This window comes from Electrona antarctica, assembly GCF_951216825.1.
Source record: "Electrona antarctica genome assembly, chromosome: 4".
Classification (NCBI taxonomy): Eukaryota; Metazoa; Chordata; class Actinopteri; order Myctophiformes; family Myctophidae; genus Electrona; species Electrona antarctica.
In genome coordinates, this window is record NC_136809.1 from 12,225,293 (window position 1) to 12,341,960 (window position 116,668).

A 116,668-nucleotide genomic window follows, 5' to 3' on the forward strand; every position below is an offset into this window, starting at 1 on the left:
GCGGCCAGCAATTGTTATATATTGATTGGTTAATCAGTTACCTTCACAACAGGCAACAATATGTACAGTTGGGGGGTCATAAATCTGATTCTATGAAGCTTGAATGTGGGGTACCACAAGGCTCGGTCTTGGGACCTAAACCTTTTATTTTGTATATTAAGGATATTTGTGTAGTGTCAAAGTTAATGCAGTTTGTTTTGTTCGCGGACGACACTAATTTCTTTTGTTCAGGGGATAACTTAAAAAGTGTAGCAGAAAGCATTACAAATGAAATGGTTAAATTAAAAAGGTGGTTTAATAAAAATAAGTTATCATTGAATTTGAAAAAAACAAGTTTATGATTTTCTCTAATTTGAAAAAGGATGAAATTATACTCACTATAGATGGAGTGAATATTGAAAGAGTGAATGAATTTAGGTTTTTGGGTGTTATATTAGATGAGAAATGATCATGGAAAAATCATATAGCATATATAAAAGCCAAGGTGGCCAAAAGTATTTTTATTTTGAACAAAGTAAAATGTTGTATTGTACACTGGTTTTACCATATTCTATTTACTGTTTGGAAGTATGGGGTAACTCATTCAAGAGTAATATGACTCCTTTGATTATGTTACAAAAAAGAGCGTTAAGAATCATGTATAAAGAAGATTTCAGAGCACACACCAATAGGCTTTTTATGTTATCAGGTGTTTTGAAAATCATGGATTTGGTAGAATTACGAACATTATTAGTGGGGTTCAGAGCGAAAAACAAAGCATTACCAATACAGTTACAGAAGTCATTTGTGTTTAGCGCAGAGGATGAGGACCATAGAAGAAGACATGATTTTAAACATCTGTTTGCTCGGACCACACTAAAACAAATGTGCACTTCTGTTACAGGTATAAAGTTATGGAATTCACAAAACCAGGAGTTGAAGAGTTGTACAACAGTGTTTCAGTTTAAGAAAGTGTTTAAAAAAGAAAAAATGATAAAATATGAATTAGAAGGTTAGATATAAGTGTTATTTTGCTTCCTCAGCGTTGTCTTTGTTTGTTCTCTTGTTGAGCTCTATGTCCTTTGTCTTTGTTGTTTTTTTCTTTCTTTTTTATTTGATGTAATCATGTATGGTTGGTGGCAGCATCAATTAGATGTTTTTTTTAATGATAGGGGCAGGTATAAATAAGATTTATCTTCTTCCTGCTCCTTTTCTTTTCTGGTATGGAATATGTAAAACAAATAAGTACAAAGTAAAAATGAATATGATCATGTAAAACCATAACTGAAATGAAATAAATAAATATGAAATGAAATTAAATTTCTGTATTTATATTTGGCATTGCATTCTTTTGTATGCTTTGATTGGTTGGCTCTGCAAATGCCCTGCCCGCTGATTGGCTGTGGCCACTTGCCCTTCACTACAAGACTCTGAGTTTGAGGCCCTCTTTACACGAGAACGGTGTCCATAGGAAACGGCAAAATACAGTATCGTTTGCTGGGGTCCCGACTAGTGATAGTGAATGTAAACGATGATGTAAACAAAAGGCCTTGTGATAGGAAGTAGAACGGAAGTGGTTCTTGGACATGTACTGTATGGTGCCTGGTCTATCTGGCAGTCCGTCACTGCCACCTAGCCACCTAGCTGGCATGCACATTACAGTGTTTTAGTCATAACAGCGTCTCCGTGTAAAAGCTGAATACAAAATGAGAACGCAACGGGACTTTTCCGTTTTCTCTGGAGCCTGTTTCAGACTAAAAGTGGCCTGAGTAGACTGAGGTTCCTTGTTTGTATTTTGCTAACATTTGTGTAATCTTCTATTTATGTAGGAACGTCCAGGTTGTAAAGCTGGAAGGACCAGATGTAGAATGAATGGTTGTACAGTCTTGTACCATGTCAGTGACGTTTCCATTAGATTCCTGGTGTTAATGGATGTTGCAGTAAGGGCATTTCACATTCTGGTGGCATGCAGAGAAGTATAGAATGAGAATGTTTGAACACTGTATCTGCTCCTGATGAGCAGGTTGTATTGGTGCAGCAGCACAAACACAAACCCACTTTGAGAAACCCATATGGCTCAAAGTACTGAGTGAATGTGGAAGTAATTAGAGTCACAAAAATGTGAGGAGAATAAATCATAAAAAAATAAAATAATAACCTCACAGAATATTTTGTTTCAATAATGATTTATTCATTTATCTTTTTTTCCCTTTCATGATGCAATGAAACAAATTGGAACACTTTATGATATGTGAAGCTTAAATAAAACACATGTAGTTTTTATTTATATGTTCCAATGTTCAATGCCAAGAAAGTTAAAATCGTCAGGTTAAAGTGGTATGACATTCATGCTATTCGCACGCATCCTTGACACAGACGTATGGCAATTTGTAATTACACCTCAGGTCGTCCCACAAGCCACCTGTGTAGACAGAAAGATCACGTTGTGAATTAGACTTGCTGACAAATCACATGAAGTGACAGTATGTTTTCGAACTTGTTCCTTATTGCAGAGGTGGGAAAATGGGAATTAAGCTTTCAGAATTTACATTTCTGGATGATTTTTAAACTAAATCCTATGGTTCTATTGTGAGGAGATTGAAGTATATTTTGACACTTGTTGTGAGGTTAAACTCACTTGCGCTAATCTACCAGGTGTCAAGTGGATTCTGGTGAGAACATCATTGTAAATGCATACGTACAGTAGCCTACAGTATATGCACAGTTCAATCACCAGTACACATAATATATATGCAAACCTTTCTGTATCAATCTATACAAGTTTACCGTGTCCCGGGGCACGTATACCACGAAGCACGGGAAAAGGCCCAGCAGCGAGGGAAAAGGCCCAGCAGCGACTATACTGGTTTTGCCTGAAAAATGACGGAGTTAGTCCCTGCATCCTCAGATTGTACTACAACAGCTCCATTGAAAGCGTCCTGTCAGGCTGTGCTACAGTATGAGGTGGAAACTTCACTGCCCGAGAAAAGAAAAAACCTACAGCGGGTGGTCCGGTCAGCAAAACGCATAATGAGAGGAGCGCTCCCTTCACTCCAGGAACAGTACAAGAAGAGATGGGTAGTCCTGTACCTGCCTGTAGACCAGGGGTGGGCAACTGGCGGCCCGGGGGCCACTTAATGTGGCCTGCATGTTAATAGTATTGATTTCAGCCGTTACAATTCCAAACCCGCTTTAATTACTTCATGAATAGTATTAAATGACTAGTACTTAATGACTAGTATTAAAATGTTATTGTCTTTTTGTGTCCAATGTAGTTATGTTAACAGTTCATAAAGTTAACATAACTATAACTAAATGCATTTGAAATTCAATAAAAAAAGGTTACTTTTCAGGATTCCAATTAAAAAATAGCAAAATATTATTCAGGTTTTCACGCAACGCGTTTTGAGCTTGTAGATCGGCTATTTTTGCTACGACAGTAATATGCTCTCTGGAGTGAGTGTGGAAATATATTGGCCCTCGCCATCGTCAAAGTTGCCCACCCCTGGTGTAGACCTTCTCGCAATTTGGTGTTGGGGGAATTTTTTACTTGAACTGAGTCAATGGGTCCCTAGACATGAAAAATCAATGAGGTGCTCGTCCGCCATAGTGCCACGAATGGCGCAATGGCCACATCAAATATGGCCGCCATTCTGTTGCCTAACCTCTAATAAAAATATCAATGAAAAAAAAAGATATATATGGCCGCCATCGGCTATGATGAAAATACAACTTTTTTGTTTCTGGGTGTATTTGCACATGTAATACCTCCATCCTGACTAATTCAGGTGTGTGGAATTCATTTCTGATAGTATTTCAACCATTTTAGGTGTTATTGACCTTGACAGGTCATGGTCAAGGTCATTTTGCCATTCCGAAGACCTTGGCCATAACCTGGCCATTGTTGACATGAGCTGGAAGGTCACCATCAAACAAGGGAGATGCTGAGAGCACATCATGAGTAAGTATCTCCTGGATAATCTTGCACCGCTCCTTAGCAATGTCCATACTCCTATGTGCCTTGGCCATGTATTTGGACGAAACTAACTTCTACTCCTTCAGAATGGTTGTTGGTGTCTTCTGCGGTTGCTCGTTGAAATGAGGTAGCTTCCACTTTGGTATGGTTGTGCTCATTGTCTTGGTCTTCTCAACTAACATTTCCTGTCTGTATGAGCATTTTTTTTGACAGTTTAGCAAGTGTGCAACGATTCCTCGGTCAACAGCCTGCTTTGTGAGCAGATTGTGCCGTTGCACAGGCACATTGACCACCATCGAGTATGGATTCTGATGCTCGAGCATAAAGTCCAGCAGCTTCGCCACATTACGATTGAATATATAAAAGGCTGTGAGTGGTACTCACGTGCTGGAGATGGCATTCTGTGTCTTTCATGGTGTGGTTGTTGGTGAGAAGGTTGAGGACATTGGTGATTGACCATTGTGTGGCCCCTACTATAGTGACCACCTGGACCCTTTTACACTCACTGAATGGTCTGCTCGATCTTCATGTAACCTCCTACAGCGCAGAAGCGTATATCAATTTTACATCCGAGCATAGACATGATAACGCCCCGCCTGCCTCTGATTGGCCTACCGACACTGCTCGTCTTGACCGTCCTCCGAGATGCGAGGTTAGATTGAACACACGTGTATGTTGTACTATGATTTGATTTGGGTGTGTTCTAAATAAAGTGTTAGTGTTGATTATCGTGTATTAATTTAATTATAGTAAACTAATACTATTATAGCCTACTAAAAAGATAAAGATCAAGGAAAAATAGCCCTTTTTACAGTACAATAATGTTTCAAGTTTACACATACAAATAAATTACACTTCAATTATAGCTTCATGGACTTGTTTAACAGCACTGTTTTGTCATCAGTAATATGTTTGGATTCATGTAAATGTGTATTTTCTGATATTTAACCACTTAAACCGTCAATACTTGGTAAACGTGACCTTCCACTCTGCACTTGGTCTGCTCTTTTTTTTTAGCAAAAAAAAAACAACGAAAAAGGACAACGAGGCATTTTCATGGAGGGGTCAGAATAAAATTTGGACTTAAACTGTTATTCGTCTACTGTATACAGTAAGATCACCAGTACACAAAATATATATGCAAACGTGCCCCGGGGCAGTGGAGGTCATCAATCCATCACTCTAGAATCATGTACCCTGAGGGAAAATGTAGAATTAGTTCAGCGAGTTCAAGTTCCTTGGAGTACACATCGAGGAATGGGACATGCTCAAATGGGACACACACACACCACGCACGTCACGTGAGGGAAAAGGCCCAACAGCGACTATACTGGTTTGACCGCCTGAAGAAGTACGGAGTTAGCCCTGCATCCTCCATTGAAAGTGTCCTGTCAGGCTGTGCTACAGTATGGTGTGGAAACTATAACTGCACTGTCAGAGAAAAGAAAACCCTACAGCGGGTGGTCTGGTCAGCAGAACGCATAATGAGAGGAGCGCTCCCTTCCCTGAACAGTACAAGAAGAGGTGGGTATATTGTCAAAGCATGACCGTCACCAGATTGTCCTCTGTTTTTTCTCTTTTCTGGAAACAATCAAAACAATGGAGTTGATGTGACAATAAAGATTCTGATTCTGATTATTATACTTTTTGGAAAACATTAAGTAGTTTCCACAAGCTCGAAATGCGACCTGAAGCCTGAAGTCGATCTGCTATACTTTTGAATTTTAATTCCGAAAAGTAACCGTTTCCACCCGACAGAGACGATATTATATAATCGATTATCCTCAGTTGGATGATATGAGGCTAATAACAAATGTCGGGTGATAATTATGTCTCGTCAAAGTGGGAACCATTTAGCTGAGGAGCAGGGGGTCCTCAGCAAAATATAAAGTTAAAGCATTTTAACCAATTCAACCCTACAGCATATACAGTACATACAAAATAGCTGATCTACAAGATCAATTGATCTCAATGCGATGTGTTGTGGTGAGCTTGTAGATCTGGTACTTTCACAATTGATATTTTTTTACTTTGTAATTTGCACTTTTGAATACTTGCATGCCAGGTGCCAGGACGCACTCATCCCCCACATCCAGCGGGTGAACAATTGACCTGTTACACGCGAGCAGCTGAGCCAATGTTTTGGAGCCTAAATCCTATGACGATGGTCAGGGGTGGCAGAAGACAGAATTAGGGATTTTGAGGCCTGTCTGGTCTTGTGGGCTAGTTCTGCCACAATCTCTCATTGACCTGTTGGCAGCTGGTGTCATCAGTGATGATGATGGTGTTGCGGCCAGCAATTGTTATATATTGATTGGTTAATCAGTTACCTTCACAACAGGCAACAATATGTACAGTTGGGGGGTCATAAATCTGATTCTATGAAGCTTGAATGTGGGGTACCACAAGGCTCGGTCTTGGGACCTAAACCTTTTATTTTGTATATTAATGATATTTGTGTAGTGTCAAAGTTAATGCAGTTTGTTTTGTTCGCGGACGACACTAATTTCTTTTGTTCAGGGGATAACTTAAAAAGTATAGCAGAAAGCATTACAAATTAATTTAGGTTTTTGGGTGTTATATTAGATGAGAAATGATCATGGAAAAATCATATAGCATATATAAAAGCCAAGGTGGCCAAAAGTATTTTTTATTTTGAACAAAGTAAAATATGATTTGGATACGAATTTATTGAGGATGTTGTATTGTACACTGGTTTTACCATATTTTATTTACTGTTTGGAAGTATGGGGTAACTCATTCAAGAGTAATATGACTCCTTTGATTATGTTACAAAAAAGAGCGTTAAGAATCATGTATAAAGAAGATTTCAGAGCACACACCAATAGGCTTTTTATGTTATCAGGTGTTTTGAAAATCATGGATTTGGTAGAATTACGAACATTATTAGTGGGGTTCAGAGCGAAAAACTAGAGAAAGTGCCCTTCTGGGCACAGGTCTCCACCAGGAGGATAGGAGTGTGTGTGATGTTTGGCAAAATGTTTAGGAGTAATATAATCATGTTTTGTGTGTGTGTGTGTGTGTGTGTGTGTGTGTGTGTGTGTGTGTGTGTGTGTGTGTGTGTGTGTGTGTGTGTGTGTGTGTGTATGCATGCACAGTTTCACCGAAATCGGACGCTGCATTGAGTAGTTGTGGTGATTTGTACAAAACGGGTACCAAGCGGGCTACTCCTGAAAAGTTTAGAAGCCAATCGTAGGCAATGAAGGTGGATTACATGACTATGGAGAGCATGTGTACCGATTTGCGTGAAATTTGGATAACATCTTAAGGAGTAATATTAGAAAATGTGTTTTACATATTTCGGCCTCCTGGTGGCGCTATAAAGAGCAGATGTGAAAAATCCAGGCAAAGGTTTTTCCTTGGCCTCTAGGGAGTTGGCATACAAAGTGATCCACAAATCCGTGCAGTTGGAGGTAAAAACACTTTTCGGCCAGTTATAGCGCCACCATGAGGCTGAGTTGAAAATTTTCACGTGGCATTTCTTCCTCGGCCTAGTGGGAATATGCGTGCGCAATTTCACGGAAATCACACAATGTGTTCATGATTTGCAGCATTTTGTTTGAAACTGAACACTCCTGCGAACTTTGGAAGCCAATCTTAGCCAATCAGGATGGAGTCTGAGAAATCTGAAAGACCAGTTTGGTTGAATGGCTCTAGAGAGACTGTGTACCAATTTGCGTGATGTTTGGACAAAATCTGTAGGTGTACTGTCCAAAAACTTGTTTTGCACAAAGCGGCCTCCTGGTGGCCCTATAACAGGCCGTTCTGGAAATTTTGGGGCAGAGGTTCATCGTTGGCATCCAGGGAGTGTGTGTGCAAAATGTGGCATCGACCGGATTAACAGTGCCGGAGATTAGCTGTTCACAGACGGACACACGGACGGACACACGGACGGACACACGGACGGACACACGGACGGACGGACGGACGGACGGACGGACGGACGGACACACGGACGGACGGACGGAGTGCAAAACATACTCTCTCCCCATGCCTTCGGCCTGGTGGAGACAACAAAGCATTACCAATACAGTTACAGAAGTCATTTGTGTTTAGCTCAGAGGATGAGGACCATAGAAGAAGACATGATTGTCTCCACCAGGCCGAAGGCATGGGGAGAGAGTATGTTTTGCACTCCGTCCGTCCGTCCGTGTGTCCGTCCGTCCGTCCGTGTGTCCGTCCGTCCGTCCGTCCGTCCGTCTGTGAACAGCTAATCTCTGGCACCGTTGGCTTGATCGCAGCCATACTCTGCACACACACTCCCTGGATGCCAGAGCTGAACCTCTGCTCCAAAGTTTTGACATTGGCCTGTTATAGCGCCACCAGGAGGCCGCTTTGTGCAAAACAAATGTTTCGACAGTACACCTACAGATTTTGTCCAAACATTACGCAAATTGGTACACAGTCTCTCTAGAGCCATTCAACGAAACGGGTCTTTCAGATTTTTCAGACTCCATCCTGATTGGCTACGATTGGCTTCCAAAGTTTGCAGGAGTGCTCCGTTTCAAACAAAATGCTGCAAATCATGAACACATCGTGTGATTTCCGTGAAATTTTGCACCCACATTCCCACTAGGCCGAGGAAGAAATGCCAATTGAATATTTTCAACTCAGCCTCATGGTGGCGCTATAACTGGCCGATTTGTGTTTTTACCTATAACTGCACCGATCTGTGTAAAACCATGTATGCACACTCCCTAGAGGCCAAGGAAAAACCTTTGCCTGGAATTTTTCACATCTGCTCTTTATAGCGCCACCAGGAGGCCGACATATGTAAAACACATTTTCTAATATTACTCCTTTTTTTTATCCAAATTTCACGCAAATCGGTACACATGCTCTCCATAGTCATGTGATCATGTGATTTGTTTGATTTCTCATAATTATCCATCCTGATTGGCTACGATTGGCTTCTAAAGTTTTCAGGAGTAGCCCATTTTGTACAAATCGCCACAACTCCTCAACGCAGCGTCCGATTGCGGTGAAACTGTGTATGCCTATTCCCACTACTAGGCTGAGGAAGAAATGCCACTTGACAGTTTTCAAATCAGCCTCATGGTGGCGCTACAACAGGCCAAGTCGCGTCACACACACACACACACACACACACACACACACACACACACGCACACACACACACACACACACACACACACACACACACACACACACACACACACAAAACCCAAATAAACATGTTTATATTACTCCTAAACATTTTTCCAAACATCACACACACTCCTATCGTCCTGGTGGAGACCTGTGCCCAGAAGGGCACTTTTTCTAGTTTTAAACATCTGTTCGCTCGGACCACACTAAAACAAATGTGCACTTCTGTTACAGGTATAAAGTTATGGAATTCACAAAACCAGGAGTTGAAGAGTTGTACAACAGTGTTTCAGTTTAAGAAAGTGTTTAAAAAAGAAAAAATGATAAAATATGAATTAGAAGGTTAGATATAAGTGTTATTTTGTTTCCTCAGCGTTGTCTTTGTTTGTTCTCTTGTTGAGCTCTATGTCCTTTGTCTATGTTGTTTTTTTCTTTCTTTTGTATTTGATGTAATCATGTATGGTTGGTGGCAGCATCAATTAGATGTTTTTTTTAATGATAGGGGCAGGTATAAATAAGATTTATCTTCTTCCTGCTCCTTTTCTTTTCTGGTATGGAATATGTAAAAAAAATAAGTACAAAGTAAAAATGAATATGATCATGTAAAACCATAACTGAAATGAAATAAATAAATATGAAATGAAATGAAATTTCTGTATTTATATTTGGCATTGCATTCTTTTGTATGCTTTGATTGGTTGGCTCTGCAAATGCCCTGCCCGCTGATTGGCTGTGGCCACTTTCCCTTCACTACAAGACTCTGAGTTTGAGGCCCTCTTTACACGAGAACGGTGTCCATAGGAAACGGCAAAATACAGTATTGTTTGCTGGGGTCCCGACTAGTGATAGTGAATGTAAACGATGATGTAAACAAAAGGCCTTGTGATAGGAAGTAGAACGGAAGTGGTTCTTGGACATGTACTGTATGGTGCCTGGTCTATCTGGCAGTCCGTCACTGCCACCTAGCCACCTAGCTGGCATGCACATTACAGTGTTTTAGTCATAACAGCGTCTCCGTGTAAAAGCTGAATACAAAATGAGAACGCAACGGGACTTTTCCGTTTTCTCTGGAGCCTGTTTCAGACTAAAAGTGGCCTGAGTAGACTGAGGTTCCTTGTTTGTATTTTGCTAACATTTGTGTAATCTTCTATTTATGTAGGAACGTCCAGGTTGTAAAGCTGGAAGGACCAGATGTAGAATGAATGGTTGTACAGTCTTGTACCATGTCAGTGACGTTTCCATTAGATTCCTGGTGTTAATGGATGTTGCAGTAAGGGCATTTCACATTTTGGTGGCATGCAGAGAAGTATGGAATGAGAATGTTTGAACACTGTATCTGATGAGCAGGTTGTATTGGTGCAGCAGCACAAACACAAACCCACTTTGAGAAACCCATATGGCTCAAAGTACTGAGTGAATGTGGAAGTAATTAGAGTCACAAAAATGTGAGGAGAATAAATCATGAAAAAAAAAAAAAAAAAACTCACAGAATATTTTGTTTCAATAATGATTTATTCATTTATCTTTTTTTCCATTTCATGATGCAATGAAACAAATTGGAACACTTTATGATATGTGAAGCTTAAATAAAACACATGTAGTTTTTATTTATATGTTCAATGCCAAGAAAGTTAAAATCGTCAGGTTAAAGTGGTATGACATTCATGCTATTCGCACGCAGACGTATGGCAATTTGAATTTACACTTCAGGTCGTCCCACAAGCCACCTGTGTAGACAGAAAGATCACGTTGTGAATTAGACTTGCTGACAAATCACATGAAGTGACAGTATGTTTTCGAACTTGTTCCTTATTGCAGAGGTGGGAAAATGGGAATTAAGCTTAGAATTTACATTTCTGGATGATTTTTAAACTAAATCCTATGGTTCTATTGTGAGGAGATTGAAGTATATTTTGACACTTGTTGGGCTTGTTTCTAAAGTGTGAGGTTAAACTCACTTGCGCTAATCTACCAGTTGTCAAGTGGGTGCGTACCAATATGTTGTCAGCTTGTAAATCTGCCCATTTTATTTTAGAGTTCCCAGTTGCCTTTCATGGTGTTAAATGGGGCATGGATGATCTACATGGAAGCGTGCTAGTGACTGCCATGAGGCAAAAATGTATTTCACCCGCGATACACACAAATAAAGGCTGTAGCCTACACAGCGTTTTGTGAATCACACGTGAGATTGTGCATATTGAAAATACGCATCACTTTACTTACATTATTTAAGCACTATTTACAAACAGCTTAGTGAATCAGGACCAATGTATTGTGACTTACCCCTGCGATACCTGTTGATTGTCATACAGTCCTGATTTCTCAAGTTATCAGGCTGTTTCCGTCCCCAGTTTGTGTATTTCATTGGAAGTCCATCACTCCACAACCAAATACCCTCCTAGACAAGGGGGGGGGGGGGGGGGGGGGGAAGAGTTGAATTGAATGCATCAATAGAACAGAATAAATTACAGTACAGTATAGACATTATATTTTGCTTACCGTATGTTAAAATCAATACCACAACATAAAGATTGTTGAAAACATTTCCCATTCTACAGAAAGAACCTTCTACTTTTGGTACTTTTAAGTATATTTTGATGCCAATACCTTTGTACTTTTAACCAACTACATTTTGGAATACTGGACTTTTACTTGCAATATTTCTACATTGTGGTATTGATATTTCTACTAAACATGTACTTCTTCCACCACATGGTGGTAGGTAAATGGTGCATTTATAAAGCGCCTTTTTTATCCAAGGCACTTTAGGAGCAACTAGAGGTTCAGAGTGTTGCTCTGCAAGGACACTTCGACACTAACTCTGGAGGAGGCCGGGATCGAACTGGGAATCTTCCAGGTTCCCAAGCGGCCACTCTACCTCCTCCGCTGCTGGTGGTTAACACCAACTTTTCGCCCCTGGTGGTTAACATACCTGTGATGCATCAGAGCCTCCAATCCAGGATAGCCTATCGCGGCGACATTTCGTTTTTATTACGTGTCTGACGAAGTCGTGCTCCGCCTTGCTGTGTACGGATGCCAGGTGTCCTCCCAAGGACAGACATTTTTTCTACAGAAAGATATAAAGCAGGGCTCTTCAAGATTATTCAGGCAAAGTCCCTCATATCAGCTGAGAGAGATATGAAGCAGGGACCCCCCTGCACGCACGCACGCACGCACGCACGCACGCACACGCACGCACACACGCACGCACACACAGTCTGTTCTGTATTTCAACATTATTGTTCATTCTAATTACCTCTGCAGTACGCCATGTCGCTCTAGAACTGGAGAAACCGAAACAGCGATGATTGAAAAAGCTCCATCCACTTGGACATCTACTGGCTTCTGACAGAACAATCACACTACAGAGCAACAGAGCCACTCTCAGGATACCCATGGTGATGGTGGTGATGAAGATGATTACCTTCAATAGAGAGAGAGAGAGAGAGAGAGAGAGAGAGAGAGAGAGAGGGAGAGAGAGAGAGAGATGTTAGTTATATTTGTGAAGAGAAGTATTAGTAAAGAAAAGAGAGGAGAGGATTTACCACAAACCTGCAGTAGAATTCCTTCCTGTGTTGAGGTGTTGAAGAACAGAAACAGAGGCTCTTATATACAGTTTGTCTCAGCATCTGTGCGTGAGATTCTGGTGAGAACATCATTGTGTACAGTAGCCTACAGTATATGCACAGTTAAATCACCAGTACACATAATATATATGCAAACCTTTCTGTATCAGTCTATACAAGTTTACCGTGTCCCGGGGGCCGGGGCACGTACCACACAGCATGGGAAAAGGCCCAGCAGTGAGGGAAAAGGCCCAGCAGCGACTATACTGGTTTTGCCGCCTGAAAAATTACGGAGTTAGTCCCCGCATCCTCAGATTGTACTACAACAGCTCCATTGAAAGCGTCCTGTCAGGCTGTGCTACAGTATGAGGTGGAAACTTCACTGCCCGAGAAAAGAAAAAACCTACAGCAGGTGGTCCGGTCAGCAAAACGCATAATGAGAGGAGCGCTCCCTTCACTCCAGGAACAGTAGGCATACAAGAAGAGATGGGTAGTCCTGTACCTGCCTGTAGACCAGGGGTGGGCAACTGGCGGCCCGGGGGCCACTTAATGTGGCCTGTATGTTAATAGTATTGATTTCAGCCGTTACAATTCCAAACCCGCTTTAATTACTTCATGAATAGTATTAAATGACTAGTACTTAATGACTAGTATTAAAATGTTATTGTCTTTTTGTGTCCAATGTAGTTATGTTAACAGTTCATAAAGTTAACATAACTATAACTAAATGCATTTGAAATTCAATAAAAAAGGTTACTTTTCAGGATTCCAATTCAAAAATAGCAAAATATTATTCAGGTTTTCAATGGAAATATAGCAAAAATAGCTGATCTACCAGCTCAAAATGCGTCGTCCGCCATAGTGCTCGTCCGCCATAGTGCCACGAATGGCGCAATGGCCACATCAAATATGGCCGCCATCGGCTATGATGAAAATACAACAATTTTTGTTATTACTGTCACTTTTATTGTAGACATGAACCTAACATGAACCTAAAAATATAACAATTATATTATATCTCCCTTGAAATCATAACAAAATCAAATAACAATTTCACACAACGTGCACCATTGTGTGCATGCAAGTTAGTGTGATGGGTTTTGACATGAGAGATTTTCCAGTTTTTCATGGCAAAATATTATGCACGGAACTGCAGCCACATCGCCGAGTGGCACTTCCCTGCACACTTGCATACTGTGAGCAAACTGGGTGGTAATTAAGGGCTTAAGATATTTTGATTGTAGGAGTGTACCAATCAATCAATCAATCAAACTTTATTAAAGACACGAGGTCCAAAGTGACAGAAATAAACATACCAACGTACCATTGGCTCTAGTCTTGCCTTGGGTTCCTTTGCTGTCTCAAGCAGGTGGCAAGCCCTATGCACCAGAAAGCACCTTGTTGGATGTGACCTCTGATCACACTACTTGTGGGAGGGAGAGCATTAATTCCAGCACTGGCACTGGTATAGCTTTCAACCCTGAGGTCATCAAATGTCTCAGCAGTTGTACCCCGCCCAGACACGCACCAAGTACTTCTCTGCCAACGCTGCGTCTTGTTCTGTCTGACTCTCCAAAGTTTGTTAAATATTTTACTGGGTCAGAAGCCATAGCTGCATGTTTGGTCCCCACCTTGCTCATGCAGTCTTCTCCAGTCAGGATATGTTCCTTGATCACTGTCTTGGCTAGTGGTGATCCAAGACGAGAGACTGCTTGATGCAGTGGAAGCATGCACCGCTTCTTACCAGTGCCATACTGCTGCCAGATCTCCTTCAACCCCAGTGATTGGAAGTATGGGGTGTAGTGTAGCAGTAATATGAAGGTGTCTGTATGACAACTCTTAATTGCTCTGCTTCACTCGAACAGCCCACTCCACATGCACCACCAATCTGGGGTCAGCCTCCTCAATCCAGTTCAAGAGGTCTGGGATCTCTTCACCACCAACCACCAGCCTTTGCTGGGAGCACCTCCTCATCACAGACAACAAAGCTGACAATGATGGTAGCATTGCCAAATTTCCCATAGACTTCTTGATGGCACACCATATCCCGAACTAGCACCTGGAGATTCCGCTTGTTTTCCTCAGACACCCAGAATTTGTCTTCTGGGTGTTGCTTAGGGATAGGTGTGTCTCTGTTCATGCCAACAATGTCGATTCCTGTTCTTGAATCTGTGTTCCGCATGTGCTAGAGACATCTCAATGTAAGAATCTGATTATGATATGGATGAACTCTGGCTCTTGGCAAAGGGATGATGTTGACCTGATGATGGTATTGATAACAGCACCTAAAATAGGGAATTGTGCTAGTGGCATCTGCCTAATTTTTGACATGACGTCTACCACAACATGAGTGGCAAGAGTAGACTTTGGACTCCATCAGGCTCAATCTCACTGACAAGTTTTGACTTGTTGACATGAGCTGGAAGGTCACCATCAAACAAGGGAGATGCTGAGAGCACATCATGAGTAAGTATCTCCTGGATAATCTTGCACCGCTCCTTAGCAATGTCCATACTCCTATGTGCCTTGGCCATGTATTTGGACAAAACTAACTTCTACTCCTTCAGAATGGTTGTTGGTGTCTTCTGCGGTTGCTCGTCTCACGCATCTGTGCGTGAGATTCTGGTGAGAACATCATTGTGTACAGTAGCCTACAGTATATGCACAGTTAAATCACCAGTACACATAATATATATGCAAACCTTTCTGTATCAGTCTATACAAGTTTACCGTGTCCCGGGGGCCGGGGCACGTACCACACAGCATGGGAAAAGGCCCAGCAGTGAGGGAAAAGGCCCAGCAGCGACTATACTGGTTTTGCCGCCTGAAAAATGACGGAGTTAGTCCCCGCATCCTCAGATTGTACTACAACAGCTCCATTGAAAGCGTCCTGTCAGGCTGTGCTACAGTATGAGGTGGAAACTTCACTGCCCGAGAAAAGAAAAAACCTACAGCAGGTGGTCCGGTCAGCAAAACGCATAATGAGAGGAGCGCTCCCTTCACTCCAGGAACAGTAGGCCTACAAGAAGAGATGGGTAGTCCTGTACCTGCCTCTAGACCAGGGGTGGGCAACTGGCGGCCCGGGGGCCACTTAATGTGGCCTGTATGTTATTAGTATTGATTTCAGCCGTTACAATTCCAAACCCGCTTTAATTACTTCATGAATAGTATTAAATGACTAGTACTTAATGACTAGTATTAAAATGTTATTGTCTTTTTGTGTCCAATGTAGTTATGTTAACAGTTCATAAAGTTAACATAACTATAACTAAATGCATTTGAAATTCAATAAAAAAAGGTTACTTTTCAGGATTCCAATTCAAAAATAGCAAAATATTATTCAGGTTTTCACGCAACGCGTTTTGAGCTTGTAGATCGGCTATTTTTGCTACGACAGTAATATGCTCTCTGGAGTGAGTGTGGAAATATATTGGCCCTCGCCATCGTCAAAGTTGCCCACCCCTGGTGTAGACCTTCTCGCAATTTGGTGTTGGGGGAATTTCTCACTTGAACTGAGTCAATGGGTCCCTAGACATGAAAAATCAATGAGGTGCTCGTCCGCCATAGTGCCACGAATGGCGCAATGGCCACATCAAATATGGCCGCCATCGGCTATGATGAAAATACAACTTTTTTGTTTCTGGGTGTATTTGCACATGTAATACCTCCATCCTGACTAATTCAGGTGTGTGGAATTCATTTCTGATAGTATTTCAACCATTTTAGGTGTTATTGACCTTGACAGGTCATGGTCAAGGTCATTTTGCCATTCCGAAGACCTTGGCCATAACCTGGCCATTGTTAGGAGTAACAGGTGCAATAAGTCTAATGCAACTAATTGTGACATTTTCAATTAATTTCTGATATTTTGACTATTAAGGATCATCTTATCATTGAGATATCAATATAAATGTTTTATTCAATAACTCAATTTCCGATTTTTGTTATTACTGTCACTTTTATTGTAGACATGAACCTAACATGAACCTAAAAATATAACAATTATATTATATCTCCCATGAAATCATAACAAAATCAAATAACAATGTCACACAACGTGCACCATTGTGTGCATGCAAGTTAGTGTGATGGGTTTTGACATGAGAGATTTTCCAGTTTTTCATGGCAAAATATTATGCACGGAACTCCATCAGCACGGCAGCCACATCGCCGAGTGGCACTTCCCTGCACACTTGCATACTGTGAGCAAACTGGGTGGTAATTAAGGGCTTAAGATATTTTGATTGTAGGAGTGTACCAATCAATCAATCAATCAAACTTTATTAAAGACACGAGGTCCAAAGTGACAGAAATAAACATACCAACGTACCATTGGCTCTAGTCTTGCCTTGGGTTCCTTTGCTGTCTCAAGCAGGTGGCAAGCCCTATGCACCAGAAAGCACCTTGTTGGATGTGACCTCTGATCACACTACTTGTGGGAGGGAGAGCATTAATTCCAGCACTGGCACTGGTATAGCTTTCAACCCTGAGGTCATCAAATGTCTCAGCAGTTGTACCCCGCCCAGACACGCACCAAGTACTTCTCTGCCAACGCTGCGTCTTGTTCTGTCTGACTCTCCAAAGTTTGTTAAATATTTTACTGGGTCAGAAGCCATAGCTGCATGTTTGGTCCCCACCTTGCTCATGCAGTCTTCTCCAGTCAGGATATGTTCCTTGATCACTGTCTTGGCTAGTGGTGATCCAAGACGAGAGACTGCTTGATGCAGTGGAAGCATGCACCGCTTCTTACCAGTGCCATACTGCTGCCAGATCTCCTTCAACCCCAGTGATTGGAAGTATGGGGTGTAGTGTAGCAGTAATATGAAGGTGTCTGTATGACAACTCTTAATTGCTCTGCTTCACTCGAACAGCCCACTCCACATGCACCACCAATCTGGGGTCAGCCTCCTCAATCCAGTTCAAGAGGTCTGGGATCTCTTCACCACCAACCACCAGCCTTTGCTGGGAGCACCTCCTCATCACAGACAACAAAGCTGACAATGATGGTAGCATTGCCAAATTTCCCATAGACTTCTTGATGGCACACCATATCCCGAACTAGCACCTGGAGATTCCTCAGACACCCAGAATTTGTCAAGTTGCTTAGGGATAGGTGTGTCTCTGTTCATGCCAACAATGTCGATTCCTGTTCTTGAATCTGTGTTCCGCATGTGCTAGAGACATCTCAATGTAAGAATCTGATTATGATATGGATGAACTCTGGCTCTTGGCAAAGGGATGATGTTGACCTGATGATGGTATTGATAACAGCACCTAAAACAGGGAATTGTGCTAGTGGCATCTGCCTAATTTTTGACATGACGTCTACCACAACATGAGTGGCAAGAGTAGACTTTGGACTCCATCAGGCTCAATCTCACTGACAAGTTTTGACTTGTTGACATGAGCTGGAAGGTCACCATCAAACAAGGGAGATGCTGAGAGCACATCATGAGTAAGTATCTCCTGGATAATCTTGCACCGCTCCTTAGCAATGTCCATACTCCTATGTGCCTTGGCCATGTATTTGGACGAAACTAACTTCTACTCCTTCAGAATGGTTGTTGGTGTCTTCTGCGGTTGCTCGTTGAAATGAGGTAGCTTCCACTTTGGTATGGTTGTGCTCATTGTCTTGGTCTTCTCAACTAACATTTCCTGTCTGTATGAGCATTTTTTTTGACAGTTTAGCAAGTGTGCAACGATTCCTCGGTCAACAGCCTGCTTTGTGAGCAGATTGTGCCGTTGCACAGGCACATTGACCGCCATCGAGTATGGATTCTGATGCTCGAGCATAAAGTCCAGCAGCTTCGCCACATTACGATTGAATATATAAAAGGCTGTGAGTGGTACTCACGTGCTGGAGATGGCATTCTGTGTCTTTCATGGTGTGGTTGTTGGTGAGAAGGTTGAGGACATTGGTGATTGACCATTGTGTGGCCCCTACTATAGTGACCATCTGGACCCTTTTACACTCACTGAATGGTCTGCTCGATCTTCATGTAACCTCCTACAGCGCAGAAGCGTATATCAATTTTACATCCGAGCATAGACATGATAACGCCCCGCCTGCCTCTGATTGGCCTACCGACACTGCTCGTCTTGACCGTCCTCCGAGATGCGAGGTTAGATTGAACACACGTGTATGTTGTACTATGATTTGATTTGGGTGTGTTCTAAATAAAGTGTTAGTGTTGATTATCGTGTATTAATTTAATTATAGTAAACTAATACTATTATAGCCTACTAAAAAGATAAAGATCAAGGAAAAATAGCCCTTTTTACAGTACAATAATGTTTCAAGTTTACACATACAAATAAATTACACTTCAATTATAGCTTCATGGACTTGTTTAACAGCACTGTTTTGTCATCAGTAATATGTTTGGATTCATGTAAATGTGTATTTTCTGATATTTAACCACTTAAACCGTCAATACTTGGTAAACGTGACCTTCCACTCTGCACTTGGTCTGCTCTTTTTTTTTAGCAAAAAAAAAACGAAAAAGGACAACGAGGCATTTTCATGGAGGGGTCAGAATAAAATTGACTTAAACTGTTATTCGTCTACTGTATACAGTAAGATCACCAGTACACAAAATATATATGCAAACGTGCCCCGGGGCAGTGGAGGTCATCAATCCATCACTCTAGAATCATGTACCCTGAGGGAAAATGTAGAATTAGTTCAGCGAGTTCAAGTTCCTTGGAGTACACATCGAGGAATGGGACATGCTCAAATGGGACTGTTACGAAACCCTTGTTTAGCAAAAAGTCTAGAGGCTAGGGTAACACAACATAAATGATGAAAGGGGATACCAAGCATTAAAGGTTCAAATAACGGAGACAACACAGGTTTAGAGGCAACAATTACCTTAAGTGTTTTTAGTAGGTTAATCAGAAAATATTTACAGTGTATACAAAAATGGTCAAGTTTCAAAACATAAGTATGCCACTGCCAGGGGAAACGGATGTTGCCAAAATAACAAACTAAGCAGCTAAGGTGAACACAATACTGTCTAACTGACTGACATGAAAACAAAAAGCCTGACTGCCTAGCTACCCTGTCCAATGAGGATAAATACAAAAGTGGCAACCATCCCTTACCTAGTGTGGTTTAACATAGATTCTGCCTACGTGCCGTCTATGTATAGGGATCCCCGTCTTACCTGTCCCAAGGCAGGGCATACACACTAGACACAGCGTACGACAGAACAACACAGCAATGTTACTTGATCTCTAACTAATATCCAACTGGTGTTTGTTGAAGAGAGAGCTTGCACTGTGCCAAACACAGCCCTTTAATAGGGCACAGGTGAGTGTGATTGGTTGGAGGCGGAGCAAGAGAATCAGAGGCTAGCCAATGAGGGCTGCTGCAGTCAGCCACACTGGTGGTTATGGACCTCAGACCTGTAGAGGATGAAAGAGGGGAGAGGGAAGGAGAGACAGGGGAGGAATACAGAGAAACCTACCCACGTGGCACGTAACAGGGACACACACACACCACGCACGTCACGTGAGGGAAAAGGCCCAACAGCGACTATACTGGTTTGACCGCCTGAAGAAGTACGGAGTTAGCCCTGCATCCTCCATTGAAAGTGTCCTGTCAGGCTGTGCTACAGTATGGTGTGGAAACTATAACTGCACTGTCAGAGAAAAGAAAACCCTACAGCGGGTGGTCTGGTCAGCAGAACGCATAATGAGAGGAGCGCTCCCTTCACTGAACAGTACAAGAAGAGGTGGGTATATTGTCAAAGCATGACCGTCACCAGATTGGCCTCTGTTTTTTCTCTTTTCTGGAAACAATCAAAACAATGGAGTTGATGTGACAATAAAGATGATTCTGATTCTTATACTTTTTGGAAAACATTAAATAGTTTCCACAAGCTCGAAATGCGACCTGAAGCCTGAAGTCGATCTGCTATACTTTTGAATTTTAATTCCGAAAAGTAACCGTTTCCACCCGACAGAGACGATATTATATAATCGATTATCCTCAGTTGGATGATATGAGGCTAATAACAAATGTCGGGTGATAATTATGTCTCGTCAAAGTGGGAACCATTTAGCTGAGGAGCAGGGGGTCCTCAGCAAAATATAAAGTTAAAGCATTTTAACCAATTCAACCCTACAGCATATACAGTACATACAAAATAGCTGATCTACAAGATCAATTGATCTCAATGCGATGTGTTGTGGTGAGCTTGTAGATCTGGTACTTTCACAATTGATATTTTTTTACTATGTAATTTGCACTTTTGAATACTTGCATGCCAGGTGCCAGGACGCACTCATCCCCCACATTCAGCGGGTGAACAATTGACCTGTTACACGCGAGCAGCTGAGCCAATGTTTTGGAGCCTAAATCCTATGACGATGGTCAGGGGTGGCAGAAGACAGAATTAGGGATTTTGAGGCCTGTCTGGTCTTGTGGGCGAGTTCTGCCACAATCTCTCATTGACCTGTTGGCTGCTGGTGTCATCAGTGATGATGATGGTGTTGCGGCCAGCAATTGTTATATATTGATTGGTTAATCAGTTACCTTCACAACAGGCAACAATATGTACAGTTGGGGGGTCATAAATCTGATTCTATGAAGCTTGAATGTGGGGTACCACAAGGCTCGGTCTTGGGACCTAAACCTTTTATTTTGTATATTAATGATATTTGTGTAGTGTCAAAGTTAATGCAGTTTGTTTTGTTCACGGACGACACTAATTTCTTTTGTTCAGGGGATAACTTAAAAAGTGTAGCAGAAAGCATTACAAATGAAATGGTTAAATTAAAAAGGTGGTTTAATAAAAATAAGTTATCATTGAATTTGAAAAAAACAAGTTTATGATTTTCTCTAATTTGAAAAAGGATGAAATTATACTCACTATAGATGGAGTGAATATTATATTTATTATAATATTGAAGAGTGAATGAATTTAGGTTTTTGGGTGTTATATTAGATGAGAAATTATGATGGAAAAATCATATAGCATATATAAAAGCCAAGGTGGCCAAAAGTATTTTTATTTTGAACAAAGTCAAATATGATTTGGATATGAATTTATTGAGGATGTTGTATTGTACACTGGTTTTACCATATTTTATTTACTGTTTGGAAGTATGGGGTAACTCATTCAAGAGTAATATGACTCCTTTGATTATGTTACAAAAAAGAGCGTTAAGAATCATGTATAAAGAAGATTTCAGAGCACACACCAATAGGCTTTTTATGTTATCAGGTGTTTTGAAAATCATGGATTTGGTAGAATTACGAACATTATTAGTGGGGTTCAGAGCGAAAAACAAAGCATTACCAATACAGTTACAGAAGTCATTTGTGTTTAGCTCAGAGGATGAGGACCATAGAAGAAGACATGATTTTAAACATCTGTTCGCTCGGACCACACTAAAACAAATGTGCACTTCTGTTACAGGTATAAAGTTATGGAATTCACAAAACCAGGAGTTGAAGAGTTGTACAACAGTGTTTCAGTTTAAGAAAGTGTTTAAAAAAGAAAAAATGATAAAATATGAATTAGAAGGTTAGATATAAGTGTTATTTTGTTTCCTCAGCGTTGTCTTTGTTTGTTCTCTTGTTGAGCTCTATGTCCTTTGTCTTTGTTGTTTTTTTCTTTCTTTTTTATTTGATGTAATCATGTATGGTTGGTGGCAGCATCAATTAGATGTTTTTTTTAATGATAGGGGCAGGTATAAATAAGATTTATCTTCTTCCTGCTCCTTTTCTTTTCTGGTATGGAATATGTAAAACAAATAAGTACAAAGTAAAAATGAATATGATCATGTAAAACCATAACTGAAATGAAATAAATAAATATGAAATGAAATGAAATTTCTGTATTTATATTTGGCATTGCATTCTTTTGTATGCTTTGATTGGTTGGCTCTGCAAATGCTCTGCCCGCTGATTGGCTGTGGCCACTTGCCCTTCACTACAAGACTCTGAGTTTGAGGCCCTCTTTACACGAGAACGGTGTCCATAGGAAACGGCAAAATACAGTATTGTTTGCTGGGGTCCCGACTAGTGATAGTGAATGTAAACGATGATGTAAACAAAAGGCCTTGTGATAGGAAGTAGAACGGAAGTGGTTCTTGGACATATACTGTACGTATGGTGCCTGGTCTATCTGGCAGTCCGTCACTGCCACCTAGCCACCTAGCTGGCATGCACATTACAGTGTTTTAGTCATAACAGCGTCTCCGTGTAAAAGCTGAATACAAAATGAGAACGCAACGGGACTTTTCCGTTTTCTCTGGAGCCTGTTTCAGACTAAAAGTGGCCTGAGTAGACTGAGGTTCCTTGTTTGTATTTTGCTAACATTTGTGTAATCTTCTATTTATGTAGGAACGTCCAGGTTGTAAAGCTGGAAGGACCAGATGTAGAATGAATGGTTGTACAGTCTTGTACCATGTCAGTGACGTTTCCATTAGATTCCTGGTGTTAATGGATGTTGCAGTAAGGGCATTTCACATTCTGGTGGCATGCAGAGAAGTATAGAATGAGAATGTTTGAACACTGTATCTGATGAGCAGGTTGTATTGGTGCAGCAGCACAAACACAAACCCACTTTGAGAAACCCATATGGCTCAAAGTACTGAGTGAATGTGGAAGTAATTAGAGTCACAAAAATGTGAGGAGAATAAATCATAAAAAAATAAATAATAACCTCACAGAATATTTTGTTTCAATAATGATTTATTCATTTATCTTTTTTTCCCTTTCATGATGCAATGAAACAAATTGGAACACTTTATGATATGTGAAGCTTAAATAAAACACATGTAGTTTTTATTTATATGTTCCAATGTTCAATGCCAAGAAAGTTAAAATCGTCAGGTTAAAGTGGTATGACATTCATGCTATTCGCACGCATCCTTGACACAGATGTATGGCAATTTGTAATTACACCTCAGGTCGTCCCACAAGCCACCTGTGTAGACAGAAAGATCACGTTGTGAATTAGACTTGCTGACAAATCACATGAAGTGACAGTATGTTTTCGAACTTGTTCCTTATTGCAGAGGTGGGAAAATGGGAATTAAGCTTTTAGAATTTACATTTCTGGATGATTTTTAAACTAAATCCTATGGTTCTATTGTGAGGAGATTGAAGTATATTTTGACACTTGAGGTTAAACTCACTTGCGCTAATCTACCAGTTGTCAAGTGGGTGCGTACCAATATGTTGTCAGCTTGTAGATCTGCCCATTTTATTTTAGAGTTCCCAGTTGCCTTTCATGGTGTTAAATGGGGCATGGATGATCTACATGGAAGCGCACTAGTGACTGCCATGAGGCAAAAATTTATTTCACCCGCGATACACACAAATAAAGGCTGTAGCCTACACAGCGTTTTGTGAATCACACGTGAGATTGTGCATATTGAAAATACGCATCACTTTACTTACATTATTTAAGCACTATTTACAAACAGCTTAGTGAATCAGGACCAATGTATTGTGACTTACCAATCCAGTTGGTTGTCATACAGTCCTGATTTCTAGAGTTATCAGGCTGTTTCCGTCCCCAGTTTGTGTATTTCATTGGAAGTCCATCACTCCACAACCAAGTACCCTCCTAGACAGGGGGGGGGGGGGGGGGGGGGGGGGAGAGTTGAATTGAATGCATCAATAGAACAGAATAAATTACAGTACAGTAGAGACATTATATTTTGCTTACCGTATGTTAAAATCAATACCACAACATAAATATTGTTGAAAACTTAAATTCCCATTCTACAGAAACCTTCTACTTTTGGTACTTTTAAGTATATTTTGATGCCAATACCTTTGTACTTTTAACCAACTACATTTTGGAATACTGGACTTTTACTTGCAATATTTCTACATTGTGGTATTGATATTTCTACTAAACTGTACTTCTTCCACCACATGGTGGTAGGTAAATGGTGCATTTATAAAGCGCCTTTTTTATCCAAGGCACTTTAGGAGCAACTAGGGGTTCAGAGTGTTGCTCTGCAAGGACACTTCGACACTAACTCTAGGGGAGGCCGGGATCGAACTGGGAATCTTGCAGGTTCCCAAGCGGCCACTCTACCTCCTCCGCTGCTGGTGGTTAACACCAACTTTTCGCCCCTGGTGGTTAACATACCTGTGATGCATCAGAGCCTCCGATCCAGGATCTTTTAGTTGTTATGCGTCTGATTAAGTCGTGCTCCGCCTTGCTGTGTACGGATGCCAGGTTTCCTCCCAAGGACAGACATTTTTTCTACAGAAAGATATAAAGCAGGGCTCTTCAAGATTATTCAGGCAAAGTCCCTCATATCAGCTGAGAGAGATATGAAGCAGGGACCCCCCTGCACGCACGCACGCACACACGCACACACACACACACACACACTGTTCTGTATTTCAAAAATATTGTTCATTCTAATTACCTCTGCAGTACCCCATGTCACTCTAGAACTGGAGAAACCGAAACAGCGATGATTGAAAAAGCTCCATCCACTTGGACATCTACTGGCTTCTGACAGAACAATCACACTACAGAGCAACAGAGCCACTCTCAGGGTACCCATGGTGATGGTGGTGATGAAGATGATTACCTTCAGTAGAGAGAGAGAGAGAGAGAGAGAGTGTTAGTTATATTTGTGAAGAGAAGTAACAGCAAAGAAAAGAGAGGAGAGGATTTACCACGAACCTGCAGTAGAATTTCTTCCTGTGTTGAGGTGTTGAAGAACAGAAACAGAGGCTCTTATATACAGTTTGTCTCAGCATCTGTGCGTGAGATTCTGGTGAGAACATCATTGTGTACAGTAGCCTACAGTATATGCACATTAAGATCACCAGTACACATAATATATATGCAAACCTTTCTGTATCAGTCTATACAAGTTTATCGTGTCCCGGGGGCCGGGGCACGTACCACACAGCACGGGAAAAGGCCCAGCAGTGAGGGAAAAGGCCCAGCAGCGACTATACTGGTTTTGCCGGCTGAAAAATGACGGAGTTAGTCCCCGCATCCTCAGATTGTACTACAACAGCTCCATTGAAAGCGTCCTGTCAGGCTGTGCTACAGTATGAGGTGGAAACTTCACTGCCCGAGAAAAGAAAAAACCTACAGCAGGTGGTCCGGTCAGCAAAACGCATAATGAGAGGAGCGCTCCCTTCACTCCAGGAACAGTACAAGAAGAGATGGGTAGTCCTGTACCTGCCTGTAGACCAGGGGTGGGCAACTGGCGGCCCGGGGGCCACTGAATGCGGCCCGCATGTTAATATTGATTTCAGCTGTTACAATTCCAAACCCGCTTTAATTACTTCATGAATAGTATTAAATGACTAGTACTTAATGACTAGTATTAAAATGTTATTGACTTTTTGTGTCCAATGTAGTTATGTTAACAGTTCATAAAGTTAACATAACTATAACTAAATGCATGTTTTTCAGGATTCCAATTCAAAAATAGCAAAATATTATTCAGCTTTTCAATTCAAATATAGCAAAAATAGTTGATCTACAAGATCAAAACGCGTCGCATTGCAACGTGCTTTGAGCTTGTATATCAGCTATTTTTGCTATGACAGTAATATGCACTCATGTGGCCCCTCTGGAGTGAATGTGGAAATATATTGGCCCTCACCATCGTCAAAGTTGCCCACCCCTGGTGTAGACCTTCTCGCAATTTGGTGTTGGGGGAATTTCTCACTTGAACTGAGTCAATGGGTCCCATATTTATGTGTGACCTGATGTTTTTGTAATACATTTATAGTATACTTGAAACTAATACAAGTATATTTGCAATACATTTATAGTATATTTTAAGCATAATTGCAATATACTCTATATATTTATTTAGTACTTGATATGTATTGTTAATGCACTATAAATGTAATGATAGTATACTTTAATATACTTAATGACACCAGCAAAAGTGTACTGTGCTGTACTTTATTTGTACTTACATTTTTTTCGGGGGGGAAAGTACATTAAAATATATTTAAAATATGTTTAAATATATCTTTAGTGCAACTTTAGTGCAACTAAGTACAACTTAATTTTTTTGAAAATAATACATTTATATAATAAATGTACTATACTTTAGTATATTTCTTTTTCACCTGGGGGGAGCACCTCATCATCACAGACAACAAAGTTGACAATGATGGCAGCATTGCCAAATTTCCCATAGACTTCTTGATGGCACACCATATCCCGAACTAGCACCTGGAGATTCCGCTTGTTTCCTCAGACACCCAGAATTTGTCAAGTTGCTGAGGGATATGTGTGTCTCTGTTCATGCTAACAATGTCGATTCCTGTTCTTGAATCTGTGTCCCGCATGCGCTAGAGACATCTCAATGTAAGAATCGAATATGATATGGATGAACTCTGGCTCTTGGCAAAGGGATGATGTTGACCTGATGATGGTATTGATAACAGGGTCAATGTCAAATTGCGGGACTTTTTGAGTTTTAGATTTTTTTTTTTTTTAATAAATATATATTTTTCTTTACAGAGTAGTCGTTAGAGATTATGTTTTCAATAATTGCCAAGCTCAGGCATGTTTTGATTTTAGATATTTAATTAAAAAACAGAGATGTTAACTCATTTTTTGTGTTACTATGTTACGGACACAAACTGTAAAGTTTTAACTTTGGATAAATGTCAGATTTTTAAACAAATCATTGTTCTTGGAAGAATATGAGTCCGCTTACCTACATTTTCAATTATAATCCCCAATTATTAAAGGAATTGTGTCTTTTTTTGCATTTAACCTCCTAATTTCACAGAATGCTGTTAACGGTTGTTGTTTTTTTCCCAAAACTCCTGAAATTCATGATAATTTTATTAAAAAAATTATACTGAGCTACATATTTCACTGCTACTAAGTTACTAAGTTATTTACTTAGAGTTTATGGAACAACTATATATATATTTTCTTTAAAAACCTAATGGTAACTTAGTTGACAGCATGGTAACGTAGTATCAAAACTTGCTTAGCTTACCACTAGATCAGGGGTTCTCAACCTTTTTGGCCGGGGACCCCCGAAAATGCTTTGGCAACGTCTCGGGACCCCCGCCCCGCCCCCTCCCGACCCCCAATATAAATTGACTGCTACAATAACCTTAATAATAGAGACAATACACCATAAATAAATACTGAAACCATAATCATTAGGGAAGGTCTATGCATGTACTATGTGTACTTATGAGTCTTTTTGTTGTTTCTGCAGCATGCGTCCTGCTGTTACTGTTTGGGGTCACGACAGGTTGACTGAAGTTTTAGTAATCATGTCAGCTATTGGCCCAAAGCAAACATGGGAGAAACACAATGAACAACACAAAAAATACGTTTATTGCGCAACTTGGCAGAAATGACCACGTAGATAAACATAATTTTAATGTTATAAAAAGTTATATATTTTTCTATTTATTTTTTCTGGGAATTATTTCGGGTACCCCCTGGCTATGCGTCGCGTACCCCTAGGGGTCCGCAGACCCCACTTTGGGAACCGCTGCTGTAGGGTATATTGTCAAAGCTCAGCGCATCATCAAGGACAGCTAGGCCACAAACTGTTCAAACCCCTAGAAGGGCCTCGGCCGGGCAAGGTGGCCTACCGCAGTTTCAGGGCCAGACAAGGCATGATCATCGCCTGTCATCAGATTGGCTTTGGACTTTTGTTAATCCATTTTGACCTGAGATCAGATTCTAAAAATGTCTTCTACATCCTGACAGTTTTCTGAAAAAGCTATGTTTCTATGACAGTCGTTCTTCGATTTTTCAAAAATAGCAGACCTACAAGCTCGTAGCGCGCCACTCCGGTGGCGCGCTATGAGCTTGTAGATCTGCTATTTTTCAATAGCTAAAGCATGACATAATGTAACACCAAAAGGGGTTCCCGCCCAAAATCCTTTGAGAACTATATGCTTTAACTTGACACTTGCCGATACTCTGCACCTTAATCGTCATGTATTTGTACAGTACATGCACTGATACTCTTCTCGCACTAATGTTCAAGAACAGTTACCAGCTGCTGGTAGAAATCTCATGTAGGATGTTTGGATGAATATGCTATGTGTAAATATGTAGATACGTTTGTTTTTTCTCTTTTTTATTCCTCCTTTTCCCTTGCCTCTTCCCCCTCTCTTTTATGGAAATACTCAAAGCGAAGGAGCTTGCACTAAAACTAATTTCACCAATGTTTTACATAGGTCTGTAAACCTGTGATGCGACAATAAAGATTCTGAACATACGTTTAAGAAAACATTTAAAGGGGCATTCCACTCATTTTCAACATTTTACTATGTCATTAATATACCTTAGAGCTGTTGTGTGGAAATAATAAAAAAGTCCCCCCCATTCTGTATTTACTAGAACTAGAGGTCTGAAAAAAATCATTAACATGGTGAAACACATCTTGATGATTTCATCAAGATGTGTTTCACCATGTTAATGATTTTTTTCATAATTACAGTTCTAGGAAACACAGAATGGGGGGACTTTTTTATTATTTCCACACAACAGCTCTAAGGTATATTAATGACATAGTAAAATGTTGAAAATGGGTGGTTTTCCCCTTTAAGTAGAATCGGCTTCAGGTCTAAATGGGTTAAGTAAAAGCAATACCACCACAATTAGTTCTTCTACTTTTGGTACTTTTAATATATTCTGCAAAATATAGGAGTTCTGGCTTATGTGCTAGATCAGGGGTTCTCAACGTTTTTGGCCAGGGACCCCCGGAAATGCTTTGGCAATGTCTCGGGACCCCCGCCCCGCCCCCTCCCGACCCCCAATATAAATTGACTGCTACAATAACCTTAAACCATTTTGGGCGGGAACCCCTTTTGGTGTTTTAAGCATTGTTATAATTTAGCTATTGAAAAATAGCAGATCTACAAGCTCATAGCGCGCCACCGAGTGGCGCGCTACGAGCTTGTAGGTCTGCTATTTTTGAAAGATCGTGAAAATATATATATTTTTTTTTTTGAAAATAATTTGGGGACCCCCTAAAATAATTTGGCGACCCCCCCGAGGGGTCGCGACCCACGGGTTGAGAACCCCTGTGCTAGATAGCACATAAGGTCTTCACCAATGAATGCCAATGCCAACAACTATAGTTTGTATATGCACAGTTGTATCATCAGTACACATAACATGCACACCTTTATGTATCTACTGTACACTTAAATTGCCCCCATAGCATAATTACACGGTGACAGTGAATGACACCTCCTTAACCCATTGAGACATGAGAATGAGAGATTCTACAAAATGTATTCTATAGCTAGGCCTATCAATGTCTCAAACTATTTCGTGTCTAGGACCCGCAGAATGATATGCAATTGCCTGCTGACCCCCATCTGAAAATATTTGGTTCCAGGGACCCCCCCCAGAAGCAAAGATATGAGTTAAAACGTTTTCTGTGAAAGAATACATATTCAAAGATGTTCACACGTTTTCACAATTTTGTGACAACAGAAGATCTACAAGCTTGTAGTGCTGCACTAGATGTCGCACCATGAACTTGTAGATCTGCTATATATTACAATAATGGTTAAAGAGGTTAAAAGCTAAGGTGACACAGAGGCGTTCCAGATCTTAATGGGTGGATGGGAATACACATTTACCTCCCATTGTGGTCTCCGGATATAGGGTCTAGATGTATTTTAAGACAATTCTAAAAGAAACACGTGTTTCACATTATTTAGTTCACTAATAACGTAAAGTAGTTATTTAATGCAGGGGTTCTCAACCCGTGGGTCGCGACCCCTCGGGGGGACGCCAAATTATTTTAGGGGGTCCCCAAATTATTTAAAAAAAAAATAATAATAATAATAATAATAATTTAATTTTCACGATTTTTCAAAAATAGCAGACCTACAAGCTCGTAGCGCGCCACTCGGTGGCGCGCTATGAGCTTGTAGATCTGCTATTTTTCAATAGCTAAATTATAACAATGCTTAAAACACCAAAAGGGGTTCCCGCCCAAAATGGTTTAAGGTTATTGTAGCAGTCAATTTATATTGGGGGTTGTGAGGGGGGCGGGGCGGGGGTCCCGAGACATTGCCAAAGCATTTCCGGGGGTCCCCGGCCAAAAACGTTGAGAACCCCTGATTTAATGGATGGTGTCAGGGCCTTTGTTGGTGTCAGAGTAGTAGTAGAATGAGAGTTTTTCTCTACTGTACTTGAATACAGACGCCTCAGTGTCAGTGTCCACGCCCTGTGTGTTTATGCTGAGGAGCAGTACCTTTAAAACACTTCTTTCCCCTCAGGAACAACAGGACTGCAGGAATATCATTAACTCGGGAAACATTGCGTAAGAAATTCAAATATTTGGTCTTTGAAAATGTCTATCACCACATCATCATCAGCATTGTTAGTGGCGCAGCCATATAGCTGAATGTGTAGGGCGGCGCCTGGGAAGCAGAAGGCAGTGGTGGAAAATGTACTCACATTTTTTAGTATCAATACTGCAGTGTAGAACTACTCCCGTACAAGTAACTGGAATTCAAAATGTAGTTAAAGGACAACTTTAGTTTTTTTCAACCAAGGTTCATGTTTTAGGTTGTATAAATGGTAAATGGTGCATTTTATATAGCGCCTTTATCCAAGGCGCTTTACATAGATTGTGCATTACATTCACCCATTCATACACCGATTGCGGCAGAAGCCATGCAAGGTACCAACCAGCACATCGGGAGCAATTTGGGGTTCAGTGTCTTGCCCAAGGACACTTCGACATGTAGACAGGAGGAGCCGGGATTCGAACCGCCGACCCATGGATCATTGGACGACCTGCTCTGGTTTTCTTTTAGAGATTTTAGCGGCTTTTGACAGGGGGCAGGGGCATTCGAGCATGGGGCTAAATATGTATTTCTTTACAAAATATGATGGCGATTTATTTTTGTATTATTTACTATAGTCCTAATATACCCCAGGAAATTACATCTGGCCACAGAAGATCACAGGATCTACTGAATGTGAAGGTAGCCTACTGGGGGGAAGCCACACTGTGTGTTATAGGCTCAATATGCAGTTTGACACATTCAGTAGATCTCGTGATCTTTTGTGGCCAGATGTAATTTCTTGGGGTTTAGTAGGACTAGAGTAAATAATAAAAAAATAAATCGCTCTAAAATTCTGTAAAAAAATACATATTTAGCCCCATGCTCGAATGCCCCCGCCCCCCTGTCAAAAAACGCTAAAATCCCTAAAACGAAAGAAAGCAGCAAATGAAGAAAAATTAACACTCATCTTTTACTTTCTCTAATAACAACCTAAAACATGAACCTTGGTTGAAAAAAACTAAAGTTGTCCTTTAAGTAGCAAAAGTAGAAAGTACTCAGTATGCAGAACATCCCATTTCAAGTTTTCAAATGTATACAAATCTTTTGAAAATAGCAGATCTGCATTGTGAGCTTGTAGATCAGCTATTGTCAAAATTTGTATATATGGCTGAAGTGGTTAATGTATTGTGAGGACCAGGTACCGTCAACCAAGACACAGCCATTTTCCACATTAAAGGGATATTTCACTTTAAAAAAAAACTTTTGGTCAATTCATCATCTACTCAGTTTTATGTGAAGTTTTTGAACACCCTGGACAGTTTTCATGTTACTTGGTTCAGTATTTAGATATTTGATATTCATTTTAGCTGCCACGTCCCTCGATGATAGATTCATCGAATCGGCGTGGCAGCTAAAATTAATATCAAATATCTAAATACTGAATCAAGTAACATAAAAACTGTCTGGGGTGTTCACATAAGACTGAGTAGATGATGAAATGACCAAAAGTTTTTTTGAAAGTGAAATATCCCTTTAAGCCCATGTGTGAAGGCTCAATCGAATTGCGAATGACAACGCAGTGTGAAGGCAAACGCAGCAAATTAAATATGCAAGAATGATGCAACTTCTCCACCCATTCGCATCGAGTCTACTGAATTAGAGGTGTGGATGCGACGGCAGTTAAAGGGTAACCCAGATGCATGTGTGTATTGTGTAAGTGTGAGTGAGTTTGGGTGTGTGCGTGCGTGCCTGTGTGTGTAGGCATATAAATATACAGTTCAAAATTGCTATTATTACTACTGTATGTATGTGTGTGCATGCCTGTGTGTGTGCTTGTACATGTGCATGTACATGTGCGTGTACATGTACATTTATGTATTTGTACTTTTTTGTCTCCACCAGGCCGAAGGCATGGGGAGAGAGTATGTTTTGCACTCCGTCCGTGTGTGTGTGTGTCCGTGTGTCCGTGTGTCCTTCCGTCCGTCCGTTACCAGCTAATCTCCGGCACCGTTAACCCGGTCGATGCCAAACTTTGCACACACACTCCCTGGATGCCAACGATGAACCTCTGCCCTGCATTTTCCAGAACGGCCTGTTATAGCGCCACCATGAGGCAGCTTTTCACATTGTTTACCTAAAACTGCACCGATCTGCGTGAAACATTGCATGCACACTCCCTAGAGGCCAAGGACAAACCTTTCACCTGCATTTTCCGCATCTGCCTTTCATAGCGCCACCAGGAGGCCGACTTTTGTAAAACACATTTTTTGATATTACTCCTCCAGATTCTGTCCAAAAATCTCACAAATCGTTACACAGTATCTCTATGGTCATGTGCTCAAGTCGGATCTGTCCGATATTTCATATTCCATCCTAATTGGCTATAATTGGCTTTCACAGTTTGCAAGATTGCCCCGTTTTGAACAAAAGCCTCAAATCATGAACGCAGCATGCAATTTACGTGAAATCTTTCACACATTTTCTTACTAGGCTGAGGAATATATCCCACCCTTTTCACATTGGCCTGTTATAGCGCCACCAACAGGTTGATTTCTGCAAAACACATTTTTGGAACAAAATGCCTCAAGTCATCCAATTGCCATCAAAAGCAAACATGTTTATATTACTCCTAAACATTTTGCCAAACATCTCACACAGTCCTATCCTCCTGGTGGAGACCTGTGCCCAGAAGGGCACTTTTTCTAGTTTCTTTTTCTTTTTGAGATGTCATGCACTCATGCAGATGGATATTCAGTGTTCCAATTTTGACAAGAGCATGTTTTTTCAGTTTATTATAATAGATAAAGACCGATTGTGGTCAGACTGGTTGGTATTATTTTGTTTTAAATATTACACGGCTCTGGTAGTGCTCAGCCCCACAGGGTAAGCTTTAAATATGTTTTAGTCAGACGAGGGCAGAGGAGCAGGAGTTTTTGCAGTCTCTCTTTTGGGGAGGGGCCGGCATAGGGGGTTTTTGTGGGTGTTTTGTGTTGTGTTTGTACTTTTGTTTTCCTTCATGTTTTTTGTGTCTACAAGGCTGCATTGTTCTTGCAGAGAGTTACGGCTAACTAAATGGTTCTGTACCTGCGTCTGACCGGGAGGTCATTTTATTATGTTTCTCACCCAGGTATGGCTGTACCTGATTCATATATATGTGGGGGGGGGCAATACAAACTTTACAACATATTCTTGTATGGCAAGTGACGATCTGTTTGAGGACATTGTAATGTAATGCAATATGATATAACCTTATTACCTTTATATATTTTTTAATTTTACTTTATTGTGTGTCTGTTTTGGTCCTGTATATGTGTGTTGCTATGTCTTGTTGTGTGTAAAAAAACCAATAAAAACAATTTAATAATAATAATAAAGGGTAACCCAGACAGTCCATTCACTTCTCTCAACAGGAGTAATCTTCAAATCAGGTTCAACTAAAGTAAAAGTATTGGGAATTGGAAATACTGTAAAGTACAAATACCTCCAAATTGTACTTAAGTACAGTACTTAAGTTAGGTACATCTACTTAGTTACGTTCCACCACTGGCAGAAGGTCCCAGGTCCAATTCCCAGACCCGGCAATGTGGTGTCCCTGAGCAAGACACTCCGTACTAATGGTGTTCACTACTCGTGAAAAATACTTTAATCAATCAATCAATCAATCAATCAATCGTAGTTAAAGGATGGGTAAATGCAGGGGACAAATTTCACATAATGTGCCAAAATACTATGATAAATCAGAGGCTTTCAACCCTTTTCACATCAAGGTCCGTTATTTATTCGACATTTGAGCCATCGACCACCATTTGATGACATTTAGCCTGTCAGACCCAAAACGAAAGAATATTTTTGGATCTTTGGATAAGATTTTGTCCACATTTCCATTAGTACCATAAGGAGTGATAACAGGCGAACGTGGACCCAAAATAACAATTCTTAGTACCACAGACGAAAAACAGTCTAAGTCCAAATTTCATTCTGACCCCTCCACGAAAAGGCCTCGTTGTCCTGAACCCTTATCTATCATTTATACATTATGGATCAATAGTGTGGACTTGAATGTTTTTCGTCTGTGGCATTCATATTCTACTCTAATTATGTAAGAATAAAAAAACATTGCATGGATGCACCTGGGACGTATCCTCAGTGATGTATCCCAAGGTCATCAGAGTTTCGGGTCTCGCAACATCATACCCCTCACTCAGGTGACCCAGCCGGGGTGACCAAGTCCCGACTTACGTCCCAGTAGCTACCCTCGACCAGTCCCATTAGGGAAAGACCAGGGCCACACCGTCCTCGCTCTCGAACTACTCTGCCGTGACTGCAAGGTCTGGCGCGTGGAAGGACTACGCTCTGTGGGTTGACTCCTGTCCGGGCCCCTCCTACGTCTCACCAGGTCCACTCCTGCTCTCACCAGGTGCAGCCAGGACCTGTGCGTTGCACCAGACTCCCAGCACCAGTCACTTCAATCAGGAGTGGCGGATTCTTGAGCCTATTGTGGGATCTCAGTAAGTATAGTGAGTGCGTTGCCATGGTGACCAGCCACGCTGTCTGTCGCAACGCACGCGAGAGCGTGAGACGCCCTCTCGGGCAGCTGATAGGCCAGGTGTATGTGCCGAACTTCATACTAGGCCAGACGTAAATGATGCCGTGAGCAATCAGCGCCAGCCGCGCGGCATCAGGCCGCTAGTATAAAAGCCGCTCTCAGTCCGAGTGCAGCGACGGCTGGTTCACCACGGGCTAACAGAGGCACGGCATGCCTAACGGCATAAAAAGGTCGTAAGAGAAAAACCTTACCACTGTTTACATACTGTATCACTCACCTGACGAGTCAAGAGGAGCCGTTAAAGGCGAAGACTCCGCTCAGGCTATATATCGCCACGGATAGGGAGGCTAGTGAGACCCTTTGGGCTGAAGCGGGGATCACACCTGTGTTAATACCATACCTGAGGGATACTACACCTGTCCCGGGGTCCCGGTAGGAAGAAGAGGACATAGCTAACGAACTGTGCTATTCTATGTTAAGCCACCTATACCTGTATTGGCCTGGGCTCGCCGTTGGAGCCGCTGTTTGCCGTAGAACCTAGAGGGAAGAAGAGAAGAGAAGCCCGTTTATTGTACCACAATCACCGCCGCCCCGCCAGAGTGGCCTCGGGCTGGGAGACAGTGTTTAGCTCAGAAGAGGAGGATTTCTGTTTATTAAAATACTAACTCTCTATCTCACCTGCAGACATCGACGGGGGACTTTGGACGCCACCGTGTGGCCACCCGACTGCATTGTGAATTATCATTTTCCTGACCTGCCACCTATCTATCTAAAAGAGGCTGCGCACCTCAAACGTGAAACTTCTCCTCTGTCTCCGCCTCCTACATCAGTCACACTATATATATATCATTCCAATACTATTGGAAATGAAGTATTGCAAATTGTAACAATAAATTAACTCTTTTGAGTGTTTCATTTTAGTAAAGTAGGTGACAGGAATGTGGATTATGACACCGCAGTGAGGGTTTGGCTCTTAATCACCCTAGTTAGAGGGAATCTATGAAGAGAGAAGAGACTTCCCTTTCTCATCAGAAGGGCATGGGAAAATAATCGCTGTTAGCTAACAGGAAAGCACAGAATACTTGATAAACTACTGTATGACGCGACCACCACTGGACTTCAGTGTGTTGCCCACTGCTTGTGACTGAGAGAGTTTTATACTCCCCAGACATTTAAAGGGGGGATTTCAGGGCTTGTTAAATGCAGGAGAGCTGGGAGTTGTGGTTGGACTTGTGGCATTCCCCTGGTCATAAGTTACTCTTTAAAGCCGTCTCCCTGGCTTTCAGTTCCTCTTTCTGACTCACTCGCGCATGCACACGCACACGCACACGCACACGCACACACACACACACACACACACACACACACACACACACACACACACACACACACACACACACACACACACACACACACACTTCCTCTACTATAAACCTCTCTTGTTGTGAGTGTCCCTCGGTAGCTTTAGTGTCCCATGCTGGTGGGCAGATGATAGAGGCAGGAGGAGAAAAATATATATATCTTCAAATAAAAATGTAATCCACTACTCACACGGGGCTTTTCACTCTATGGTTTATGATCCCATCAGAAGTTGTGCGCTGCCACCGTGCAGCATGCTGAGAAGGACCACATCCTCCATCAGAAGTTGTGCGCTGCCACCGTGCAGCATGCTGAGAAGGACCACATCCTCCTTTATGTTGACTTTTTTTTTAACTTGTACTTTCTGAAGGAATATGATATTATTGCTGTCGGGCTGAAACTCTCATCTCTGCATATTTTAACTTTTAACTTGATCTCGTACCACAGCGTCACACTGACAGAGTGACAGAGACAGCAGATCCACAAGCTCGGCACAGTCTGAAAACCCACCTCTTCAGACTCCACCATGGCCCGTAGCACTTGCCCTAGCCTAGCCCCTTAGATAGCACATTATGTAGACTTAGATAGTATTTTAAACAGACTTTTAGCTTGTTACGTAGACAGCTCTAGAATTGCACTTTATGTAGTCATAGCACTTTATAGTACACATGTATAATATATTATATAGTATAGTATGTATAGTTTACATAGATACTCCACTGTTACGTTCTTTTTATATATGTGATGTATGCCATGCTTTTGTTATTGCTTAATGTAAATCGCTCTGGATTAAGAGCGTCTGCTAAATGCCTAAATTGTAAATTGTAAATAGTTTTGAGCTCGTCGATCTGCTGTATTTGTTATTTTGTTAAATATTTTTGTATTTGAATCCTGACAAAAGAACAATTTTATCCCACAATTTTACCCCACAATTTTGCAACCAATTTATTTCACCCATATGTGTCAATTATCTAATATAATCCTGGGTGCTAGACTCTCTCTGCCAACCTGGGGAGAGCAACGGCATGGGCATAGCTTGAACTTGACCCCAGGGGGTGCGAAACATTGGGAAGGAATGCGTGCGCGCGCAATGCCCTTTACAATGCCCTAACCCCTAAAAATGAGTTATTTAGGTAGTACAGCAGCACACACACACACACACACACACTTATAGTGCACTTTAGAAAACTGCGGAAATAAGTAGGGTAGTTCATTGCAGTCACAAAAAAAAGATTTTTTTGTTTGTTTTTTTTGCCAGGGGGTGCCCCCCCTGCACCCCCATTAACTCCACCCTGGCTGGGGCATCTTTGTAATATGTCTCGAATGTCCACACAATGATTATAATCAAAATAGTAAAGTTTACTGAAAAGCTTCGGCAGGATAACAACACAGCAGCATGTACATAAGAGTCACAACAACTCACGTTAGTCACCCAGAGACGACCTGCTTTACAGCAGATTTGTAACCATAGTGAAAAGAAGGGGTTCTCAACCCGTGGGTCGCGGTTGAGAACCCCTGCTTTTTTTTGCCAGGGGGTGCCCCCCCCTGCACCCCCATTAACTCCACCCATGAGCAATGGACTTCCTTCTAGTCCAAGCCGCTTCTTTTCACCTGACAGGGGGGAGTTTCAGCGGTTGGACGTAGCGCGTGGAAGGAACATGTTCCTTTCCTCTCTATCAGACACTCCGGCTGACCAGGGAGAGGCAGTTTATACTTGTCGAATTTGACTATACTTGTAGAATTTGAGAACTAGACATTGTGACTACCCTTTCCCTGGTCCTCACAAGATAAATGGTTGTTTTATCGTTAAAAAAAGGAGTTAGACGAGCGGGTTATGGTTAAAAATGGCATTCATATAATCACACTGTTTGACCTTTGTTTATGTACAGTGTATGCCTACATGTTGCCACAAAGCGGTGGTGTGGTGAGGACTCAAATGCAGGACAGCAAGGCAGGCAATGTTCAAAACCCAACATTGGGTGATTTAATTCAAATAAAGAGAGAAAAATGTGACAATGATAAAAACCCCAAACCACACCGGTAGGGACTCCTTGGGACAAAACCAATTTAAGGTCAACCACACCAACGCAACTCATGGCACCGGGTGTTGTTGACCTTAAAAAATGTCTCGTCCCGTCTCGACCCAAAACACTAAAACATGACGTGACAAACAGTGACTCGACAAGGTCCGACTGGGGAACAAGACTAATATACACATGAGGACTGATTACACATTAGATACAGCTGGGAAAGACAACATAGAACCATGAAAGAACAGGTAATACATGACCTAGACTCTACAACGAAAGGCACAAGTCTGTGACTGTGACACGTATCACTTTGTGAAGTGTGTGTGTGCGTGCGTGCGTGCGTGCGTGCGTGCGTGCGTGCGTGTGTACGTGTGTGTGTGAGTGTAACTACACATAAAAGCAATATAAGAGATAAAATGCCAGTGCATTCTGGGCCACTAAATGAGATGTAAAATAATACACTAACAGACGTTTAGTTCCATTACATTTACCCCTCGATTGGAAGAATTGGAAAAAAAACATCAACCCTCTACTAACTACTAAGTGAGTGACTCTGACGAAAAGCCACAAATTATGTTGAATATTTTCTTCTGTGTTTGCAATGTTAAATGTGTGTTCACTGTGTTGATGCTCATGTCTAGTGTTGTGTGGCGAAAAATAAAACTTCTGGGAACTCAGATTAAGTGTATTATGTGCTGCCGCGATGGAAGACATATTATATATATATCATATCTGTCTGGTGGAAACCTCTTTACAAGTATGTCCCAAAAGTATTACTTTTCAAGATTCAAAAGTAGCAAATGTAGCAGATCTACAAGCTCAAAACGCTCAAAACGCATCGCTCTGTGCCGTGTTTCAAGCATGTGGATCTGCTATAGTTTTGATGCTTTTGTGGGACGTTGTCAAAAATAGGGAGAGAGGGCATTTACAGAAACAGAATATGGAGATAAGAGATTTCTGCCCGACAGCTGATATGTACATTTTACATCAGAACCTCTGAGCTGCTTCATACAGTCAGGGGTTCGTTTGCTGAGTTCAAGTGCACTTCAATAGCAGTTCTTGAGGTAAGCATTTTTGACTGGGGACCCCCGGAAATGCTTTGGCCATGTCTAGAGATTAGGGTTAGATTAGGCTTTAGTCCTTCTACACTGCTGCATTTTTCTGATTGTTAGCAGCGTTTTTCCGCCGGTTTTCCGAAAGACGCGTCCAGTCTGCAAGGACCTTTAGATTGTGGTTAGATTAGTGTTAGGTTGCGGCAGTATTTTAAGCATTTATGAAGAAATGCTTTTGACATCCTCACAAAGATGCGCACGAAAACACACATTTTGAACCCAATCACATACAGTTGGGTGCCACCGATATTGTCCCTTATCATTTGACCCATTTAGGCCTGACCTCAATTTTTTTTAAAATCCTTCTAAATCCTCCAGTTTTCTGAAATAAATATTTTCACGATTTTTCAAAAATAGCAGACCTACAAGCTCGTAGCGCGCCACTCGGTGGCGCGCTATGAGCTTGTAGATCTGCTATTTTTCAATAGCTAAATTATAACAATGTTTAAAACACCAAAAGGGGTTCCCGCCCAAAATGGGTTAACTGTCCTTTTGCGCAGATCACGCAAACCTCAGCAAAAAGAAAAGGACAATATCGGTGGCACCCAACAGTATAAATTATATGTGTAATGTAGTACCCACAGTTTACACATACAGTATACTTATGCTGCTATCATAAACATGCTTTTGAATGAATGAATGAATGAATGAATGAATGCATGAATACGGTTATTGTTTTCGAACACATTTCACTGTATTACTAAGCACATGCAGCAGCAGCTTAATCTGATAAAAAGACCTGGAAATGTATCATGCAGGCCAGTTTAACAGCTTAAAACACTATAATTCATCTTTTGCTCTTTTACGCCGACGCAATTACCCTAATGCAAGCATATGACTTTAATCTCAATCAAACTATTGTTCTCGCTCTACCAAGCCTTCCTCACACTATTCAGCACAGCAGTGCATGACTATAAATGGCATTTCCATTGTTGTTTACACTATGGCTAGCCAGCGGCATCATTGAGATACACCTGTGACCTTTGCTTTCTTTGAAGTGCACGTTGACTTTCGTTACGCAACGTGACACATACGGCACAGCTGGCTGCCGGCCTGGAGCATTCCCTCATATCCTTAAGACCTATCTAAATACATACGATACACAGACAGAGAGAGGATGATGGCCGTACATTGTCGCTCACTGGAAAAAATCCCCATGGGCAGTAATGCAACCTTCCCACTGCAAATGTTTCATTTAAGCCACTGAAACTGGGAAAGCATCTAGTGTAACTACTTTCAAGCGTTGTTGGCTATTCAAAGGTAGCAGCTATTCATTGTAGATTGTAGCTATATTTGAAAAAATTGTGCAAATCTTATGTTTTTTTTTAAAGCAGACATTCTTAACTCAAATCTTAGCTTCTGGGGATCAAATAATTTTGATATGGGCGTCGGTGGGCAAATACACGTAATTTTGGGGGTCCTTGACATGAAAACGTCTGAGAACACAAAAACTGAGCAACATCAGTTTTTCAGAAAGCTGTGATTAGAAGAAAGTTTTAGAATCGGTCTCAGGTTTTAACACCTTGACTGCCAAGAATGTAATATTTCGTCACATCAACTCCAAATGCCAAGGCCGCAATATGACGCATATGGTCTTTTCAGCGGTTTACAAATGATAGATGGTGCTCTTCGCCAACGTATGAATTGCTAGGAGACGGATACAACCGGAAATTAACTGGAAATGAAAATGTTGCCTGCCTCGATCCACTTTATCAGATTTAGAAAAATTACATTTATCTCAGATTCTTTTCCCAGATTCTTTTTGGTCAAAACATATATATTCAACTGCCCATAACTAAAGAACAAAGGCACGGTAAGTTTTGCATATTATTGGCCTGGGCCGTGGCTCAGCGGTCCAGCCACCTTGGCTGGTAATCCAGTTTGGCAGTGTGACACGGGTTCGACTCCCGATCCCAACGGCCTTCACTGCATGTCACCCCCCATCTCTCTCCACACTTACTGTCAGCCTACTGTCTATCCCTCCATAAAAAAGGCGAAATTAATAAATAAAAAGTTTTTGCATATTATTATGTGTACTGGTATATACTGTACATACTGTAGGCTACATGTATGTGCATACTGTAGGCTACATGCATACAATTATGTTCTCATGCACAGATGCTGACACAAACTACGTATATAAGAGCCTCTGTTTCTGTTCTTCAACAGCAGGAACAGGAATTCCTTCCTGAAGGTGTGAGATAAAGCCCCTCCTCTCTTCTCTTCACAAATATGCCTATAAGCCTATAATAAGGCCTCATTCACACGTATCAAACACCAATCAAGCAAATGTTTGGTTGTTTTTTTGTTTTTTTTAGGCCACCACAATGCTTTTTCCAATGGGAGTCACATGGTTTGACCAAACATTTTTGTTTGATGGAGGTGGAGGGGCAGAACACCACCAGCAATCAGCAATCAAACCCAAATGTTTGGTCAAACCATGTGACTCCCATTGGAAAAGCATTGTGGTGGCCCAAAAAAACAAAAAAATGACCAAACATTTGCCTGATTGGTGTTTGATACGTGTGAATGAGGCCTAACTCACTCTCTCTTTCTCTCTCTCTCTCTCTCTACTGAAGGCCATCATCTTCATCACCATGAGTATCCTGAGAGCGACTCTGTTGCTCTGTGCTGTGATTGTTCTGTCAGAAGCCGGCAGATGTACAAGTGGATGGAAATATTACAATCGGCGCTGTTTCAATTTCATCAATTCTCAAACGAAATGGGGTTCTGCAGAGGTAATAGACTGAACAATATTGTTGAAAAAAAAGAACAGTAAGTGTGTGTGTGTGTGTGTGTGTGTGTGTGTGTGTGTGTGTGTGTGTGTGTGTGTGTGTGTGTGTGTGTGTGTGTGTGTGCACATATGATTGTGTACTGTACAGTATGTGCCTTTAATTTCAATGCCAATAAATAAGGAACTTAAGAATTCATATTTGTTTGAACTAATTCATAAGTTCACAAGTTCCCTCCTCCTGCCTGCATCTGGTCTCTCTCAAGCAGAAACGATGAACCCGAAGCAGCGGGACAAAAATCTGAGAAATCTCCATAATAATTTTGAGTTGTAGTCTTGTTAGGTTGTGTTTACATTTGCGCTGTACGGCACAGCTACAATACGTCACCAGTGTCGCGGCCGCGTACGGCCACATATCGCTCCGATCAGAACTGGTTCGGCATCGTCTCTGCCCGAGAGAGTCCAGATGGGAAGCAGGAGGAACTCACTACTGCCGCCATCTGGTGGAGTCAGGTTATTGTGTTTGTGCTGCTGCACCAATACCTGCTCATCAGGAGCAGATACAGTAGGTGTGTGTATTCAAGTCTTGTGGTTTACATGTGTGCTACATATGGGAACATTCTCATTCTACACTTCTCTGCCACCAAAATGTGGAATGCCCTGACTGCAACATCCATTAAAGCAATGGTTTCCAAACGTTTTAGCCAGTGACCCAAAAGAGATGACTCCCCAGGACCACAACTAGTGAAACTGAAAATAGCAGATCTACAAGCTCACAATGTGTCGCTTCGTGCCACGTTGTGCACTTGTACATCGTCTATTTTTCACTACTATCTAAACATTTGTTTTCTAATGTTGGAATTTATAGATTTTTCTTTTTGGAAATATTTTTAAAACAAAATGTAGGAAACAAAAACTTAAGGGGACCCAGACAAATTTGTCCACGACCCACAAATGGGTCCCCAGCCAGTCTTTGTGAAACAAATGAATGCATTGAAGGACATCTAATGGTGTCTAGATTTCTTCTTGTTGCCCAGGTCAACTGATTTGAATCGATGTCCACTCAAGTGGAAAGAATGCAGATTTTCATATATCCGGAACCATAACAAAAAAAAAAACAATTTAAAAGGTAGGGTATTGTTTTGTTGAAACAAGTGTTACATTTATACTCTTTCATTGGTATAGACCAGCGGTCCCCGAACGTTTTTGGCCGTGCACCCCCTGTTACCCCCCCCAACACTAAGTCTTGTTGTATTTGGCCGAAAATGTATTATTTTGATATGATTATCATCATTATGCCAAATAATCACAGAATTGCATTGCACTGAGAGACATACAGCTGCTGTATACTCCTGCAGCTGCTCTATGCATCTCTTTATAACAGTGGTTTACCGGATTTTGCCGTTTGTGCTAAATAACCGCCATTACCCTTTTGTCACGCACCCCTTCTAGAGGGTGTTGTCACCCCCTAGAGAGGGTACACGCACCACAGTTTGGGAAGTGTTTGTTCCCTCCAGCTCTTGATTAAACAGAAAATACATTTTCAAGTTGGGATGACTCCGCCAGATTGCGGCAGTATTGAGTTCACAAGTTCTCTCCTCATGCCTGGATCTGGGCTCTCTACAGCAGAAACGATAAACCGGAAGCAGCGGGACAAAAATGATGATATCTCCATAATAATTTCGAGTTGTAGTCTTGTTAGGTTGTGTTTATATTTGCACTGTGGCAGCGCTTCAATACGTCACCAGTATCGCATTGATCCCGCCTATAGCGGCCGCATACGGCCGCATATCTCTCCGGTCAGAAATGGCTCGGAGTACATCGTCTCTGCCTGAGACGGACCAGGGAGATGGGAGCAGGAGGAGGAACTCACTGCTGCCACCAGCTGGCAGTCAGGTTAACCAATTGTATCCTATTAGGGGAGATAACTCACACAGGGCAGAGGATAAACAAGCAAAATTGGAAGTGATGACACAAATAATTGAGAAGACTAAATTGGAACTGAAACACTATCAAATTGAAGCTGATGAATGGGTACTTTCTCCTGATTGGCTGAATATTTGCCACCTACCTGTTGAAGAGACGTTTAACCTTTTAACAAAAACATGTTTCGTTTTAAAACGTTAACCAAAGAAATATCACTTATATTACCCTACCTTTCATTTGTTAAAAAACTGTTAAAGAAAAGTACAAAGAACATGTACTTTTGCATCCATGTGGCAAGGTGTCAGGAACATTAAAAAAGCCACAGCACCCATTCCAAACGTCCCTCCCAGTCCCAGTCAGAGCTCAACACACCGAAGTCATGACGAACAGCTTGCTGCAATTTTCGCAAACATTTTCCATTTTTGTTTTTACACTAGGTTGTGCCAGCTGTACAACTTATGTTTTTTTTACTATCATTACTAAATGTAATTTTAAACCTAAACAGACTGGTGTTGCTGTTGTTTCTGCACTACATACCTACTGCATGATACAGTGACAGCTGCCCTGCACGCAGTGGCGTGCACAGACATTTAGAGGGGCAGGTGCTCAAGTGGAAAAAAGGGCACTTTGTGCAGCACGTGGAACCGACCGGTTGCCTTAATAGTGTGAGATTTATAGATTGTGGGGCCTAAATAATATATTAGAAGCTTTTTATCAAGAATTGATCAATGTTACCATGGTCCACATACTGTACAGTGTAACTGTACAAAAAAAAGGAAAAAAGTGTTTTTTTGTGTTTTTTTTCTCGAAAGGGCACATTGCCAAAAGGGCAGGGGGTGCTCTAGCACCCCCTAGTGTCTATCTGTGCACGCCACTGCCTGCACGGGAACCTGAAAGTGGAACAACAATGTGGATTTTGTCTGTGTCAAGTGGAAACCTCACTGTCTACAAGTTCAAGATCTACGTGACGTTTCGAGCTTGCATATCAACCACTTTTGATACTTTCATGTGACACGTGACGATCAATTTACAACAACAAAAGAAAAACACACAAAAATATCGAATATCGAATATGGAGATAAGATGTTACTGCCTGACAACAACTACAACTCCATCATTTGCAGAAGTTGTGGCATCAGCTGATGGACTCATTCACTGCAACTGTTGTGAGAAAAAAGGCTGTCAGGAAGTGAAATGCACACGATGTACAGTCAGTACAGCTACGTATACACCACCATCCTGCAGGCCTGTGCAAAAGACAGCAACTTTCTTCTCCATGGGAAGTTAAATGTCAGAGACACACTCTCTCTGCCACTTAACTTTTATACCTGTTGCATTGGAACTACATCATAACTGTGAACTTTACACAATTAACCCATTTTGACCTGAGATCAGATTCTAAAAATGTCTTCTACATCCTGACAGTTTTCTGAAAAAGCTATGTTTTTATGTCAGTGGTTCTTCGATTTTTCAAAAATAGCAGACCTACAAGCTCATAGCGCGCCACTCGGTGGCGCGCTATGAGCTTGTAGATCTGCTTTTTTTTTTTTAATATATGTTTGGTGGCTTTCGCCTTTATTTTATTTATTTTTGTATGGAGGGACAGACAGTAGGCTGACAGGAAATGGGGAGAGAGATGGGGGGGGGAAGACATGCAGTAAAGGCCGTCGGGATCGGGAGTCGAACCCGCGGCACACTGCCAGACTGGATTACCAGCCAAGGTGCCTGGACCACTGAGCCATGGCCCATAGGCCAGATCTGCTATTTTTCAATAGCTAAAGCATAACATAATGCTAACACCAAAAGGGGTTCCCGCCCAAAATGGGTTAAAGAGATTCGGGTTGACCTTTTTATGTGTTTATGGGTGCCTTTTTATCTCAATTGTATTTGAAATGTCAACGCTGTGAAGGTTACACACTCGCACTTTATTTGGTACCTATTGCATTTGAACTTCATTGGTACTGTGAACTGAAAAGGATTCATAATTGGACTAATTCTCCATTTTTATTATGGTAAAAGCATGGCATTCATACAGTATTGGGCATATTACTCAGATTTGAGGAAGAGTCATATTATTACTTGATATGAAGATTAGGCTAATATTACATAGTTTTGCACATGTCACATGTTCAAAGAGAACAGATATACAATGGGTTTGAATGGGGGTAAGTCCCTGTGACATGCTATGGAGTCATGTCAGGGAGTGTACTTGCACTTGCAAGCTGCCTCAAGCAAGCTACAGAAATACGAGATATAGGCTCCTGCCCTATGGGCCACAAGAAGGCTCAAGAAGGCTTACTTAATGCAATTCGGATAAGCAATAATATTACGGTTTTGGCAAATGTAATAAGTTACACTACTCATTACTGGGGAAAGTGACTGATAACATATTACTATATTACTAAGTAATGTTGCACTACCCAACACTGCAGTAGAACTACTTTAGGTGGAATCATAACAAAACTGGGGAGCATTATACAGTCAGCACTGTCGTGTCAGTGACAGACTCAACAGTAGTGACAGTGACACTCAGTGTGCACTAGCTGCTTCGACTTCTGGGTGGCAGTATAGCCTGGGACCTGGGACGCATACCATTTTCGGGTTTCTGATCCAGTCGGGAGTGGATGATAACTTACATCATGTTGTATTCACTGGTTTGTGGTTTATGGTCACCAGGCCGGAACCACAAAACCGGAATCAGAATTACTCCACTATCAAGGGCATCACAATACAAGCCTTGATGTGGCGCATTAATCCGAAAAGTTTCTCCAAGTACTCCTTGGAATCGTTTGTTCCTATTCCAACTCGTAGCGACTGACGAGACTAAAGCCCAAACCACACTAGAGTTCTCAATCTCTGCTCGAACCCGGCCCGGCCCAACATTTTCGGGTAGGGCCGGGCCCAAAATGCATTGATTTTTTTTTTTTTATATATATAATTTTATTATAACAAAAATAACAATTCTGTTGTTTGTGTAATGTATTTATTTGATATGAAGAGGGCTGAGCTGGTGAATGTTGGCGATTAACTTTTACAGTTTAGACTATTATACTATTATGTGACTGAAGGAGGAGGTGGCGATGATCAGCAGCAGCGCACCAAAGTGACAGAATAGAACGGTGGTTGTTGAACTTGCTACCGCTGGCTGGCCTCTGGTTTGCCAACCAAATGAGCTGCTTACTACTCAGCATCAACTATATAACTTAAGTTAACTTGCCATATGCTTAAATGTTTTATAAGATCATCGATTCATCCGCAATAGCTCGTTTTGGAAACGTCGGGGCTTAACGAGACACAGCTGGGTGAATAAGCTAAATTAGGCTACCTAATCAACGTCACCATGGTAAATGCTCCATATAACTATGAAAGCGCCTGCATACACGTAATATAGTTACATGATGACCAAGCAATGTTACAGTCACACTGTAGGCTACAGCTATTTGGTTTACAAATCGTATTAGGCTACAGCTATTTGGTTTACAAATCGTATCGCAGCGCGCTGTACAGCTATTTAATTTCCCCATCGTAGCGCAGCGCGCCTCGTTGTGTGCCCACTGCCCAAAATAAAAGATCTGCAAGCTGTCGACAGACTCGACACGCCATCGAGCGGCATGTTGATGGTTTGTATGTCTGTTCTTTTGGTTAGGCAACGCACATTACGCGTGGTATGTGGGTTTGAGAGGCAATGAATGATGAAAAAGTTGCACTTTGTTAACGGGACAGTAGCCATTGGACATAATTAACTGCGTCACTTCAGAGGATCGCTGCTACTTTGATTCAGAAGATGTTTACTCACCCCTGGAAATTGCTGGAAACCATTAGAATGTTGGAAATGGAACATTATCAGCCAATTAACGTGAGTTACATTACATAAATCCTTTATTTCGACGACTAGACTATTAGTGCGTTCTCTGACACGGTCGTCTCAATAATCCACGGCACCGCGGCCATATAGTGGCATTTTTCTTTTTCCTTTTTTTCTCTTTTTTTTCACTCGGGCTTTTTTGGGTTTTCGGGCCTGACATTATGGTAATTGTTAGGGTCGGGCCGGGCCTCGGGCCGACCCAGTTAGGGTAGGGCCGGGCCTTAATTTTCAGGCCTGATGAGAACTCTAAACCACACCAAAGGGTCGAGACGGGACGAGACGTGTTTTTAAGGTAAACCACACCAATGCAACTCTTTTTTTGAGTGGTGTAAACCACTCCTACAACTGGCTTTTGTGTGCATAAAAAAATGACCATGGTTGCTATGTTCAAAATAATTTCTGACGTAATTAAATCACACCCGGGTGAACTGGATGACCGTAGCAACCGTGGTCATTTTCTCTGCGCAAAAAAAGCCAGTTGTGAAATCACATCCGGGTGTGATACATACATTTATCAAAAATGATAGCTTTTTTTACTTAACATATTTTGTGTGATTTCATTACGTCAGACATTACGTCAGACCACAGCTGATCATGCTATATAAAACCTTACACCACTCAGTTCACACAGGTGTGATTTTTTAACACAGAACAGGCTTTCCTCCGAGGTGGAAAGTGACACGAGGTTAAAGTGGCAGAGGTGTAGTGAAGGTACCCATTCCCTGACTCCACTCGAGCTGTCTGCACAAACGGGTCTCTAACATAATATGTTAATATTAACTGTCATAACTGTCAATATTATTGAAAGGCTGTTCTACCACCCTCCCCTCAGGCAGGCTGTTCTACCACCCTCCCCTCAGGCAGGCTGTTCTACCACCCTCCCCTCAGGCAGGCTGTTCTACCACCCTCCCCTCAGGCAGGCTGTTCTACCACCCTCCCCTCAGGCAGGCTGTTCTACCACCCTCCCCTCAGGCAGGCTGTTCCAACACCCTCCCCTCAGGCAGGCTGTTCTACCACCCTCCCCTCAGGCAGGCTGTTCTAACACCCTCCCCTCAGGCAGGCTGTTCTACCACCCTCCCCTCAGGCAGGCTGTTCTACCACCCTCCCCTCAGGCAGGCTGTTCTACCACCCTCCCCTCAGGCAGGCTGTTCCAACACCCTCCCCTCAGGCAGGCTGTTCTACCACCCTCCCCTCAGGCAGGCTGTTCTACCACCCTCCCCTCAGGCAGGCTGTTCTACCACCCTCCCCTCAGGCAGGCTGTTCTAACACCCTCCCCTCAGGCAGGCTGTTCTACCACCCTCCCCTCAGGCAGGCTGTTCTACCACCCTCCCCTCAGGCAGGCTGTTCCAACACCCTCCCCTCAGGCAGGCTGTTCTACCACCCTCCCCTCAGGCAGGCTGTTCTACCACCCTCCCCTCAGGCAGGCTGTTCCAACACCCTCCCCTCAGGCAGGCTGTTCCAACACCCTCCCCTCAGGCAGGCTGTTCTACCACCCTCCCCTCAGGCAGGCTGTTCCAACACCCTCCCCTCAGGCAGGCTGTTCTACCACCCTCCCCTCAGGCAGGCTGTTCTACCACCCTCCCCTCAGGCAGGCTGTTCTACCACCCTCCCCTCAGGCAGGCTGTTCTACCACCCTCCCCTCAGGCAGGCTGTTCCAACACCCTCCCCTCAGGCAGGCTGTTCTACCACCCTCCCCTCAGGCAGGCTGTTCTACCACCCTCCCCTCAGGCAGGCTGTTCCAACACCCTCCCCTCAGGCAGGCTGTTCCAACACCCTCCCCGGCCCTCAGGCAGACTCACAATACGCACACAGACAAAGATGCTGAAAAACTTTTTTGTTTTTGTTTTGTTTTATTTGTGTTAGCGGTGGACAAGCTGCTGAAACCATAACACCTCCCCAAGTGCAATTATAAAACGGCTGCTATAAAGTTCAATTAATATTGAAGGTATTCTTTCTGATCATATTTGATTTGACACACCGTCCCCAAGTGAAATATAAATATTGCTGTATGTATTTATGTACAGTACTTTTGCAAAGTACAATCCCTTCTCCTTCCCAAAAGGACAGCCAGAAGCAGGTCGTTGTTCTCTAGAGTCGTAGTATGATGCTACCAAAATGTCCCCATAGGCCCGAAAGATGCTATAGCTGTACACAATGTACGCACCCACGCAAGAACTCCAATTGTACCCACACAAAATTACTACTGTACTGTGACTACTTCTTGCAAATGTAACCTGAATATTTACAACCAACAATGTGCGTGCGCATGTGCGCCCACACACACACACACACACACACACACACACACACACACACACACACACACACACACACACACACACACACACACACACACACACACACACACACACACACACACACACACACACACACACACACACACAGGGGGAGTGCAGCAGGGAGCGGAACTGGGATGGAACTGGGACACTGTGCGTGTTGTATGCAGAATGTCCTCCGGTTGACATATCTCTCTGGCAGGTGAAAATAATTAAGCAGCTGCTGACTGCACGTGTATGTCGTTGCTTTCGGGCCGTAAATTAAATTATTAAATTGACGCAATTACTTGATCATACTACAGTGTCACATACAATAGTATATCAAAAGTATCAAGCGGGTCCACAAGCTTGAAATGTGGCGCAAAGCGCTGCATGGGTTGCCTGCTCGTATGCACCTGCCAATAGGTGTGCAAAAGTACAGTTTTTTCACAGAATTTTAATCCTGAGGTTTCCACCTGGCAGAGACGATGTGTTTGTGTGCACCCTCCTCAAGACCAGCAGCAGGTAGTGGTTAGCGGTGACAGGTGTGTTTGTGTGCACCCTCCTCAAGACCAGCAGCAGGTAGTGGTTAGCGGTGACAGGTGTGTTTGTGTGCACCCTCCTCAAGACCAGCAGCAGGTAGTGGTTAGCGGTGACAGGTGTGTTTGTGTGCACCCTCCTCAAGACCAGCAGCAGGTAGTGGTTAGCGGTGACAGGTGTGTTTGTGTGCACCCTCCTCAAGACCAGCAGCAGGTAGTGGTTAGCGGTGACAGGTGTGTTTGTGTGCACCCTCCTCAAGACCAGCAGCAGGTAGTGGTTAGCGGTGACAGGTTAGCAGATGAAATAAAGCAACAGCATCTGGTATGAACCTTACCATTCAACCGAGTCTCTTGCAAGTGGATGATCTTAGATCTCCACCTATACTGCTGCCAGCAGTGAGCGAGCGAGCGAGCTTCAATGGTTTCGCGTAGCCAGCTACGCAAAACCATTCACTCCAGCTATTTAATAAACAGAAAATACATACTATTACTATACTATATATACTATACTATACTATATACATACATACATACTATCTCTCTCTCTCTCTCTGTTTGTCATTATAATGTTCACCAATATATCCAAAATGCTTCACAAGAACAATGCTGGTTTAACCATTTTGTTTTACATCACCATTACATCACCTGATCAACATGAGTTAGACTTTAATATCTTAGCGCCCCTCACTTCACACAGGTGTGATTTTTGTTTTCAATGTTTGTGTTTACACACTTTTGTCTTCAATGTTTGTGTTTACATCCTTTTGTCTTCAAAAAGTTGCCCAATAATGTCTGTTGCGAAGGAGAGAAAACAACAGTTGACTGTCAGCATCATCTGCTGCCCATGACGCTCGCTCGGAGAGAGACATCCATCGCCATGGGAACTGCTGTACATGTTAGATGGGGTCGTCATGGGAACGTGGCTGAATAACGGCCCTTTCTCCTCCTCTCACGCACCAACTTGCCTCTCCTTGTCTGACTGACCTCTGTCTGCTCTGCCCGCAATGCAAACACACCTGACTCTACCGAGAGAGAGTGAGAGAGAGAGGGAGGGGGAGAGAGAGAGAGAGAGGGAGGGGGAGAGAGAGAGAGAGAGAGAGAGAGAGAGAGGGGGGGGGGGGGAGGGAGAGAGAGGGAGGGGGAGAAAGAGAAAGAGAGAGGGGGAGAGTGGGAGAGAGAGGGAGAGGGAGAGAGAGAAAGAGAGAGGGGGAGAGTGGGAGAGAGAGGGAGAGGGAGAGAGAGAAAGAGAGAGGGGGAGAGTGGGAGAGAGAGGGAGAGGGAGGGAGTGGGAGAGAGAGGGAGGGAGGGGGAGAGAGAGAAAGAGAGAGTCATTTGGTTGTGAAAGGGCAAACTGTGCACTTGGGTGATTATTGATTATCCTGGGCAGCCTCTGAATGGGTCCCTGTAGGCACACATTTCTCTCTGTCATCCAGATTAGAGCCCAACCCATATATTGATTTGGCCGATATACTGTGTGTGCCCCATTTCAACCACTTTCAACCTGATGTCCCTATTTTGGGTATAGGGCTATAGGCTATGCCAAAAACATCTAGCGGTACAAGCTAAGAACAGTGTGTGGACTTCCCTTCCTTCTCCAGTGCTATCGTATAGGCTCACCTTGGACCGGCGAACCCTGGGAGTGTATCAAAGCACTCCCAAACCACTGCGCCGATTTAATTTGTTATGGACAATTATTGACATTTTAGGGCAGGGATCTTCGATGTTTAGTTTCTTTCATGCCCAGGATACTGAGTGAGGGAATCAGGGGTGAAGCAGGGACTCACAACAACGACTTTGGAAGTCTTTCAAACCCACGCTGTCCTTGTTGCAGAGTCGAGATGCCCGACACATCAGATTTCCCCGTGTCCAGAAGTGTGCTTCAAGCGGCAAGGCGTGAAATTGCCTTTATGGCTTTATCCACGTGACGTGTCCCGTTAAGGGGAAAGCCTCCTTGGTTGTAAACACATGATAACTCACTTTCCATCTGTCGGAGGGTAATGTTCGTCTGGAAACAGCATGTCCTCCAGCGACCCCGCCGACACAACAGGACATGACATCAGAGTAAAACACTCTCCGGCATTGGTTCTCAAAGTACATTTGTTAATACAGCGTCACAATCAAGAAACACTTTCCTGCATGGGGTTTTAATGTGTTTTTACATATTTCAGTCATGGCGCCATCTTCATGACCAAAATTTGTCATGAAAATGTGGTCTCACTTCCTTCCTGGACTATACAAGTCACACCACCACGCAGCCTACCCCCTCTCCACAAGGAGGGGCAGTGCACCAAAGCATTATGGTCATTGAAGCAATTCAACAATCCAGTCAAACCCTAGTCAAACACACAGACTTTATTTGTTTTGCCATAGAGTGCAAATTTCAAATTGTGCTATACTGTTATCTACTACGGATACTATTAGCACTGAGTGGCTGCAGTTTCTTCCACTTTATCCATATATCCCTGTTAGCTTTTCAAAAATAGCAGATGTACAAGCTCACAGGAGGTCCCTTCGTGCAGCGTTGCAAGCTTGAGCATCTGATATTTTTAGATTTGTATTTATAATCAAAAGTGTTTGGAAGGTTTAGATTTTTTGTGTGGTCCTTGACATGAAAATATTTGAAACCAAATATATACGGCATGCACTCAAAAGTCACCATAGTGTGTGTAGTCTTGGGTATTCATGCTCATACAAACATTACAATGTCCTCATGATCACAGCTGTAGCTATAAAATACTCCCCAACAACACATGAGATCATTCTTTCAGACACGATTTACTACCCAACAAAACAATGAAAGAAATTACCATAGAAAGTGTGTAAGAACTGCTGGCTTTGCCCCCCCCCCCCTTAAAAAACAGAAAACAAAAAAAGTCATAATAATAAATCAATAAAGAATAACAAAATATGGGTTTAACATAGGCCTAATACAAAATAAATACATATTGCTGTCAATATGCTAGGCTGTAAATATAAATAGGCTTGGGGCGGGGGGATATCTGTCTACAAGTTTATTTAGGGCGCGTAACACATAGAGTGTGCAATCTGTTGAAAATTACAAACATATGCAAAAGCAAATGCATAATGATGGGTGATTTATCATGAGCCCATGCACTGTGCAGAGCTGCCATCTAGTGTGGATCAACAACCAAACCAAGGTGGCCAGCCGAGTCTTAACGTGGCTGGCTGTGCACACATTTCTGGTGCACGTTAACAACTTAACCACTCTGGGACCACTAGGGGGTCGTCAGAGTTAGTGATAGGATTATTATTTTTTTCACTATATAGCATGCCTATTATGAGGAGAACTTTTGGCCAAAAAATCTACAAGCCTCACGCTGCAAGGCGCTGTGAGCTTGTAGATTGGCTACTTTTGACAAAAACGTTTGGTTTAGAGGGAAAAAAGATATAGTCCAGAGTTGAAAGGTCAAGTTGACTAAGTATTGACAGTTTGAAGTGGTTTAAAGTAAACATACTTGATGACAGTGCTGTCAAACAAGTCTGTGAAGCTGTCCATGACATCTATGAAAAACATAATTCTCTCAACTAAGGGATCCTTGGCCCTCTAAAACGTTCCCTTTTCCCCTCTACACCAAATGTTAGCAGATTATTAAAAGACTGCTGTCTTCTTTACAGTATGGCCCTGCTATTGTCCTTATTTTACATTTCTACTTTATCCTTCCTGGGTTGCTTGATGACATTTGATTGCACGCATCTTTGTGTGCGTGAATTTTTGCTGACGTACTCGTACTGTGCCTCAGCCGAGGGCGGGATTCTGTCATTTGTGATGATTATTCCTCCTATGACTGTATCTCACGGACGGTTACTCAATCTGTACCCGAACTGCTGTGCTGCCTCCGGCACCTGACATTCACATTCACATTCAGTGTCAGTAAAGGTCTACCTAGCTTACAAAATGATATTAAAACAAATAATTAGATAGGAAATACGAGCCAGACGATGATTGTGAGTGGGAGAAATGTAGCTATAGTAAACACAGCTGAAGGTAATAGCATTAGTTCTGGGTGTGTTTCATTTAGTGTGCCAACAGTATAGGCTAGGAGCTGTCCAGTGTTTTACTTAAGAAAAGTAACAATACCACAATGTAGAAATACTCGCAAAGTAACTAAAGCTGTCAAATAATTGTAGTTACATTCAAAGTAAAACATTTTCCTGTAATAGCCTAATAATAATCTTTCTTTCAGACCAGACAGACAGACAGACAGACACGCACAGTCGCACACACCCACACACAATAATATATTCTCACTTATTACCTAAACAAACAGTGATTGGGAAATCAAGACAGAAAAGAAACATATTATCTGTACAAATTGCCTAAGATTGGGGGTGTGTTTTGTCAGCTAGCCGTGACATGAGCTAATGATTCTAGAAGATGGCTGCCAACTTCTACGCCAGTGTTCAGTGGTGGAAGAAGTACTTTTCACTCCTCTTTTTACTTAAAGCGGCACTATGTGACTTTTTTTTTATGGACACATATTTGTCCAATCTGAATGGTACAACCACAATTGGGGTGGTTGTATTGTATATTTGTCCCTGTTCTTCTAGTGAGACATTTATATCGTGTCACCTACTGTAGACAATGATCTGAGACGAATTTTGACCTGAAGGTAAAGATTCAATGAATCCCCTGAGCAAGCAGGCATGCAGGCTCTATTAGATCAACGGTAAAACAATTCAGCACTTAAGCAGGACAGGAAAATAAGAGGAACGTTACATAGGCACAATGTAGAAGTAAAAGTCCTGTGATATTACTTATGTTGAAGTACACGTAGTGGCATGACAATACAAATGTGATTTACATGCTGTTATGTCCCTGTGGTCTAGCATTCGTAGGACAAACCAAATGACTCATGCAAACAAAGCATATCAAAGCACAAACATGCAATCCTTACAGGAAATATGTAAGGGATTATGAAATAGCAAAACAATATGCTGAAGCAAATCATGGTTCACCGTTTTCATAAAATGTCTGTGGGATTGAGAGAATGGTGATGCCTATCAGAGGGGGTGATCTATTCTAAAGATACTGGCCCAGAGAGAAATGTACACAATGTACAGTACACATGCATATACACACTCAATACTATGACACCCAATGGACCATATGACGATTATAGTTTGATATACTTTTTGAGTGGTGTAAACCACTCCTACAACTGGCTTTTGTGTGCAGAAAAAAATGAGCATGGTTGCTATGTTCAAAATAATTTCTGACGTAATTAAATCACACCCGGGTGAACTGGATGACCGTAGCAACCATGCTCATTTTTTCTGCACAAAAAAAGCCAGTTGTGAAATCACATCCGGGTGTGATTTCATTACGTCAGACATTACGTCAGACCACAGCTGATCATGCTATATAAAACCTTACACCACTCAGTTCACACGGGTGTGATTTTTTGGTTAAGACTGGAGGGAGGGCCTGGGGGACCTGGGGTCGGTCCCTGGGGGGTCCCCGAACCTCCAAAAGCCCGAATACGCACCCAGGGGGGCGGCACGATTCCAACAAGCCCACCCCCGTCCAGAACGATTGAGAAATGACAGAGTTACCATGTGGGGGTCCCTAGGGGTCCCCGAACCTTGAGACCGAACTTCAAAAACCCCGACAACGCACCCAGGGGGGCAGCACGATTCCAACGAGCCCACCCACATCCAGAACGGTTGAGAAATGACAGTTACCATGTGGGGGTCCCTGGGGGTCCCTGGGGGTCCCCGAACCTTGAGACCCCCAAAAACGCCCCCAGGGGGGCGGCACGATTCCAACGAGCCCACCCTCGGTTAAGAAATGGCCGACTGACCGACCTTTTTTGCGTGTCTTAAGTACCAGGTCTTATGACTTAACTTAAAACCTGGAGCGTGGTCAATGCTGTTTGGCCACTCAAAATAGCCAAATGGCATTGGCCACGCCTCCAGGTCTTAAATCAAGTCATCATTAAGACCTCAAGACACGCAAAATAGGGCCTATAGAGTCACATACCCACACCTCCCCACCCATCTTTGTGCGTGCGGGTTAATGTTATAAACGATGCATGTGATGGTTGATCTATCTGTCGTGTGCAGTGGTCCTCTTCATTTGCTCTGATTTCTCCAAATTATTTGAATTTGTGTAAAGTATCGATAATCTGAAGACTCGGCTCTTCAGACTGGCTTATGCAAAGGTTAAAAAAGTATATGTAGACAGATGCCAGGTTCATTTGTTGACCTGGCATGTTATATTTGTATACAGTTTCAATGTACAGATGATAACTTTTAGTTTTTGGATATTATACTGATTAGAGTACTGATGATAGGTTCTCGCATTACCTATGATCCTGGATTACTATTTCTAGGCATGTGATGTATTACCTCGTGTTTACCTTGTTTACTGTAAATCGCTCTGGATTAAGCGTGTCTGCTAAATGCTAAATTGTAATTGTAAATAGCAATAGGCCTTGTACGGAAATCACTGGACTCAATCATTAATCCAATAATTTTAGCCCTCCGTCGAGGCAATCATCTGTCTGGGACAATGTAAACTACTCGGCTTCAAATAGCTCTACACAGCATGATAACAGGCAATACCACTGAGGCAACTCAGATACTAGTTTTGTTAAATTTATTTGCACAGACACATTCACAACATAAACACACATGGACTAAAACTAAACTAAACTTTGTAAAGTATTGAGAAGCATAAGCCAAACCCGTAAGCAGCAGTATAAAAAGCAGCAACTTAGCAGTTAGCAGTTAGCAAGTAATTAAAACAAAAGGCATCCAGATCAGACGAAACACACTCGGAGACTGACCACTGGCGCTCATTCCACTCAGTTTGCGCATAGCTGTAAACAATCCTCTTAAAATCACTTAAGTCATGTCCATAAGGGAATACAAAACACATGCACTCTCACGCTATTTTTGTCCGTCAGGTTCAGGTTCAGGTATAATAAAGTCAGTCAGTCACTCAAAATCCCAATACATGGGAAAGCTCCCATATATGGTGCCCAGGTCTCGTGACATCATCAGGGATGGAGAGATCCCTGATGTCATAGTAAATGTGACCTGCTGTCGCAATTAAGCCCATAAATGGAGATCCCTGATGTCATCTACATCTGACCTCAAACCCTTAGATCTCCATATATGGATATATGTCAGAAATATGTACCCATCCATCCCTCCTCCCTTTTGACTGATACCTGTCCATTCAAACTCTAGACGGGCGTGCCCCAAAGTAGTGCAGCCGGCGAAAAGGTTCTCAACAGGCCCGAAAATGAAGGCCCGGCCCTCATCAAACCCTGTACACTCAAGAGAACGTCCCCGCTACCCTTTAAGGCGAGGTTGCTTCTCGCCCTCAGGCGTCTTACTGGTATTATGTACGTGCATGTTTGCTTGTGCGTGCATGTGTGCGTGTGTGCATGCTTGAGTGCATGCGTGAGTCAATGTATGTGCTTGTGTATGTGTCCATGTACGTTTGGGAGAGTGATAGAGCGAGATTGTGTGTGTGTGTGTGTGTGTGTGTGCGTGCGTGCGTGCGTGCGTGCGTGCGTGCGTGCGTGCGTGCGTGCGTGCGTGCGTGCGTGCGTGCGTGCATATGCATTGTGTGTGCGTGTGCGCCTGTCTGATTATGTGTGTTATTGAGAGGCTAACAGATAGATATATATATATATAGAGAGAGAGAGAGAGAGAGAGAGAGAGAGAGAGATGATATTAAGTCCACACTCCACAGATGAAAGTCATCAATAGAGCCCTAATCTCAAAGTGTTGCCCAGTGCCGATCGAAACAGCACTGCTCGCAGTCTTGGGAGTGCATTCCCCCCCCCCCTGCCCTTAATAGCAATAGGCAGTTTACTCAGAGCATTCTGCACAGGGAAACTAGACAGAATAACTGTTGCTATTAAAGGCCAAAGCATGGCCTCTCCTTCCAGACGCTTTCAAGGGCTTCTAATGCAGCTTCCTTTTTGCTGGATCAGAGCCTCCACTTGGAAATCTGAAAAGCGTTCTCGGAATCGCGAACAGACCCATCCGACTGATTAACGCGGCAGCCGTTCGGCCGATAAGATGTCAGATGGGTGGGCCACGTGGAATTTTCATTTAGTGATCATTAATCGATTAGGTTCTCGCTTAGACCAATGGAACTAATGTAGTATACTTTAAATTAGGATGACTTCACCACTTCAACCTATCTTCATATAATTGGTCCTCACTAATGTTCATGATAAAATACCATTTATTTCTACTCGGTCTGTGTATATGCATGCAAGGGCTGTACGGCAGTTCAGAAACTCGTCTACCAGTGACATCATTAGGCAGATTTATTTTAAACAAGATTCTTTTTTTAAATATATTTTTAGATAATAATATAGATTTGTATTATCGTGGAATGATGGCTTCCATTATTGCATTGCAACTTTTCAGGAATAGAAAGCCTGCAGTTTCTACTAGCTTGGATTCCCCATCGATGACGTCACTGGTGGACGGGTTTCTGAGCACAGCCTTCCTATGAGACAGACCGAGTAGAAAAGCATTGTGGCATTTCATCATGAACATTAGTGAGGACTAATTATATGAAGGTAGGTTGAAAAGTGGTGAAGTGTCGCCTAATTGTGTGGGACAAGGGTTAGAAAACGTATTAGGTACTTAAGTTCCTATTAAATGCCTTGATTGGACCATAGGCCTAATATTGATTTTTTTGTTAAACCCCTCTGGAGTCTCATATGTTTTGTAAATGTATACTTTTGGTCATGGGTGGTATGGCCAACTTGTACTGTAGCCCGAGTCTTATACAGTACAAAGTTGGCCATACCACCACATCCCATTAGGCCCTAAGGGATATTTCTCATGTTATTTTAACAGGCTTAAAAAAAAATATTGCTGGAAAAGAGACAATGAGAGTGCTTTAAAACAGGAAGCCAAGGGACTAACGATTGGGGCATTTGAACACGAGTTCAATGACATTCAATGACATTGTGACTGATGAGTACCAGTCACAGTGTGGGACAGGGTCTCAATTTGTGGGAAGTCTTGGAAACGAGGGACTGTCCCAAGCAAAGGGGGACATCTGGTAACCGTACCTCCAAACCGTAGAGGAGTACAGTACATGCAATGACCAATATCAGCCTCCCCGCCCAGCTTCTCTCCCCCGAACATGGGCCAAATGTGTTGTAGGTGTAGACGCCGGACAACGCCGGATTCGAACCCAAGCTCCGTGGTGGCCGTTGAGCAGGGACTACCCGAGCGGCGAACGCCTACGAAGTGAAATTCTTTTATTTAAAAAAAAGTACTGGATTTTTTTTCTTGCGTTTGTTTACGTGCTAAAAGAGTGACTTTGAGATCTGTTTCACCATACAATGTAGGTCAAGTACTTAAAGGACAACTTCACCACTTTTCAACTTCTCTTCCTATAATTGGTCCTAACTAATGTTCATGATAAAATACCACAATTTTTTCCTACTCAGTCTGTGTCTCATAGGAGGGCTGTGGGCAGTTCAGAAACCCGTCCACCAGTGACATCATCGATGGTGAATACAAGCTAATAGAAATGGCAGGCTTTCTTTTCCTGAAAAGTTGCAATGCAAAAGTTGAAGCCATCGTTCTCACGATAATAACAATCTAAATATATTTTAAAACAAATCTTGTTTTAAAAAAAATCTGCCTAATGATGATGTCACTGGTGGACGGGTGTCCGAACTGCCCAAAGCCCTCCTATGAGACACAGACTGAGTAGGAAAAAAATGGTGGTGTTTTGTCATGAACATTAGGACCAATTATATGAAGAGATGTTGAAAAGTGGTGAAGTGGTCCTTTAAAGGGTTTTGCCATTCTTAAAGTACTCTAAGAAATTGTTTGACTTTATTATTTTTATATATATATATATATATATATATATATATATATATATATATATATATATATATATATATATAGGCTACTGTAAAGGAGAGAAAACGCCTCCTCTCCCTTTTGATGCTGGAAGCAATACACAGAGTGCATTGAGAATTACAGGGCTAGTTGTGTAGCCTCCGAGTATCCCTCACCACTTTCATGTCCCGCACAAAGAATATCACATATTGTACTGTACATACAGTAAGCCTGGAATGGCAATTATGGCCCTGTGTAGTAGCCTATGAGCCATACAGTATGTAGAGCCTCCGCTTTCTACTGTATACCGGCTCCCTCTCCTCTGATCATCCATTGATATGCAGTCATGTTTTGTTATACATTAGGCAGCATCACTGCATTGAAAGATTCTCAATAGATGCAGAGCTGCGTGTTGCCTTTATCCCGTTTACCCCTTAAGAAATGACGCTTTTCATGCAATTTAATGTAAATTCGTAATAGATATACAAAGGATATGGTATAAGGGAGCCGTAGATTATAGGATTAGTATGTATTATTTTGATTAGGATGCCGCAGAGGCGAGCCTGCATGGATAAGCTTTGGTCTGTGCTCATATACATGGCATTTCAAAAAGCTTTGACATGGTTCATTCATTCATTTGTGAACCACAAGGGGGCACTGTTTAGACACAGTTCGTCATGTTGTAGTAGCAGCACACACACACACACTATCAAATAAGCCTGTCTGCAGACAGGCTGTGCAGTGCAGACCACTGCATTCCACTGCATAGGAGACAGCTAGGTTAGGTAATACAGAAGAAAAGACACTTAACAGTTGTACTGTATTCAAGTTGAACTTAGACCACTACAGAGAACATGTTAAAGCCAAGCTCCCCCAGATGTATACACTGTAGGACATGTGGAACATCCAGATGCAGTTTGCTAAGCTTGTGTTGCTCCCTCTGACACACAGATGCAATCTGATTTCAGCTGAGCTGCTTCTCTCTCCACGTACTGCATCCTCAGGGATCAGTGGTTCTCACACTGTTCCATGTCATGGAAATGCATTTAGTACTGAATATTATGTAGTTGGCCGCAGTTTACAATGGTTCATTCATTCATACATTGAGAGGTGAAGCGGCGAACGGTCGACGCCAGTGTGCACACTTCCCACATTCACAGCTAGCACCGACCGACTCATTGGAGGCAATGCAGGGTTCAGTGTCTTGCCCATGGAGGACACTTCGACATGTGGACTAGGAGCCGGGATTCGAACCGCCGACCTGCTCTAGCTTCTGAGTCACAGCCGCGTAGCCATAGAACACTAACAACAGAATTGGAACTGCAACAGTGAAAGTGAAAATGATAATCTCTCCTGGATGAAATTGGCAACCCACCTGAACATTTATTTTCTGTTTATTAAAGAGATGGGGAGACCAGACCCGTACTGAACAAACACTCTATGCTGGCAATGATTACTATCAGAATATAGTGTACTTTAACCTTTAAACAAAACAAACTACAAACTTACAGTACACTACCTGTAAGTAACCAATTAAACCCCATATAGGTTGTTGAGTGGAGTCCCTCAGGGCTCTACACTAGTCTATTGTCTATTGAATAATCTTTGCCAAAAATTGCCAATCTACCTGCAGCTCACAATGTGTTGCAACGCTGAGGCACAGACAATTTGTGACCTTGTAGATCGGCTATTTTCTTGCAAGCTTGTAGATCGGCTATTTCCATGCAATCTTTTTCCGAGGTTTTCCGCAGAATACGGATGCATACCGGCGATTTAATTGCGTGGCGAAAATAGCCGATCTACATGCATGCATGTGAGCCTGCAAATCTGCTTTTTATTTGTATTTTGCAGTCGGCGGTGGGGAATCCGGCACGTGGCGACTGGGGAGACTGTGGGGAATCCGGCACGTGGCGACTGGGGAGACTGTGGGGAAACCGGCACGTGGCGACTGGGGAGACTGTGGGGAATCCGGCACGTGGCGACTGGGGAGACTGTGGGGAATCCGGCACGTGGCGACTGGGGAGACTGTGGGGAATCCGGCACGTGGCGACTGGGGAGACTGCCAACCTTAACGAAGAGGAGAAGGAAAAAAAAGAATCTCTCCTGAGGAGCCGTTGAGCAGATGGAGGCAGATGTGAAGGTGCACTGCAGAGACCTGCAGGAAGACGCAGATCACCAGCCTAGCCCTGCAGAAAGGCGGGGGTGACGGCAGACTCACACAGACAGACACGCACGCAACCAAAGCAGGAACATGAACGTTCTATCCCCTCTCTGTGTGTCCCCATGCACCCCCCCCAGTCTGCTGCTGTCTGTCACCAGTGCTCTGGCCCTGACAGCACGATCCCCTCTCTCTCTCTCTCATAACCTCAGCTGCTTGTAGACAGGAAAAGATGGCCTGATTTCAATGGATTGACTTGCAGAAGAAAAGTAATCAAAGTACTCACAGTTGTGCACTATATGAAACAAAGAAATACAAAATGTATTCACAGGGGTGAATGTTTGTATTCACAAACATAGTTTTATGTGCTTTATTGTGTTGTTAATGTTATACTTCTGCATTGGGGACATTTTATGAACTATACTCGTGCAGTATTGTGGTGTTCTTACATTGAATATGCAGAGGTCAGTACACTGATCAATGCACTGGAACTTGAACTTTTAAGCAACTGGAGCGATGTGTTTTTGTAAACTCCAGCTGAACGTCTATTTTGCGCTGCGCGTTCACGTATAGTGTTTTTATCTGCTTGCCAAGAGTTGAAATAATTTCGACTTCTGCCGCGTGGAAGTGTTTTTTGGGGCGAGCTGCGAGTACCTTGCGTTTTCAGCCGGGAAGAAATGCTTTGGTGCACACATAGCTTGATGATTTAACTCTGTCTCTTGTGTGAGGCGAGAGGAGATAAGGTTAGCCATCTTTGGTCAAAAAGTCTAATCCATCCTCCACCTAAATGAGATCCTTAGTCTGACATGAGATGGTAAAAGCTAATCGCCATGGTTAACAGCCTAAGCCCTATTTTATCATTCATATGGCGGTGTCGCCTGGCAAAAATATCAGATCTTCAAGCTCGCGTGTTGTGATGTGATGTGACACTTTGTGAGCTTGTAGACAGGGATGATAGTGATATCTTCCTTTTTAAAACGTGTTAAAACTCCCAAACATTTCCGCCCATGCATAATGTGCATAATGACATGTACAAAATAGGGATGCCAGGTTAAAAGTAATTAAAGTGTAATTGTGTTTCAACCTAGTCCAACAAACTTTGACAGGGTTTATGTTTTTTTGCCCCATTCCGTTTGCCTGCCTGCTTGCCTGTCAATGGTTCTGAAAGTGGGGTCCAGACTGCAGTGACCCTCAGGGTTCCTTCAGAGGGTTCCATGCAAATGGACCATTACACGTCTGTAATTCTGAACAAATGGTACCACTGGAACCCTTATGGCTCCATTTGTATACTGTCAGAGACAGTTGTGGGGTCCTTGAAATTAAAAAAGTTTGAGAACCACTCAAGCTTGTTTGGAATGATCAGTTGTTGCACCAAAGAGATGGTACAGTAGCACTTACAGTATACATTTTTTATGGCACTCTGTTTACTTGGCAAATGTACCCTGTTGTTAGTTGACTAGAGTTCATGGCATTTAAACCATCTTTGTACGTTGAGAGTCTGCTAAATGCCTAATTTTATCATTAATTTATGCATAAAAAAGGTCAAAGTTCAATGGTGAACTCATATCGCAGGTGGGAACGGCATATCTACTGTATAGATGAAATCAGAGGGTGTAATACAGCAGGATGTGCATATTAACACATTGAGAGCCCACGCAAAACTGCCCAAAATCACTTTCACCTAGAAAATCCATTCACATTTTTTATAATTCAGCTGACTGTGGAGACATGCTGGAACTTTTTACTTTGAAATGTTTTATAGTTTGAGTTATTTAATTTAAACGCCAAATGCATTCTCAATGGCGAAAACAAACTTTGGCACCACGTGTTAAAAAAAAGAAAAAAAGAAAAGTGTTTTGATTTTCCTGATTTTCTTTAATAAAAAAATAATAAAAATATATATTTTTTTTTTTTTCCAAAGACGTCCACAGACGTCTTGGGCTATGCACGTGCGGTAATACCCAGGACGTCCACAGACGTTTTGGGCACACAATGTTAAGATAGGAGACCTACATGTGTAATTTTCAAAAGGCATAAAACAATTCTATGTTGGATTCATATGAGATATAAATCAAATCAAATCAAATCAAACTTTATTTATAGAGCACATTTACAAAGACCAGAAGGTCAACCAAAGTGCTGTACATGAACATAACAGGCATACAATCAACACAAACAATATAGTAAAACAACATTGAAGCAACATAAGTATTTAGACAGGGTAACTAGGTCAAACAACATTGAATGCCAGGGAGAAAAGATGTGTTTTAAGCAAAGATTTAAAAGCCTCTAAGGAGCGGGCAGACTTAATGTGTAGGGGCAAACAGTTCCAGAGTTTGGGGCCGGCCACTGAAAAAGCACGGTCGCCTCTGGACCTGTAATTAGAATTTGGCACGATATAGGAACAAAACTTTCTGTCAAGTTGTCCTTGCTAACTCTCCTAAACTACTCTCAGCCACAAATAATGGCATGCAAATATCAGAGTGAAGGAAAAAAAAAAGAAGAACAGGAATTGAGGAGATAGTAGTTCAAAGTCACAGTAATCAATCGTTTGGACGGTTTGGGTGGTTCCGTACCTGAGCCGTCTGATGCGGGCGCCGATGATGGATGGGCTTAAATGGCGGCGTCACATTAATACTGGTGTGTGGTGTGACGAATGGGAGTCTAGGCGCTGACAGCGAGGGTCAACCATCTCACTCTCCTCTCCGTGCTATCAAGGCAAGGGGGAGTACATGGAATGCCCATTTCTTATGACACGACAACTAGGACGTTCATGGCTTCTGACATGGTGCACACTTACTTGGCATGCCTACACTCTGGTCTCTCTGTTTGCTCTCTGCACCAGTGGTTTCCAAACATGGGGGGCGGGATCCAAATTATTTTGGGGGTTTCCCAGATGATTAACATTATTTTTATCGCTCAACGGTACAGAAACCAGCATACCAGTATAAGTGTAGGCAGGGTACCTGCACATTTCTAAAGTTGCAATTGAATGACTTTTTTAAGACCTTTTTAATGACGTACTCACTGTAAGAAACAGGCAAACATTGTGAAGATAGCCGATCTACAAGCTCACAGCGCCTCGCAGTGTGAGGGGTATAGGCACTTAGGCTACAGTATGCGAGCCTGGCTGTCACTTGCATTCACCTTTGACCTGAGCCAAGGCGCTAGCTACCTTGTCGCGGTGAAGAGGTCACCCAGCTCTGTGTCACAACTACTACGCTCCAACAACAAGACCTACAGTAGCTGGTATAATCTACTGCCACGTCTCATGTTGTCTTAAGTGCCTCTCTCGAAGAGAGTCATATGGGTCCGAGCCACTTGGTGGCGCTGGAGCACAGAACAAAACATAAACTCACGAGCTAATTTATTGGTTCGTGGAGCTGTCACTCAGAGCGGTGTCGCCGGTCCCAACCCTCAGGTATAAAACCGGTGGGCGTGAACGCTCGAGTCATTCCAACATTTTTCTGCGCTTGGATGCACACAGCATAGCGAGTACACCAAAGTCTCACACAACCGGCTGTTGAAGTATATTTTCCCGAAAGACGGACGAGTCTAGAACTGACTTGCACCGCGGGGATTCGCAGCCGCAAGACGGTGTTCTTTCCACGAGCTAACTCATCTCAAGATAAGTAATATTAAGACTAATAACACAAGTGAGCCCGCCCGGCGACTTGTTGTTTTGTCTGCTCTCTACGTTCCCGCTCCTCTCGTTGCTGCTTGTTGTAGCTAGCGTTTGTTAGCTTGTAGCTAGCGTTTGTTGGCTTCTCATTAGCTCAGCTTCAGCGTTGCTGCCGCTTTTTCTCCTCAGCTAGCCTCTCGTTAGTCACTGACTACACTCCTGCTAGCCGCAGCCCGCAGCCTCGCTTGTTGTAGCTACAACCCTCGGTAACAGCGGGCCAACGTCAACCGATCCTCCGTCGCCTCGTTATCTAACATCTACCGCAGGCCGGACGGACCGCCTTCTCCACAACGTGGACAACAAACAGGCTTCCCTCCTCTACACTACGGTAGGCCAACACGTGGTGCAGCCTTCAGCCATCGTGCTGTAAGCTGACCATTGTGAGCTTCACTCATCACCTTTACTCTCTGTAGTGAGGCAGATAAGTGGAACATTATTTTTATTTAGCACGGAGCCAAATAAAATAATAATAATATCCTTTTTAGTTTTTTATATTAAAAAAAAAAAAAAAAAAAAAGGTTTTGAGAACAGGGGAAGAAGTAGGCCATCTCCACCATGGCTACAAGAGATGACCACGATGACACTGGACCCCTTCCAAAGCTCTGTTTCAACAGGGTTTGTAACAACCTCCTGTCTCCTGATGATGGCCACTCCATGTGTATGCACTGTCTGGGTTTGACACATGCGAGGAATGCCTTTGAGATCGTGGGCCTCTGCCCATGCTGCCTTGGGCTATCAGACAGAGAGAAGGGACGCAGGCTCTCTAGAGTCAAGGCCCGTCTGGAGGGACGGGCCCCCCTCCCCCCCACCCAGCCTGGGAGGCAGCTCCTAGCTCCCCGCGATGCGTCTACAGGTACCAGGCCTCCCGCAATGGCAGCACAGCGGCACATGGACGACTCTGGATGCCCCTCCCCTGTCAGGAAGGCCCCCAGGGCCAACGCGAGCTACGCCACGACCGCTTACGAAGCAGCAGCGCTGGACGGTTCACGCCGCCAACCCGCTGCTTCCTTCTCCTTCTCCTCCTTTAGGACAGAGAGGAGCTTCGGTTCCCGCTTTCGCTCCAGAGACGACCTGGATCGCTACCATGACGACTTCGACGACACTTCCGAAGCCTACAGGCGACCCGGCCCAGACTACGAACCCCTCCCTCACCCCTACCAGCTGCCAGATGGTATGCCATGGTCAGACTTCATGGAAGGGCAGGAACCCCTGGACGACCCGCGCTCCTTCCAGGAACCTCCTGGAGAGTACAGGGTCGTAGACCAGGTGGGTTATGAGGACGACGGAGACCTGGATGCCGACGCACCAGCTCCCTACGATGACGGTGACGACGACGACGACTCATCATCTCACCGTGACCATGTCCTGGGAGAGGAGGCTCCTCCCCAGGACAATGGACCCCCTGAGGCCCCTGAGGGGGCCCCAGTTGCCCCACGCCCGCCCGTCGAGGAATGGGACCTCACCGAACTCCTACACCAGGCCGCCATCAGGTGCGAACGGGATTGGCCGGACGTGGCACCTCCCCCAAACCCGGAGGACACTTGGCCTGGAGCGGAAAGCAGGGCCCCCACGCGGAGAGCTATCCTCCCGCTGGCCCAAGGCTTCCAGTCCACCTTCACGGCGAACTGGGGAGAACCCAGCCTGACTCCCCCAACACTTCGCCACACCAAGGTGCCAATGGACACGATTGACATGCCGTCAGCAGGTCTTGGGGCGATGCCAACCATCGGCTCGACAGTAGGAGCCTACCTGCTCGACCCCACCGCCCCACGCATCACACCTTTGGCCAAGGAACCCTCCCTGCCCACCAAGAGGGACAAGGACGCCAGCCTTGCTAGCGGTAAGCTCTTCTCCCTCATCGCCGCAGCTGGCAAGCACCACAACACCCTTGCTCTGCTGCAGGGCTCCCTCACGGTCATACTCGGGGGTCTGGGGAATGTCCCCACCCCTGACGAGATGGCCGAAATCAAGAGGCTCCATCAGGAGATGATTAAGTTCCTCTGCAGCTCCACAGCACTGGTCGGCAGGATGGGAACTGCAGTGATCATGTCCGAAAGGATCAGGTGGCTCGACGTCAGCCCCAAGCTCGACGCCGCGGCCAGGAAGGACCTGCTGGACGGCCCCATTCAACCTGGTGGCCTCTTCAAGGGGGCCCTAGAAAGAATGGCGCTCGCAGTGGCGCAACAGAAGCCTGGCTGCGAGGCCCTCGCCGCTCTCACCCCTCGCCCAGTCCTCCTGCAACAGCATGGGCAGGCCCCACGCACGGACCACCGCCAACGGCAGTGGCCCCAGCGGCGAGTAGACTACCGCGATACGGGGCGCCAGGCCCCGCACCGTGCTCGCCAACCCAGAGCAGATCCACCGGCGCTCCCACCGGGTGATCAGCCAGCTGAAGGCAGGGGCAGGCGACAGCACCGTGACCAACGTCGCCGACCCCCCGCTGCCTCGACCGGGCCTAGGAGAGGAGTCCCCAGGGCCGGCGGTTCCAAGCAGCGGAAGTGACCCCTCGACCTCGTCTCCAGGGGAAGCGAGCTCGGACGCTTCCCCACTCCCCGACCGCCTTGGGCCTCGGCCAGAGTGTAGCAGCCCTTGGCTGCACACCGGGACCGCCCCCAAAAAGGCTAAAGCTCGTGGCACAGATCCCCACCACGGGTGGGTCTGTCGCCGAGCCGCACAAGGTTTGCACAAGTGCACAGTGTCATGTTTTTTCTGTATTAAAGGCTTTGCCCAAAAGAACAAAAAAAAACAACAAAAATCACACTGTCGGGGGACCATGAACCCTCTGTTAGGGACAGCCAAAGTGCTGCCCGAAACAGAGCGGTGGGATATGAGGCCTGTGGCGGGCTTAAACGCCACCAGGGAGACGGGTCATGGCGAAATTTTCCTTGGTCATCCAGTGGGTACCACCACCAAACGAGGACCACCTCGTCTGGAGGGGATAAGTCCCTTGACCGAGCGCGTAGCCCAGTGGGAACGCTACAATGCGTCCCCCTGGGTCCTACGCACCTTAGCAAAGGGGTACAGACTCCAATTTGCAGTGAGACCCCCCGCGTTCAGTGGAGTCCTCTTCACCGACTCGCGGGGTCAAGCGGGTCAAGTTCTCCAACAAGAGATAGCTTCTCTGCTGGAGAAAAGAGCCGTCAGAGAGGTGCCCCAGAGCCAATGTCGCAGCGGGTTCTACTCCCGCTACTTCTTGGTCAAGAAAAAGGGGGGGGGCCTACGCCCCATTCTGGACCTCCGGGTACTCAACGGACACCTCAAGAAGTTTGCGTTCAAAATGCTGACGGCCAAGTCTCTAGTACGTACCATACGCCCAGGCGACTGGTTCACGTCCATAGACTTAAAAGACGCATATTTCCACATCCCCATCTACCCACCTCACAGGAAGTTCCTGCGGTTCGGGTTCCAGGGGAGAGTATACGAGTACACGGTCCTTCCCTTCGGGATGTCCCTAAGCCCCAGGGTGTTTGTGCGCTGCACAGAGACCGCCCTCGCGCCCATGCGTCAACAGGGCATTCGGGTGGCGAGCTATATCGACGACTGGCTCCTGATGGCCAGCTCGAGGGAAGAGGTAACGAGGGCCACAACCAGAGTGTTGACCCACGTGGCCTCCCTAGGGTTCGTTGTGAACCACGCCAAGAGCATGCTGGTGCCTACGCAGTCAACAGACTTCATAGGCATCAGGCTGGACTCAGTTGCGTATACGGCGAGACTGTCGGCAGACAGACTCGACGACCTACTGAAGTGTGTGTCACTGTTCACACCGGGACGCACTCTTCAATTACACACGTGCCTACGGATAGCAGGCATTATGGCGTCGGCGATCTCATTGGTACGTCTGGGGAGACTGCACATGAGACCCTTCCAGCGATGGCTTGGTTCCCTGCACATTCCCACCAAGTACGTGCACCGCCGTGTGATAGTGTCCCCGGCTTGCACGCTGGCACTGAGGTGGTGGTCGGACAGACACAGACTGATGGAAGGGGTGCCCTTGGGCCTTCCCCTATCCAGGAAGGTCGTCACCACGGACGCCAGCCTCTCGGGGTGGGGTGCCACACACGAGGGCAGGTCGGCCAGGGGTTTGTGGGACACATACCTGAAAAGGACCTCCCACATCAATTACTTGGAATTAATGGCGGTCTTCCTCGCTCTGAGGGAGTTCGAACCATTTCTTCAGGGACACCACGTCCTGGTCCGCACGGACAACACGACGACGATGTCCTACATCAACAGACAGGGAGGTCTCACCTCCAGACGTCTGTGCACACTGGCACACAGGCTGCTGGTGTGGTGCGACGGTCGTCTCCTTTCCCTCACGGCATGTCACGTACCGGGCCTGCTGAACACAGCGGCGGACCTCCTCTCGAGGGGGCCACTCCGCTACGGCGACTGGTCTCTCCACCCTCAGGTGGCGAACCAGATATGGCACAACTTCGGGTTTCCGGAGGTGGATCTGTTCGCCACAAGAGAGGACGCGAAACGCCCTCTCTTCTTCTCAATGAAGGGCGAACCACCTCTGGGCCTGGACGCACTGGCGCACCAGTGGCCACAGGGTCTGCTCTATGCGTTTCCGCCACTGGAACTAATCCCGCATGTGTTGGCCAGAGTGAGATTGCAGGACGTCCAACTCCTGCTGGTAGCTCCGGCCTGGGGATCATGGAGGCAGGACGTTGTCCCCCTCCTTTACCACGAACCATGGCAACTTCCCCTGAGGCGGGACTTGCTGACGCAGGCCGGCGGAGAAATATTCCACCCGCGCCCCCAGGACCTGGACCTGTGGGTCTGGCCCATGAGGGGGCCCCTCTTGGAATAGCCGGCTTGCCACAGAACGTCATCGAGACCATTCTGAGCGCTAGGGCCGCGTCTACCAGACGGCGTTACAACACAGCATGGCAGCTGTTTGTGCGCTGGTGTTCGAATAGGCCAGGAGGGATCCTCCCGTTCCAAGCTCCGGTGGCTCTCATCTTGTCCTATCTGCAGGAGTTCCTGGACGGAGGTCTAGGTTTATCCTCTGTGAAGGTCAACCTGGCGGCTATTTCCGCCTACCACTTGGGCATAAACAACGGTCCGGTGAGCGAGCTCCCACTGGTCCGACAGTTCATGAAGGGTGTCATGCATCTCAGACCGGTTACTAGATCCCTAGTTCCAGCTTGGGATCTGACGGTTGTACTAGACGCGCTCACAAAGGAACCTTTTGAGCCGTTGGACACAGTGGACCTGAAGTTCCTCTCTCTGAAGACCGCTTTGCTGGTCGCGTTGACGACGGCTAAGAGGTCGAGCGACATTCACGCGCTCTCGGTCAACGTGAGCTGCATGAGATTCAGTGGCGATGACACTAGGGTTACGGTCAGGCCGAACCTGTCGTTCCTCCCGAAGAATTTTCCTTCTGGCTGTGAGCCAGTGGAATTGGTGGCTTTCCATCCGCCGCCCTTTGCCTCGGAGGAGGACAGGCGGTTGAATAGCCTATGTCCAGTCAGGGCGCTGAAGCTGTACAAGGCCAGGACAGCCCCCTTCAGACAAGGGGATCAGCTTTTCGTTGCTTGGGCCCCTCAAGCACAGCGGAAGGGTAAACCCGTCACGAAAGTACGGATCTCACAATGGCTTGTGGAGGCCATACAACTGACTTACACTGCCAGTGGTGTGGATCTCCCCGAGGGACTGCGTGCTCACTCCACAAGGGGCATGTCAGCATCCTGGGCCTTAGCGAAAGGCGTTCCCATACTGGATGTGTGTGCGGCGGCGAGTTGGTCGACTCCGTCGACTTTTGCCACGTATTACAACCTCGATGTGGCTCCCGTGAACCTGGCCCATGCAGTCCTGGGAGCGGCCGCACGTTAGTCACGTAAGACATGAACCCTGCAGACTTGGGGGAGCACATAAGGCAGCATAGCTGTCGGCTCCTCTGAGGGATCCCTTGACCGCCAGGCGGAGCCTGGTGGAGGTTCCTGGGTGCGTCTGTAGGGGGGGGGAACCTCCTGGGGAGCAGGGGACAGTGGCACTGTTGGCTCCCCGGGGTTTCCCCTCACCTCTATCAGTGTTTTAGTTTTACCTGTTAGAGGGACTTTGGGCCACCGGGTAGTTGGCCCGGTCTTGGTGCCAGGTCAGTAACCTGGCTAACCCTCTCAGTCTCCCTTGCGAAGGGGACACACATTCACGTGATGGTGACGTCTCGTGTGTCTGTGTCTCTGGGAAAAAAAAAAAAGGGGGACCGTGGAGCGGTCCTGTCAGCCGGGGTGATCATACGGGAGTTTTATGATGACCCATATGACTCTCTTCGAGAGAGGCACTTAAGACAACTTCGGGTTACTTCAGTAACCTCAGTTGTATAAGTGACTCGAAGAAGAGAGTCATCGAACTGCCCGTCTGCTTTGGCAGGCGGCAGAAAAATGGTTGATAGGTATGACTCGAGCGTTCACGCCCACCGGTTTTATACCTGAGGGTTGGGACCGGCGACACCGCTCTGAGTGACAGCTCCACGAACCAATAAATTAGCTCGTGAGTTTATGTTTTGTTCTGTGCTCCAGCGCCACCAAGTGGCTCGGACCCATATGACTCTCTTCTTCGAGTCACTTATACAACTGAGGTTACTGAAGTAACCCGAAGTTATCCAGCAGGACAGCATGCATTTTGAGTGCATCTGGAAGCCACACACATGCATCATTTATTTATGAACGCTGTAATGTCACAGAATGCTGGATGCAACTGTCACGCTGAGAACTAAAGCCTGATGTATGCGTCGTCACACGACGGTGTTGCAATGTGTTGTGGTGGGCTTGTAGATCAGCTACTTGTGGTGTTGCGACACGGTCAAAATACTTTCTCATATACTATTATGCACAATAATCCAATTTACCATTTCTATGGGGTGGCACTGCCACTGATAGGGGCCAAGAGGGTCTAGAAGAGGGTCTGTGAGTCTGTGACTAACCTTGCAAACCACTTGACCAATCAGAGCCCAATTTATTGTGCATACTGCCTGCCAGTAAGAAACTGCCCCGAATCTCCCTTGTTTTAAATATATTTTTGAGATATCTTACTTTAAAAATGAATAATCTCATAATGAAGTGAATAGTACGGTGGTCAAATCAGATCACCATGCGGTTCCGCATGGACGCCACACCATTATCAGACTCCGGATGTTACTATTATTTGTATTCCTATTGTTGCTTTCTGTTGTTGCTGCAATGTCAAGGAGCCCAACAACTGCGACTGTGGCTCAAGAGGTAGAGCAGGTCGTCCAATGATCCATGGGTCGGCGGTTCGAATCACGGCTCCTCCTGTCTACATGTCGAAGTGTCCTTGGGCAAGACAATGAACCCCAAATTGCTCCCGATGTGCTGGTTGGTACCTTGCATGGCTTCCGCCGCAATCGGTGTATGAATGTGTGTGTGAATGGGTGAATGTAATGCATCTATGTAAAGCGCCTTGGATAAAGGCGCTATATAAATGCACCATTTACCATTTACCAACAACCCAAGACTGTTTTCTCTCTTAACGACAGGGTTCCCACACATTTTACCAAAACCTTTCCAAAACTCTTCCAGAATATTTATCCCAATTTCCAGGCCTATATAACCAACATTCAGCGCAATGAGCATTGCCCAAAGACAGGCAGTGTTTAAGAAAATAATTATGTTACATACGTATATATAAAAAAATCAATTAATTATGGATATCAAAGGATGCATATCCAAGTCCTTTTCCAGGACTGGAAAATGTTTTTTTTTTTTTTCTAATTTCAAAATATTTCCAGGACTTTCATGACCGTGGGAACCCTGCAAGACTTTTTTTCTCTCTAAACGAATGAAGAATCTTGGAATACGTTTTTGAAAAAAGGGCATTTTGATGTGGAGGATAACATGGTTTAACCCATTTTGGGCGGGAACCCTTTTTAGTGTTTAAAGGCATTATGTTATACTTTAGCTATTGAAAAATAGCAGATCTACAAGCTCATGAACTTGTAGGTCTGCTATTTTTGAAAAATCGTGAAAATGTGCCTCAAATCTTTGAATATATACTTTCAGAGTTTCAGTTTTTAACTCAAATCTTTGCTTCTGGAGGGTCCCTGGAACAACATATTTTCAGATGGGGGTCGCCGGCATATTACATGTAATTTTTGGGGTCCTTGACATGAAATATTGAGAACCACTGATACAGAAACATAAGGTTTTTCAGAAAACCGTCAGGATTTTGAAGACATAAATTAATCCATTTCGACGTCAGGCCTAAATGGATTAAATTCTCTCAGTAGTTTATGGTGCACACACTGGGAGATGTGAAAGAAATGGTGCATGCTACAGTAGCTGACTGACGGATGATGCTGTACTAAATATTGTATTGTTGTTGTGTGTAAGGAGATGAGTGTCCATTCATATTTAATCGGTCTGGGCTAGGCAGGCGGTGAAACACACTGGCGTGCAAAGAGCCACAATCAGTGGAGACAGAGAGCAGTAAAAGGGCTTTTCAGTTGTGGAGGCTAGCGACAGTGGTGGAAAATAAATACTGTAAACTCCAATGTTCTACTTAATTAAAAGTATCAATACTGCAGTGCAATGTAGTCCTGAATTCAAAATGAAAGTATGTATGTGTATGTGTATGTGTATGTGTTCCGGAATCTAATATTTCCACCTTTATTGCTGCTTAATTAATTGATTTGTTCAATCGTGCACAATTCAGGTATTTATATCAGACCTAAGGCCCTGGAACGGCCTATAACAACTAAATGGTTACTACTAAGCAAAGTACTCGGACATATACTGTTTAATGCTAAAGCTTGAAACTGTTACTCCAGTGTTTAAATAATCAAAACCAGTGTCTTTTACATTATTTATTGGTCATTTCTTTACACATATAATTAACGCACACGTTGGTAGGACTATGATTACAAATGGATGGATTCAGTTTGCCTGTAGGCCTAAACTCTAGTTTATGAGAATAGCAAGACTCAAGCAAGACAGTAATAGTTGGTTAGACTGTGTCAGTCAGACTTTTGTCAGCTAGACTGTGGTCTAATGGTTTGTCAGGTAATTAAAACCTGTTTGGATGACAAAGAAACAGAGCAAATAGCACATTATGTTTACAGCTATTTAACTGATATTGTCAATGATATAATGTTAATACAGAAATAGTGGCGTCTCATACCTTTAGTCCATTTAGAAGTTAGATCGTGTGTTTACACGGCTCAATCTTGGTTGCAAAGGCCTAAGCCTTGGTCAGTTAACTAAGACTTCTGCCTCCGTTGGTGTTTTTACAGAAAGAGGCAGAAAATAGCCTTGTCCTGCTGTATAACCTCCTGAGAGGCGGACCTGCTCGGGGGTCGGCTTCAAGATAGCTAATCTGGGAACTCATGGCTCCATATAGGGTGTCATGATGCATGCAACCTATGGCAAAAGGCATCAAATGGTATGAATAACTCCACACCTCCCACTCGGTATTCTGTCTGTAAAGACTAAGAAAACCGCTAACAACCTAAATTAAGTCATTGCAACTAAAAGGTTATACTAATAAAACAATTACACATTTCACCCAAAAGCTAAATAAAGAAGCAAATACATATTGTCCATAAAAAGGTTCAAATATGCTAAAAAATGGGGCGGACGCTTGTTGACGTCTTCCGTGTTGCCAGTACCCGCATAAGAATGCACCTATACACGACCCCCAACTAAACAGTCCCGCCACACAAGTCCACACGGCGGTGGGCTTGTGCATCAGTCCTGCTCAGCGGTAGCCGTATGAGCTGCACCTGTAAGTACTGGCTTCTCTGAAGCACACTGCCAGCCGGCAGTGGGAAATCTTTCTTAGTTCATTGTTCCTCTACTGGTAGAAGAACCACCAGCCTCCTAACATCTCTGTGGAGGGTGGTTGTGGGGCAACTTCCAACGAGCTGTTCACGTTTGGAGTGGCCTGTGGTGATGGGAATGCTTTGGCACGTCTTCACCTTTACGTCTCGGACGACTCCTTTTCCATCTGGACATGCCTCCACGACTCGGCCTAGTCTGAACTGGCCTCTGAGCGCATTCTGGTCTGCCATCCAGACTAAGTCTCCTTCTGCGACGTTCCTAGCTGGTGTGTGCCACTTCTTCCGGATGAACAGGTCTGGCCCTGCCAGCTGGCTCCAACGTTTCCAGAACTTGTCCACTTCGTTTTGAATCGCTCTTAGACGGACGAAGGGGTACACAGGAGACTCGAATCCTCGGGTGTCTCCACTGTGTCCAGTGCGTCCCAGCAGGAGAGAGTTGGGGGTGATAACCTCAATGTTTTCGTCCATTAGCTGGGCTCTGGCTCCGATGGGCCTCTCATTAGACAGGTTGGCAGCTAGGTATAGGAGTGTTTGGAACTCCAGTGCTGTCAGGTTGCCTTCTTCTCCCACGCTGCTCAATGCTTTCTTCATTATGCGAACCGCTGCTTCTGCTGCTCCATTTCGATGGGGAGAGTCTGCTGGGTGTATCACCCAGGACCAGTCGGTTCCAGTCTCTGCTGCTTTCTTTTGTACTTTTTCCTTGTCGATTCCTGCCAGGAACACGTAGAGTTCTTTCAGTGCTGGCCTAGCTCCCACGAAGTTGGTTCCAGGGTCAGACCAGAGCTTTCTGGGATGGCCTCTCAGAGCGGTGAAGCGTTGGAAGGTTTTCAGGAAGCCTTCAGTCGAGAGATCTTCTACCATGTCTGCATGTATTGCTCTTGACGCCATGCAGCAGAAGACTATCCCCCATGCTTTCTTGCTTGTTCTTTTCTTCACTGCGTCTCTGATGGTGTACGGGCCGAAGAGATCCAGCGTAGTGTACTCAAATGGTGCAGCCGGCTCTGTGCGTTCAACAGGGAGATCGCTCATGACCTGTTGGCACATTTTTGCTCTGTTCTTACGACAGTGCATGCAGGAGTCGATCACTTTTCTAGCAATTCTTGGTCCTTGCACTATCCAAGCTTTCTTCCTTATTCTTAGGAGGGTTCCAGGCACTCCTTCATGATTGACACCGTGGGCTTCCTCTGCTAGAAGGGTGCTGATCCGCTCACTGTAGGGAATTAAGGGTACTCCAGGCCTTCCTGCGGCCATGCCTTGGACTCGGCCACGGCACAGTAAGAGTCCTGAATCTTCGTCCTTGTGAACCACGAGTCTGTTTAGAGTGGTTACAGGAAACTCTGCTCCTTCCTGTGCTGCGAGGCACAATTCTTCGAATGCAGTTTGCCTCTCTGCCACTGACAGTACCTCCCACTTTGCTGGTGTACGGGCTCGCGTCTTCCTGTACAACCAGATCTTCAGTACTCTTCTGATGGCAGCGATAGCACAACAGAGCTCTCGTAGTGAGCTGTATTTGCTTAGGTTGACTTGATTTACGAGGGCCGCGCCCCAAAGTTTCTTTGGTTCTTTGTCTGCTTCCACTAGTGAGACAGCGGTGTCTGGAGAGCCTTGTGGCACGTCATTCTGGTTTCTGACTTTCTCTTTTTCCTTTTCAGGACTGTCTGTTGTCTGCGTCTTTTTGGCTTGTGCTCTGGTAGTGACGGCTGAGAAGGCCTTCCTTTGCAGCTTGCTCACGACGTCTCTGGCAGCAGTAGCCACTTCAGATGCAGATTTCATCGGCCATTCTTCTTCAGGATCGGCTAGGAAGTCAGGACCACGTTGCCACTTGGAGTTCTCCCCGAGCAGTTCAGGGGAGCAGTTGCCTCTCGTGACTAAATCGGCGATGTTGAGGGCTCCAGGTATCCACCTCCAGTCTTCTGCGGGGCCAGCCTTCTGGATTTCTCCGACGCGATTAGCGAAAAAGGTTTGGAATCCGTAGCTCTCTCTCTGGATGGCACCTAGCACAGTTTGGCTGTCCACGAAGTGGAACCACTTCTCAACTTCTATCCTTCCATGCTTCAGCATGTAGCCCTTTAGACGGGAGGCGAACACAGCTCCACAGATCTCTGCTTTGGTTGGGTCGCCTCTCTGGTCGAGAGGGGTTAGTTTTGCCTTGGACTCTACCAGCCTGGTGACTATTCCATCTTCAGTCTTCCATCGCAGGTATAGTACGGCTCCATAGGAGTCACAGCTTCCATCTGAGAAAGTGATGCCCCATGGTTTGCCCAGCCAGCCGGCGGGCGTGATACTTCTTTGAAATTTGATGTTGCTCAGTCTTGTGTACTCTGTGAACAGTTCTACTGCTTTTTCACGGAGCTCTTCAGATAGTGGCTCGTCCCAGGTGTCTTTCGTCATCTTGCCGGCTTCTTGGAAGGCTCTTCTCACGAGTATAACTCCCTTCTGCTTCAGCGGTGACACAAGGCCAATCGGGTCATATATTCCAGCCACCTGACTTAACAGCATTCTTCTAGTCAAAGGGTTTGGCGTTTCCTCTATGACTTCCTCTTCGTTCAGGTCAGCTCCCATCCTCATTTTCTGCTTTCTTTGGGAGAAATTGATGGAGCCCATGATGAAGAGCTTATCGTCTTGGACGAGGTAGCCGACTCCCAGGGCTTTGCTGTCTTCTCCTGTGAGTTGGTTAGGCAGAATCAGTGTCTCTGGTTTCGTTTCTGTCGCATTGGGCCTCCCACTTTGACCGGATCGGACCCAGGGCTTGAGGTGGAAGCCACCGGTTCTCAGGATGTTTTCAACTCCCTTCAAGGTCTGTTCCAGCTTGTTCAGGTCATTGTTCGATGAAAATATGTCATCCATGTAGCTGTTGCATTGGATAACTTGTCTTTCTTCTGCAAGGTGAGCGAACTGAGGCAGATTAGCAGTTTCCCTCATGGCCACTTGCGCGATGCACCCAGCTGGTTTGTCGCCCATGTTCACCCTCACGACGGCATAGTCTTCAATTTCCTCCTGTGGCGAGTCTCTCCACAGGAAGCGGTGAACGTGGACTTCTTCCTCTTCAAGCCACACTGAGTGGTACATCTTCTTGATGTCTCCAATGGCTGCATGAATTCCTTCCCGGAATCTGAGCAATACAGCTCTGATGGGGTTAAGCACGTCTGGTCCTTTCAGTAGGATGCTGTTCAGGCTTACACCTCTGTATTCCTGGCTGCTGTCCCACACTATCCTCACCGGTGTGGTGACAGAGTGCGGGTTGGGTGCTGTCAGGTGACTCACATACCAGACTGCTCCATTCCAATCTTCCATCATGGATTTCGTTAGCTTCTTGGCAGCTCCTCTTTCAATCATCTCGTGGATTTGCCTGGTGTAGGCTTCTTTCCACTTTGGATCCTTCTGGAGACGTTTCTCCGTCCTCAGGAATGTCGATTCCACTGCTTTGCGGTTGTTGGGGAGCGATGCTGGTGACTCCTTCCAGGGATATTTCGTGTCCCAGTGGGGTTCTCCACTGTGTTCATCTTTTTCCTTGTAGGTCAGGCCAGCTTTGATTATTTCGGTCTCCCTTTCATCTGCCAGCGACATCTCTTTTCCTCCTGGCGGGCAGCTACCACAGCGGCAGCCTCCACAGGCAGGTATGCAGGCAGCTCCAACGCTGTCCCACTTGAACCAGGCAAAAACGTCTTTGCTGCTGGCCGATGTGGTTCCTATTTTCACATCGTGCTCATTTAGGTCTGTTGTGGGGTATTCCTCCACTCTGACGGCAGTCGTTCTCATAGAGCGTGCAAAGTGAGTTGAGGAGTAGCGTGTCATCATCTCTACTTCTTCAAAGAGGTCTGGATGAGCCCCCGACACTGTTTTCCCCAAAGGCCCATCCCATAGCACAAGGTCACCTGACATCTTCATTCTTTGTGGTGCCAGGCGTCCCTCTCTTGTACTGATGAGTAGGTCAATCCTCCCTGGACGGGTTAACTCTCCCGGCTGGGTTCCTGGGAAGAACTTTTCCAGCTTCTCAGAGTCTATCACTCTACCTGCTGTGGTGATGTCTTCAAGGCCATAGCAGATCATCTCATGAAGCCTCAAGGTTTTCCGTGGGGTCCACACTTTTATCTTCACAAGGTATCTTCTTGTTTTGACTTTGGTTGCCATCTTTCCGACACCATACACGACCAGTGTGATGGCCTCTCCGGTCAGCCCAAGTCTTTCTGCAGCTCGGTGTGTAATATAGTTGGTGTCTGAGGCAAGGTCTATCAGGGTGCCAACGCAGTCGCCTCCGTTCGTTGTGACGTTCAGTATCATCATCAGGACTGGGAGCTCTTTTACGCTTCTGTTCTGTGCCAGGGAGGTCACTTTATTTGTGAACGCCTTCACAACAGCTTCCCGTTGCTGTTCGCTTAGATTCAATCGATCCAACAAGGTGTTCTGCTCTTCTGTTGGGCCTCGAGGTCTTCCTTCCCTCTTTCCTGTTTGAGTTTCCTCCTTGGCCTCTCTGGCGTCCTTCCTTGCCTGCTGTGGCTTGTAACTTAGGCAGAGTAGGAAATTATGGTCAGCTGGGCCACCTCTTTTCCTGCACTCTTCTTTCGAGCAGAGAAATCTTTCCTCGCACACTCCGTCAGCTTTGTGTGAGCGCAGGCATTTGGGGCAAAGTCCAGCTTTCTTCACTTTAGCTCTTCTTTCTGTTGCGTTAGCCTTCCTGAAAGCCTGGCAGTTGAAAAATCTGTTTCCATGTGTCACATCACCGCACATAATACAGGGGTTTCGCTTATACTCTGCTTTTACTTCACTGGCAGTGGACTTTGTGTACGACGACCTCTCTCTTCCTCTACCTCTGGGCTGATCATTTTGTTGAGATTTCACGGCCGCGGCAAGGTTTGTTGTTGGAATCAGATCATCATCCATCATCTCTAGAACCTGCTCTTCTCTCTGCAGGAAAAGCAAGAGCCTGTCAAAGTAATTATCAGGTGTGACGCCGTTGTACTGATCTTGTTGGAAAAATAGCCACTTCTCTCTGATGTTCACAGGCAGTTTTCCCTCTATGGAATTGACAGTCATCGGATTGTTGATGGCGTGCTCCAACTGAAGATCTCGTAGGTCACTCAGTGCTCTTTGTATCAGTTGGATCAAGTTTATAGTTAGCCTTGGTTGGTGGCCCCTGATGGCTGGCACTGCATCCAGGTCCTTCATTATCAGACGGGCCGTCAGCGTTTTGTTGCCATAACGGTTGTCTAGGAGCCGGAAGATATCAAGTGTCCCTCTGCAGTGGTCCAGTCCAAGGTCTCTTCTCAGTTTTCCATCCACACTGTTCAGCAGGTAGAACTTCCTGCAGTCATCTGAACCGGACGGATCGCCTTGATCAAGAACATTCTGCCATTCTTCGCGCCAGCGCCAGTAATCTCTCCTGTCGCCGCAGAATCTTGGTGGTTCAACAGCAGCAAGTTTTATCTTAGGCCTCGTGACCTGGGATCCCCCAGAACTTCCTTGCATCATGGTTTGGCCTCCAGAGGGCGCTGCGTGGCTGTATGCTTGCGGTGTGCTGCCAGGATAACCCCACTGGCTTTGTGCTCCGCTGGTGGGTGGTTTCACATCGGGTCCAGACTGGTACTGTGATGATAGCGTTTGGCCTTGACTGGCTCCGCCCATCACCCTCTGTGAAGATGTTGCAGCTTGAACATGCATGGCCGGGCCTCCTCCTGCTGTCATATATGTCACAGCTGGAGTTGTAGGGTACAGCTTGCTACTGTCGCCTTCCGGATGCCCTTCTTCTCCACCTTCTTTAGACCATCCTCGGAGATCTTGTCTAGGTGGGAAACTGAGGACCGTCGCTTGACTCACTCCGGATGAATCTGATCCCTCATCAATCTCCAGTCTCTCCCACTGGCTAAACATATTTTCTTTTGCTTGCTTAAGACGGGCATACACCTCTTGGCTTTTTATAGCATGCTGTGTGGGGATCTTATCTTTCCATTTAGCCACCTGTTCCCCCAATTCATATAGTTTACCTTCCAAATCATCTCGGTTACTACGCCTGACCTCTGCGGTCGCAGGGGTGGCGCAGAGAGCTTTGATGAGGTCTATATTTTCCTTGGCACTGCTTTCTACAGACTCTGTCCATGGTTTTGCGTGATACTCCCACACTGCTTTTCTTGCCTTTATCTCCACATCTCTACATCTCTGGGTACAGATGGTTAGCTTGCCATGAATCTCCTCTATGGCAGTGGCATTAGCGTCAGCGTCTACCTCAGTGAGAGCGTCGATATAGTCAGTCGTAGCATCGGATAATTTTGCATAGTCTTTTCGCAATGTTTGCCATCCGTTAGTTAAATCATCCTCTGAGGTATGCTCGCTATTAACGCTTGTTTCCAGTTTGGTAGCATTCCTGGAGAAACACGATTGTGCTGTGGCTCTACTCTTTTTAAGCGTTTCTAGTTCAACTTGCGCCATGTTTGTTGTTTTACGCTATTATGATTTAATAGGTGGACAACGGATAGCAATGTCAAAATAGGCCTATTTAGAAGTCTTGATGCACAGTATAAAACAATCAGTAGCTGCTTCCTGGATTAGATGCCTGTATTGTGAAACAATGTCTGATGAACACTCTAGCTGTGCAAAAGTCACTATGTAATATCCAATGTCAGCTTTAATGACCCTTTTGTACTGGTGATGGCAGTGGATTATAGGAGCAAAGTCAATTCAAAGACAGTTTGGTTCTTGGAATGAATGCAGCAGGTCTACAAGCTCACTCAGCGTGAGGTCACTTCAAAGTCAGTTGGTGGCTAGCAGCTCACTGCTAGGCTATCTCCCTGCTAAGCTATCAGTAGCTAAAAGCTAGTTGAATATAGCAGATCTACTAGCTCAACGCTAAGCTATTCTAGGTGCTGCTACCAGTCAGCTGCTAGCAGTTTACAACTCTCTTGCCCCAGAGTAGCTAAGTCAACATGGCAAGAGGCAGTCATAAACCCCCTGCTGTGAGCCCTGGTCAGGCAGTTGGAGGGGGGGGGGGGGGGGGGGGGGAGCAGTTCCTTCTCTCCCTCCAAATTCACTCAAAATGGACTTTATTTTGTCCAATATGAGATTAAAACAGCTTGTTCACTTCCCTTTACGTAGAGCGTACAAGCTTGTCAACGAGGTTCAGCGTGGATTGGATCCAGGATCTGGGGTCTCCGCTGTCCAGGCGTGTAGGCAGGAGGGCCGCTCCCTGGAGTGGTTGGTGAGAAGGTGTCCTTTGTCCTTCAGCTGTCCTCTGTGCTGACTTTCCTCTTTAAGTCGCTTTAATAGCGCTAAGGAGGTTTTAATTACTGTTCCGGAATCTAATATTTCCACCTTTATTGCTGCTTAATTAATTGATTTGTTCAATCGTGCACAATTCAGGTATTTATATCAGACCTAAGGCCCTGGAACGGCCTATAACAACTAAATGGTTACTACTAAGCAAAGTACTCGGACATATACTGTTTAATGCTAAAGCTTGAAACTGTTACTCCAGTGTTTAAATAATCAAAACCAGTGTCTTTTACATTATTTATTGGTCATTTCTTTACACATATAATTAACGCACACGTTGGTAGGACTATGATTACAAATGGATGGATTCAGTTTGCCTGTAGGCCTAAACTCTAGTTTATGAGAATAGCAAGACTCAAGCAAGACAGTAATAGTTGGTTAGACTGTGTCAGTCAGACTTTTGTCAGCTAGACTGTGGTCTAATGGTTTGTCAGGTAATTAAAACCTGTTTGGATGACAAAGAAACAGAGCAAATAGCACATGTTTACAGCTATTTAACTGATATTGTCAATGATATAATGTTAATACAGAAATAGTGGCGTCTCATACCTTTAGTCCATTTAGAAGTTAGATCGTGTGTTTACACGGCTCAATCTTGGTTGCAAAGGCCTAAGCCTTGGTCAGTTAACTAAGACTTCTGCCTCCGTTGGTGTTTTTACAGAAAGAGGCAGAAAATAGCCTTGTCCTGCTGTATAACCTCCTGAGAGGCGGACCTGCTCGGGGGTCGGCTTCAAGATAGCTAATCTGGGAACTCATGGCTCCATATAGGGTGCCATGATGCATGCAACCTATGGCAAAAGGCATCAAATGGTATGAATAACTCCACAGTATGTGTGTGTGTGTGTGTGTGTGTGTCACATGGCGATGCATTATGAGCACATAGACAATCACTCTTTTTGTAACTACATTTTTATAACCCATTTTTCATCCGGTGCCAATTGCCTAACTAAGCTGTAATCCTGGGCGCTACTTTTATTTTTATTTTTTTAATTCGTTTTAGTTTTCTTTTATACTTTGGATTATTTGCCAAGTGCAGTATTGAAAAGGGTCTGAGTAGTGTGTAGTAAAATAAACATAAAAACATGGCATTGAAAAATGTATTCAATTACAGATGAATCACCAACCATCCACAATGCGGGGGAATGCTGTTCAATGTTTTGAGTCCCAGCAGTAGCAGTGGGTCAAGGACTTGTGTTTGTTGTTGCATTTGGTACTTGATTAAGTGCATTCACAAACTTTGCCAGTGTTGGCAGTGTTGTATTTTCAGCTCAAAGCCTTATCCAGACATCTTATCTGTGTTAGCTTTATATTCCCGTAACAATCATTACTACAGAGTGTTTGTTCAATAATAAGGGTCTCTCTATAGCTCATTAGTAAACAAACTCATTTTCAGGTCAGGTTACCAATTTTATCAATAAGGGTCTTTCTCGGCCCCACCCCTCTCCAATTGTTTATATTGTGTTTAGTTTCCAAGATGGCCGCAGCACCAGGAGGGGGTGGGGCGGAGGTGAGCGGGTGGGGTTGACATACCCTTACTGGGCTGCGTTCACACATTCAAGACACCTGTCGTGTCTTTTGTCTGTGTTTAATGGCCGTTCCAATGCATTTCCAATGGAAGCCCATATGGTTTGACCAAACATTTTGGTTGATGGGGGGGTGGGGGGCAGAACACATCCATCAAAGCTGTGTTCAGACACAAGTCAGGTGTCTGACACAAGGCAAGTGTCTTGAATGCAAGACACTTGCCTTGCCTTGCAGCTCAGTAAGGGCAAATGTCGACCCCGCCCGCTCACCTCCGCCTCACCCCCTCCTGGTGCTGTGGCCATCTTGGAAACTAAACACAATATAAACAGTGGGAGAGGGGTGGGGCCGAGAAAGGCCCTTATTAGGAGAGAGAACCCATGTATACACATACTGTACAGGATAAACCAGTAAGACGCCCTGAGGGTCTTACTGGCCTTGCCCTAGAGGGCGAGGTCGCGTGCACGCATCCACCTGGGTGACGGGCAGACAGCAGACTGCTGGGCGAGCGCTGGCGCTTTGGCATGGGGGGTCAGATCAACATATGGAATGAATTCTGTGCTGGCCATATATGGAGCGTATCTTGAGTGTACAGGGTTTGATGAGGTCAGATCAACAAATGTAATGTCAGAACAGGAAGGACCATAACCATACTGTATATGGAGGTGTGATGTCACGAGGCGTGACCATATATGGAGGCGTGGGGTGACTAACTAACTGACGGATGGACGGATGGGAGATGCAGGTTTTCATAGTAAATGCGACCAACGTTTGCAACAAGTTTAATGGAAGTGATAAAACAAAACTAAAACTAAAAAAGCGGTAAACCAAATGCAACACAAACTGATACATTATTTGTGTGGGGTTCTTTCTCAGAACATTTGTAACTCAAATGAAAATGTTATTTTCTGTTTATTGAAGAGATGGGGAGGCCCCATGTCACTGAACAAAAAATGATCAGGAGAAGATAAACGTATCTTTAAAAACAGAAATATCACTTGCAGCGCCTATAAAAGAGAGCATACCGTAAATGAACTAAGGGCATGTGAGTGTGCCAGTCCAGAGTCTGCAGGGAATAATTCACAATCTCTACAGCCTGCATGGGCACACATTTATTAGAAATATTTGACTGGTGGGCGTCAAGATCATTCAACGCTGCTAGGGTAATTTACTGGGCAAACAATTGCTGCCCAGTGGAAATAAACACTGGCATCACTACCTTAACAAGTCCCATTATTAGGATTCACATACAGTATTTTCTTTCTGATGGAATATGTAGAACGAAAAATGACTTCCTAATCTTCCAATCAAGTATCAACATTCAACAGCATGTGTGAAATCGTCTTTAGGACATGTATGATATTTTCTTTTTCCATCCCATTCTAATTCCAACCTGGATTCCATACAGTTCATGCACTACATAATACATACAACTAACAGCAATTGTTTTAACCAGCTCAGTGGCCTTGTGGGTAGAGTGTCCAGTCCACCCTAAAGCCCAAGCCACACCAAAGGGTCGGGACAAAACGTTTAAGGTAAACCACACCAATGCAACTCATTGAGTTGCAAGGAGTTGCATTGGTGGGGTTTACATTAAAAAACATTTTGTCCTGACACTGACCCTTTGGTGTGGTTTGGGCTTAAGACTCGGGTTTGATCCCCAGCCGGGTCATACCAAAGACAAAATTGGACCTAATGCCTCCCTGCTTGGCACTAACGTCATGTCCAGGTGGTGTACTTGTACATCAAGCTGGCTCACGCTACAGAAACAGGAGATAGGCCGAGCCAGTCATGGCTCGGCAAGGCGTACTTAACAGCAAATTCATTTTAGTGGTTCCCATTACATGTGTTAAAATGGTGTCGGCTGGACTACTGAAACTCCTTATGAATAATAACTTACAGCAAAATATAACAGGCCAGCACACGTGGAAAAAGGAAGAAACTGAGAAAGATGGAAAATAGCAAGAGGAGGAAGACAAATGAGATATAGGAGAACGGATCAGCAGAACTGTCTGGATCAAGATGTTCCCAGCCATAACCATTAAACACCCCCATCTCTACTCCTCCATATGTCAACATTTTGTTTTGAAGTTTTGGACTACAAAAGCAGACTGGAGTCTGGAGGAGCTTTGAGCAGGGTTTGAAATGAATAAAGGAACTACAGGTTCACAGAAAACTGTTTCAGAGAAAGTAATCCAACAATACTGGAGCACAGATGCAATTTTCAGTCAAAGTCACAATGAAGTTATGAAGTACCTACCACGATGAAAACATATATTTTTCATGCTTTTAGAGCATATCGGTGGTCATTATGGACGCGCGTGCGCACACACACACACACACACACACACACACACACACACACACACACACACACACACACACACACACACACACACACACACACACACACACACACACACACACACACACACACACACACACACACACACACTCTCAAATCTGTCTGGATCGTAGGCGAAGGACAGTCTGATGGTTCCGCGTAGCAAGTTTGACGTCAAATGAGCACAAGATGGGGCAGGAGGAGATAGGTTTAATTAGTTTGACAGTTTATGAGCAAAAGAGAGTTTATACCCCCTCCAAACATATACTTTACCCATTTTCAGCCAAAAAATTTAAGGTGCCCGTGTTTTTGCATTCACTGTTTATTTATTTTTTATAAAATGTTTAGATTTTTTTTGTCTCCTCCGGCCTCCTCCTTATTCTATTATTTTCCAAAACATGCATTTTTAAATAAATGAATCACCTCACGTATTAGGACATATCAGTCACCAGAAAAAGGACGGGTGTTTTCCATGAATCTATCATGGTTAAAATGGAGTTTGAAGTTACAATGGGTTTGTATAGAAATACTGAATCGAGCAACTTAAAAAACTGTCTGGGGTGTTCACGTAAGTATAAATGAGTAGATGATAAAATTACCGAAAGTTTTTTTTTTCAAGTGAAATATCCCTTTAAGTATATTTACTTATAGTTAGGTCCCAGTACCACTACCTTTTAATAAAGCCCACCATTTATAAATAAAGCCTGAAGTGTGGGATCATTATCTATCGTTATATATATATATTCATATTTCATGATTCAAAAATTTGAACTAAGTTCGACGCAAAAAATAAGCTATTGGAAGCTATTTTTCGGTTTAATCAAACAAGAAGTTTACCTCAGTTGTTTGGGTCGGGGCATGTTCTGTGTTTGCATGCATCAGTTGTTTGGGTCGGGGCATGTTCTGTGTTTGCATGCATCAGTTGTTTGGGTCGGGGCATGTTCTGTGTTTGCATGCATCAGTTGTTTGGGTCGGGGCATGTTCTGTGTTTGCATGCATCAGTTGTTTGGGTCGGGGAATGTTCTGTGTTTGCATGCATCAGTTGTTTGGGTCGAGGAATGTTCTGTGTTTGCATGCATCAGTTGTTTGGGTCAGGCATGTTCTGTGTTTGCATGCATCAGTTGTTTGGGTCAGGCATGTTCTGTGTTTGCATGCATCAGTTGTTTGGGTCAGGCATGTTCTGTGTTTGCATGCATCAGTTGTTTGGGCCGGGGTTTGTTCTGTGTTTACATGCATCAGTTGTTTGGGTCGGGGTATGTTCTGTGTTTGCATGCATCAGTTGTTGCATCAGTTGTTTGGGTCGGGGCATGTTCTGTGTTTGCATGCATCAGTTGTTTGGGTCGGGGTATGTTCTGTGTTTGCATGCATCAGTTGTTTGGGTCGGGGCATGTTCTGTGTTTGCATGCATCAGTTGTTTGGGTCGAGGAATGTTCTGTGTTTGCATGCATCAGTTGTTTGGGTCGGGGGATGTTCTGTGTTTGCATGCATCAGTTGTTTGGGTCGGGGCATGTTCTGTGTTTGCATGCATCAGTTGTTTGGGTCGGGGCATGTTCTGTGTTTGCATGCATCAGTTGTTTGGGTCGGGGGATGTTCTGTGTTTGCATGCATCAGTTGTTTGGGTCGGGGGATGTTCTGTGTTTGCATGCATCAGTTGTTTGGGTCAGGGCATGTTCTGTGTTTGCATGCATCAGTTGTTTGGGTCAGGCATGTTCTGTGTTTGCATGCATCAGTTGTTTGGGTCAGGGCATGTTCTGTGTTTGCATGCATCAGTTGTTTGGGTCGGGGTATGTTCTGTGTTTGCATGCATCAGTTGTTTGGGTCGGGGTATGTTCTGTGTTTGCATGCATCAGTTGTTTGGGTCGGGGTATGTTCTGTGTTTGCATGCATCAGTTGTTTGGGTCGGGGGATGTTCTGTGTTTGCATGCATCAGTTGTTTGGGTCGGGGCATGTTCTGTGTTTGCATGCATCAGCGCGAGCGCATCGTCATCCAGTTGTTAGCTGCTCCTTGCACACTCCAGAGAAAGTGCACAGCAGAGAGAGAATGTTAATTTGGTGTCGGATTTGGGTTTATTATGCTTAGCAGGACCGTGCCAGATAGTTTTTGTTCCCGTTATACATATTCTATGGAATAAGGCTCTATGGAAATCTGGCACACTCTTGAACAAAGTTACTGTATACTGTGAGAGAGCCACGTTCACACACGGCCAGAATGAACAAGTTCACAATAATATTCATCAAGCAGAAATACAGTACGTTCAGTTCACGACACGTTCGCCCCAAAATATGAATGAGTTCATGAACGATCGTTCATTTAACGCGTTCAGGGGCACAACACTGCTTTTCAGAAAAGTCGGAAAACATAACCTGTGTTCCAATGGAGTAGTTATTATTTAGTCAGAAGCTCTTGTTAATACTTTTGGTTCAATATTTAAAAAACCCACAACTACTTACACTTTCTCTTGTAAACATGTTTTCTATGACAGTGTTGCTGCTGTACCAGCTGGGTATCATTACAGGTGCTATAGTGGTAAAAGCCTCTGTGAAAGGCTTCACAATGAAGCCTGTTGGCTGTAATTGTAGAGGCTCTCTGTGTGGCGCACTTATCAGACTGAGGGGGGGGGGGCTCAAATTGCCTCAAATGGCCTCTTACCCGTGTGTAACTCTGAGAGCTATTGGGCTCCTTGCAATGAAAAGGTTTGAGAACCACTGTGCTACACTAAATGGAACAGATAGTCTTCATTGGTAAGTAAGTAAGGATAGCATAGCCACCATAGAGGCAAGGCAGCTGTGGCCATGAGCCTGCTCAAGTAAGAGCTTGCCTGCCCTGAAGGACTGACCGAAGGGACAAAGAAACAAATAGTGCTTTGCCCTGCCCTGCCCCCAAACCCCCCCCCCCCCCCCCCCCCCCCCGGGTGTCTCTGCTTAACGATAGATGGGCGGGGAGCAAATCACCTCCGTGTCCATAGTGTTGTGGGGCATCACACATGGCATACCGTACATTTAGAATGCTGCCGCGGCCATTAATAACACTGGGCACGTGGGGGGGCAGGGCAGCTGGGCAGCAATTCACGGCCTCAACACTACCTTCACTGGAATGAGTCACCAAAAGTCTCCTAGCGTTTGAGAGCTAGATTGAAGAAGGTTTGAACTGTCATTTTCAAGACATCATCATGTTTGCCTTTATCTACAAACTGCAAACAATTTACAGTATGATAGTGAATAGAGGAAAATTAAACAAAAACATATTTTCTGTTTTGGCAGAGTGATATACAGCATAAGTTATGAGTAAAATACAGACTAGAAGTGTACTTAATCAACCCTTCTTTAGTTATATCATAGTTAGTGAAGTGTCAGTGAAACAGAAGAGGGGACAATATTAAATACTGCATATCGCGTTGCTGAGATTGTAGATCTGCTACCTTTGCTGTTTTGGAATTTGAATCCCAATTCAGACAATATAGAAGATGCGATTAGACGAGTTTCATCTGCTCTGTGTTAAATGAAAGTAATATCTACTGTAAAATAACAGCATAGGCATTTAGTAGCACATAACACACCGGGATATTGTTGTACCATCCATCGGAACAGTGTACACATTGGTTGGCATCTAGAAATGTAACTATCGGTGTTTAAGTTGAAGCACTCCTACACAGTACACAGTCAGCATAGAATGGTATAGCAGCACACCTTGACACAACAATTATATTTGACGAGGACAGCCAGGCTGGCATAGTGTTATAGGGCAAGGATTTTAATGGCACACAATACTATCTGCAAACATCTGACATGTTCATGTCACCACTGATGGATGAATGTTTGCACAACTACGGTGTGTGTGTGTGCGTGCGTGCGTGCACGTGTATTGTACAGTATATATCGTTGCTGTGGGAATACTGAAAAGTAACAGTTTTGGCTTCCACCCGACAGAGACGACATGTTTTTATATAGACCATAGAGTTATATATAAACTAGAGAGCAGACCAGAGCAGACAGCCCCGCCCTCAGCTATTCAATTCACTGGAAGTTGCTCTGTGGCATTTTGAAGCACCCAGAAGACTGCCGGAAAGTATGAGAGTACCTCTCGCGCTGCTCTTCTGGTACCTCGACGTCATGTCACCTCATGAGAGTACCTCTCGCGCTGCTCTTCTGGTACCTCGACGTCATGTCACCTCATGCGTTCACAGAGCAAAGACCCAGTATGAGAGTACCTCTCGCGCTGCTCTTCTGGTACCTCGACGTCATGTCACCTCATGTATAAAGTATGAGATTACCTCTCGCGCTGCTCTTCTGGTACCTCGACGTCATGTCACCTCATGTATAAAGTATGAGAGTACCTCTCGCCCTGCTCTTCTGGTACCTCGACGTCATGTCACCTCATGAGAGTACCTCTCACGCTGCTCTTCTAGTACCTCCACGTCATGTCACCTCATGCGTTCACAGAGCAAAGACCCAGTATGAGAGTACCTCTCGTGCTGCTCTTCTGGTACCTCGACGTCATGTCACCTCATGTATAAAGTATGAGATTACCTCTCGCGCTGCTCTTCTGGTACCTCGACGTCATGTCACCTCATGAGAGTACCTCTCGCGCTGCTCTTCTGGTACCTCGACGTCATGTCACCTCATGCGTTCACAGAGCAAAGACCCAGTATGAGAGTACCTCTCGCGCTGCTCTTGTGGTACCTCGACGTCATGTAACCTCATGCTCTTGTGGTACCTCGACATCATGTCACCTCATGAGGGTACCTCTCGCGCTGCTCTTCTGGTACCTCGACGTCATGTCACCTCATGCTGCTCTTGTGGTACCTCGACGTCATGTCACCTCATGCTGCTCTTCTGGTACCTCAACGTCATGTCACCTCATGCTGCTCTTGTGGTACCTCAACGTCATGTCACCTCATGAGAGTACCTCTCGCGCTGCTCTTGTAGTACCTCGACGTCATGTCACCTCATGCTGCTCTTGTGGTACCTCAACGTCATGTCACCTCATGCTGCTCTTCTGGTACCTCGACGTCATGTCACCTCATGCTGCTCTTCTGGTACCTCGACGTCATGTCACCTCATGCTGCTCTTCTGGTACCTCGACGTCATGTCACCTCATGCTGCTCTTCTGGTACCTCGACGTCATGTCACCTCATGCTGCTCTTCTGGTACCTCGACGTCATGTCACCTCATGGTACCTCTGGTACCTCGACGTCATGTCACCTCATGCTGCTCTTCTGGTACCTCGACGTCATGTCACCTCATGCTGATCTTCTGGTACCTCGACGTCATGTCAACTCATGGTACCTCTGGTACCTCGACGTCATGTCACCTCATGGTACCTCTGGTACCTCGACGTCATGTCACCTCATGGTACCTCTGGTACCTCGACGTCATGTCACCTCATGGTACCTCATGGTACCTCTGGTACCTCGACGTCATGTCACCTCATGTCACCTCATGTCACCTCATGGTACCTCATGGTACCTCTGGTACCTCGACGTCATGTCACCTCATGCGTTCACAGAGCAAAGACCCAGCGGCGCGCTCTCTTGCTCGTGCATGTATTTCACCCGCCTGCAGTGCCAGCTTTGACCAGTAGGGCTTGGGGCTTCAACCTTGGCCAGCCGTTCTGGGGGCTTGAGAGAGAGACACACACAGAGAGAGAGAGAGAGAGAGAGAGAGAGAGAGAGAGAGAGAGATTATCATTGATTACCCATGTAGGCCCTATGCCTATTTTATACTATACGCAAAAATGCATGCTGTGTCATGCAAAAATAGTGAAATGCAGCACATTCTGAGCTTATAGATCTGCAATTTTCATTTGTAACAGTTTTGAATATTGTTTTGCCTACAATGTAAGCAGACTATTATGACATCACATTATGTGACTGTGTTGGGAATTGGGATGATTACAATGTGGAAGATTTTTCTGGACCTTTCCAAAGCCTATAGCTAATCTATAGGCTTTTTGAGCCTATGGTGTCCCATTGCGACACATTGTCAGCATGTTGATCGACTATTTGAGTATTTTCAAATTGCCAAAACAATATAAAATATCGCTCCAAGTGTTTCAACTGTTCCTCGTCTTGCCGGGGACCTCCTCGAAACCGCATCAAACGACCCTTGAAAGGTTCCCTGGACCCCACTTTGAGTAGCATTGATTTATAGGCTGGTGTCAGATGCATCTCATACACTCACTACAGCTGTCCATGACATTAGAATTCGGTCGGCTCAACAGCGTGCGGTCTAATGGCATGCTTCACAAATTGAAAGATGTGCCGCGTTCAACGTGCAACATTTACATGTGTTGCTGATGAGGTATGGCGAATGCAAGCCATTCATCATTTATGACCGCTGGCCACTGTACATACAAGCTGGCACTTTATCTAGATTATTGGTCCCAACGCGGCAGTTATGCACAGTTTGCCATGGCCTGCTCGTAATGTACCGCGATCAAATATATTTGAAGCTTCTCCGAATGGACAGTGATGATATGCAAAGGGTGAAATTGTAGAGCCCTGCGGTAGCAGGCAGTGTAAAGCCCAGTTCCTAAAGCTATTTTGTCATGCGACGGCGTCACGTGACAAAAATAAAGTTGACTCACAAGCTTACAATGCAACTGCATCCGTCTGCAATGGTGTTGCCATGTCCGCTGAATAATAAGTGACTTTGGGCGTGTTTTTTCCTGTAAAGTCGATGGTAAATATTGGTAGTTTCGGGTTGTGGGTTTATGGGCTTGTTTCTGAAGTTCAGTTGCTTGTATTGCGCTTGCTGTGAAATGTTGTTTAAACTAGTGGTTCTCAAACATTTTCATGTAAGAGACCCCCAAATCAAATGAATATGAATTTGTCTGCAGACCCCTACTGTATCTGAAAATATTTTGAGCCAGGGACCCCCGTACAATATATGTGTTGTTAAAGGTAGGTTTACAGGTCTCATGTAGCCTAGTTGCTTCTTTTGGGCTTGTTTTCATAAGAGACCTGCATGGTCGCTCGTTTCTCTCGCAAAACCTGGCAACACTGGTCTAAAACACATTGTGAGCGTGTAGGTCTGCTATTGTCGACATGCGATGCCATGTGTGAGACAGAGGCCTTTAGTTAGTACCCAAACTAGAAAACTTTCTGTAGAATTAAAGTGGTAATGTGTGGTAGTGTGGGTAGACTGATTCATGCCAATAGGACTTGGACTGCTTTTCTACAGTGCCATTTTGCTACAATGTATTGTACTATTGTACTTGAATATGAGCTGCTATAGCACTGGTGAGGAAAACTGCCTGCAACTTTAATCTTTATTCATCAATGCACAGCAATACAGCCAGTCCCTACTGGCAATGGAAAAACTGTGTTGAATCATCAACAGACATCAAAGATATGAACCCAAATCTAAAACAATTCAAAGAAGTGCATAAAGTCAAAGATGAAAATGTGTAATAAGCCAAGGAAGGATATATTTCAAGGGATAAAGCACAGGATGAAACAGAAAGTGGAAAGTCGACATCATTAGGCTAGTCTGGTGAATAAAGTGACTGCAGTAAAAGCTGGTGAAGTGAACAATGAAGAGAAGTGTGTACCAGTAATGTGTGTGACAGGGATGGGAGGGGAAGCGGTACAATGGCTGATGAGCCATGAGTGGCGTGTGTGCAAGTGGCTGGGGATGGAACGTGCAGGGTGAGCGGTGGTGTGTGTGAGTGGCTGGGGATGGAACGTGCAGGGTGAGCGGTGGTGTGTGTGAGTGGCTGGGGATGGAACGTGCAGGGTGAGCGGTGCATGGTGTGTGTGAGTGGCTGGGGATGGAACGTGCAGGGTGAGCGGTGGTGTGTGAGTGGCTGGGGATGGAACGTGCAGGGTGAGCGGTGGTGTGTGAGTGGCTGGGGATGGAACGTGCAGGGTGAGCGGTGGTGTGTGAGTGGCTGGGGATGGAACGTGCAGGGTGAGCGGTGGTGTGTGAGTGGCTGGGGATGGAACGTGCAGGGTGAGCGGTGGTGTGCGAGTGGCTGAGGATGGAACGTGCAGGGTGAGCGGTGGTGTGCGAGTGGCTGGGGATGGAACGTGCAGGGTGAGCGGTGGCATTTGCGGTCCAGCAGGGGATGGCAATAGACCATATTCACACGGAGGCCGTGTTGGCATTTCTCATTGAAAAAGCAGGTGGCATTACATGTTATGGTTCATTCAGCTTGGTATTGTGGCTGCTTTGGAGAGGTTATCCTTTAAGATGAATAATCAGTTGGATAAATATGATTCGAAGTGGAACGTGTTCCTCAGTCATGTTGCAGGTCCTTGATGGTCCATGGTCCCTTTTGATTGTTTACTGTATTAGAATACATATGATACGGTTGATGATGCTGTGTGTTTGGTCGTGTAAACGCATTTAAACTTTTAATTTGATTTATTTCTATTTTTATTTGTTTATCTTGTCTATCCTTGTTTTATATTATGTTTCTGTGTTCATACATAATGTCCATGCATACATATTCTGTTGTTTTTTCTGTTTTCAGTTTTCTGTATTTGTAAAAAATCCAAATAAAGTACTGATCATAAAAAAAAAAGAAAAAGAAGGTGGCATTGATTTCAACAACTTAATGGCAAGATGGCCTCCGTGTGAGAATGGTATGGTTATTCAAGAACCACTTTAACCTGGAGTCCCTCTTTTTGGACATTGATTCTACATAAATAGAGAAAATGCAGATCTACAAGCTTTTTTCAGGCTCTAGTTCAGTGGTTCCCTAACGGGGGTCCCCAAATGATTAGCTTAATTGTGCATATAGAAAATGAATAAAATCCGCACATCCAGTCGAGTAAGAGTCTTTGTTTAATGATCATAGTGCTCCGCAGCAGCAGTCATACCAGACAGACAAACGCGAGTAGAGCGGGCCTTTTCCCTTGTAGCTTAATTGTGCAACATGGTTTTAACACAGTATACAAACCAACATACAATAGTGTATACAGGGTAACTGCACATTTCTAAATTACTTTGGAAACCTTTTTTAACATGAAATTGGCCAAATGTTACGTAAGAAAGAGGCAAACATTGTGAAAATATCCAATCTACAATTAAGGTCACAACGCCTCGCAGTGTGAGGTGTTAACTTTTGAGCTTGTAGTTCGACTATTTTCACAATATTTATCTGTGTAACCGAGTCACACTAAATGTAATGCCTACAATTCCAAGTGCTTGACGGTCCCCCAGTTCAAATATGATTATTTGCTCTAGTTGTTTTCTGAAAGGACACCTTCAAGAGTTCAACATTGCTGTAGCTTGAAGCTGTCCCTGAACGGACCTGTAATTGTCGGTTTGGTACAGAGCAGTGTAGAGGATGAGGACGTAGCCGTGCATTAACAGTGGATGTACTCAGTGGTGGGAAAAGTACTACATTTTTTTTACTAAGTAAAAGTATCAAAACAGCAATATAGAAATACTCTGTTAAGTAAATGTCCGGAATTTAAAATGTACTCGAGTAAAAGTACAAAAATATTGGTGGCATCAACATGTAATTAACTCATTTAGGCCCGACCTCAAAATTTAAAAGAATTCTTCTAAATCCTCCAGTTTTCTGAAATAAATATTTTCACGATTTTTCAAAAATAGCAGACCTACAAGCTCGTAGCGCGCCACTCGGTGGCGCGCTATGAGCTTGTAGATCTGCTATTTTTCAATAGCTAGATTATAACATAATATTAAAAACACCAAAAGGGGTTCCCGCCCAAAATGGGTTAAAATACCAAAATTAAAAGTATAGGCCTACTCATTATGCAGATCGTCTCATTTCAAGTTTTCAAATGTATAACAATATTTTGAAAGTAGCAGATCTACAAGATCACAATGTGCTGCTTCACAACACATTGTAAATACAGTACTTAAGTAAATGTACTTAGTTACTTTACATGTACTGTGTCAGTCAGTGAGGAGGTGACCGGTAAGTTCTAAAGAGTGGCCGGTCATTCAGGGACAACCGTGGTCTTTTTGAAAGGTTTGAGCCACAGACTGGAGCACCCCGACCGATGATAGCTTTTTGGAGAGAATGCATTGTACTGCATGCATTTTCAAGTGGAATTGGAGTGGAGTGATTAACCCAAAGAAATAACCAGACAAAATTGGAACTAGAGAATGGGACACTATCAAATCAAAGCTGATTAAATGGGTACTCTCTCCTGATTGGCTGAAATGTGGCCACCCACCTGAAAATGCATTTTCAGGTGACGGCAAAGCAAGGTGTAGTGAGATGAAAAAATACGTTTTTCACACTTTTAGACCATATCCGTGGTCATCATATGGGCATACCTAACAATGGATGGTTTTCTTCTTCTTCTTCTTGCGGTGAATGTGTGCTCACGGCCTTACTGAACACTGAGGCCTAGTTCACACCTACACAACAAATGTTCGGTCCGCGTGTGATGCCTGATTGCTTTTTGATTGCTGCTCCAATTCATTTTCAATGGGAGTCACATGGTTTGACCAAACATTTTTGTTTGATGAGGGGGGAGCAATCAGCAATCAGCCATCAAACACACATTTTTGATCAAACCATGTGACTCCCATTGGAAAAGCATTGTGGTGGCCCAAAAAAACGACCAAACATTGCTTGATTGGTGTTTGGTACGTGTGAATGAGGCCTGAGTGAACACACACGCTAAAGCACTGGTTGCCAAACACTGGGTTGTAGGTCGCGGACACATTTTTATGGGTCCCTTTGGGAACCACTGCTCTAAAGCAACGATTGCTAATGCTATCAGAATATAGATGATGGGTATTTTCTTACATTATGATTTATTGTTTCATATTTTATGTTCACATCTTATTACTATGTTAAAGGTGTAGTGAAATGAAAAATACGTTTTTCACACTTTTAGACCATATCCGTGGTCATCATATGGGCATACCTAACAATGGATGCCAAAAAAACGAGAACATTCTCATTTTTGTGTGTTTTTATATCAAACGTCCATAAAAATATATGTTTTATTACTTCCTGAAAACAAAAACGTGCTGCGTGATGACGTGTCGAGGCCAACATCGATAAAAGCCAATAAAAATGAAGCTCACCCGTTTAATTCCCCATATCTCCGCATCCGTCCAGCACAGGCTGCACAGCTGCTACTGATTACAGACATCTTCCGTTTTTATTCCCATTCAAGATAACATCCAGGGAGTGTATTACTCGGTTTCAACTTAATCATCACGCTAAAAAATGTATCTGAAAACATTATAGGGTAGAAATAAGCCACATAAGAGTAAACTGGTAAAGCTGGACGACCATCTGATTTGTAAACAAACATCCACACGCTGTCCTGCGTAGCATAGCAGCAGCATAGCTACGGCCCCTAGCTACCGTCCCATCCCCTGAAGGGATGCGACGCTCTGATTGGTTCAGAAACTTCATAGCGGTGTTTCAACTTGAAACTTCACAATAAATGTCCACCATTTCCGTTTCACTACACCTTTAAAAAATACCTTGTAAATCTTCTTGTATCTGGTGCACAGGACTGCCCTGTCACACAGTGATGTCATATCAATATTTGCGTGTGTATTAATTCCACTATCAGCTGTCGCCCACTCCAGATTGTCAATTATACCAAAAGGGAAATAAGATTAAATGGAAAAACATGGAAAACAACACGACAACAACCTTGCCCTTAAAGATGAGGATAAACATACACTCTCACCCTATGAGATAAATGGACAACAACAGAATCCTAATCACGGAACGTGATTAAAGTCGAAAACAGGATTCAGACCATCGGGCGCCCATGACAGCCTGATGACATCTTACACTGATGGGACCTTTCAACCTATTGAAATGTGACAGCTGAATCCTAATCAACATGTTTTTCAGTATATATGTTTGTGCAAAATGATATGACATTCAGAGCACTTAGGAGAATTCTCTCTCCTCTATCCTTTACCGTTGTACATGCTCTGAATCTGAAGAAAAAACTAAAGAAATCTGAGAAATACTTTAAGAACTTGTGTCAAAAAATCCTTTCAGGTTTTTTACATTACTCTAAGTTCATCTTTTGGGTTTTGATACTTTGTGTTCTCACTTTTCCAGTGAAGTCTTATAAGGTCGAGGTATTTGGTCTCTTGGCTATTTCCATAGCCTCAGCTATAAATCGAACAATAGAGCTTTAACCTTTCCACAAAAACAACAAAAATAAATAAGGTTTTATTTTAACCAGAATACCGGGGGTCATACAATTGATCGATTTACTCGAAATATGGTGCATGCTATAGATCTGCAAAGTTGTGTTTACATGGGACTCAAATTCTATGGAGAACATAAGCCCACACAGAAGTTACACCTGTTACCTAGCAACTATACTGTACCAAAACTCCACTGAAATGGTATAGATACTGTACAAGTAAAAAGAAGCGTAACCTGCACTTTATCTATTTTTAATCCAGTTGAATTGATTCAGTTTTTCTCGTACAGAACATAATTTTGGTACCGTCCATGTCCAGTGCCGTCTCCAGGCACAAAATCAGCAGGGGGGGCATAATTATTTTCCAAAGGGGGCACTTCATTTTTCAAACGCCCCTATTTATAACAAATACTCTACAAAGTGATGCATTGAAAAAGGCTACAAGTAGGCTACAAGTATGCAGCAGCATCACCAACAACAAACAAATACAAATACATGAGCATTATAATGTCTTCTGCATATATTAACTTTCTATTAACTATTCAATTAATTTGAACATGTATATATTTATAATAATCATGAAGAATTTACAATTTAGGCATTTAGCAGACGCTCTTAATCCAGAGTGATTTACATTAGGCAAGAACAAAAGCATGGGAATACATCACATATATAAAATGCATTTATCATGAAACATGCGTAAGCTAAGAACGTAACTAGAACATATCTATATAATGACACTATACATATAAACTATACTATGCTATACATATGTACTATGATGTGCTATGACTACATATAATGCAATTATTGTGCTGTCTACAAGACTTATAGGTTTAACATTTGTAAAACGTATTTAAATATTGGTAGGGTACTACTGGCCAATCTGTACTGGAGGGGCACAAAGTCCAATCTGGGGGGGGGGGGGGGGGGGGGGGCAATGCCCCCCTGTAGAGACGCCACTGGTACCGTCCTCTACACCTCTAATTTAATTCCAGTGCCGTACTTTATTTTTATTTTATTTGCAGAAGTTCACCTGAAGTGCTCGCTTCAAACTCCAACATTTCACTTTGATATTGTTTATATCTTCTTATTTGCAGTACAGGTGATGGCTTCTATAGCCGTCACCTATTTTCCCGAAGGAGGAAAAAACACACACAGATGCAACATTCAAATTTGAACTTTTAACCCCGCTCACAAAACCTCTGTGTTGCCCATTAGAGTAATGGCACAACAGCAAGATGTTGAATAACACCTCCCACAATAAGGTGCCACGGTAAATGCTGTCATATGATGCCATGCAAGGTTCCTTTTTTTTAACCAAGCCTCTCAGTAATGGGTTTCTGAATATGTGTGCCTTCACCTCTGACAACCCACTGAATCACTGAAGCACTTTAACATTCATGCATGCATTTCCCTTTTTATACTCAAAAAGTCTGCCATCAGTGCAGAAAACTGGGTTCAATAAATCAATGCAGAAGCTGTAAGCTGTAGCCGTAAACACAGTTAAAACAATAAGGATTTAGTTGAGCATAACTGTGCATTGTGCAATCTTTCATTTCAATTTGACGTTACCTCTGTTTTTTCATATAGGGCATCTTCCATGGAGCATTTACTACTTGTTTCTCCAATCTCCATGGCTTGATGCAGTGACCCTGAAGTGGCTATGCAACCCTTTTCTACTGCCAAGTGCCAACGCAGCTGAACAATGATAACTAATGAAGACTATGAATTTCCTTTGAATGAAAATGATCCGTGCTAACAACCGTTATTCAGCTGGGCTGTAGACAGTTTGTCCACTTGAGCAGAGCCTTAGAAAAAAATATTATACATTGACTTTTCATCGTCCTCAGTATCCACAGTAGTGGTTATATTTTTCATAAGGAAAAAAGGATTCAATAATACACATGTTGGCTTCTTACCTCATAACATTATAGGTTATTTATGTTTTGTAGTTATTTGCCTTTGAAGCTAATGATGCACAGTGGATGCAAATCAATAGCAAGCTTCCAATTCAGTGATTTGCTTCATTCGCAAGTCCCTTTTTACAGTGGTGGAAAGTAAGTATTCAAGTATGTACTCAAGTACACATTTGAGGTATCTTTACTTTACTGAACAATTTCAATTCAAACAACAATTTCAAACAAAAAATAGTTGCGGTGTGCCACGTTGTGAGCTTGTAGATCTACTATTTTCAAAAGATAGTAGACATTAAACTTGTGAAATGGGCCAGTCTGCATAATTAGTACTTTTTGATCCCAATACTTTTGTACTTTTTACTCAAGTCATTTTTTGAGTGGTGCAAACCACTCCAATAACCAGCTTTGTCTGTATCTATGTGTCTATGTGTCTATGTATGTGTGTACCTGTACGTGGGGCCCAAAAGAATGAGCATGGTTACTATGGTCACTGACATTACGTCAGACCACAGCTGATCAGGCTATATAAGACCTTGCACCACTCAGTTCACACGGGTGTGATTTTTTTAATACCATACCTTTTTTCGATAGTACTGTATACACTACAGTCTGACAGGACATAGGGGAGAGAGAGAGATGGGGAGTGACATGCAGCATAGGTGGTCTGGATTGGTATTCGAACCCAACCCACAACGTATTTTCAGGCTGCATCAGCTGCCCGGACCACAAAGCCAGCCATCTAGGTATAAAAATACAAGACTTTTACTTGCGAGTAAAAATGTGAGTACGCTTTTTTCACCACTGATTATACAGTAGGTTATTTATGTTTTATTTGCCTCTGAAGCTAATGATGCAGAGAGAGATGCAACTCAATACCAAGCTTCCTTTTCAGTGATTGCTTCATTCGCAAATCCCTTTTCGGAATAAAATACTGATCTTATTTGATTCTGTGCATGTTGTCTTCCACTGGGGTGAACTGAAGCCTGGCGTGCCGTGATTGGATTAGCAGACCCGTCCGTGCACATGCAGGCAGCAGTATAACACAACCCAGGAATCTAATTTGACTCAGAAGGGATTTGGGAATGTAATTTGACGTTTCTTATCTTGTCAGTGGATTTGTTGGAAAGATGGTAGCTAAGAACAGATACCTGAAATCTGTATCGATCTCATTGAAATTGGCCTAGACTTTTTAAAGAGCCTTTTAGCAGAAAATCCCCATAGCATCCAGTGGCACATAGAGTTGAAAAGTTGAAATGGGGTATAAATCTAAGAATAAGGCTAAAACTAGAAGTGAAATAAAAAATAAATAAATCTATAGTTTAAAAAAAAGACAATTGCATTGGTTTTAGTTTCTCCCAGTTCCTTGAACTAAAACAACAACTAAAACTAATCATGTACTCGGAAAGCCGACTAAACTGAAACCAGACACCAATAAAAAACTAGAACTAATGATTATTTCAAAAGTATATACTGTAATACTGTAACTCTGGACGTCTGACTGGACACTGCATTTTCCACTTCAGTTTTGACAGATGCCAGGCTTTGAGAAGAAAGGGACAAAAAGGAACATGGATTTCAAATGCTTGTTAGAATCAATCAACTAGTAAATATGACAGCTTGCATTGGTTATGGAGGCACCCCTTAAAAAACCCATCCCCCTCCCTAATGAGGCCCCAAATCTAAGATCTCCTGCTGAAGCCCAATTTACCCTGTAGGAGACATACTTTAGGTGTTGCGTTGCAGAATCAGATGTGTCCTACTGTACTTTTCCTACATCTCATTTACTGTACAGCTGCTGCTGCAGCAGAAGGATGACACTGAAGTAAGTATATAGTAAACTATACGGATATCTTTGAGTAGAAGGCCACAGTAAGTTGATGGGTCAAATTGAGTAGAGGCGTAGCTTAACTTGAAAGCGTTTGCTGCCTGTGTTAAGTGGTCAGATGGGTGGGCTGCGTGCATTAATGATCAATCTTCAAGCTAATTTCTGATTGCATTTTTTTCTCCTCATTTTTATTTGCATTGATTATTTTATTTCTTGTAATTCTTTTGTATATTTCCATTCTTAATGTACCTCTGGGGTTACGACTAACCGAGGGTTTGTGATGGGGAAGAGCCTTTTGTGTATGTCCTTATTGTTTGGTTTGTGTTACTGTATCGTCTTGTATGTTGTACCCTGAGCCTGAGGACCCCCTTGAAAATGATCATCCTTTAGTGACATTTCAAAATCAAAATCAATCAATCATGTTCCATTGGATTCATGGAAGGAATATCACGGGCATCGACCGAGAGGACGTCCCACACCTACTGTACCTACATGGACGTACTAAAGAAAGATGCTGGTGCAGAAAGCACAAATGAGCTGGTCAGATGTATGGAGAACGGAGATGGCTGGAGACGCCGATGGAGGGCTCGTCTGAGGACGACGTACTGTAGAGAGATTCATTGGTATCACAATGAAAACTAGGTTTGAGGTTTTAAAGAGACAAAAAAATAACAACATTTTGTTTTTGGGGGCCCACTTGCAACATACTCATGGCCCACCAGTGGCCCGCGGCCCACAGGTGTACCTTGTGCCTAATCTATGCTTCGTCGTACAGCGGGTCATTCGCCGCCCTAGAATAACAGATCTACAACTCAGGACGTGCCGCAAATCTGAGCCTTGTCGAGCGGCTTATTTTCTGGCGAGCGAAACCAATCACGCTTTATGGATGAGGATAAAGGATGAGGCAATCAGTGAATCAGTCCGTCAGCCCGTCGTTCCCACTGTGCTGTCAATGTCAACCTGCAGTCTTTAGGTCAGTCGGTCAATCGGTCAGTCCATCACCAGGCTCCTATAGGGCTGGCAGGTATCAGGTGTGCATTGTTTCAATCACTCGCTTGCTTGCTTGCTTACTCGCTCACCCACTAACAATACATTTTTCACGTGAAATACAGAGCCATACTAGAAAGACTAAAAAGTTGTTTGTAACGTGTGTGTGTGTGACCAAGCTCATTAACTCGGAATGTAGGAGTGTATTTTGTTTGAGCGTGTTCCATTTGATCCCCATTAAAGCGCGGTTGAAGTCCAATTTTCCCTGCCAAGCTCAACGCAGGCTGCCAATATTAATGTGCTGCATCAACGGTTGCCGGAAAAAGAGGGAAAGTATCACAGAGAAAACGGCTTCAATGAAATATTGCATTGATTCACTTCATATCAAAGAAACTTTTTCCCCACACCCTTCTGTGTTTCATCAGGCCCATATATGCTGGCTTTGATAGTTTGAAAAAAAGAGGCTGCTTCGTGACAGCGCCGCTGACAGGCGGAGCGACCTTGTCATACTGTCATTTCCGCAGGTTCATGACCACTGGCTGTAATTATTTAATGAGAGTGCTCATGTTCCCTGGCCTGAACCCCGACATCCATCCCACACATGCCTTCTCTCTCTCTCTCTCTCTCTCTCTCTCCTATTAACTACTGCTCTCTCTCTCTCTCTCTCTCTCCTATTAACTACTGTATACTTAAGTATACCATTTTTATGTATTTTACCTTACTGGAGTATTTCCAATTTTCAATACTTTTCCTTCTACTCCACTACATTTCAGAGGCAAATACTGTACTTTACCAGTTCCTATACCAGTGAGGTTACAGGTAGGCCTATAGGAACATATAGGGACATTAAGGAAACTGACAATTAGGGAATAGTTCAAGAACCAAAATCGCTAATATCCTAAACTAGGATATTAGTGATTTCGGATCCCAACCCCACCAATAGGCGACTTAATCTTGCTCATGTAATTGAATAATCAAGAAAGAGGTTTAAACATATATCTTTCTTATACAAATCACGATAATGTTCTAATAGACTTTTTATAATCAATTAAATCGATTAGTCTGATTAACCACTGAAACCTGTGTTATACTTCATTGTATTCACCTTTTTCCTAGGCTGTGTGTGCTCCACTTCCTGTCGATTTGATCCAATGAAATCCAATGAAACTGGTCAGATGACCAATGATGTCCAATGAAGTCGACAGGAAGTGGAGCACACACAACCTAGGAAAAAGGTGAATAGTGGTGGCGAACAATAGGCTAATTGTAAAGAAATAGCCAATCTACAAGCTCACAATGATTCACATCGGCATCGCGACACGTTGTGAGCTTTTAGATCTCCTATTGTCCCTTTCTTTTTATAATCGTTCATTAATGGGAATCAAGGCAAAAGTTTGGCTATAGCTTGAGAATAATGCTGAGATGTTGAAGAGAAATCTATCAGCGGAATGACTATATCAGCCTTAGGGGGGCAGCAGAACCCCTCGTTTATCACAGCTTCATATAGCAGAAGAAAACACTAAATCAATTCCAATAAAACTTCCAACTACCACAGTGTGGCAAGAGTTTCAGTGACATGGGTGGCATGGGGAGACACCTGAATGTGCACACTGGAGAAAAGCCCTTCCATTGTAAACATTGTGACAAGAGTTTCAGTCGGTTACATAATTTCATTCCATTCCATTGTAAACAACAAAGTCAGAATTTCAGTCATTCAGGTACCCTGAAGGAGTACCACCGTCTCCACACTGGAGAAAAACCATTGTAAACAATGTGGCAAAAATTTCAATCTGCTACAAAACCTGCTACTTTCTCTGCCTGGAAACCAGACACTTCACACCTGTGAAGTGTCTGGTTTCCAGGCTAGGTCTATATAGCTCCTGAAAGGTAGACTGTTAGGTAGAAGCATGTGAAGAGACTATGGTCGTTTATGATGTTGTTTTAGTCTCCGCCAAAGGCCAGAGATTATGTCCTGGCTCCTGTCCGATTTTGAAATTTTTAAGTGGATTTTCTTTGCCCATGAAGTCCTGAGAAAGTTCCCCTTGCATGACTTTTTCTAAATGTTCGATTCAAATCATCTCTGTTTTTTTTCCATCTGAAACATTTTGTAAATATGATTTTAGACATGCTTATACCTACTATGACTGAACTTTTCCGGTCACATTGACCGCCGTCCCCCATTCTCCCCCCGCAAGAAGTGAAGTTTCACACCTCCCGACAGCTGGAGACGGCATTGTTCAAGCCAATGGTTCATTTGCATTTCAACTACCACATGTAGGCAAACTTACATTACGAATGTACTCACAGCATAGACTAAATGTTGTTTTAGAGGTTATATTTGTTAATAAGTTTATAGCATGGTCTGTTTGACCCGACCGACATTTCCTTTCCTTGGAGCGAGAATGCTTGCCGATGCGCGATTCCAAATAAGAATGACAGTGTTTGAAATCAGTCCAACCCGATAGATGTCCCGAACCTCTAAATGTTTTGTCAGTGAAAAGATAACAGTTCTGTCCGTCCTTCTTTGTCTGTAAACTTTTCTGCACGCGACCAGTGGAACTGATTTCCACGCATCACAGCTCTCTTTTTTTTCATGGATCCAAGTAACTGACGGTGAGGTATGCGGAAGTACGTTTTAGATAACGCTGTATTTGTGGCGGTGATGCGTCACATCTATCCTATGGTGTATATATAAACCGTGCTGCTATAAAACTTCTGTTACGGACCTCTCTGCTGGCACAATCAATCAAATATATATAAATTACATCGATCATAGGCAGCGGGTCTGTAAGGCTAGGCAAGGCTTAGCCTTCCCAAAAACCTACCCAATGGTAAAACAAAGTCGGACAGTGTTTTATCCACTCCCAAACTTTTTCGGGAGAAATAAACAGACATTGTTTGTGACTTTATTTTTCGGAGGGCACGCTAAAACGAACAGTGTAAAAATGACATCAATGACATGAATCATTCCAACGCGATAGACCTCCCTCCCTATAATGTTTCCCCTCTATATATAAAAATGACAATATATAACTCTAATGTCGTATTTCGTCTGACTCTGAGCAATGTGCCTGGCTCTGGCTGTTACAATAACGTGTGGTAGCCTATTTTATTGTCTCAATACAAAGTCGGACAGTGTTTGCTGCACAAGGGTATTCAATATAGCGCTCACATCGTCACTATAATTATAGTTTGGTAAACTGAAATGAAAAAGAAAAACTGCTGCCTTGAATTAGTTGGAATGTAACATTTAGAAGACAATGGCAAGCCGTCAACGGGTGCAGGGAGGTGTGAAGATCATTAGACGCGTGGGGGAGAGAATGGCCAATCAAATCGCACGAAAAACAAGGTCATCCTGACCGTTAGCCGTCATAGTAGTAGAGAATTTATCTCAGACATGCTAGTGTTAAGCTGCTGTGGCCCGCTCGCCCCTCCTCCTTCACACTCTGAGAGAGACACAGCACAGACTCACAGAGCACGGACTGAACAGGTCAGAGATAGAGACAGTATTGCCTGCTACCCAGAACAGTTAGAGAGGGATTGTTTTACATTAGCCTAGAGGAGTGATACTGTGGACAAGGTGGAGCCTCTTGTAAACAAGTGTAATGCTTAATTGGGTCGTCCACTCACAGTTAAAATGGAGAGTTAGAATGGAACTTTCAGGGAAGACAGTGATAAACAGACTAAACTAAACAATGGTTGTATTTATTATGTTCAGCAAAGTTTATATATAACACATTGTGGAGAGCTAAGGGCGGCTGGATAGTTTAGAGCAGGCTTCGAATTTAGGCAACAGACAATAATGAATAACACTAATAATACCAAAGGCCACATAACATAAATATATATTACTAACAGGGTAGGGAAGTAACGGATTACAAGTAACGCTGTTATGTAATCATAGTAAAACAAACGGTACTGTAAGGCGTTACGCCTTACAGTACATTTTAAAATGTGTAATCTGGATTACATTAACGGGGGTATAGTAACGGGGATTACAGGCTTGATTACATTCTCCCCTTCCCCTCATCAATTTTAGGCCTACAAATACAGTAAGTTATAAAAGAATCAAGTCAAAATAGTATGCATGGCACATGATCAGGGGCTGCGCTGTCTGTCGCCTCTCATATATAGGCCTATGCGCCTATATATGTGTGCACACGAGCAGCGTCGGTCGCAGCAGCACCAATATTATATATTACATTATATAGCCGATAGCGTGATCTGTAGCCAGTGGATACTCCTGACAGTGATCTGTATAACCGGGGACACGAGGAGGCGGGGTGTGTGTGGACGCTGTGGAGCGCTCTGTGGCCGTGGGTAGTGAAATTCTGACGGGGAGTGGAAAATTATACGATACCGTTCAAATGGCACTTACCAGTAGCTACAGTATGCTCGCTATATGATGGCGACATAACCATAATCCATAGAGTTCATATTATGAACTCTATGGATATAATTAACATGCAGCGGGGTGGAATCAGCCCTCAACAGCTTCTGTGTTGACCAGTGTGGTGGTGGTATCAAGATCATTTCAAACGACATACAAAGAGTTGATTTCTAAATGCAAACTGAATCAGTCCGTGATTAATCACAGCTGTGGGTCGTGCATTGGAAAGTGATTCGAGTCAGTTCAATCGCTCATATAACAGCTGCGTGTGTAGTGTACGCGTGCGTGCGTGCGTGCCAGTGGCATGCGTATGCAGGAATTAATTATTACCATGGCCTAGGAATATCTGCCTGGGCTGCTGGGCACACCAAATATTTTGAATTAATTAATTAATAGTAATTTTAATTAATAAATATGCATTTTTGCCTTCAATTTCCTAAAAAATGTCAGGTGTCAGCTAACTGCATTTAAATGAACTATTTACTGGACAATACAACCAACCAACCAATACGTAAGGGATACTATCTGGCTAGGTGGTCATTGTCGAGGGATAATTCACAGACAGGGAGTTTAACCACCGCTTATTATATGGCTACCTATAACATAAATTAATAAATTGATCCAAAACACAAAAAAAAGGTATTTGCGCTGCCTGCGTCTGCAGCTGCAGCTGTCGGAAAACAAGGAAGTGAGTTGATCAAATAGAATCCATGTTCGGGTACTGCTAGTCCATTTCTAGCTCAAATGTTTTCAAAAAAATTGAGAGCAATGTTTAGCTGTAAATGACATTGTGTGGCACAGTATGTGTGTGAGTTTACATGGCTGTCATGTTGGAAACAGCAGTAAATCAAGTGGGGCGCAGCCGGTGCTCAGATGGTTTGATTAGGCAGCGGTATGTTATAGAGCGGAGCGGTCTGTTTTATCAAGAAAGAACACGCCGCTGAATTCAGCGATTGACCAATCAGAATCAAGCATTCAACCAAGCCATGTAATAAAACTGGACAATACACCAACCAACCACCAACCAACCGAAGAATACAACGGTACAATACACCAAACAACCAACCAAGAGGCTTTGATTTGATTGTGAAGACATGCATTACAACTAATAAAGAACCAATAAAGAAATGTTTACTTTATCAAAGCATCCTCCTCCTAACAAAGCCAACTGAAAAGAATGGAGTGTGGGCAGTTTTGCCACTTGTGAGTTCTTCAACCACTGGTGTTTTTTTGTTAGCTCTCTCAAAAACAACTCAGACAGGTGCAAGCACATCTGTAACTATGGATGCTGCCTTGGTACAACCACATGCCATTTTCTTTGCAATATCATTGTCTGGAAACATGACTGAACATGACTGATGCCACAGTATGACTGGACTGGGAGTGTTGCACTGTGTGGTATAAACACTAGTTATCTCAGCTGCTGTTACCTTATCTGTTGGAATCTTTGTTTTGGTGGTTCCACGATGATCCACACACAGTGAAGCCTCCTTTCAGCAGCACGTTTTTGTGAGTCTTGCACTGGCTTCACTCACGTGGATAAATACTTTCCCAGTCATTGTTGTTGTAACTGCATTCCCTTTTCTTTGCCGTGGTCTTAGTTTCTTCCCTTTTCTCCTCCATGTTTCTTTCATCACAATTTTCGCTAAGACGCTAACTTGTTGTGCTGTGTTTCGGGTGTTGTTTTGGTGGGCGTTCACTAAACTAGCATGCCCAGCAGTTTGATTGACAGCCAAATGAGCCAATCCTATTCCTATGTATTACACTGCCCCCATTTTTGCGCACATTTTCAATTCTTAAAAAATAATAAAAGCAGATCTACAAGGTCACAGTGCGGCACAGCAAACTACTGTAAAATGGTTAAAATGGTTACAATCTAAAATTAAATATATGCTTTCCCGGTCTTAATGTGTTAAAAACAACAGCAGTGAAATCTTAAAATCTACCGGTATTCTAAAACTGACACATAACCAATGCAGCAAAGGGCAGCCAGTGTTAAAAGACAGACAGACAGACAGCGTTTTACAGCCTTCAAATGATTTGCCTGCCGATAGCAGCTGAATACCAATACATTTCAAAAGTTAAGTCTGAAAAGGATAAAAAAAAACATGGATGACCTTTTCCAAGTCTGCAGAGGAACAGAATGATCTTGATTAGCTCAACACTTTGGTCACCTGTGGGCCTATTTTCAAAAGTATTATTAAATAAGGCACCAAGGCCAGATTTTTTAATGATGCTAGTACTGAGGCTAGAGGGGCAATTCAATCATTTCTGATTTGGAGACATTCAATTGCAAGACATTTTTGGACATTCATCCATTTTTTTATTTCAGCAAGGCATAGCAAGAAAACAAATGTGATACCAGGTTTTACTGCAATGGGACAGACAATTGGGTGTCACCTGCGTTGCAAACGAAAACAATGTCATGTTTACACATGATTTGCCCCAGAGGTAGGCTATTATAGTGAATAAGGATAGGATCCAAAATGGACGGTCCCACACAAAAGAGATAATGAGCACACAAGAGGAGGAGGAATCTCTGCATTACAGATGGACCTGTTCAATAGATAGATGCACTCCAGTGGCCCAGCACTGATGCCAATGTAGTTCTTCAGACAACATATTAATGGTCGAAAGGCTGAGCTGAGTTCAGAGAATTCAAAAGGAGTACATGGGCCTGCATGTCCGCTGCAAGCAGTAAGACAATGGTGACCTTGACCACCATCTGCTCTGAATTTAGTGTTAAATCTCCACTTTGAAAAGTTATTAAGAGGTTCTTCACATCTCTAACAGGATCTCAAATATCTGTGGTAGAGTAAAAACCCTGACAGGCTGCTCTATGGTTATAAATGTGTTTGAGGCAGTAAAAGGCTGACAGAAGAAAGGAACAGAGATGGAATGTAAGGGTGGTAGGGTTGCCCTTTGTCATGGCTGGGGACTGGGTTGCTTCACATCTTGGTAGGGTGGTAGGGTTGCCCTTTGTCATGGCTGGGGACTGGGTTGCTTCACATCTTGGTAGGGTGGTAGGGTTGCCCTTTGTCATGGCTGGGGACTGGGTTGCTTCACATCTTGGTAGGGTGGTAGGGTTGCCCTTTGTCATGGCTGGGGACTGGGTTGCTTCACATCTTGGTAGGGTGGTAGGGTTGCCCTTTGTCATGGCTGGGGACTGGGTTGCTTCACATCTTGGTAGGGTGGTAGGGTTGCCCTTTGTCATGGCTGGGGACTGGGTTGCTTCACATCTTGGTAGGGTGGTAGGGTTGCCCTTTGTCATGGCTGGGGACTGGGTTGCTTCACATCTTGGTAGGGTGGTAGGGTTGCCCTTTGTCATGGCTGGGGACTGGGTTGCTTCACATCTTGGTAGGGTACAAAGTACATTAATAATATCAATCATAGCTGTATTCAAATGTTTATAACAATATTTCCAGACATTTTCAAACAACAATATTATGGTTTGTCATGGTAAAGTCAAGTTCAAGTCAATTATTGACAAGGGATCTTACAGAGTAAACAGAAAAGGGCTGATTGAACAGCAGAGACTGCAGAAGTGTATTTTTCTACTTTGATGAGATTTTTTCTATGTGGCCTGTGTGTGTAGATTGCCATGATTTTCAAAATAAGATTTTATTGATTACTTTCAAGCTGGTTCTAGCCCATTTCCTACACCACAGAATCTTTAACCCCATTAGTGCCAGCCCCCAGCAGACACTATCAAAGTGTGGACCAGACAGAGGGATTGGAATTAAGCCTGATTTATACTGGTCAACAATAGCTCATCTACAAGCTCACAATGTGTTGATATGTGAGCTTTCAAATGGACAATTTCCAGCATGCATTACCACCGTGCTTTGGTGCTATAAAATGAGCTATTGAGAGACAGCATCTAATTGCACCAGGAAGCTTTACAAATCGGATGATAGTATCCAACAATTATTAAAACATCTGATCGCTGCTAGTTCCAGGGTCGCCTTTATACAGCAGCCATTTAGGAAACAACTCTTCCGACTTCCGGGCCCCTTCCCTACTTCTTGTAGGTGTTATGATACTAATTATGGCTCTGTTCTATTTAATGCACTGTACAGTGGTTCTCAAACATTTTAATTTCAAGGACCCCCATAACTCTGAGAGTGTAAAAATGGGTCCATTTGCTTCCATTTGTACACACCCGCACGGGGTCATATATATTGGAGTCAATGGAGCCACATGGAAAAGCATATGAACAAAGACTATTGCTGAATGATTGAGAACATTGTAAAATAATCGCTTCTGGAAAATGAAAGAAGACATAACACATTATTGTCTGCTGTGTTGCTTTTCGATGTGTACACTGTGTAGGTATCTTGTACGTTTCTGAACATGCCAAGTATCGCAAGACTGCATCATTTGCTGTCTGGCAACCTACCACATCTCGCAATATCTCTGAGACAGGAACGATACCTGCCGCTGTTTAGATGCCTCAATAAAATGATGTACTGTGCACATCAAAAAGCAAGTGATTAGAAAACAACCTGTCATAAGTCTTCTTTTATATTCCTGAACAGATTATATGACAAAGGTCGCAATCGTTCATAAATAAGTGTTTGTTCATCAGCTGGTCCAGCCGGCTCCATTCACTGCCATGTATTTCATAGAACTTCCGGTGCGTGGTTTGCCACCCATGAGGGTAACCATGCAGATCCAAACTGTTCAATTGAGGGACAGCAGTATTGCTTGTGTGGGGCGGGGGAACGGAACAGGACAGGGTTAGCAAATTATTACTTAGGTTGCTACTTAGGTTGCCTTGATGTCTTATTCGACCAAATAGGCCTATCATTTTTGCCTATCATTTTGTTATTAAACCCTTCTGGCGTCTCACATTTTGTTTTAAAATGCTACTTTTGGTCATGGGTGGTATGGCCAATGGTACTGTAGCTCAGGAGATATTAACAGGCTTAAAAACACATCTTGCAGGAAAAGAGACAACTAGAGCTTTACAACAGAAAGCCAACTTAAGAGGGACTAACTATTAGGGCATGTGATGCCTGCCAGTCACAATGTGGGAATGTGTCTCAATTTGTGGGACGCCTGAAAAGTCTTGGAAATGAGGGACTGTCCCACGCATAGGGGGACATCTGGTCACCCTACATGAGGGTCATCCCAGGAATCCAGTCACGTGACTCACGTCCATTCCTTTAATTTGTTCCTACCACCTAGAATTACGGAAAGGGCCCGGAAGTAGGAAGAGTGGTTCTGTGTGCATACTGTATACCAGGGTTCCCCAATTAATTTTCCTCGAGGGCCATATTTTGACTAGGGTACCAGGCTGGGGGCCGAGTCCGCACGCGTGAGGTCGAGGTCTTGCCCTGAAAATTCATTTTCAGGGCAGGACCCCATTTGAAAAGGATGCCCAGTTTGACATGCATAGGCTACTGACCCCCATTTAATGCCATTTATATCTGGGACCCCCCCCCCCCCCCCCAAAAAAAAAAGAAGAAAAAAATGTGTTGTTTTTTTTTGTTGAAATTCTTCCGCGGGCCGCCAGGGGGCGCTCCGCGGGCCGCAAATGGCCCGCGGGCCGCCTATTGGGGAACCCTGCTGTATACCCTATTCTGGAAGCTTTGATTTGAGATTAAGGCCAATCGTTAACGACCTGGCTGCAGGTGAGCAGAGTGATTGATTACCTGGCCTCCCTGATGCTTGCGAGGCGAGGGGTGGGGCGGGGGGGCGGGGGGGGGGTGCATTGAGGCAGTAACAGGTGGCTGTGATGAGATGAAGTCACTGGAACTGACATCAAGCGGAACAGGCTGTCAGGCTCCAACTGCAGGAGTGACAAACAGGGACGTTCGGCACCTTGGGAAGCCGGGGACAGCGATCCCGGAGACAGGCTGCATGGGGGAAGCTCAGCCAGACGAGAGATGTGGTAGTGAGTGGGATGGCATCACCACCGATAACGCATGGGTTGTAGAGTGGGGGGAAGAGAGAGCCTTAACTGCAGATGCCTATAGGAGGGCGCACGAGGTGAGTTCAGGCCAGAGACGTCAACAGTTACCCCACTGCATCTGAGGCCAAGGGCCGTTGGCTACCAGCAGGCTCGAGACACGTTAACCGGGAACACGAGCTCCTTCTGCCCCTGGAAGGAGCTCCTCAATGAACCACTCAGTGGATCACAGTTCACTTCTCAGCTCAGTAACCTCCGCTGACAGGACCATCACCACAGCCAGCAAACCACAGAAAGCCATGCCGACAACTAAGAGAGCTGTGAGGAACTGTGGCCAGCAATGAGGACGCCAGAGGAGCAGGCAGACAACATACTCACTCGGGTTCTGCTTTCCAACCCGGAAAATAGAGGAGAAACTTGGGCCCGCTGTACAGTGTTAATTTTATCAACTAAGGTCTAAAATTATGACAAATCTTCCATCAACTACCTTTTTTCACTGACGAAAACTAAATAAAAACAAAGCTATGGTGACTATGACTCAATATACAATTCCATTCAATCCAGTAATTAATTTTATGCTTGGTTGCCCGCAGGTGTTGTGCGCCCGAACTACAAGCTCACAACAGATGCATTGTGAGCTTGTAGATTGACTATTTTCAACTGTAGATTTAGTTGACTAAAATCTTGAAAGATTTAATCAATCATGTGTCCGTAGCAAAGACGAGGGCCATCATTTATCACTACGGTTTTCACCCAAAAATGGGTGCACGGCGAAATCACCGCAATTTTCAGCATCTACAGTATCATTCCAGCGTGACTTTGAACTTTGACGTACGCTACGCCAAATCTCACGTCTGGTCGGAGTGTTGAAGCAGAGCAGCATTGTCTGACCAGCTGACATAGTATGTACAGTATTCACTCCTAAAATATATGTAGCTATGAAGCTAATAAATAATACACGTGAAAAAGATATATTTTGTAAAGGCATGTCATATGAAATTTGTAGGCCTACAAGCAATTAAAATTGCGCAATAAAAAACCATGTTACAAGTTAGTTCGATGCTTAACTTGGTTAAATCATTTAAACAGTGCTTTGCATGAGCGCATACATGCAAGGATTTTGGGAGCGGCGCGCTGCCTGTGCTGGAATATTTTCATGAGCATGCAGAGACATTGGAGAGACTGCTGGAGCTATAGGTGGAGAGTGTGTCAACTGTGCGGATCGGGAGACCGCATCGGGATATATAGGTAACCCTTAACCAGCTGACCACACACCAGTTTACTCATCAGTGTGGCAGCGGTGGCCGAACGGTTTGCGGAGCGGTCTTGATACCGGAAGGTCGCCAGTTCGAATCCCCGGACCGGCACGTTAAAATTACCACCGCTGAAGTGCCCTTGAGCAAGGCATTGAACCCCAACCATGAAATGTTCTATGAGCAGGGCGTGGCTGTAAACAAGCATCTCGAGCTTAGTCCACTTACCCTGGGTAAACAAAGAACTTTGCTTTGCTTTGCTTACTCATATAATAATCAGTCACTCCATAAACGTTCATATAATTGACAGGCTATACCTGTCATAAACGTGGTGTCATGGACCAT

At 43.8% G+C, this 116,668-nt stretch overlaps 1 long non-coding RNA gene across 1 annotated transcript; it reads right to left on the reverse strand.

Annotated features, from left to right (window-relative positions):
• Nucleotides 1-23,459: 23,459 nt before the first annotated feature.
• Nucleotides 23,460-110,838, reverse strand: LOC306922366. Its single transcript, XR_013789912.1, has 5 exons — nt 110,587-110,838; nt 25,057-25,224; nt 24,771-24,887; nt 24,128-24,236; nt 23,460-23,591 (listed from the first exon to the last, which is right to left on the reverse strand). It is a non-coding gene; the product is annotated as an uncharacterized lncRNA (long non-coding RNA).
• Between the last annotated feature and the right edge of the window lie 5,830 nt (nt 110,839-116,668).